At 38.8% G+C, this 144,179-nt stretch overlaps 7 protein-coding genes, 1 long non-coding RNA gene and 1 pseudogene across 10 annotated transcripts; 3 read left to right on the forward strand and 6 right to left on the reverse strand.

Annotated features, from left to right (window-relative positions):
- The first annotated feature begins 38,095 nt into the window (after positions 1 to 38,095).
- LOC147861635 (homeobox-leucine zipper protein HOX32-like) lies at positions 38,096 to 45,444 on the forward strand. Its single transcript, XM_087322298.1, has 18 exons — positions 38,096 to 38,499; positions 39,820 to 40,018; positions 40,541 to 40,638; positions 40,780 to 40,870; positions 40,979 to 41,074; positions 41,215 to 41,328; positions 41,407 to 41,490; positions 41,742 to 41,897; positions 42,003 to 42,077; positions 42,231 to 42,337; positions 42,425 to 42,620; positions 43,114 to 43,296; positions 43,404 to 43,484; positions 43,610 to 43,747; positions 43,836 to 44,185; positions 44,283 to 44,391; positions 44,690 to 44,839; positions 45,068 to 45,444. Exons 1-18 carry the CDS (start codon positions 38,294 to 38,296, stop codon positions 45,203 to 45,205), a joined length of 2,571 nt encoding a protein of 856 aa, XP_087178424.1. The 5' UTR covers positions 38,096 to 38,293; the 3' UTR covers positions 45,206 to 45,444.
- Positions 45,445 to 46,746: 1,302 nt separating this feature from the next.
- LOC147861636 (O-fucosyltransferase family protein) lies at positions 46,747 to 52,095 on the reverse strand. Its single transcript, XM_087322382.1, has 9 exons — positions 51,914 to 52,095; positions 50,830 to 50,932; positions 49,598 to 49,674; positions 49,406 to 49,494; positions 49,033 to 49,219; positions 48,601 to 48,782; positions 48,287 to 48,389; positions 47,853 to 48,184; positions 46,747 to 47,453 (listed from the first exon to the last, which is right to left on the reverse strand). The coding sequence occupies exons 1-9, from the start codon at positions 52,049 to 52,051 to the stop codon at positions 47,054 to 47,056; spliced, it is 1,611 nt and encodes a 536-aa protein (XP_087178508.1). The 5' UTR covers positions 52,052 to 52,095; the 3' UTR covers positions 46,747 to 47,053.
- A 7,949-nt stretch (positions 52,096 to 60,044) lies between these two features.
- LOC147861637 (pentatricopeptide repeat-containing protein At3g09040, mitochondrial-like) lies at positions 60,045 to 62,675 on the reverse strand. Its single transcript, XM_087322417.1, has 8 exons — positions 62,637 to 62,675; positions 61,889 to 62,398; positions 61,559 to 61,799; positions 61,365 to 61,439; positions 61,099 to 61,256; positions 60,952 to 61,048; positions 60,527 to 60,847; positions 60,045 to 60,145 (listed from the first exon to the last, which is right to left on the reverse strand). Exons 1-8 carry the CDS (start codon positions 62,673 to 62,675, stop codon positions 60,045 to 60,047), a joined length of 1,542 nt encoding a protein of 513 aa, XP_087178543.1.
- A 3,613-nt stretch (positions 62,676 to 66,288) lies between these two features.
- Positions 66,289 to 67,935, reverse strand: LOC147861638 (glucan endo-1,3-beta-glucosidase 14 pseudogene; annotated as a pseudogene).
- An 8,964-nt stretch (positions 67,936 to 76,899) lies between these two features.
- Positions 76,900 to 78,430, reverse strand: LOC147861639 (uncharacterized). Its single transcript, XM_087322643.1, has 2 exons — positions 77,632 to 78,430; positions 76,900 to 77,542 (listed from the first exon to the last, which is right to left on the reverse strand). Exons 1-2 carry the CDS (start codon positions 78,410 to 78,412, stop codon positions 77,442 to 77,444), a joined length of 882 nt encoding a protein of 293 aa, XP_087178769.1. The 5' UTR covers positions 78,413 to 78,430; the 3' UTR covers positions 76,900 to 77,441.
- Positions 78,431 to 85,696: 7,266 nt separating this feature from the next.
- DEG7 (DegP protease 7) lies at positions 85,697 to 100,079 on the forward strand. Of its 2 annotated transcripts, none has more exons than XM_087323022.1 (24): positions 85,697 to 86,005; positions 88,459 to 88,529; positions 89,355 to 89,489; positions 89,571 to 89,629; positions 90,471 to 90,507; positions 90,611 to 90,736; positions 91,193 to 91,282; positions 91,526 to 91,591; positions 91,676 to 91,732; positions 91,809 to 91,874; positions 94,455 to 94,562; positions 94,641 to 94,721; positions 95,306 to 95,355; positions 95,563 to 95,728; positions 96,327 to 96,836; positions 96,915 to 97,097; positions 97,169 to 97,274; positions 97,354 to 97,524; positions 97,606 to 97,685; positions 97,781 to 98,008; positions 98,202 to 98,417; positions 98,500 to 98,657; positions 98,739 to 98,850; positions 99,624 to 100,079. In XM_087323022.1, the coding sequence occupies exons 1-24, from the start codon at positions 85,726 to 85,728 to the stop codon at positions 99,795 to 99,797; spliced, it is 3,330 nt and encodes a 1,109-aa protein (XP_087179148.1). In that variant the 5' UTR covers positions 85,697 to 85,725; the 3' UTR covers positions 99,798 to 100,079. The 2 variants fall into 2 exon arrangements, with proteins under 2 accessions (XP_087179148.1, XP_087179150.1); XM_087323024.1 differs by lacking the exon at positions 85,697 to 86,005 and adding an exon at positions 88,864 to 88,913 and having other exon boundaries at positions 88,456 to 88,529.
- Positions 95,667 to 95,919, reverse strand: LOC147861641 (uncharacterized). The gene is made up of 2 exons (XR_015530052.1): positions 95,801 to 95,919; positions 95,667 to 95,769 (listed from the first exon to the last, which is right to left on the reverse strand). It is a non-coding gene; the product is annotated as an uncharacterized LOC147861641 (long non-coding RNA).
- Positions 100,080 to 101,808: 1,729 nt separating the features above from the next.
- Positions 101,809 to 103,506, reverse strand: LOC147861642 (uncharacterized). Of its 2 annotated transcripts, XR_015529995.1 has the most exons (4): positions 103,304 to 103,506; positions 102,605 to 102,942; positions 102,226 to 102,416; positions 101,809 to 102,130 (listed from the first exon to the last, which is right to left on the reverse strand). XR_015529995.1 is itself a non-coding variant. In XM_087321961.1 (3 exons), exons 1-3 carry the CDS (start codon positions 103,473 to 103,475, stop codon positions 102,411 to 102,413), a joined length of 516 nt encoding a protein of 171 aa, XP_087178087.1. In that variant the 5' UTR covers positions 103,476 to 103,506; the 3' UTR covers positions 101,809 to 102,410. The 2 variants fall into 2 exon arrangements, 1 of the variants encoding a protein (XP_087178087.1); XM_087321961.1 differs by having other exon boundaries at positions 101,809 to 102,416.
- A 7,986-nt stretch (positions 103,507 to 111,492) lies between these two features.
- On the forward strand, positions 111,493 to 118,680 carry LOC147861643 (hydroxyproline-rich glycoprotein family protein). The gene is made up of 7 exons (XM_087322282.1): positions 111,493 to 112,216; positions 112,590 to 112,667; positions 112,779 to 113,015; positions 113,253 to 113,812; positions 114,222 to 114,365; positions 117,840 to 118,025; positions 118,433 to 118,680. Exons 1-7 carry the CDS (start codon positions 111,529 to 111,531, stop codon positions 118,517 to 118,519), a joined length of 1,980 nt encoding a protein of 659 aa, XP_087178408.1. The 5' UTR covers positions 111,493 to 111,528; the 3' UTR covers positions 118,520 to 118,680.
- The last annotated feature ends 25,499 nt before the right edge of the window (positions 118,681 to 144,179 follow it).

A 144,179-nucleotide genomic window follows, 5' to 3' on the forward strand; every position in this document is an offset into this window, starting at 1 on the left:
CATCCGAGGGAATCCAGACAGCCGCCTGTCCACCGGGATATCCCTCATGATCATTTCGGCCCGGTAAGCCTCCAAATAACTTGTGGGATTCTTCCCACCCAATCGGCCTATGCTGCCGACGATCGATTCAATGGCTCTGTCGAGGGTACTCGTCCCCTCGCGAGCGCTCACTAGCCGGTCGACGGCTACCACCATTGACTCTGCTAGCTCCGATCCCCTCATCTTCCGACTCCTTTGCCGCCTGTTCACATCGGGTTCACCAATTATGTTGCGAAGTTTCGCGTTCGCATGTAGGAAGAGGCGGGACCACGGGGGTCTTGGACCAAGGAGAGAATGAGAGAGAGAGAGTTGCAGATACACAGAAAGAAAATAAGAGCAAGAAACAGGAATCCGATTACTATGATCAGTAGCTTACAACTCGAATAGTTACAACCGGCAACCCGGTAATGGACCTGACACGGGGCCCTACTCACGCACACAGACGACAGCCACACGACTTGAAGAAACAAAAAAGGGGGGGGGGGGGGGGGGGGAGAAGAGAGAGAGAGAGAGAGAACCTCTGCAGAGGCTGGAAGCACACGGGCTATCCATGAAGCAGAGGCAGCGAACGACGATCGGAAGAGAGAGAGCTCGGCCCTCGGTTCTGCAGCAGCACTTCGTCCTTGCCAACGCGCGATCCCTTTTCTTCCTTCTCTCCCTCCTTAAATAGTTCACCAAGGGGAGACCCTTCTTCCCTAGTCAAATCGCTTTATTCCCTGTCCCTTTCGACAGAGCTACGCACAAATCCCCTAATAAATGTGTACTACCTAGTATTTACATCAGCCGACCTAATTATGAATTATGTCCAAAATATCAATTCTCGCGTCCGCCTATGTAAGAGCTGGTTCATGCGCCTTTTTCTCTGATTCCGCCTATGGCTAGTTTTCTTCACGACAGCGTGAACCGTCTCCTCGGTTCCTTGTGCGGGGAGAGCACGGTAGAGTCTCCATTACTCACCGGTTCCTCATCCGACTAGTCATCCCAACTCAGCCGCTCATTCGGTCCACTTAACCAAAATGAGATTGGCCTCTCTTCTAGAGTGTTGAGGTCTTCATCTTCTATCTGGACCGGTTCAGGCTCACTAGCCTCATCCTCCGGTATTGGGTCGGGTCGGAAGTCTAAGCCAGTAAGACATACCATGATGTTGTCTCATCAAACTCAACATCCCGGCTAACTCGGATCTGCTTCGTCCGGGGGTTATAACACTTATACCCCTTTTGCTCATGCGAGTAACCGACCATGATGCATTTCTCCGACTTTGCATCCAACTTCCTCCACTTCTCATCCGGCACATGCACATATCCGAATATCCGAAGGTGTCTCAAATTCGGCTTGGGTCCGAAATATAGCTCATGTGCGAACACCTTGTCACCGATCCGGTTTTGGATGTAAACGATCGTTCGGACCACCTCCACCTAGTAGAAATGGGGCATGCTCTTCTCCTCCAGCATTTCCCTCACCGCATCGACAATCGACCGGTTCTTCCTGTAGGCCACACCATTTTGCTCCAGTGTGTATCTGCAGCTGAACTCTCGCCGAATTCCCTTTTGCTGTAGATAACCGTTGAATTGGCCAGAAAAATATTCTTTTCTGCCATCCGACCACAGGCACTTGATCTTCCTCTCCGTTTCCCATTCAACCAAGTTTTGGAGGTTCCGGAAACACTCGAAGACTTCGCTCTTTCGCTCAATGAGGTAGATCCATGTGTGCCGGTTGTAGTCATCGATGAAGGAAACGAAATATCGACTCCCGCCAAGACTCAGGTTCTTTGTCGGTCCCCATACATCCGAATGAAAAAGGTCGAGCTTGTTACGGCTACGGTTTCGTTCGGTGGGGAATGGAAGCCGGTGTTGCTTCCCGAGTTGGCAGGCTTCACATACTTGGGCCTTCTGGCCACTAAACTTCGGCAAACCGAAAACAACATGTTTCGTTTGCAAGTCTTGAAACCTCCGGTAATTGTCGTGGCCAATCCGCTTGTGCCAGAGATCAATATCTGATTCAATCTTCTGTCCTTTGGCGAACAAAGCGGTGCCGACATCATTGGTGTCGAGGATAAACATCCTCCCGTCTCTATGCCCTTGCACAATGATTTGGCCCTCCTCCTCGATGAAGCACCCAAGTTGCGTAAACCGCACCTGCATCCCCTGGTCATTGATCTGACCGACTAACACCAGGTTCTTTGTGATAGTCAGAACGTGTAATACGTTCATCAGCTTCCCCTTTTGTCCGACCTGGATCAAAGGGACTTCTCTGATATGCACGATTGGGTGAGGAGTGTCATCCCCGGTTTCGACGACTACCAGTTGTTCCGGTTTCTCCAAGAAGGAGAACCACTCTTTGTGGCTCGTCATGTGATTCGACGCACCGGAATCAACGTACCACACTTCTTCTGATTTGGAAGTGGTCTTCTTCATCGAGTTAGCCTTGTGTTTCACCACCAAGGCTGGCCCTTTACTGACTTTTCCGGTTTTGGATTCTCCCGATCCTTCTACGTAGTGCAAGTATTGCCGATTCTCTCTACCGGCATTGCTGGATCCAGATCTGTCCGAATCAGAGCACTTCTTCCAGCACTCGCTTTCTTTGTGGCCCTTCTACCACATTACGAGCATTCCGTGTCGACCTTTGCTTGCCGGCCTCCGGCGCCGCCTTGACTCCCCCTACTTGTGGAGGGTCTAGAACTGCTATCGGCACGTTCTTTGTGCCTTCGGTCCTACTCTTGCCGGCCACTACCATTGCGAGCCGACCTGCCTCGTCCACCATGCCCACGGGGCTGATCCGCCTCTATGTACAGCATCCAGCTATCAGTGGGTGCACTTGTTGACAAACCGGCGTGGTTCTCCTCCACAAGGAGCATTGATTGTAAGTCAAAAAATGACGTCATATTCTCCCTTGTACACACAGCAGTTCGAAACGCTCCGAACTTTGACGCCAAACCTTCGAGACAAATTTGCACCATATCGGCTTCTTCGATATTCACATCGATGGAGGCCAAAGAGTTGCAAATGTCATTGATTTTGGAGGTGTAGTCTGCCACCGACAAGTCTCGTTGTCGTAGGTTGCTCAGCTCCTGTCGGAGTTGAAGCTTCCTGGTTGTAGTGCTTGCGGCAAAAACCTTCTTCAGATTTCCCCAAGCATCTTTTGACGTTTTTGCATCCCGACTGTAGCTTAGGAGCTGTTCGCCCACACAAGACGTGAAGCAGTACAGTACTCTCCTCGCCGACTGTTCCCACACCGGGAAATCTTTGTGTGTCGATTCGGGTGTTGTATCATTTGCTCCGTCAACATAGCTCCAGTAACCATGCCCGAGCAGGTACTGGTGCATCTTGTAGGACCAAGATACGTAGTTGTTTCTGTCGAGCTTCTCCGTCAGAAGCGAGCTAGCCATGCCTCTATCCATTGGTTTTTACTTGTTCTTCTTGGTTGGTTTTCTTTTCAAACTATGTCGGCTGCAAAGGTTCTCAACCTTCGCACTCTGATACCATGTAAAAGAATAGCGTGTGGAAGCAATAGAAAACTAAACATAGAAACGCAGGTTAAATGGAGAGCTTAGGATATACACAATACACGGGAGAGACACAGAGAGAGAGAGAGAGAGAGAGAGAGAGAGAGAGCACACAGAAACTCAATTCAAAAATAATACTCAATATGTAATACTCTGCACATCGTATGTGTTCAGTGAACACTTTTATACAAGTCCATACGGACTGACTGAAGTACGGTGTACTTCAATGCTCACACAAACGTCTGACACTAACTATAAGACATTAACTACCTAGTAGTCTAGGCTGCTACTAGGCTTCTGGTTACTAATGGATCCGGCTCATCCTTCCGGATGCTAATCTGGCTCAAGCTTATTCAGCCGATCCAGAACCACTTGAGCTTGCCGCTCAACAATTACGTCTCATCGGTGGCCTTGATCGGAAGGAGGTCCGGTTTTGCTTACTAGCCAGGCAATCAGTGCACCTCTCAAGATGCACGTCCCTCATCGGAATGAGATTGTCATCGGCAAGCCTCCTCATCCCCTTCTCGCTCATGTGACACAGTCTCTTGTGCCACAACTCACCGACAGTGTCAGATGCCACATTCACTTCTTCCCAGCATAATCAGGCATTCATTATGTACAATGTGTTGACTTTCCAGGCCCGACCCACTATCAAGCTCCCTTTGCTGAACTTCATGACTCTGTTCCGGATGCTACCCGTGTAGCCGACCGGCTGATATTAGGTCCAATCGAACCTCCGAAACGTGTCGGACATCCTTCAGCATCAACTTGCATCCGGTTGGTGTTGTCAGCCACACGTCTCCTACGCCGACAATTCGGCATGTACCTTCATTTCCCATCCGGACACAATCGTGATCACCGGCTGTGTAGGATGAGAAGCATTTTCGGTCCGGGGTCAGGTGGAACGACGTTTCGGAATGGACAACCCACGTTGTCTCCTTGCTGGCAAGGTTCAACTCACTCTCCTCAGTGATAAGCATCAACTCTTCTTCACTTGCCGCGATTGTCGTCGTTCCCTTCCAGTCCGGTTCCCTCCGGTCTTTACCGTTCCGGTCCGGTGACCGCTTCGAATCGGTACTATCAGTTTCCTTGTCTTTTCGGAAGTGCCGACAATTCTTCTGGAAGTACCCCAGCTTCCCACAGTAGAAGCAAGTGAGCCTTCCCCTTGACTTTGATCGTGTCCCCGAGTTTTCCCGGTTCTAGGGACTCCTATTCCTTTGTCTTCCGCGTTCCGATTCGGTAAGGAGCACTTTCGAGTTGGAGCTCGTATCCTTGTCTTTCCGACACGCCTCCTCATCTAGCAAGCTCGACTTGACTCTTGCTAGGGATAGTTGCTTTACTTCCGGCCCGGCGTTGCCCAATATGACAACTAACGTCTCCCAGCTATCTCGGAGGAAACCGAGCAGGAGCAATGCTAGTACCTCATTGGCGAGAGGTACTTCCAACGATGTTGCCTGATGTATCTGTTAGGAAACAGGTCCCTCCGGATGGGAAGTGAGAAGAATAGTGTTGATAAGCAACTCGATCGAGGCCGAATCCGGATGTGGAGTACCCGGCAATGGAAGACCCGGTGAGAACCGGATGTTGCAGGCCCGGTGAGAACCTCTCATCGGATGGAAGGGACACATATGTAAATATGTTCCAGAGAGCCCACTGGGACTATATTTGTAAATAGCCCGAAAGTCATATTAGTATAAATATGACCTAGGGCAAACTTAATAGTTATGATGTAGAGTTGGTTGTGTCATTATCGTTGTAGCGATAATTCAAAGTGTAACTGCGTACAAAGAAGAGAGAGAGAGAGAGAGAAAGAGGAAGAGTTTGTTGCCTCTGTTGTAACCGCCTGGTGGCGAAGCGAGGGAGCAAGAGGTCGTTGCCTCTCTGCCCCATTGTTGTAATCTTGATATAGTGATATTTTGCAGTCTGAGGGCTGTCGTGGTTTTTCCCAGATTTGGGTTTTTTCCACGTTAACATCCAGTGCACTCTCTTCTTTATTGTTTCGTGTGTAGATACATCCCACCACATCCCTGTTTTCTGTGCTTGACACGACGTCTCGGTTGTGGCCGAGCATAGCAAAGGAACCGTATTCCTATCAATATCAGCCCCTTGAAGGCATTCATGTGCTCCGCCATACTGGAGCCATCTTGGTACCGAAGCCGCACTAGCTTCCGGAGTACCGAAACCCGATTAACGGTATTCTTGTTCTGGAACATGATGCCGATCTTCCCCCAGAGCTCATGAGCCTTACTCTCTTCATTGAAGTTGTATACAATCTCATGTCGATGGAGCACTGTATGTACGCCGTTGTCTTCATGTGCATCACCTCCTATATCATGGCATCAATCTTGTCCAATCTCTTGTCCCCGAACTGAACCGGCAACCAAAGATCTTTAACCACGAGCATGTCCCTCATCTTCTACTTCCACACTGAGTAGTTGTAGACGGTGAGCTTGAACATGCCGCCAAGCGATTCTTCCATTTTCTGTGTTGTTCGCTATGATACCAAATTGACGCGAAATATGCGGAATATTACTCGGCCACAACCAAGTCTCAAATCCTGTCGTTTCAAATCGAACACCGAGAATGGGAATAGAGGTGAATACACGTACACACATATAATATGAGAGAGAGTACACAGTATGTTAACATGGAAAACCCTGCAAGGGAAAAACCACGGGAGCCCACAAACTCCAAACTATCACTATGTAAGGGGAATACAACAGAGGAACACAGAGGCAATGACCTCGTGCTCACGATCTTTGCCTCGCGACAGTTACAACAGAGACACGCTTTGTATCTCTTTCTCTTTCTCTCTCTCTCTCTCTCTATTACACTATGTACAACAGTACACCAATAACTCTATACAACAAATAACAACAACCACTTCCAAGAGTTTGCCCTAGGTCATATTTATACTAATATGACTTTCGGGCTATTTACAAATATAGCCCCAATGGGCTCTCTGGAACATATTTACATATATGTCCCTTCATCCGTTGAGAGGTTCTCACCAGGCCTGCAACATCTGGTTCTCACCGGGTCTGCATCATCCAATTCTCACCGGGTCTTCGCCATCCGGTTCTCACCGGGCCTTCCTTACCGGGTACTCGTCATCCAGTTCTCACCGGGTCTTCCTTACCAGGTACTCATATCCCATCCGAAGGGACCAAAATAATAACAAACTCCCCCTTCACTCCGGCATGGGATGCCTCGTCAGTCTAATCCGCTTCCGGCATGCGTCTAGCTTGTCGGGTGTCAGCACCTTGGTCAACATATCTTACCCATTTTCCTCCGTGTGGATCTTCGTTAGCACGAACTCTCGATCTTCCACTCGCTCCCGGATCCAATGGTACCTCCGCTGGATGTGCTTCATCTTGGAATGATACGTTGCGTTCTTCGCAAGGTGGATGCAACTTTGATTGTCGCAATAGAGCCGGTATTCCTCTGGCCGGATCCCTAGCTCTTCGATGAAGTCCTTCATCCATAGTATTTCCTTGCCGGCTTCCATTGCCGCCATGTACTCCGCCTCCGTGGCTGACAACGCAACCATCTTCTGCAGCCTCGACTGCCACGAAACGGCTACCCCTGAATATGTGATAACATATCCAGATGTTGACTGACTGGTATCTGAATCGGTGAAACTGTCAAGTTGGGGTTTACGAAGCCGAATCGGAAACACATACTTGAGGTGCCTTTCAAGTACCGGAGTATCCATTTTACCGCATTCCAATGCTCCTTGTCAGGATTGCTCATGAACCGGTTCACCACTCCAATTGTGTATCTGATATCCGGTCTGGTACACACCATTGCATACATTAAGCTCCCGACGGCAGAGGCATATGGTATCTTCATCATATCCGCCTTCTCTGCCTTCGTCTTCGGGCTTTGCTTACCGAATAACCTGCAGTTTGTCGGGAGTGTCAATCCGACCGGTTTAGCATCTGACATGTTGAATCGCTAAAGCACCTTTGTCACGTACTTCTCCTGTGACATCCACAATTGCTTCTTTGACCGGTCCCAGATGATATGCATCCCCAATATCTGTCTTGCCGGACCCAAGTCTTTCATTGAGAAGGTCCATTTCCGAGCCTTCTTCAGTGCCCGTATCTTGACTTGGTCTCGTCCGACGATCAACATGTCGTCCACATACAGGAGGAGTATCAAGAAGTCTCCATCTTCAAACTTCTTCACAAATATGCAGTGATCGGCCTGCGTCTTGTGGTACCCCTAATCGGTCATGAAGGAGTCGAACTTCCGGTACCATTGTCGGGGAGCCTGCTTCAAACCATAGAGGCTCTTCTTCAGCCAGCAAACCAGGTGCTCCTTCCCTTTCTTCACAAATCCCTCCGGTTGCTACATGTAGATCTCCTCTTCGAGGTCGCCGTGGAGGAATGTCGTCTTCACGTCTAACTGCTCTACCTCGAGGTGCATGCTTGCCGCTATGCTCATCACCGTCCGGATGGAAGTCATCTTTACTACCGGGGCAAATATCTCGTTGAAGTCCACTCCCTTCTTCTACTAGAACCCCTTCACCACGATCTTGGCTTTGTACCTTGGGGGGTTGCCGGCATCTCCCGGTTTCAACTTGTACACCCACTTATTCCGGAGTGCCCGCTTTCCTTTCAGCAACTCCACCATACGTGTGGTTCTCATGCAGGGAATCCATCTCGTCCTGCATGGCACTCAACCACTTGCGGTTGTGGGTGTCCTCCTTTGCTTCTTCGAAGCTTTCCTGCTCCCCCTCATCGGTTAGCAACACGCACTCTGCATCCGGAAATCTCTGGGGGGCTCTTCTCTCTCTGAGAGGGTATCTGCGTCTTCGGTTTTCGGCAACTGGCTCCTCTATTTGTTCTTCATTCAAATCTGACACGCTCTGTATCTCTCTCTCTCTCATTCTCTCTCTCTATTACACTCTGTACAACAGTTACACCAATAACTCTATACAACAAATAACAACAACCTCTTCTAAGAATTTGCCCTAGGTCATATTTATACTAATATGACTTTCAGGCTATTTACAAATATAGCCCCAGTGGGCTCTCTAGAACATATTTACATATATGTCCCTTCATCCGTTGAGAGGTTCTCACCGGGCCTGCAACATCCGGTTCTCACCGGGTCTACATCATTCAGTTCTCACCGGGCCTTCCTTACCGGGTACTCGTCATCCGGTTCTCACTGGGTCTTCCTTACCGGATACTCATATCCCATCCGGAGGGACCAAAATCCTAACAGGTTTCACTCTAACTCTTATCCCATTTTCACCCACATTTCCCACCTTCAGCATGCCACATCATGACAACGGCATGATTGTTTGAGACTTTTGGATATTTTGAGCATCCTCCAACGAGGATGATATCTTGTGTTTGAAAAGATTAGAGTGAATCCCATAAAAGAATGGATTGAATTATTGTAAGTATTCATGTATAAGAAATCCATCCAATCATCTTGTTGATAGTTGAACACCATCAAACACATCAGCACATTCATGGGGTATGTGAATCAACTTGTTGCAACCAAGTTTCCCCTAGATGATGTGATACAGGTCATTCTGCTAATGTGCACAATGCCAGATAGCTGGAAGAACCTGCTGGTTACTCTCAACACCTCTTGTCAAGAAAAGAACTTGTCTGTACAAACCGCATCCTAAATGAGGAGGCAAGGAGGAAGGACAAGGGAGTCCTGTCCCAGTCGGAGTCGAATGTAACACAACATTCGGACATAGGAAGGAACCGGCAAAGAAGTCCACAAAGGAGAGAAAAGTCCCAAGCCAGATCGAAGTCCAGAGGTAAGCTAGTGTGCTTTTACTATGGTAAACCTGGACACTTCCAGAAGGACTGCCGATACATGAGAAAAGACAAGGGTGTCGGAAACAATGTCGAACCCAGGAAGATTCCTGATGAGAAGAACACTTCTGCCATTGCTACAAGCAATGAAGAACTGTTGTTCATCTGTGAATAGACAAGTGCAAATCTTGCAAGTGAAGATTGCACTTGGGTGATCAATTCTGGGGCATTGTTTCACATAACTCCGTTGAGAGAGTATTTCTCGACTTACATAGCCGGAGATCACGGTTATGTAAAAATGGGTGATAGTGGAGAGTGCAAGATAGCCGAAGTCGGAAATGTCTGCTTGACGACGTCGACAGGGTGTCGACTGACTCTGAACAATGTTCGACATGTCCCCGATATCATATTGAATCTGATATTGAATAGAAGGTTAGATGACGAAGGCTATAGTGGTAGTTTTCGGAATGGCAAGTGGAAGTTCTGCCGAGGAAATCTTATAGTGGCATGTGCACAGAAAGAAGGCACATTATATATTATGTATGTCCAACTGTGCAAATCGGAAGTAAATGTGGTAGCCGACTCGAGAGGAGAGATATGGCATAAGATTCTAGGCCACATGAGTGAGAAAGGAATGCACCTGCTAGCCGACCAAGAACTTCTACCAAAAGTCAAGGGAGTGCACCTGGAGAAGTGTGTCGACTGCTTAATCAGAAAGCAAAACATATCAGCATTCCACACAAGACCACCAAGAAGAAGAGAAGTTGCACTGGAACTAGTACACATGGATGTGTGCGATGTAGATGCTCCATCGCATTGAGGTGGACAATACTTTGTGATGTTCATCGATAACTATAGTCGGAAGACATGGGCCTTCGTATTGATGTCGAAGATCAAGTATTGTCGGTTGAACTGAACGAGAGTCAAGTCAAAGTTGAAGGTTGTTCGAACCGACAATGGTGGCGAGTATAGAGGGAAATTCGAGGAATACTACAAGTGCCAAGGTATTCGGATCGAATACACAATGCCAAAGACCCCAAAGTTGAACGGGCTTGCAAAGAGGATGAATCAAACAATCATGGAGAGGGTGAGGAGCATGCTCTCTCATGCGAAACTGCCGAAATCCTATTGGGTTGAGGTGATGTACACATTTGTTTATCTTATCCACAAGTCTCCCTTAGTACTGTTAAAGGGTGATGTCCCACAAAGAGTGTGGACAAGGAATGATCTCTCCTACCAACACCCGAGGGTGTTCAGATGTTTGGGGTATATGCATGTACTAAAGGATCAAAGGTCAAAGCTCAGCAATAAGTCAAAAGCATGCATATTCATGGGATACTCGGAAAATGAGTTCGGTTATATGTTATGGGACCTAGTCGACAAGAAGGTAGTGAGAAGTCGGGATGTAGTCTTTCTTGAAGATAAGACGATTGAAGACTGGAAGCAACAGAAGTCAGATACGACTCCCCAATCAACCCCGAGTATCATCGATCGAAGGTTTAGTGAACCGACAATGTCGGCTGTTCGGAGATGGCTAGTCGGCACAACCGAATCCAAGTCGATCGACCCGGAGAGACCGACCGACTATGAGTCAGAGTTGGCAGAGCTGCTAAGGTCAATTGAAGAGTATGAGTTGGAGTTGTCCAACCTGGAGATGTTGATTGACGTGCAGGAACCCGAGTGGAGAGAAGAGTTGGCAGAGACATCCGAAAGAGAGCCAACAACGAGTGGAAGGAGATACCCACTCAGAGAAAGGAAAGCACCAACAACATATGCCAGTCAATACATCCTCTTGACTGATGAAGGTGAACCGGAGTGCTATGAAGAAGCCATTGCCGACAAGCATAGAGAGAAATGGATGAGCGTTGTCGTGAAGAATGTGCTTCACGATATAAGTTCATTTGAACCCACAACCTTATAAACCAAGCACAATGTATATACCACTAGGGTAGGCTATTTGTTTTTAGAAATTTTGTTAAGAATTTGCTTCACTATATAAGAATAAACTTAAATATTGTATTAAGTAAAGTTGAGGGACTTGAACCCTCAACCTTGTATATCAAGCACAAAGCATGCGCCACTAAGCTAGGTTATTTGTTTTACGGTTATATCCATCATTATACTTATCACATATATATTTTCATACATGGGAGCTCAAATGAGCATGATGGCTATCATGCATCACATGCAATGCATGTGCGCCAAATGGCGATCATGCATCACATGTCACTCATGCATTACATGCATGCCATTGCCATATGCATGGAAATACTTATAAAAAGAGGGGAAAGGAAAACAAAAGGGAATCAAGAAAAGAAAGTTAGAGAAATGATATGATCAAACAAACAAGTCAGCTCATTTTGGAAGAGGCTTGTGTTTCGAAGTTGGAGTCAAGGGTTCAAATCTAGAATTCAGCAAAAGAAAAGTCAAATCTTGTGATCGACATTATAACTTCGGTAAAACCTTGTGTTGCTAATATAAAGCTTGTTCTTATAATACATTTTCGCTTCTTAAATCATACATTGTCTCTGTCATCTTATCTATGCTCTCTCTCTCACACACATTACTTTTAATTCTTCTTCTTCTTATCCTTAATCTTTCTAACATCAACGCACAAGCCTTATTAAAATTTACCCAACTCCCTTTAACCTTGGTCCCTACAACTTCGTCGCACGAACAACAACTACCCCGACAACGCGATGCAAGATGAGTTGGAATCCTTGCACGAGAATTACACCTACGACCTGGTAGAGCTGCCAAAAGGTAAGAGAGCACTCAGGAATAAATGGGTCTACAAGGTGAAGACTGGAGAAGCTGACAGTGAGCCCAGGTATAAAGCCCGCATAGTGGTGAAGGGTTTTCAACGGAAAAAGGGCGTCGAATTCCACGAAATATTCGCACCAGTCGTGAAGATGACATCCATTTGAATTGTTCTGAGTATAGCGGCCAGTATGGACCTGGAGATCGAACATTTGGATGTCAAATCCGCATTCCTGCACGGGGAGCTAGAAGAAGAAATCTACATGCAGCAACTTGAAGGCTTTGAGGAGAAAGGGAAAGAGAACCTAGTGTGTCAACTGAAGAAAAGCTTGTATGGTTTGAAACAAGCTCCACGCCAATGGTACAAGAAGTTCGAGTCCTTCATGATGGAGCACCGGTTCCAGAAAACACTAGTTGATCACTGTGTGTTCGTCAAAAGGCACGAAGAAGGAGACTTCTTGATTCTCTTGTTATATGTTGATGACATGTTGATAGTCGGTCAAGACACAAGGAAGATCAGAAGCTTGAAGAAAGCTCTAGGCAGGTCGTTTGCCATTAAAGACCTTGCACCGGCTAAACAAATCTTAGGAATGTACATAGTTCGAGACAGAACTCAAAAGGTGTTATGGTTCTCACAACAAAAGTATGTGACGAAGATCCTAGAAAGGTTCAACATGCCGGACGCAAAGCTGGTCGGCTCGATGTTGCGGACAAATTGCAGGTTGAATGCGAAGCAGTGCCCGAAAGGGGAGAAGGAGAAGGCCGAGATGAGGAAGGTACCATATGCCTTGGCCGTCGGCAGTCTAATGTACGTTATGATCTGTACGAGACCAAACATAGCATTTGTTGTGGGCGCAATAAGCCGATATATGAGTAATCCAAGAAGAGAACATTGGGTAGCGGTGAAGTGGATACTCAAGTACTTAAAAGGCACCTCAGGGGTGTGGCTAGGGTATGGTGTCAGAAAGCCTATGCTAGAAGGTTTTACCGACTCGGACATGTCAGGAGATGTAGACTCAAGTTGATCCACGTCGGGTACGTGATGACCTATGGAGCGGGAGCAATGTCATGGCAATAACGACTGCAGAAATCTGTAGCCTTGTCGACTACAAAGGCAGAGTATATGGCAGTGGTAGAGGCCAACAAAGAGCTGAACTAGATGAGAAATTTTCTCAACGAGCTAGGGATGAAGCAGAGGGAGTTCTTGCTTCACTGTGACAGCTAGAGTGCCATACATCTTGCCAAGAATGTTGAATATCACTCCCAGACCAAGCACATACAGAGAAGGTATCACTGGTTGCGGGAGAAAGTCGAAGAAGGAAAGTTTACACTTGTGAATATCCACACGGATAACAATGGATCCGACATGCTCATGAAGAACCTACCTATGGACAGACTTAGAGTCTGTCGACAGAAGACAGGATTGACTGACTCCCGCCCACAGGAGTGAGGGGGGATTTTGTTGGGGATATGTCCCTCCAGTGGGAGAAACCGATTGTTCAGAAGTAGCCGACCGTCAAAGAGTTGAAGGAACCGACTGTTCGGAAATAGCCAACAACTGATAGTCGAAGAGTCGACAATAGAGAGTCGATTATTTATACATATTATTATTATTATTATATTAATAATAATAGTAATGATATGTAGCAGTGGCTACAATTGTAAATAGTCCACACGATGTATCAGTATATATATACATCTAGGGCAAACATAGTAACTGTCTAACGACATATAGAAGTGTGCATAAGAGAGACGCAAGAAGAGAGAGAGAGAGCAGCGCCATAGTTGTGTGCGTAACAGCTGACGCCAAGAACCCTGTGAGGGTGATACACTCAGAAAGAGTGTTGTAACCTCTGTCTTGTATATCCACTATATAGTGAAGCTTACTCTCTCATGGTTTTCTCCCGTTTTTAGGGTTTCCACGTAAATCTCTATGTATTGTGTCGTTGTGTGCCTATGTAGTGTATTTTCAGCATTGTTTGATCTTGTGGTTTTACGAATCGATTCTCAACACAAACCAGGTCCTCAATCTAAGACAGCTCGTAACACTCGTCGTCTTAGGGGGGGGGGGGGGTAGTGTCATGGTATAGCATGGTATGACTTCAAAAGGATTTGAACCCATGACATTGTGTCACATGGGTTAAAGCACTACCATTAAGTTATACATTGTAATCCAAAAAATTTGTTTTCATTTATTATTTCACCTAGGAAATCCATGTATATTCTAGATTTCTCGAGAACATTCTAGAAATGTCAAGAATACTCCTAAGCACACTATAAAAAGAGGCACATGGCATTATTGAGAACCAATTCAGTTCAACGCTAGTCTTAAGCCTCCTAGTTGTTCTTGTATCTTTCTTCATATAATATAATATACTTCTTGTTGTCATCATTATCTCTCTCTCTCTCTCTCTCTCTCTCTCTGGGTAAATATCCCATTTTTTGTTGTAAACCATTTGTCTCATGGGCCAATTTTGGCCTTAGAAGACGTTAATATATCTTTCTTTCTTTCTTTCTTTCTTTCTTTCTCTTTCTTTCTTTCTCTTTCTTTCTCTCTCTCTACAAAGTTTCTTACAAGTTAAGAAACAAACGCCCTACACCCTCCTCCTCCTTGAGACGAGATCGCATTGAGATCATGGCCATGGAAAGGGTTGTTGAATACATGCTTAAGGTTCCAAAAAACCCCTCACATCGACTTCCTAGAATTGCATGGGAAGCAAGCAAAAAGATCCAAAAGACGCATAAAAGCAAAATTATGTGTTCTGGTTGGATGCAAGATTTAGAAAATGGTTTGGTAGATGGGATGCAAGACACTTGCTTCATGATGCGTCACTAGATTCGTCTGTAAATGAGGCCTTTCTGAAACGCCAATGTATCATGACATGGGACAAATGTGGTGGCTCACGCTTCACACATTATACTACAAATGTTGCACCTAACTACAAAACCATATTCTTCGCAAAACGGGGAAGCCGTACACATCAATACATGTTAGAGCTCATCCCGATATCTGCCATTCGAACCATTGTTTCCATGCGACTTAGCTCGCATGCATTGAGATGTGAGACGGAGCGTTGGGGCACAAGTGATGAGAGTGGCCAACTATGCACACTTTGCCCTAAACAAGTTCGAGAGTCTCAGTATCACACTTTGATACAATGCTCTGCCTTTGATCATATTCGACCATGCTTTCCACATCTCTTCGATCGAGCCCAATCCTTGCACGAATTTCTCTCACAACCACAATGTGCACTCTCGATTGCAACTGTCATAACTAGACTCGAACCCATAACCTTTTGTTACACGGGTCGAGACTTTACCATTAGGTTATAAATTGTAATTTGAAGGATATTATTTTCATTTAGGTTTTATTGGGAAATTGATGTATATTCCAGATTTCTCTGGAACATTCTAGAAACTTCAGGAGTATTCCTGAAGACACTATAAAAGGAGGCGCAAGGCATTAGTTCGAACCAAATCGGTTCAACGCCAGTCTTAAGCCTTCTAACTATTGTTGTATATCTTCCTTCATATAATACATATACCTTTCGCATCATCATTCTCTCTCTCTCTCTCTCTCTCTCTCTCTCACTCACCCATTCCTTCTCTCAAAGTTCGACACCTCTCATAGTACTAATCCTTCTCTGTCTTAGTACTATTCCCCGACAATAGTACTAATCCTTCTTTTAGTACTAATTCCTTCTCTGCCTTAATAGAGTTCCTGACAGTTTGAACCGATTTTTCGGTGCCTGTCTGGTCTTTTCTCTCCCTCTTCCTTCTGTCTCCCTCCTTTCCTATTAGTCTCTTATTTTCCTTTTCCTTCATCCCATGGCCACCGTTAGCGCTGAAGAGTATCAATCCGTTTTCTCGGAATTTCAATGCTTGAAAGAGAAGTTTCATGCTTTGGAACAAGAAAATCAACGCTTGTTGGGGGATCTTCAGCAAATTTCCTTAGAAAAGCAGCAAACGCAACAACAGCATGGGGAACTTGCGTTACGCGTGCAACAACTCGAAGCAACCATCGTAGCAATGCAACAACAAGGGCACGGAGCACAAGGGATTCATAAAGAACCCAAGATTGGCCTTCCCACGAAGTTTGATGGAACGCGATCGCAGTTTAGAGGGTTTCTTAACCAGGTACGGTTAGTTATTCAAATGCATCCGTCCCGATATCCCACCGATGCATCACGAGTGGGTTTAGTAGGCACGTTGTTAAATGGCTCAGCATTAGCATGGTTCGCTCCGCTACTAGAAAAGGAATCTCCAGTACTAAATAATTTTGAAGAATTCATAAATGAGTTTAAAGCATGTTTTGGAGATACTGACAGCATAAGGACTGCAATCAACAAAATCCGGCGATTACGCCAAGGTGACCGTCCAGCCTCCGCATATGCTGCAGATTTCCGCCTACTCGCCGCCGATATCCCCTGGGATGATCAAGCATTGATGGAGCAGTTCCGCTATGGTCTACGCAACGATGTCAAGGATTTACTCTTGACTTTCCCTGAAGAGCCAAAATCATTAACAGAAGCAATCAGTCGAGCGGTCAGATGTGACAACCGCCTCTTCGAGCGACGTTCGGAACGACAATTTCAGATGCCGAGGGCAAGATCCGAGCCTACCTATGCCTCAGTGGTAGCAAAACCTTTTCAAAGGGAGTCACATAATGCGCCTCCAGTAAGTACTCCAACTCCAATGGAAATTGACACTACACGTCGTCGTGGGCCGCTATCGGAGGAGGAAAAGCAACGACGCCGAACAAACCGATTATGCCTTTATTGCGGTGGACCAGGGCATATCGCGATAAACTGTCCCCATAGACCAAGAAGGCAGGTAAACCAAGTCGTTGTTAGTTCTGACTATACTAAACCCGAGTCTATTTCAGTAGGAATCTCTGATAGTCCTCATAGTCATAATAGTCCTAATAGTACTAATAGTCCGAATCTCGCAAACAAATTTGATGTCCTTAGCCAATTAGAAGAAGAGTTAAACGACTAAGTCCAGCCAAAATAGGAGCCGTTTGGTTGGACAGCCCTAGATCTGTGCAGCCCATTAGTGGTTCCATTCCCTCTAAGCAAGTTAGTGATGTGTTCGTAGCCCAAGTAGCAGTTAGTACTAAAAGTACCCCTCCAGTACATACCTTAGCCCTTCTAGATTCCGGAGCTAATTCTTGCTTCATGGATAGGAATTTTGCCCGAGCTCATCAGATATCTCTCAGAAAGCTCCCATGTCCAGCCTCAGTAGTAGTCATTGATGGTCGTCCCATTGCTTCTGGTAATATCATAGAAGAGTCGGAACCCGTTAATATTGTCCTAGATAACTTAACATGTGTAGTATCATTTAATATTATTAGTATTCCAGAACATCCCATAGTTTTAGGATTACCATGGTTCGAGTTACATAACCCAGACATAGATTGGAGGACAAGGGAAATCCGGTTGCGACAAACCCAAGGATCTACCCAGAAGGTTGCAACCATTTCGCTACGTCAGTTGCGTGAGGAAGGGCGCAAGGAGGAAATGTTTCTCTTCGCAATATCAGTACAACCCTCCAGTACCACCAAAGAGGAGTCCACCGTTCAACTTCCCGAGAAGTATCGTCAGTATGCTGATGTGTTCGATAAAGTACAAGCCAACACACTTCCTCATCATCGGCCGTACGATTGCGCCATCGACTTACAACCGGGAAAAGAGCCGCCATGGGGGCCGATCTACAATTTGTCACCAACCGAGCTAGAAGTCCTTCGAGCCTATATAGAGGAGAATTTGGAGAACGGTTTCATTCGGCATTCGAAATCTCCAGCCGGCGCACCCATTTTCTTCGTCAAGAAAAAAGATGGCTCGCTTCGACTCGTTGTAGATTACCGTGGCTTGAATAAGGTCACAGTAAGAAATAGGTATGCTCTTCCCCTTATCTCAAGTCTTTTAGAACGGATCAACGGTGCCAGGTTCTTCACGAAGATCGACTTACGAGGAGCCTATAACCTCGTACGGATCCGACCAGGAGATGAATGGAAGACCGCGTTTCGCACCAGATATGGGCACTTCGAGTATACGGTCATGCCGTTCGGACTCACTAATGCGCCGGCAGTCTTCCAGCACATGGCGAATGATATATTTCGAGATCTCTTGGATGATTTTTTGATCATCTATTTGGATGATCTACTGGTTTATTCAAAGACCCAAGAAGAACATGATTCTCATGTACTATTAGTACTAAAACGACTTCGAGAACATGGTCTGTATGCAAAGTTAGAGAAATGTAGTTTCGGGTGCAATCAAGTGGAGTTTCTCGGCTATGTCATCTCCTCAGAAGGCATATCTATGGACCCAGCCAAGGTCAAAACGGTGATAGAATGGCACACTCCGCGTTCGGTGCGGGATGTGCAATGCTTCCTAGGCTTTGCAAATTTTTACCGGAAGTTCATACAAAATTACTCAAAAATTGTGCTGCCTCTCACACAGCTCACCAGGAAGGGACAATCATTCCTTTGGTCTAAAGAGACGGACATGGCTTTCGAGAGTCTTAAGAAGGCGTTTACATCAGCTCCAATTTTAGGTCATGTGGATCCGGAAAAACCATTCATTATCGAAGCTGACGCATCGGATTTCGCATTGGGGAGCATTCTGTCACAACAGGGTAACGACGAGAAGCTACATCCTGTGGCTTTCCACTCCCGTAAGTTTGACGCCGCCGAAATCAACTACGAAATTCATGATAAAGAGCTATTAGCAATAGTTGATTCTTTTATGCAATGGAGGCATTTCCTGGAGGGATCTCCTCATCAGGTCACTGTATTCAGTGACCACAAGAACCTTGCCTACTTTCAAGATGCTCGTGTACTGAATCGACGTCAAGCTCGGTGGGCCCACTTCCTCACACGCTTCGACTTCAAAATTACATATCGTCCGGGGAAGCACCAAGGGAAGGCAGATGCATTATCACGGCGTTCGTATCTAACACCACGTCCTGGTGAGCCAGCTTTCGATAACCAGAAGCAAGTAATCTTGGGTCCAGCACGACTGCAAGCAGCACAGGTCTTTGACATGCCCGTGGATTCCGACATTACCAATACTATACGTGAGGACTTGAAGACTGACGCTTTCGCCCAAGCTATACTAGCACAAATTGACCCCTCTCGAGCGTCATGTTCACAATCACAATCACCAGGTACGGATTATCGGCAATTCAAATACTGTGATGGATTACTCTTCTTTAAAGAACTTTTGTATGTTCCTAATGGTTCTTGCCGCCTTCGAGTAGTACAAAACTGCCATGACACATATACAGCAGGACATTTTGGTAGTACTAAAACATTAGATTTAGTACAACGATCATTCTGGTGGCCCCGTATGCGACAATTTGTCGAAGATTTTGTTCGGACTTGCGATACATGCTGCAGAGCGAAAATGCCAAGACATCATCCATATGGTTTATTAGAACCATTACCAATTCCAAGCAAGCCATGGCAATCCATTGCTCTTGACTTCATTACAGATCTTCCAGTCTCCAAGGGATTCAGTGCGATTCTCACAGTGGTGGATCGATATACAAAGATGGCTCATTTCTTACCATGTACTAAAGAAATATCTAGTGAAGACACCGCCGAAATTGTCATGCGGGAAGTATGTCGGCATCATGGACTCCCTGATAATATCATCAGCGATCGTGGACCTCAGTTTGTGTCAAAATTCTGGAAGCACCTTTTTAAAATGCTGAAGGTCACTTGTCACCTCTCCTCCGGCTACCACCCACAAACCGACGGTCAAGCTGAACGAACAAATCAAACACTGGAGCAGTATCTGCGGTGCTTTCTCAACTATCATCAGAATGACTGGGCAGATATTCTTCAGTTCGCCGAATTTGCCTATAATAACGCTATCCACGCATCGACTAAAGTCACGCCATTCTACGCTTATACAGGATATCATCCCCGGTGGTGTGTCCTTGAAACCCCAGAAGTGTCCACAAATCCTTGCGCGGAGGATCGTTTGGAGCGGTTACGCAAGATACAAGCGGATTTATCTACTCAACTCCAGCAAGCTCAACAATCACACAAGGACTACGCAGATCGTCATCGACTTCCATCCAGTTTTAACATTGGAGATCGGGTGTGGCTGCTACGACGACACATCAAGACTACTCGCCCATGTGAGAAGTTGGATTATCGGCGATTAGGTCCTTTCCGTATTATCGGGAAGATTAATGATGTCGCTTTTCGTCTCGAGCTACCTCCGCAACTTCGGATACATCCGGTGTTTCATAGTTCTCTCCTCGAACCCTATCACGAGAGCACTATCCCAGGACGTACTATACAACCACCACCTCCTATCGAGCTCGAAGATGGACCTGAGTATGAGGTCGCTGCCATCCTCGATTCCAAGATTGTTCGCAACAAGCTCTACTATCTAGTCGATTGGCTAGGATATAGTCCCAGCGAGCGTACTTGGGAACCGATCGAGAATGTGACCAATGCTCGTGCTCTTCTAGAAGACTTCCATCAACGATATCCCGAGAAACCGGGTCCTCAATCCAAAACGACTCGTGGAACTCGTCGTTTTAAAGGGGGGATAGTGTCATAACTAGACTCGAACCCATAACCTTTTGTTACACGGGTCGAGACTTTACCATTAGGTTATAAATTGTAATTTGAAGGATATTATTTTCATTTAGGTTTTATTGGGAAATTGATGTATATTCCAGATTTCTCTGGAACATTCTAGAAACTTCAGGAGTATTCCTGAAGACACTATAAAAGGAGGCGCAAGGCATTAGTTCGAACCAAATCGGTTCAACGCTAGTCTTAAGCCTTCTAACTACTGTTGTATATCTTCCTTCATATAATACATATACCTTTCGCATCATCATTCTCTCTCTCTCTCTCTCTCTCTCTCTCTCACTCACCCATTCCTTCTCTCAAAGTTCGACACCTCTCATAGTACTAATCCTTCTCTGTCTTAGTACTATTCCCCGACAATAGTACTAATCCTTCTTTTAGTACTAATTCCTTCTCTGCCTTAATAGAGTTCCTGACAGCAACATTCATTGGCAAAGTTCTTGAACATCGAGAGTCGCTACTCACCTTCACGCGTATCACGTGAAATGTAATATTTTTAGTCTCATAGGTCATATTTGACCTCCGAAGACGATAATATAATCTATCTAAAGGTGGCCATTAGACAACTTAGGATATCATCTCACCAACTTGAGATTGAGAATGGTCAGGCTAATAGAGTCCCTAGAGAGGAAAGACTATGTAGGTTATGCCACATAGAGATAGAGGATGAGCATCACTTCACATGCAAGTGCCCAACTTATGCCGAGATACATGCGGAATACCCAGACATATTAGGACCCTCTCCAAAATATTAGATACCCCGAGTGTAAAGAGACTAGGTAGGTATATTTTAGAGCTAAAACAACATAGGGAGAATAAATTACAAAGTGTTAACCATAACCCTTTTACTATTCATCAACATGTAACTAGTGTAAATTTTCAGGAACAAGGGGAGACGATGAATGTGGATACACTTACGCCACTCTGCCTCTCTCTTGAGGAAGCAAAAATGCAAAAAACAACTAAACGCCCTCAGATGTTAGGCTTCAAAACAAGTCGGCATGGAGTAGAAAAGATTAAAAAGATAAGGGAACATGAGCTGCGTCGACTAGAAGCTATGGTTGGGGTACCGTTTACATTGACATCACGGGCCACATCCACATCGCAACCCTTTGACCTCCTGCTTCTCTTTAAGAGACTTGGATGGAAATGAAATTAGGCCTAGTATAACATTTCCATTGTAGAACATGATTTTTATATAGAACATGTTTATTATTTTACTAGAACTATTTAGCTTAAACTCTATTTTATCTTATTTTTATTTATTTTTTACTCTCGATGAATGGGTAAGTATCCCATTTTTTGTTGTAAACCATTTGTCTCATGGGCCAATTTTGGCCTTAGAAGACGTTAATATTTCTCTCTCTCTCTCTCTCTCTCTCTCTCTCTCTCTCTCTCTCACACACACACACACACACACTCTTTCCCTTCTTAGTACTAATCCTCATTCTTCCCGAAAGTAATAGGTTGGTGGAATCGATCCTCATTCCGCATTTGATCGTTGTGTGGCTCGATTCAAGGCGTACCGAAGTCGTCCCTCTGGTAAGCAGGTGTATTCATAGTGATCAAGGGTATGCATGTGGGAGTGACAAATTGGACAGTGTGACCTCATTGTGCATTGAACTGTCAAATGACCCAAATTCAAGCACATTGTGCATTGCATGGTCTGCCGAAACTAGAGTTCTTTATCTTTTGGCAAAGCACGTTGGAGGGAGGCCATCGAGAGGGTGTTGTTGGTTTGGACGTTGTCCATGGTTAAGACGCGATCAAGGACATGCTCGATCGAGTTTTGTGAAAAGTCGAGCAATGCCAATGTTGTTCGGAGGGGCTCCTTGAGAGCCACGAGAAATGTATCCTTAATTCATCTGCAGGGATTTGTCAAGCCAACTATCGTCGTAAGTTCTGAAACCGAATCATAAATTGTGGAACCGATTCTTGAGGTTCTTGGGACATGGCGTAGAACTGGCTCATTAGTTCCCGTTTTGGGATTTTCCTATGAAGAGTCAAATAAATCTGTCCTAAAGCTCTTGAAATGACGGAAACTCTCCCAAGTTGTGTTGGGGGTACCAGTTCGTTGCTTGTCCTTCAAGTGACAAGCCGAATCCTGCAATTTTCGATGTCTCCGCATCGACCGTGGCCAAGCGTTGTGACACGTGGTTAGCTTGCCACGTTGTGAGGAAAACGCGGACTATGAGGCTCGAAGATGAGTGACAACCATCTTCATTCAATTCACCATCAAAAGAGTATACGCCGATCCGAGCTCTACAAACGGCATCGAGAAGGGATTAACTTCGTCGATACATAGATTCTACACAATGTTTGAATATTCACACCTCATGCGTAAACCTTCCTCTCATGTGCTCGCTTGTCTTGTGACTGGGTTGATTCGGGCTTGCCCATGCACCTCTCCTTTTTACAAAGGCATTTGAATATTCACACCTTGTGTGTAAACCTTCCTCTCATTCATTCGTTTGCCTTGTGATTGGGCTTGATTCGGGCTTGCCCATGCACCTCTCCTTTTCACAAAGGCGTTCAAATATTCACACCTCGTGTGTAAACCTTCCTCTCATTCGTTCGCTTGTCTTGTGACTAGGATTGATTTGGGCTTGCCAATGCACCTCTCCTTTGCACAAAGACATTCAAACTCGTGCCTTGTGTGTTTACTTGTCTGCGTGACCTTGGGTAGTTACGAGCTTGCCCACGCATCTCCCATCAACAAAACGCATCTCCCATCAACAAAGGCATCCCTCTTCGACTAATCCCTCGACGAACCCCTAAAGTCAATGAATCAAAAAGGGAAAGATTGAAGAACAAAAGGTCAACGAGCCTTGTTCAAGAAGTTCTCTAACTAGCCCTTCTAACTCCCTGTTCCAAGACCCTTGTGGTTCCACTCAAGTAGCACATGCACATGTGTTATTGTGACAGTGACTGCCTAATTGCATATGGAAAAGAGTAAAAATCTATCCTTAAGTTGTTAAGATATTTGAAAGTGTTCACATATCATGTAAAAAACTTTACACATAATATAAACTATTGTTGGGAAAAAACAAACATTCTTTTTTATTTGTGTTCTATTATCCACCCCTCACCTCACACAATCGACGTTGCGTGAGATCCATAGCACCCCTTATGTATAACAAAAGCATGATGACTATGTTTCAAAAATTAACCTCTTCAATGCCTTCTTCTTGTGAACCATTTCTTCCGGCTCATTAATGCACAAGCCACGGAGAGTAGGCATCCTTGCTTAACAAAAGTAGTGGTAGTTAAAAGCACACAACATATTGCTTTCTCACAGATGAGAGATCTATCATCCCCCTAAAAGCACACTTCATATTGCTTTCTCATTGATGAGAGAGAGTGAAAGATGTTACTATCTCCCTTGGAGAACAAATATGATCTATGTGATCAAAGTGAAAGATTTCATTGTGTGCTCATAAATAAATTATTCTCACATTCTAGAGGTTTACTAATTAATGTTGCAAATGAGAGTCCATATTGTCACTTAGAGAGAAATGTGTGTAAGGACAAGTCAATGTTGAATATAGTCTAAACGCTTATATACTCTTTACACTTGATTTTCTTTTAAACTAAAAAGGGGAATTGTTAAAACTTAAAACCCTTCAATACTTCTAAGACATGGGCCCATTTTCTCTGAAGGATTCTCGAGCTCATTTGTCCCCAAGACATTCCTAATTGCAATTAACTCCCAACAATATCCACCCTCATGGGACAATTTTTCTTGCTATGAGCTTGGGGTTTAACTCTTCATTTAGATATTTGGAAGGCTTGGGATGTGATTCAAACACCACATACGACTCAAAGTGAATGGATCAAGTTTGTGGAGTTTCCCAAGGTTCCATACAGTTCTCAAACATCTTGAAAGTATTGGAAAAGAAGGGGTTCAATAGTAACATGAAAATCTATGAAACGATCGATAGAAACATTAAGTGAGAATGTCCAAAATATTGGAAAGGCAAGAGCTTTATATCTTACGACTCACGAGATTTCCTATCTTTGTGAAACGGAATATGACAAGGGGTGTTAGAGAGCTACACAGTGGCCCAAATTTTTGAGAGATGCCCTTATGTGCAGAGGCAGAAAGTGCTAAGTGGAAGTTGCAAAACCAAGGAATATGTAAGGCCTAACTTCAACTGTTTTATTTTTGCAAAAGCCATGTTGACATCGTAATTTATGCCATTTTCAATTTCTCAAGAAATTGTATAGGTGTAAAGATAAGTTGGCCCATCTTGGGCAACTCTTCAATTTCACATGTCAGTTCTCACATAGAGAAGACAAAGACATTAAGTGACAGCAATTTCACATTGTAGCAGAAATGCACCGGTTGTTTGTATTGCTCGCAACATCAAGTGACAAGGTACTCTTTAACATTGTTTTTAACTATCATCAAGTGCTTATTAAAAACCTTTGTTTACTCGTGGTGATCCACCGCTTTGACCAAGTTATTGATTCTTGCAAGGGTGGAGCGCCTCTTTGTGTTTTATACTTACACATTTCGTAGTAAGTTAACCATTATGGCGAACTCATGTTTCATTCAATATCTATTGTTTGACACTGAAACATGGCAATATAGCTACTACATTCTACCAAAACAAAATAGAACGTGAACTTTATTCAAGTTTATTTTTGTAGTTATTTTTGTTTACAAATTTGGAGATATGTGTGTGAATGGGTCTCTATTCTTGTATTGTTAAGATCAAGAATAATATACATATCCTTATATTGTAATGATTTCAATTACATATGATAAGGCTAGCCAAATGTTATGTTTCTTAATCATTTTGGTTTTATTATGATGACACATGCTCAACCTTTATGATCAAAAGAAGGTTCAGAGTTGGAGGTCATAAGACTATTTTTTGTCATGTGCAAAAAAGGTGTGCAATGTAGGCTTGCTAGCATTATAACTATATCAACTAGGAAATTATATTGGTATGGTGTTAGAATACGAGGTTCTTCTTATCAATGGTTTGCCAAAGTTGGGCATTTGAATAATGTATATTTGCCTTCTTCCAGTCTTTGGTACTCCTACCTTAGGTTATTATATTTAAAGCATGTTGTTGTAAGATGGATGTGTGAGCCAAATTAAAGAATATTCATTTAATCATGCAATTATATACAAAGAGGGGACGATTGCTCTATATCTTCCATATTCTATTTCTCATTGGATGCATGGAATGATAATACAATATTGTCTAGAATGGAATCCATTTCAGTAGTTGGATTGTTCTAACATTCCATTATATGAATGATGGCATATCATGTCTTTAGAACTATGTTTGACACAATCATTAATGCAAAATGATGCAACAAACATATTATTGCAATTATAGGACGCTTTACAAGTAAAGTTGCTTTGCCCCCCAAAACAATGAAGAAAAATTATACACATTATTCTTATCAACGCATTAAATGTTTACTATAAGTTTCATCATAACCATATTGTTGTTTTTCCTTACGTTTCAACGTCAAAACATGGCGTGAAAGGAACAATCTAGTATCTACATTATTCTAATAGACAAAGTGAAACCTTAACACAATGGGCATTGATGTCCTTTCAAACTGTAGGCAATGTAGTCAATTTATAATATATTTGTTGGCTAATAGGTGATTCACAATATTGGACAACATTTTTAGCAAAAACCCTCATGTCTAACCCAAACAAATCATATTCATTGCCTAGCTAGACATTTCGAGAAAGTGTTGATAGACTTTTTACTTAAAGTTAACATGTTTGGAGCAAACTATCAAAACAAAAATTACTTCTGATTTGTTCAGACAACTTAAAAAATGTGCATGAATATTTCAAGCATTATGTTTGAGAATTTTCATTTCCAATAAAAGTTAACCTAATATTATGTTGAAACTAGATTAGAAGATAATTATCACAACTCAAACTAAGCAATGGGAATTGGTAAATATTACTCAAACTTTTCCAAAGTCCTAACCAAGTCCTTTCCCATGATTTAGTTTTGGTTTGGTACATGCTCCCATGTTTAATAATGAATTCTCTCTATAATCAACATTCTAGCTCCTTGACCATGAATCTCGTCCTAATCCACTTATTCTTTCGCAACCTATTTATGAGTCTCTTCATAATCCATTCGTCCTACTTTAAAGCTTTGGTTAATCTCTTTGCAATTCACTTATCCTATCCCAAATCCCATCATTTAATCTTGTGTGAATCCACTTTAACAAGGCTCTTTATTATTTTAGTAGTGATAAAATTAAATAGAAAATGTTACATTTGGTAAGCAAACTAAAAGCAATGTAGTTCAAAACTTTTTCTCTTGATTATATATAGCATTCTTCTTTTTCGGGAAAAGGAGAAAGAAACAAGTATGCTAGTCATTGTAAAAAAAGAAACAAAATCGAGCATAGAAAAGACCAAATAGTACAAGGCATCATAAAGTACAATCATAATATGTGCACACTATTACCAACAAATGGATTTGGCAATGTTAAATGCTTGGCTACAACGTAGACGAGAAAAAGAGAGATTGCATTGGAAACAAAGTTTGGCTACATGACCCATAACATTAAGTTCATACTCCCAACCCTTTGATACAATAGTTGATCATGATTATGCATTTCTCACCTTTCCTTTTACGTGGGTTGGTTCCATTCTGGCAAAAGTAACATTGTTAATGTGGTAAGCACAAACTTTATATGCAAATGGAGAGTTAACCGAGGCAGTATATCATGTAAAACTAATGAGAGGAAGAAGAAGAAAAAAAGAAGATAATCTTGTGAATTGTAAATTGTAATATGAAGGTTAAAAACAAGGAAGGGGGAAGTTCGAGAAAGGAAGGTCCTTGGAGGGGGTGTCAAAATTTCAATTATAGCTTCCACATTTGCTACAGGACAACCTCATGAGAGGACGGCAAAGCTGCAAATGAGTGGTATTGGAAACATGCATGATAAAGACCACTTTCAACTAGTATTGTACTAGGGGATTGTGTGTGACTTAGCATGAAAGGAAGAGAAAACCATGTGAGTCCATAGCAATGTGCATTTGTAAAATGTGACTTGAAGTGATGTGAATTATAAGGAACTCTTGAAAGGAATAAGGTCATCTTATTATAAGGATTAAATTCAATCAATTTGATTTCTTTTATCCGAGCAAGAAAGATTGTGTAGCCCCTACTCTTCGTCGCCTCCATTGACACATGATGGAACTCTAAAAATAAAGGACCTAGAGTTTCGACGAGATCGCGAAAGTTCTTAAAGTTGGGGAGCGTGTTCTTTCCTTTAAACTAGAGTTGAAAATATAATAATGTTCTTATAGAGACCTACGTGCTTTTGAGCTCCCAACTTGATGCAATCCCATCAATTACAACGAGTTTCTTTTATTTGAAAACAACCCTCCCCTGAGGTTTCTTCCTAAGTTGCACAAATTACCACCTATGGGAATTGCATGGCACGATATGTACAAAATTTGGTTTGTATTACATGCGTATTACATACATTTGTAAGTTGCATGTTCATTATTTGGCATGTTTAGAAAAAGGGATTATCTCGTAGATTTTTTCCATTCACCTGTACGAATGAGCTTTGATGCAAGCAAGAACACTTAAAACCCATCATTTGCTCATGCTTGGATTACACACACATATGTAGAAGGCATAGAGTTTTCATGTAGCTTGTCTTTATTTTTGTATTGCCCTCATAAGAGGAACAAATAATGAGCAATAGCATTGCCAAGCAATCTTGTAAGGCTTGAGGCTCATGAAAAATCACAAAAACAAGGGTCTTTGGAGAGGATTCAACAAACCCTAGGTGCAAAAGATGAAAGGAGCAAGGAGGTGAGAGAAACACAAAATATAATTATGACTTGCAAAGTCGGGAACCCCTTGGAGTCGGAAACTCAATCCAATGAAAGGATTTTGGAGACTATTATATTTACATTTTTTATTTGAGAAGCGTGAAGGAATGATGAGCAATTGTTGTGTCTCTTTTGGGAAATGCATTTATAGATCGTATGACAAAATTATCAAACTTTGAAGTCAATGGATAATGTATTGGGAGGAATCCGGAATGTACCCCAAGGGTATTTATTGATTAGCAAAATCATTAAAACCTTAAAATATATTAATGTTTTTTACCTTATAAGGGACGTAAATTTAAAGTAGGACAAACTCTTTCGTGAAACCTTAACTTTCCTAGTTTTTCCGTAGATGCCCCTTCAGGCTCTTTTTGTTGTATTCCCCTGAATGCCCTTAGTTCCACATGATAAAGCACTCATGTAAGTGTATTTCTTCTCGTCGCTTGTCAAAGCCAATCAATCGCGACATTCATAAATTAAGATATTTTTTTTCTAACAATGGTTTATATTATCAATTAAGAGATAATTAGCATGACAAAGTTCAGGAAAATCAAATCCTGATCTTTATTCGTTCTTGTTTTTTCGACGATGAATAAGTTGCTTCACCAATTACTATTTATCCGTAAGGTTTCTAGATTTTAGCTTCTTCTTAACAGTTGACTATTTTAACTCTAATTAAGTCATCCATACATGATTGGAATTTGATGAGATTTTTCTATAAGGAGCCAATAACCATCCCTCAATTTGTTGATCAATTTTTATATACTTCAAGAAGTGCGAGAGGGATGTAGAAGCCCCACCTCTCCCCTGAATAGCATTGGAAAGCATACAAGAAACCTATGGGCAAGGTGGATGTAATACTAAGAAACATTATAAAAAAAATTTAGAAGTTGGTTCTATTTTTTATTTGTTGATTTATCCAATTATGATTTGCAATCAGAATTATCATCATAAAAGAAGATCCTCTAAAGATATCCTTAATGCAAGTTTCCCACTAATTAAATAAAGAAATATATTGGCTAGTAGTTATAAAATATATGTCCTAAAAACAACTCCTAGATGCCCTCAAGTTTTTCTTTATTTCACTACAGGCCCCTATGTTTGTTTTCTCGTTGTCCCAAATTTAACTCGGGTTGCCTTCCACACCTTCACTCAGGGGTTCAAAAGAAAATGGTTAACTTGTCATGAATGGAGTGCAATGTTCTTGTCAAGGAAGGAAAACTCTCTTGAGTAGATCATATCTAAGATCATTTTGTTGGCATCTTGTTATCGCAAATTTAACTCGGGTTGCCCTCTGCACCTTCACTCAGGGGTTCAAAAGAAAATGGTTAACTAGACACGAATGAAGTGCAATGTTCTTTTCAAGGAAAGCTCTCTTTTGTAGATCATATCTAAGATCATTTTGTTGGCATCCATAATTCAAACCTTCACACACATGGGAATATTCCAAAATGCTATGAAATCTCTACTCTTGATCAATCTCTCCTTTATGTACGAAAAACATAAACAACAATTTATAAAGGGAGTCGAGAACAATAGGCATAATTCAGAGCTCTTCAATTTGTTACTATCACAAATACGTACGAACATTTATAATAAAGCTTCCGAAAAGGAATTGTATAAACTTCAAAAAGAAACTTTGCCCTCGAGGTTTTAGGTTTAAATTCCAAATATTAATTGTTGATCCCATCAAAATGGTGCAATACATGAAACTCCATTATTTGTCTTGAGGAAATGCCATTTTATATTGGAGACACATACAATAGGATTCTGCATTATTATCTTATACATGTGTACCTTATTTGAGCATACTAGAGAGACTTTCCAGAGATTTTGTACAAGCTTGGTAGCAAGCACAAGGCAAGACTCAAGAGTCTACCTTGTTTACATGTGAACCCACCCATAAAGAAACACTGAAATACGTACATCGATTTTGATACCCAATAGTTGCGATGATGTGCTATCCTTGTGACCAATTTAATTATTGAACTCAATAGCTTCCTATTAACCGTTTGTTTCTATAGTCAGCTTTATGCACTTGTTCTCCACCTTCTCGAGCTCCTTTTCTAACTTTTTCTTCCAAAGGATTCTAATAAGTTTCTTTTTCATTATGCTACATGTTTGGCTTGCTCAAGAAAATTAGAGGAAGAAATAATAACCAGAGTTATCGTGGTTGTTGCCGAAATGGACCAATTTGCTTGAAGCACGTTCCTCAACGATAATCTTGAGAATTATATACAATTCTCCACAAAACCAGTTATTTTATTCGATTTTCATTTCCTTATTGACAAGAGAATATTGTATAGCATTAAGTTTCATTTTTGGAAGCTCACAGGATTAGTGGATGAGATCCACCTGCCAACCATCACCTTATATAGTGTGATGCTCATAGTTTTGCTTTATTGGCTATTACCTATCATGATGTGGTATTGCCGGTGTGTTCACTTTGTTGATGCCTAGGTTGCATAAGATAACATTGTACTTTAGCGAAGATATCAATGTTGGACCATTATCCCTTGAAACAAAATATTTTCATTCTCATCAATCATACAATTTTTTGTCAAGTTAATTTTAATTTGCCTTCTTTTAGCATATATTTTACATGTCTATAAACCTTCAATAACACAACTTTAGCTTGCAATCTAGTTATTATCAATAATGCATTAACACGATATTATTTCCTTTAAATTTATCATGAGCAACTGTTAACACATTGGTTTGGGCCATGTAAAACCAATTGTTGATGTCAAGAGGTGCAAAATAGTTATTTTGCATTGTCACAAACTACACTTATGAAGTGTTTTTGGCTTGCTAAAAAGGAAACCATCTCATGGTTTGCCAATGCTAAATGCAACCTTATATTATTTGTCTCTATTTTAATACCCATGTTGCAAATTTTGTTTTTCTAACGAGGGTTAGAGTCATCTATTTGTATACTTATTGTTGATTGAACTTAGAACTATTTAGCAACTTGAAATGGATGTGTCAGTTCTCACGCTCCATAAGCCCTCCAATTTGAAGCCCCTTAGTGCTCACCACTCAATAGAGGATGAGGGTTCACAATGACCAATGCCCCAAGGGGGGAGCATAACACACCAAAGCTAGTCTTCCATTCACCAACTAGTCTATCTTTAGGCCTTCGCAAGCTTATGAGAGTTGTCTTACCCACACACATCACGAATGACGGCTATTGAATATCTATGTAGTGATTGCAATCATGATTGATTTATTCCTTCCTATTTTGAAGGGATATTTTCCTTTACTTTTATTTGAAGACAATAATAGAAAAGAAAGGGAGCACCTATAGGCTATAATATTCCCTCACATCTCTTTTTGTATCAACTATTGAAGCATGTGTCAAATCCCACGTCAAGTTACTTGTCATCTAAGCTCGGTTAGTTTGTTCCGCCTACCTTGGATTGCTTCATGTTTTTTCTGTGGCATGTCCTTGCTTCTAGTTATTGTCCATTATCCATGTTTCTCTTCTCATGAGGTTATAAAATGCCAACTTATTTTTGTGGTTATTTAAGTACTTGCTTTCGCCTTTTTCATACCTTCACAAATGTCCACACACTAACATGCACAGATGGTGTCATTCCCCTATATTTCTATGTTATAGTACACTTCAGTGGGTTATACATGAACAAGGGCACAACATGAAGTTTGCATAACAATTGCAATCGAATGGTCAATGATAACTTTTATAGGCCCCATACTATTGAACAACAATGTAAATAAGTCTTTGCAAGTGAAATTATAAGAAGTGAAACATAGGAATTGAGGAAACTTTGCATACCATTTTCCGAGTGGTGTGAGACTTACTAGGTGCTTCCTAGGCAAGTGATACAATACATAACATGGTCCATCTCTCTTGGTGATTGTTTTACAATAGTGTAGGATATGTACATGGGCTTTACTTGGCTTGTGCTACCATACTCAATCCAAAGACAAGGTTGCCCCTCAACACACATAATTAAAGTTGCTCAATGGCAATGTAGGATGGCATTGCACTACTCGCACTTATACCTATTATTTGAATCTAGGAATTAGAGTCTTGGCCATTCCATGTTGATTCCATAAGGATATCACGTACAAAAGCAAGTGAACATTTAAAACCACCTCTTGTAGTGAGCATGACATCCTAATATAGTTATTTCTCATAACCACATACAAAAGCAATAGAAAAAGAAACCATATTATAAGGCAATATATCGCACTTTCCAAATAATCAAATACCCTCATATTGAGGTTCATCAAATAAGTTTGAAGTGCTTTTGTTCTATATATATAATAGAGAAACACAAGTTATGAGAATAAATAATTTTATCCTTGCACGTGCTAGGTATGTTAAAATGTGAATCATTGGTCATGAATAGCTCCGACACTAATCCACCCTAATTATGAGCTATTTTGTAATATTCCCAACATCAAGAAGTTGGCTATATATTAACAATCAAGCTTAAGATTATCTCTCGACAATATCTATCTAGGTTATGGTTGCACAAGAGCTAATGAGTCTATCTTGTACTTCAATGACTCGTTTTATAAGTATTAATGAACGATTATGATAATGGAACCATCTCTATAGAGTTTCATGCACTCATGTAAAGTTAGTGGTCTTGTGTTCTATCATAATGTATGCAAATTTGAATAACTACGAAACAATGTTATGACAAGGGTAAATGGTGTCTTCCATGTGTAGTTTTTATCATACATGTTAGTTATATGTTATCTACATAAAGTCTTATATCACTGTGTTGTAGATTCATCATAGATACCATCATTTTTAGTAAAAAAGGTTTATTCATTGGTTATTAGTGGAAGTGGGGCATGTCACTATTGCTCCGCTATTAATGTTTCTCATAGAAGTCTAGGCAATATCTCAAATTTCAATATTAGTGTGGTTGTTAATGGTCTTGGCTACTAACAATTTCCTTGGTAAGTCACTACCTCCCTAATTAATTAAATGAAATATGAATGGATCCTTACCTTGTGTTCCTTAACCTACATCATTGGCATTGGTGATTAGATTCTATTGTTATTTGCAATGTATATCAATGAAATCACTATTGGTCATATAACATATCAGCAATATCATGAGTGATCGTTAATGTTATGGCTCTTTATAATCTTTAACAATGTTATATTCATCTCCTTCGGCTAAATTTCTAATGCAACTTCAATGTGGAATAGAAAACCACCACAATGAGCCTCTTATATGTATACCTTACATGCGAATTCCTCACAAATAAGAAACCATCTACTTCGATCGTAGTAAATATGATGCTTGGACTATATGACCCATAGAAGCATTGGTATTCAAACTTATTAGAGACAACAAAGGATATCCAATAGCTCTAAAATTTTGCAAGAATTGGAGATTTTAAAAAATTTGCACACAATATTTAATCTTAGGATTTATGAAAGATTTTTGAGTGCTTGTACATAAATATGACACATAAGAACTTTGGTAGTCGAATGTGTTCGACATAATGAATGATTGTCAATCCCAATGGCTTTAAATTTTGAGAAGTTGAACATGCCTCTCTCAAAGCTCACCCATGTTGCAATTGTGTGGAATAATTATTTGGATGGTAAAAGAGAAATGGGATCTTTTTCACTTTAAAATGAATAGGTTATATAAGAACATCCTATCGTTAGTATGTGCTTTGCAATATGCACTTGCAAGTTGTACATATAAGATAGAAACGATATTCATGACCAATATGACACCTAAGGTAAGATACATTGCACGATGGTTTGCTATTTTCTCATTTTGAAGGAATTAACTTGGATGGCAAGCAAGATTTAGGTCATTTTAATTTGGCACGTACTCAATGTCAATAGTAAAAAAGAAGAACATTGTAACAAAAGTTATGTGCACGATATAAAAGGCCCACTAAAGAGTTGACTTATAAACTCATACCATGTGAGAATGTTGTCAAAGAGTATTTTGTAGGAAATTGGAATTGATATGTTTGTGATTCTTTTGTTTTCTTCAGTAAACACACATTTACCCCATTTACAAAATAAAAGTATACATAACGAGCATTGCACTCTCATGTTGAAACCTTCAAATGAAATTTAAGAAATGGAACCAATATTCATACATATGGAACATTTGATTTTATCAAAGTTGTGTGAAGCAATGATGTTCTCATAAAGATGAAATCATATTTCACGTACAAAAGAAGAAGAAGAAAGTCACCATCCATTCGTGAAAAACTATCGAGGGTTGTTACATGCTAGAATGGGTGCTCTGTTAAAGTATGTCGGATCTATAGGGTGCCTTCTTTTTTTTAAAGAAATCATGAGTATGGACTTTTCTATTATTGCATGAATTTAGTCCCAATAAAGTCAATATATTTGTTCCAAATTGCCACTTAGAGTAGTGGCCCTTGTTAAAGTCAATCATCTCTATTTGTGAAGAGGACAAGAGGCCAAATGTGGGATATAACTTTAAACAATTCACTTGAAACACCGAGATTCCTGTAAAGAGTGCTTAATGCATAGGTAGCTTAGGCATGCAAGTACTAGTTATAATTGTGCTTTTGGTTGAGGTAATTTGAAACTATAATTGATCTTTGATTTGTGGCTAGTCATAAACACATATTAGAAATGAAACATTATCACATGGTTGAATGGTCCAAGCACAAGTTACATTGTCATTACCCACGCTAAAGACTAAAGTATATGCACACCAACTTGGTCCATGAAATATATTGATGGAGACTAAATATGCCTTTTTGTATATTTTGTGTTAAGCGGATAATTTTATTGTCCCACAAAGAAACTAATACTCGAGTTAGGTTGTCAACAACTTGCTTGAATTAAAAAGAAGATCTATTCTCCCAACTAATGATAACTTCACCAAAGACTAAGTTGACTGATACTCTATGTTAAGTTTTAGGGGCAATGGTAGTCTAGTATCTAAGTGTGTTGCACACATGTGTAGTGTCTAGTGGGTTATGGCAAAGATAGCACGAGCTTGGTTCAAGGGTCAATGGATTACCATGTTGACAAGATTTAATGTATGTTACCGATGAGTGCTATCACAATCAGTTATAATTGATTGAGATGACTTTCTTTTTAATGGAAACCAAATTTATCTTATGGAGGTTCCACATGAGAGCTAGCAAGAGCTTTAGATGCGAGACACTAATATCTTCTCGTAATAAAAATTGTTCTTCATCCATAATGAATTGATAAACTCATATGCAAAAATACATAGGTTTGCTTTATCTACTTATTCTTGTCATTTGATACATATACATCTACATTGGACTTAATAATTATAATTTATAAGTTTGTATTATTCATTTGATGTTTTGACACGTAAGAGTGGCTCTATAAAGAACTTCATCAAAGACTATGGCAACAATTGCTTCATATTAAAACCTCGTTCCCGGAAGCATGACATATGACAACTTGCTAACCATTGAAGACAAATTATACTAATGACCATTTGGCTTACAACTCATGTCTTGGTTGAAGACAAACATTGGGATTGCTTTGTGTTAAGTGCTTTCCGTATGCCAAATTGAGATTTACAAAGAAAAGCACGAGAGTTAGTATCAAGCATTAAAATCAATATTTATCTCATTTATAAGCACCTTTGATAAAAAAAAGCACAACATGATTAACGCTATCCATGAAAGCATCGACAATGGCATGATACAATGGTATAGAACATAGACAATGTTGTAATTCACTCTTGCCATTAGGAAAAGGTAAAACATGCGATAGGATCATTATAATTTTAATAAATAAGAGCATGTTGTGGGCTTGATTTCGCAACACAACCAATGAAAACATACAAAATTACATAAGAAAATGATACCAAAGTCCATTTTCTTTACTCTTAGTCACCAATAGAAAAATGTTTAGCATGATAACCATGATGCTTTTACCAATGACTTCACCAAAGGACAATTTTGAAGTGTTTTAGCTTATGTCACAACGAGCAAGCATCACCAAAGGAAGTATTGAACAATCACATAGGGAGGACCGTTTTCTTTAATCCCGTTCATAACTAGGTTGAGATACACGAAGACGATTACAACACTTCGACCACCCATATATCAACGTAGGTCGATGGACAAAATAATCGAGATTGCATAAGGTAACACCAAAGAATGCAAATTTCTTCCCATATATGTGTCATAAATGCATATCGAGGGCTGGAATCACTTGACCATTAATAATTAAACCCTCAGTGTGAGCATGGCTAGAGGTCAACTTGACCCATGTAACTCCTTAAAAGGCGACAAACAAGCAGACACGACAAAGGAATGATGCCATAGAGAATCACATTGGGGCATTGATAATATAGAAGGAAGACCATGTTCATTACTCATACTCAAAATGTTTCTCCTATGCTAGGGTAGAGAGAGAGAGAGAGAGAGAGAGACCCGCTTGATGACGAGCTCAAGCATGGAACATGAGAGTAGAACACCCAATTCACACCCACATTGGCTAGAAGGGAGGAGGAGGGCGAGATGCGAGTACGAACCTAGTGGAGATCAATGGACAAAAGACGAAATGAGCACACATTTGCACGAGAGAGAGAGAGAGAGAGAGAAGACACACACAATGAGTTCACTAAGAGATATGTTTGACGAAATAGAGAAGTAAGAAAATTGGGTTTCAAACCCAAGACGTAGTGCGTAGCAGTGTAACAACTTATCAAACCCAAGATGTAGCGCGTAGCAGTGATAAGTTGTTAATTACAATAAAAGGAAAGAGGGACGGGGAGAGAAAGGGGGTACCAAATGGGGTTGGTTGATGGATATCAGTAGGACAAGAGAGAGAAGAAAATGTCCGAGTTGGCCCCAAGATTTTAACAAATGAGAGACCCTAGATACAAAAAGTCCCATGCCGAGACAAAGACAAAGACTTTAGAGCCACTTGATAGTTACCAAGATCTGGACACCACGAGAGATAGGGGCGGAGACTGAGATGGAGACTAGGACCCAAATGGAGGCAGGGACTGCAACGGGGCGAAGACTAGGACCAAGGCTTTCCGTTGGAGACTGAGAGTAGGGCCGAGACTTCTGTCTCGAGATCGAGGCCCTAGGACCAAAGCCGAGACTTTTTGTCTCGAGATCGAGACCCTAGGACCTATGCCGAGACGTTTTTCTCGAGATCGAGGTCGTAGGACCCATGCCGAGAGGCAAAGAGACTTGCAACGAGACGAAGGCCAGGTCCAAGCAAGACTTGTTCCCAAGACCGAGACCGAGGGCAGAGACTTCTCGTAGATCAAGACCAAGGCCAAGAATATTCTCGAGACCGAGACCAAGACCAAGGCTTGACCTGAGGTGGAGAGTAGGCCCAGACTTAGACCAACCCAGATGACCATGAGTCTCCATGACCATCATGACCACCATCACCATGTGACCCCACTCTAAAGAGGTGGCCTCTTGCACATGCATCCATGGCGATGTGAGAGAGACAGAGAGACAGAGACAGAGACAGAGAGACTGAGAGAGACTGAGAGAGAGACTAGACATTTTTGCCTTCTGCACCTGCTCCTTCTTCTTCTTCTTCTTCTTCCCCTGCTTTCAGTACACCCCACTCACAGTCTACTCTACCTCTCTCCTCTGCTACCCATCATTTCTCTCTCTACCTTCCCTCCCTGTCTCCAAAACCTAGACTTCTTCTTCTTCTTCTTCTTCTTCTTTTTGAGTTTGTTCTCCTTCTTGGGTTTACATTGTTTCTTCTTCTTCTCATTCTTCCATGCTCACATGGCGGTCTCCAAGGTTAGTAAGAAGAAAGATGGAGCTAATTGCAAGTATGTCCGTTACACAGAAGAGCAGGTCGAAGCCTTAGAGAGGCTGTACGCAGAATGCCCTAACCCTAGCTCTTTTCGGCGCCTTCAGCTTCTCAAAGACTGCCCTATCCTCTCAAGAATCGAACCCAGACAGATCAAAGTATGGTTCCAGAATAGAAGGTAAAATTAACCTCCTTCTCCTTCTCCCTCCTCCTCTTCATTTTTTCATTTACATTTAAAAACTGGCCAATTAATTAATTAAATTCAACTACATTCTTTTGTAGTTTTAATTTTTCTTCCGTTCTTTTTTGTTGCATTTTCCATATTTTGTTCACTATTCTTTAATTTTAATTTGAAATCTCTTCTTATTCTGTTCTCTCTTTCTCTCCCTATAGAGTTTTTTTCGTCTGTGTGTACATTTGTAATTTCTTCTGTACTAATTTATCCGTAATTCTGGTTAATTTCTTCTTCTTTGCAGAGCCCATTTTGATTTAAGAATCCTTTGTATTTTTTTGTTTCTGCCAAAGTTTTGAAACAAAATTTTCTTCTTTGATTGTTTTATTTGTTGATGGATTCTCTTCTCTTTCTCCATCCCCTCTTTTTTGAATCAGACAGAGTTTTCTAACATATTTCTGATCACTAGCTTTTTCTTTTGTATTTGTACAAATTTTAATTGTACTTTTAGCTTTCGTTTTAAATCTTATCTTCCTCTCCACTCCAGCCCCTGTTACTTCATTGCGTTCAAACAGTGAAAATTCTAAACAATTTAGTATGCAAAGAATGCACCTTCTTTCTTTCATCATCTTCAGTCTTTTTGGAAGGAGAAAGAAATCAATCTTTTCTCATTTTTGGTTATGTTTGTGATGACCAAACTGCATGATGAAATATGGGTAAAATGGTTTTTTTTAATGAAATATGGGTACAGCACAATTCTTTCATGGTGTATGAATTTATCAACAATGTGATATATGAATATCTTGATAATTTGGTATGAAAATGAACAAATCTTCTTGTGATGAAGCCATTTCATCACCTTGGTTTTTGTGAGAAAGAGCAAGATAATCTCAATTCTTTTAATTTCGTGATTGTTTTGTATGGTGCCCTTCTTGAATCTATTCTGGAGTGCATTTTCTAAATTCTGACAAAGCTTACGATGAAAAGTATGATTCTTTCACAAAATGTGCAATTCTTTTTTGAAGTGTGGGTAGAATATCAGTCTTGAATTGATGAAATGCTTTGAATATAATTGATGAAATTCTGAGTATATGGTTCTTTCAAATATGCATGTATGATTGTTTGATGAAATGTGGCCATATGATTTAAATGATGAAATGAGGGTGTATGACTCTTTAATGAAATCTGTGGGTATTTGAATCTTAAATATGTATTATAGTATGATTCTTCGATCAAAATGTATGTAGTAATTTGCGTCTTTGATGAAATGTGGGCATATTATCCTTTAGTGAAAATGTGTGACATTCTTTCCATTGCATGGTCTAGATGCCGAGACAAGCAGAGAAAGGAGACATCCCGTCTTTCCAATCTGAATGAGAAGCTTTCAGCCATGAACAGGGTGCTTGTAGAAGAGAACCAAAGCTTGTCCAAACAAGCTATCCACTTGGTACTTCAGAATCAACAGATTCGAAAACAGCTCACGGGATTGCGTGGTGAAGAAGTGAATATGAAGGCAATAGATCAGGTATTCTCTCCACTCCCAAGAATTTATACATATACATGTACATGTAATTTACATATACATATACATATACATATACATATACATATACATATACATATACATATACATATACATATACATATACATATACATATACATATACATATACACATACACATACACATACACATACACATACACATACACATACACATACACATACACATACACATACACATACACATACATATACACATACATATACACATACATATACACATACATATACACATACATATGCATATACATATACATATACATGTGTCGTACCAACTGTGACATGGATTAATTAATGTACATATCTATATTCCTCGTTTCAATCATAGAGCTTGGAATGAGGAGTCCAAGCTCTCATAGTCTTGTGAGCACTGTAGAGGAAACATGAGAAAGTGGTAGAATTACCATGAAATTACTAATGCTTTCACACATGGGAGCAGTTTTAATGCAGAATTTCTAACTTTGTAAAACTCAACCACATCACAGAGTGGAGTTGTATCAACTGAGACGAGTTCAGATTCTGTGGTTACAAATCTTCTTCAACAACCTGCATTACTCCTCCCTGATGATGTGGGTCCTCTCCGGTGAGTAATCAATCCAAATGGACACACACACATACATGTCATACCCTTTCACGATGATCAATTGGATTATATTGGCTTCATATTCCATATGAGGATTTCTGACCATATGGGCCGATGGGCACTACCCTTTTTGATGAGCAGGTTAACTGCTATAGCAGAAGATACTCTAACTGAATTCCTGGCAAAAGCCACCGGGACTGCGGTGGAATGGATCCAAATGCCTGGAATGAAGGTGAGTTCTAAAAATAACCTTCAAACCATAGAGGTCATATTTCTCTTGTTACATGAATAACATCTTTTCTTCTTAGTAGTATTGACTACAGATATTTTCTTTTTGCAGCCTGGTCCTGACTCTATCGGCATTGTTGCGGTCTCCAATGGCAGCAATGGCATAGCAGCACGTGCTTGTGGTCTTGTTGGGCTTGACCCAGCTAAGGTCACAATTCAACAATCTCAAATCAATATCGTGTTCCTACATATACATATTTTCTACATTTAACAAGCATTCTGTTGATAATAATAAATGGTTATATTTTTCCTGGAAATAATTGAACTCAATGCTTATCATCATTTCAGATTGTTGAGCTGTTGAAGAATCGCCCAATGTGGCTTTCTGATTGTCGCCGCATGGATGTAGTGGGGAGCTTTACTACTGCTTCTGGTGGCTTAGTGGAACTGCTTTATCTTCAGGTATTAGAATGCAAGTTCTTTTTTGTCTTTTTTATTCATCGAGTTATTTATTATCTGTCTTGAATTTGTCTTCCTCAGTTCTATGCTCCAACTACCCTTGCACATCCTAGGGATTTCTATACCTTGAGGTATACGTCAATCTTCGACGACCGAAATGTGGTGGTAAGTTGGCTCTTCATTATTGAGACATTTGTTTATAAGGAAATCTTTTTTGTGTCTCTGTACTAATGCATAGTGCTAGTAGGCTTGCAATAGCTGTGAGAATAGGTCATATGTATCTGTTCTGATTACAGTGTTCAATTTGTTATATAACATGAGTGGACGTAATACTAAGAGGAACTAAGAATTTTACATGTGAAAGCCTAATAATTTCTATGGGGTTGATGTGGTTATCTATGTGTGAAATAATTCAGGTATGTGAAAGGTCACTCCCGTTATCACATGGAGATCCTGTAGTTCCACCTTCAGAACAGTTCATTAGAGGAAATATGCAGGCAAGTGGATACCTCATCAGGCCTTATGGGACAGTTGGATCAATTGTCTATATTGTTGACCACATGGATTTAAAGGTAAAGTTTATTCAAACTTTCAGATAATAAATCATTGAAACAGGTTCCTCTTAACTAATCAGCTATAAGAACTCATATTATGTGATATGTGTTACGGTAATACAGCCCGAAACTGTGCCTGAGGTTTTGCGGCCATTATATGAATCATCCTCGGTACTCGCCCAGAAGGTGACTATGGGGGTAAGCTCAAATCACCCTTTTTCTATGTAATAATGTTACTGGTTGACAAAAATCTAGTTAATGTTGAATTTTACTCCCAAATTCTAGTGAATACAGTACCCTAGATTTCTAATTCACAATGCCTTTCTAACTCTTAAATGCCCAACCATATAGGCAATGCGTTATCTGCGGACAGTTGCGCAAGATTCGGATAATGAATTGGGTCCTGTTCGAGGTCTTCAACCAACTGTAATAAGAACACTTATCCAGCGGATTGCAAGGTGAGAAGCTTTTTTAGCCTTAGAACCTTGAATATTAAAGTTTTAGCCTTGAAAACTCTTAAATTTTGTGGCTCAAATATTATGCAGGGGATTTAATGAAGCAGTTAACTGTCTGCCTGATGATGGCTGGTCTTCTATGGCAAGTGATGGAATGGATGATGTGTCGATCTCTGTGAATGCGTATCCTAATTCGCGGCTCTCTCAAGGGCAGTTCCCACTATGTGATAGGATGTACACTGATGGAGGTGGGGTGTTATGTGCAAAAACTTCAATGCTGCTACAGGTCAGGAATAAATGTGTATTTTTCTTCATTTGTTGCATGTTCTTGAACTTGTGCGATACCTATCCTTAACCACAAATATTGACCATGACCATAGACATGGCTTGTGCCCACATCTCCAAAAATTAGCTTGTATTCTCTTTCTTTTTAGCAAATGTAATATCCTTTTTTAGTACAGTCAGGTGTATAATAGTACATACAATGCACAGATGTTAGAACTTAGACCAAGACAGCAAACAAAATAAAGAAGCCATGATGCTTCTCTCTGTTTAGTTAAGAAAAAGGGCAAATCCCAAATAACTGTTTAAAGACTTGAGATAACCAAAAGAAACCTAGATTATTTCCGCCACTTGCTTCATGTCTGATGATTGTTGTAACACATCGGTGTCTGATGCATCATTATTATTTTTGCATATATTAATACTACATTTCATTTTCTGTCTCCCTTTTCGCACAACTTGTGAGTAAACACTTACGGGGCTTGATTTTTCTCCAGAATGTGGCCCCAGCTCTACTGATACAGTTCCTTAGAGAGCACAGGTCAGAATGGGCAGAGCTGGATGTATGTACAGATATAGCAGCTGCGCTTGGCCATGGGCCGTCGCTTGTATCACGGCATGGAAATTCATACTGTGGCTCTGCTCCATTATTACTAGCTCATTCTTTTGAGAAACAAGAGGTGAAAAACATTGGAATTCCTACTATTTACGTGATTTCCAGCTCTTGTATTTTGTTTTCAAGAACGGCTTCACACTTAGGCTGTCTTGCATAACTTGAATTTTGCAGTTACTAGAGCTTTTACAAATGGAAAGTCCTGGCCTTTTCCAGGATGGAAATATGTATACAAAAGAGCAGTTCCTTTTACAAGTATGCATCCCTCACCCATCCTAGTTTTGTGATTAACTGATTTATTGCATCAAATCTTTCAAGAATAGCTAGGGAATGTTGATTTTAATAATGTGCTTATTATCATTGTTATTATTTGTTTGCAGTTGTGTTCTGGGCTAGATGAGACTGCTGTGGGTGCATGTGCTCAGCTTGTGTTTGCTCCTGTTAGTGTCTCTGTTTCCGAGGATATGCCACTTATTTCATCGGGTTTTCGGGTTGTTCCTCTTGATAGCAGCTTGGCGGTATGCAGACACTCATTTACTTGCATGTGCTTGAGGTGAATTAAACCTCTGCAATCTGACATGATAAAAAAATAAATTGAACTGACAGGATGAGGACAATTTGGCAAAAACACTTGATTTGGCGTCTGCCTTAGATACAATGGGAGGGGGATTGATGCCATTGTCTTCTTCGTCAGCAAAGAAGAGCTACAATTGTCCCTCCCGGTCGGTTCTTACTATTGCTTTTCAATTTCCTTGTGATGTTCATGGTGTAGAGAACGTAGCAACCATGGCTCGGAAGTATGTTCGCACCGTTGTTGCATCAGTGCTTCGGGTTGCCATGGCCCTAGCATCAAACCTTAGCCATCATCACCATCATCAGCAGACTATTGAAACAACACAATCCCCAGAAACTCCTGAGCTACACATCCTCATCCAAAAGATGTTAGAGAGCTACCGGTATTGAGTTTATTCAAAAGAACTCTTTCAGTTTAACTTTAATTTTGTTTTTTGATCTTGTTGTGGTTCTGATCCATATGAATGATATGTCTTCTAGAACACATGTTGGAGTAGAACTTCTTAGAGGCCAGCTGGCTGATAACATCGATACGTCATTTAAATTGTTGTGGCATCATCCAGATGCCATTTTCTGCTGCATTATAAAGGTAGGGGCTTCTCTTGATTTGAGTTTCATGCATTCTTTTTGTGATGAACTTTTCAAAATCATGGGTTGCCATTTAATATTTAAGGTTCATTTCTTTATGAACCTTTTAGGTTTTTTTATTAATCTCTTATGTTACCATATCTTTGAGCTGTGAAATGGGTTGCCTATGTAAAATGCCTGAACTGGATTAAATGGTTAGGCCTAAGTGCTTGTTTTATGACCATTTTTGTAAATATTTGATCCGGATTGGGTAGAGGGTTTCATTTTTATGACCCATTCTTACTGAATTGGATGATTAGGGTTCCGTTGATACAATATTTGCAAACCAATCTGGTCTTGACATGCTTGAAACAACATCAAGTGCGTTGCAACAATTGGATTGGCAGAAGACCCTCGATGAGAATGGGAAGAAATGTCTATGCACCAATTTGTCTCAAGTCATACAACAGGTGAATAGAGTAGTGTACATTTTTCACGGATTCATGTGTTTACCTTCTATTGTTGCCCCGATAAAACACTTAAGGTTTCTTCTCTTAATAAATAGCAGTCCCTTATTGTATATTGTCACTTTCCAAGATCTAAGATTGATGTGGTAGTTTATCATGATGTATTGTTAGAAATGTTATCTTATATCAAGTATAGTCTATGTACTAAGCCATTAATGTTTGTTATGCTAGGGAATTGCGTATTTTCCTACAGGAGTTAGAATTTCTTGCACTGGCCGAGCAGCAACTTACGAGCGAGCTGTTGCATGGAAGGTTGAAAGTGATACATTACAATGCATTGCATACATGTTTATCAAGTGGTCCTTTTAAAAAAGTTTGTCATGTCAATCTTTGTACCAACTGAACTTCAAAATATTTTTTGGTATCTAGTTTGTGCAAAAAGTCGATTACAGTTGAGAGTTAACTGCCAGGGAAAATTAAAAGCATCGGTGAAAGAAAAACACCTGTGGATTGTATTGACTGTATCACCATCTTTTTGTTGTCTTGCAAAATAGATATGCTATATATGCTTGTGTTAGCTTACACAGCTTGAAATGGCAAATTCACTCTCAGCAAATTTTATGTGCAAAGGTATCCAATAAGATCCTCTTTTAAGTTCCGTTGCATATCAAGAAACATCGGCCTTTGAGCTAATAGATTCATAGATCATTGGCAATTTTATGCTGAAATAACTGTAAAATTCATGGCATATGAGAGCTTTCTTATGATATGGCTACCTCATTGAGTAAGGTTCTCAATGATGTCAATGGTGTTAATAATGTCGCCTGGTAGGGTTTGTAATCTACATTCTGATAACTTCACATGGAATTCCCCATAAGAATCATAAAGCATTCTTGGAAACCTATAATTTCACATTCTTCAATTGGTACGCAGAATTGCTCCTCAAATTCCTCTCAACTATGATAACTGGTGTCTAGAAGTGTAGCCATAATCTTATGACCTTCAATACATTTGTACAAATTCACATTCTGTCATTGGGTCATTTGACATCAGAATTTCTCCACAAATTTCTCTGAAGTACAAAAAAATCTAAAAGTATAGCCCCTTGCATGCATCGAGAAGACTGGACAGACCTACTTAAATCTAAATGCAATACTAATTTAACGAAATATGGGGAGCTGGATAATGCTGCTATTATAATGAGGCTGCAAAGAAGTAAAAATCTTCTTCAGTATGCTTATGTAGGATCAACAAGAGGTTTAGTTGCTATATGGTGTCCACATATATATCTGATAGGTAAAAAATATAGCCGGAAACAGCCCATAACAAACTATTACTGAGGGTAAGGAAAGCATGACATTAACCCCCAATTTTCCTTCATTTGAACTCTCCCCATCAACCTAACAACCCAAACATTCTCTTTCTTTCATGGAAATACAGTAGTATACCATTAGTTTTATTCGTGGCAAACATTCAACTTGTTTTCTCATCCATGCAAATGAATTTGTATTATACATTCATGTTCTAACATAGAATTAGCAACTTTTCCTAAAGTTATGCAGTTGTGTTATTTAGCTTCAAGTTCCAAGACTAGGTAAATGAAATGTACCTTGCAGATTTTTGAACACAATACTTTATACCTACGTGGAATTTGTTGATTTTAGACACCAATTCATCTCATTGTAAACAGAGGAATGAACATTTTAAACATCAATTGGATTGACCTGATCTTTCAGAATTTCCTCCACAGGAGTGGAGAGGAAAGTAGTCATTTGGAAGTTGCATTCTAACAAAAATTCTAATGTCTGAAGGTTAGTTAGGTTAGGTTATTCAAAACACACAAGTCAAGGTACTGTAGCAATTTTATACCCACAGGATAATTTACTATAAGAACTATAAATGTTCTGGCATGATATGACGTTTCTGTAGTTTGTCTATATATTACTTTGTATATCTCAAATGTATATACAACTAATGAGCCTTTGTAGTCTTTTTTCCCTTAATGTTTGTAGATTTTTCTAATGATAGTAAGGATTTCACCTTGCTGAAATCCGATGCAAAAAATGTGATTGGATAACAATGAAAGATCTCAAGAGTTTCTATACAGCCTGAATTGGTGGTATCTCAATGATATATGGAGAAGATGAGGGAGGAAGACAAGAAAAAGTGGGGTTTCTTCTATATATACACTAGGATGTTTTGCTTGGCATATTTGTGTTAATCTGAAAACCATGGTAAGTCTTCTCCCTGGGGTAGATGATGACCATTATAATTATATGACTCATCCTCTTGGTCTGATTCTTCATTATCATCTCTATCATCATCATCACTGTTGGGCTGAGGGACAATACTCATTTCATCTTTGTCCTCTTTGAATGATCTTGTTTGAATGATCTCATCTTCCAAAGCTTTTGGGCTCTCACAAATGCATACATCAGGATTCTCAAAGAACTGTCCTGTTCCTACCTTCAACTCATTGGGTTCTCCTATGAACCCTTTTTGTATCTTGTGCAACTTGGATGAAAATTCATGCCACGTCATATTCGGCTTGGCAAGAAAAAGGGATCCAAGTTTCTTTGTGTAAGGTCGTATGGTCCTTTTGTGACCAAAATATCGTCTGCACACAAAAAAAATAAAAGAAAGCTAGCTCACTATTAAAATGTGCTTAGAAACAAAACAAAACAATGTCAAAAGATGTTTCCAAACAGTGCACAACACAAGTATTTTTGAGCATTTCTCTTTGTGTGAAACATCCCATTTCCCTTAAATTTCTCTCCTTAGATAATGCTGAATATCACAAGTGCTGCATAATGAGAAACCCAATGTCACCAAGAGGCACACAATTGATACCTGATGCTAACTTTAACTACTTCATGAGCAAGGAATAAGGTCAATGTGAGTATGTGTGAACAATGTCATTTCTGGCTGCGACAATTGATACCTGATGCTAACTTCAACTACTTCATGAGCAAGGAATAAGGTCAATGTGAGTATGTGTGAACACGGTCAATCTTACCTGCGGCCAGAAAGGATACGAGCCATGTTGCCATTGTTGTTGGTGACAAAAACATCGCTCTCATCACAAACTATGTAGTCTATTGCTGCCATGCGTGATGAATAGTGGAGAAAAGGCTTAAGTTCAGCTTTTGTTGCAAGATTTTCCTTGGTGTAAAACTTTGGAAACATAGCCTTAAGAGGTGCAAGGGTTTTCTCCCCACCATACACCTCCCCTGATGCTACATACAGATAAGAATCACTCCCGAATCCAAGAGCTTTCAACATCAATCCAACCTCCTCTGGTGTAAGAGGGCATTTCCCATTCCTCCTCTCCCTCTCCGGGTTCTTTTGCTGAAGAGATCAATAAAAAGAAGGCGTTTCCTCAGCAACAGATCACATTGTTACATCTTGCAAAGTGCAAAACTTATACTGGGATTATAGGCATTTATTTACATGTAATGACTTCCATCTCTTACGGACCCTGCCAAGTTCTTGAAGTTCTATCTCACCCCCTCCAAAATAACACCCAGAGAATGCAAGCATGTCTGGTTCAAATCTGCATAGCAATCACTCTTCATTTGATATATATACCATATATAGGATTGAGAGACCACAATACATGTACATATGCATTGGTATATAAACAATGTCATTGCAAGTATGTGGCAAACAATACTGGACACTTATTGCCTAGAAATCAGCTTATTATGATATTATAGTCAATACAATAAATAACTAGCTCATGCATCTTGCTTCTAGTTGAGTACCTAAGGTGAAGTGCAATATATCTTCCACTTCTCTGTCTCAACCTTTCCACTAAAATTTCACCCATCATTCTGATGGGTGTGGTGAATCGAAGGGCATTATAGTTTACTCTGCATCGAAGCTTTTGCAAATCTACATCCAACCTGTTTGAAAGCCTGTAGTCGAACTTTGTTAGGCGAATAGCCTGCACAATGTCACACAAAACTACTCTCAATAAAATAACAAGGATTGGAATTCCATATTACCAAACAATGCTTTATCTACAAAATTGATGTTTGGTTAGGCTTCATAAAATAACCGCCCCTTCTCATTAGAACAATTCATTAAATTTGTTGTGAGCATTATGTGTGCAAATTACTATCCTTCTCCAAACTAACAATGAAAATTCTTTTCACTTATAAAACAGATCTTCAAATATAGAATTGTAGACTAACCTTCTTCCTTTCCAAGAGGGGCAGTACTTTCTCCTTGAAGTACTCCGGTTCACATTTTCTTGGCACCCGTGTAGAGTATATTCTTTCTTCACTGAGTTCAGGCTTCAGTGGTAGTTTCGTAACAATTGGTACATCCGAGCTAAGGGAGGAGATAAACCAGTTCACGTCAAAGATATCACTGAAGTTGCTGCAATAACAGTAACAAATCGTTGAGAACATCATGTGCATATACATAGGTATTAGCTGAAGGCTAAAACATTAAAAATAATAGCAAAGATCTAAACTTTTTTCTTCTGCATTGTTTACATCCATGAGAGATAATAAGATGTTTATAATCGAAAAGGCCATGGTAAATCAAAGATAAGAAGCAGACCTAGTATCCCTCCAAAAAGAATTGTGATCAAGATCAGGTACAACTAATGTGGCATTAAGAATTCGAGCAGCAACAACAGCATCAATTATCTATCACACAATTAACATGATCATGAGAAATGTTTTGAAGAAAATTATTCTATTTCTATTTCTTAGATAAACATTGGCTTATAGAAGGTTAGTAGTAAAATACCCCTGTTCTTTGTTGGTTTAACCCTCCACTTGTCTGGATTAGAATATAGCCAGTAGACCTGGATTTTGATATGCTTCCTAGTCATATCCATTGAAGCAAATGATGATCAATTATATTTTCCTCATTCAACTTGTTGAACACTACTCATAACATAATTTTATGGTCATCAAAACCCACTAATACACTACAGATAATAGTAGGGGGAAAACTCCAAAAATATTCCGGAGTTTTTCATTATTTTATACAGTGCCCTTGAGTTTTCCTTATTACCCCAAATGCTCTTGGTCAGCCCCCAAAAGTGTGATCACATACTCAATTCATTCCCCTTTTCTCACTTTGTATGTGTTGCTTCAGCAGTTGATTTGATTGATCTACTTTGGGGTAGTTTGGGACATATGAAAGCTCAAGGGCATTTGGGGAAATAGAAGATGAACTCAGGGCCTTTTTCTTAATAATAAGTAGTCTTCATTGGTTTCGACTATCTCTCTAGAAAAACATGACACTGGAGTCTAAAAGACCTTTACTTTATACAAACTTTCAAGCAAAATATCACAGAAGTTTCATATATGTTATCCAATGGAGATGCCCCACCACTATTCTCTCTCTCTCTCTCTCTCTCTCTCTCCTGGTCTTCTGGTCTTCTGGTAAAGGGTATTATAAATTAACTTATGTACAATGCAAAAAAATATCCAAAAGTGCAAAGTCTAAATCGCATGACAAACTACTGAAAAGTAAAAGAAAAGAAGCTCTCTTTCTCTCTTCTCCTCAAGGGTAAAGAGTAATTGTAAATTGTGGCATGTACAAATACTATTAATTACAAAAGGAAATTGCAGGACAAAGTGAGCATCACTTAGGCCACACATAAAACACAAGAGAAAAGAAACAGGAAACTCTTTCACTCTCATCATTCGACACTAAAAAGTTCATTTCTTTCTTTAAAGAGAAAAAATAAAAAAGTTTGTTCCTTGGAAGAGGTGTTAAGCATATAAAGAAACAATAGGACGGGAAGAATTTAATTGACTTGTTAAATACTTCTTGTAACAGATAACCATGTGCTTCTTCGTGTAAGTTTAAATTGCATGCATGGATAATCACATCCTCTTTTTTAGTGCTCTTTTTAATGCATTGAGAATTATGATTACTGTCGTTAGTTCCTATGAACTTAAAAGTTTGGTCATGGAATAATATCATCATCATCATCGTCGTCATTTTATTGTCCTTCATCTGCTTACTAGGATAAGAATCACTTGAGGAACTGCATCCACGGTAGTAGATCGCATGCTTGGATGCCCAGAGATAATTATCCTTAGAATCTGATGTCGATACTACTAGCCCCTGAAGCAAACAAATGATCTCACCATTAGGGTTTCGTTTTATCTACTTCCATTCATCGTTTAATTTCTACCAAGGAAACCTGTGAATTATTTACTTAGAATTAGGTTTCTTTTTCCCATTAATCATTTGATTTTAACAACGAAAACAAGGGACTTCTACAAATAGGGAAAATCAATTGACATTATGATCGGGCTTATGTTTTTCCATGAATCACTTGATTTTTACAAAGAGAACAACTGAGCTTACAACAAGGGATAATAATTCTTCCCCATTAACAACTTCGATTTTACAAAGAGAACTAGTTAACTACAATTAGGGCTTTTGTTGCCATTAATCAATCGATTTTTACAAAGAGAATAGGTGAATTGAAATTAAGGAAAACAATAACAAAAAAATCTCATTTTCTTTTTAATTGAAGAGAACAAGCGCATGTATGCATGAAGGAAACTAGAGAAAACAGCATTTCTTTGAAGGAAAACAATTGCCCCAGAAGAAGAAGAAAGCGTAGAAAATCATGAAGAAATTTTAAGAAAGTTAGACTGGAAAAACGTTACTCAAAGCAAAGCTTTTGCAAGAAAAGGACTTAGGAGACAAACAGTCATGGAGGAGTCATCGTTACTTTAAAGAAAAAGAAATAATGAAGAAAAATTAAAACAAACATTGAAAATGCTGTAGGAAATAATTGAAAGTTTTATAATAATAGATAGAAACTTTTGCAGAGAATTTAAGAAGAAGAAGAAGATAATCACAAAATATACCGAGTAATTATAGGAGTAATTAAGTTAATCGCTATATCTGTTAGTTTTTGTTCTGTCTGTGAATTTTGCTTTAGTATGAGAGTTGATGTTAATCGCCATAGCCATATGCATAAGTAATGTACATCTGTTGTGGGAGAATATTGGTATGCGAAAGAAATGAAGTGAATCGCTACAGCCATAGCCATAGCCGTAACGTTTTGTGTTAAGTGAAAGGCTGAGTTACCTGAGTGGATGAAGAAGGAATGTACATGTCTTCTTCTTCTTCATGTGACCCATAGACCTCGAGGTCGAGGAGGAGGAGAGGAACAGAGGTGAGGGAGACGAGGGAGAGAAGGAGTAGCAGAGGAACACAGCAAGCCATGGAAAAGCTTCACCGATATATACGTTTACAGAGACAGAATATACGTATATAGGGAGTGTGTGTGTGTGTGTGTGTGTGTGTGTGTGTGAGTGAGTGTGAGTGAGTGAGTGAGAGAGAGAAAGAGAGATGTAAAGACAGAAGCTTTACACCATGGTTATGTGAAGAGCTTGAAATCGCCACACTTCGTTTAGAAATGCAGTATGAGTGGTCTGCAGAAATACTGATGAAGATGAAGAAGATGAAGAAGAAGATGAAGGAGCCATGGGAGCTCAATGCAAACTGAATATGTGTTTGTGTGTGTCTTCTGATGCATGTCTGTCTCCTTCCACTTTTGATCTTCTAATTATTTAGAGACAAAGAGGCACAAGAGGGAGAGAAAAGAAAGAGAGAGAGAGAGAGAGAGAGAGAGAGAGAGCATCAAAATTCTAGGTCTTTCTTTGAGAACTCTCTCTCTCTCATATATATATTTCTTCTTTAGATTTCTTGCAATGGCATGGGTATCCCAATGGTCTCAATGCCCGGACATCCCGATGGACACAATGCTTGCACATCCCCGATGCTCGCATTGCCCGGACATCCCATCCTTGATGACGGTCGCAATAACCCGAAAAAGGACCCTTGTGGCCATGCACCACCAGTATACCATGTGGCCCTACCAGTCAGTGCTACTACTACTGTTGATGCTAGTAAAATAGTAGATGCCACAACCCTTTTTGTGGAATGTAGGGCACACGTTCCGCATGCACGATGTGCCCTTTTCCGGGGGGGAGAGGGTCTCCTCCTCTTTCGCCTTAATTTACAAGGTGCCCTAATGTGGAATGGGGGTGGTGGGATGCAAGGGTTGGTCGAACAGACCACATGCATGAATCATGATGGCTATCCGCATCTACGCCAGGGCAAGCAACCCATTCTAATCTCGGGTACATACGAGACCAACACATCTTCGAGTTGCATGTCATACATGCATGTACATGTATGTATGTATGTATGTATGTATGTATGTATGTATGTATATGAAGCCAAGCCACCATGCATTGTAGTCACGTAGGGTCGAAGAAGATGGTGTCGGCTCTTGTCTCCCAAGGCAGAGCCCTGCGACCACCTCACGAAACGTGACAGACACTGCGCTTGGGACCAAAAACACGCTAGAACAAACAAGGGCCCTTTGGCCTGCTCCCCCTACAGACTAGCCCCTGCTTGTTATTGCTTGCATATCTTTTTATTTGTTTTTATATCATTTACTAATTATAATTTTATAACAACAACAAGAAGAAGATCCTTTTGCTTGCTACTTAGTTTTCTTTCAATATTTCTTTTTTTTCCAAAAAATTCAATATTTCTTTTTGATTTTGCCCAAGAAAGTTTAAACATAAACAAAAAATCAAGCCAATAAATAATAAGTTAAGTGCCCACTTTTCTTCCTTTCCATTGGGTTTGCCCATGCACGTGCCTTATTATTATTCTTCTCTTTTTGACACACGTGCGTGTTTTTTGGGGGATAAGGTCTTTTTGCCTTTGCCCCGTGAGGCTCACCTACATATACATATGTATATAGTTTGCACTTTAGGTTTTTTGGTTTCTTAAGATGATCTCTTTTCGCACGTGTGCACACGTGTCTTGTTTTCCTCCCTTCTTTGTTTTTCTCGAAAGCTCTTCCTTCTACATATAGTTGGTGCCCACTTAACGAAGATACTCTTGTCGCAAGGTTCCTCATTAGCAATCAATCATCCGAAAGTTGAGCATATACTTCAAAAACAAACGGAAGCGTACGCTTCATATTGTGGAAGCTTGTTATTTAACGGTGATTCAATCAACTTTCCCGAAGTTTAAAGATTAGTTGTCTACTATTTCGACAAATACTTTCAAGCACATGATCGTGGTATACATGTGCGACAGTTGGGAGCTCAAAATATAAGCTTCATGATTCTCTCGAGTTTGGTGGGGCAAGTGTCCCTTTGTGAGTTTGCCACAGGTTAACTGTGAGCATGGGATGGGGCAATTATACACTTGGAATGTTGAGAGGAGATTCAATGTCATGTTCTACTGCATATGCATAAGTATTGACATGACTATGTTTGTGTGTGTAATGTGATATGGTACTCAACAACCAATCAAACTCCATTGAGCAAAATATAACCTACTTGTGACCTAACACATTTGTGTGAGGTACTCGCCTTTTGTAAGCCATTACTTTACAAGGTCAATCATATCTTTTCGTTAGTTCAATCCGACCAACAACCAGTCTTTTAGATGCAGCTCATCATGATGACAACCTACCACATTCTTCTTAACATGCTACTTTTCTAATTATGCCTAAACATGGGCAAAAGTAGGCATATGCATCCCATCTCTATGGCGATTGCAAGGTTTTAGCTCCCGCTCATTTTCCAAGTCAGCAACAACTTACCTACTTCCTATTCTACGCTCTTAGATGCTTGTAAGTCTTAGCAAGACTCCAATAATGTAAAAGACGCCCATTATATAATAACATGGCAATCACAACAAAATGGTTGCATTTAATGATGCCAATACCAACCCGACACCATGCATACCTACAATAGCCAAAAGATCACCAAAATTTTGATAAAATCTAAATCCCCTTTTACAATATGACAACTTCAAATTATTCGGTGTCCCGACATTGTTGTGTTTGTATGATTTGAGCATTTCAAGTCAATGTGCTTTTATAGGATTATAAGAAAGCAAAAACACGTCAAACACGCCATGACAGAGAGCATATATGTATGTATGTATGTATATATACATATATACATACACACACACACACACACACACACACACACACATGTATGGTTCAAACTTCAAATGATAATAACACAATTGGAATATGCGTAATGCTTTCATGTTTGATAGTAAACATGAGGTGAAAGTCTATATGAAGAAGTTGAAAGGTATTGTTAATGTGGAATTTCTGGATGTTAGAGCATGTGGGGATCATTTCCTCAAATGCACATTGAGGTTTTCTACTGGCATTACAAGACGTCCCTCTCCCTACATATGATAGGTAGGTAGAGGAGACTAAGAAGTGTTGTAAATGTGGATTTTACATACAATTAATATAATTGTGTGCTTTACCAAAGAGAGAGAGAGAGAGAGCTACATCCCCAGTGGTTAGGTTGTTTTCCACCTTGCCAAATGTTAAGGAATATAAAGTATTGATGACAAATAGAAGAGTATATCGAAGGAATAATATCTTATGCATGTATAAATATGTTTGTGCTAGTCTACTTCAATCACTAGTAAAATCACAAAAACTCGATTTGATGTGTATGTATACATCTACGAGAGATGAGAATTGTAAGATGAGGGAGAGGCCTAGAGGGCTGAGACCAAGTGCCCTCATAAGAAGATCTTAGATATAATATCCCAATGATCGACGTGATCCAATTGTGTAAATTGTGTATTCCGATCAAAACCTCTACTTATGAATGACCATATTTTTATGAGTCTTTGTCTTTCCACAACCTCGTAATTAAAAGGGTGCAACTAAAGATTAATAAGTTGATATCACGCACGCTATGGAGATCGGATGAACGTGACGTTCAATTGCGTACATGTAAACATCCTCAATCAAAATATAGCAGTTACAAATGTTATGCTAGATTCTTGTGTAAAGGTAGCTTTCACAAATCTATGGTTGATTTTGTCTCTAGATTCCACATCGTAAATACCATAGATGTTTTTGGCAGCGTTCATTCTCTAATCAATATTGATCAAAAGCAAGTACATGCAAATGAATATTGTAACTATCAAAAAGCCCAAGATTAAGTTGACTTTTGGTGTGGGGATAACAAATCCCCCTAGGATTTTGTGTGTTGTAAAGTGGTTGAAGTTGTAGTGTTACTTCAAACTTGCTTGATTGAAGTTTGTGAGAACCATTAAAGGTTTTCACCGCATCCATACAAAAGGGGTGCCCACAAGTGGCTCGATTGATTTGGGCTTTGGATGGGTTGGCCAATATGGAGTGCCTTGGAGTTAATCATGGAAGTGTGGAGATGATCATGGGATGTGAAAGCTCTTGCGAACTTTTAGACCATTATAGCTTTCACATGTAGGTGCATGATCAAATAAACACCATCTTTCACTTCTCGAATTTTTTCTTCTTTTTATGAAAATTAGTCGAATCTTAGACATGGCTTAATTTTTATGCCTTTGGTTTTTATAGCATTGAGAATAGTGCTAATGCAAACATAGGTATATATTAAAGGAATAAAATCAAGCTTCAAAATAATGCCACCATCTTTCGTTTCTCGAGACCCCAATGGTAAACCTTTACAATCTACAAATGTACACATTTAGTGTTATTCTAAATCTTGTCGTGTAGCTGAGAAATGTTTTAACTGCATGTTATTAACATTATGCCATTTTACGCTACCAAAAGGAGAAATTACTTGTTGGTTTCGTGGACACAAGGATATGGTAACTAAACATGGAAATGGCTTACTTTTTCTAGCTTTTAGTTATTAGCTATTGTATTCGGCTTGTGAGACAAACCAAAGAAAACTTGTGTTAACTACTGAAGCAATAAATTTGTTGTTTTGATTCTTACCAAAAACCTTTTGAGAAAAAGCCACATTCATCCATTTGGCTACTCGAATAAAGAAATGACAAGTAGACGACAAAAACATAATTGAGCATTAATGTTACCCAACATACATGATAATACATTGGATCACCTTTGCAATGCTACTGCATTTCATTTTGAAGGATATTATTATAATGAAAAAACGACTATTTTTGCAATGTCGGATTAATGCAAAACTAAGATCTAAAAACTTAGGCAATGAATGGTTATGTTCTTCCATACGAAAGGATTCACTAAATTTTATATTCCTTTGCATTTAGGTGGATTGAATGGAGATGCTCTCGGAAAAGTCGATGAGCTACGAACAAAGAAGTACATGAGCTACATATGTGTAACGAAGTGGGTTGATATATGAGACAACCAACTATTTTCTAGTTACAAGAGTGCACCAAAGTGATGTTGATATACATAGAGACAATTTCAAATAAGTTGTTATTTGTTCTAAACACATATCATAAAGAAATGTTTTGAATGAGTATACATAAAGATTTTGTTAAAAAGTGTATTGCACATCATACATGTCCTTATTGATATGAGGCTCAATAGGTTTACTAGACGCGAATGCGCTCTTAGACAAACTAAGAAAAATACAATGGTGATATACATAAGAAAGAGATTATGATGTAAGTTTTGTTAATTAAAAGCTAATCACTCGTAGTGAGTAATATGTAATTACACTCATTCAAAACAAAACTCATAGATTCTTATCATTCTTTCATTCTACACAAGTATTGGTATATAATATAATCATAAGATCCTCATTCAACATGCGTATGTGATACACGTTCATGAATTGGTAACTGTTCTTGTGCTTACTGATTTAACATAACGGATACTTATTTAATAGAGAGGTGCATTAACAATTGTAATGCCCGTACACTACCTCACATTCAGTCCACCAACATCATTTTCGACACCTTTATGGTAGAGAAGGGGGTCTATAAATAGTGGTCTTTGAAACTAGAAACATCGATGCTTTTACTACATTAATAAAAGGTAAAGAGTGTGTTGTCAATGTAAACACACCTAAAAAGGAACTTTAGAGCGACTTAAATATTAATATATATTTGAAGTTCATGTCAGATCATATATCCTTTAGGGGTTCTCATTACTTCCTTTTACCATGAATCTAATCATGATATCAACTTTCCATTGTTAAACGTCGTGTTATGGCATACTTCTACATGACGCTTACAAGATATAGATTTATTCATAAGCTCACCCCGTATCTCTCTACCTCTTGCACTATCAACATTTATTTTATGAACACGACGACACATTAGTGAGAGTGATGTGCCTATGTCATGTACTCTAAATTTACATCTAAATCCACCAAAATCAACAAAAATGGTAATGCAACTTGAGTTATGATATCTACCTCTTTATCATAGAGCAAGGGCTCTACAAATAAATAAACTCAAAAAGTATATCGACATCAATGCTTTTACACTGAGGAAAAATGATCATCAAACAAATGTCACAAAAATGGTAACGAGACTCTAGATATGAACTTTACAACTTTATGTTAGAGTTGGGCCTATGTAAATAACACTTGATAACTATTAGAAGCCCTATGTGATAACATTAGTAGACCATGATGGCCATTCTTTGATCAAGAATGGGGGAGTATGACCCACCAATGCTTGTGGTAACACTCATAATGAGCATGGTCTTTGCCTTGCGATTTCTTTGCGAACACGGTCCATGAATGTACAGTAACCATTCGGTTAAGTGTGTGCCCAATTAAGTGCGCAATTCTATTAAGTGCATTTTTTATATCGATGTCAAAATCCTCTTCAAAAAATTTACATTGTTTTAGACAAAATACATCAAACCAAATTGAAACTATGCTCCAATAATTCAAAAAACAACAAAATGATCAATAAAAATAAGACTTGTAAGTTCTTTCGCAATTTCATACCGGTCCATAAAAATAAGATTTGTAAGTTCTTTGCGAACGCGGTCCATGAATGTATGTGATTCTACAAGTCAATCATAATAGTCATATTCTTGTTGTAATCAAATCAATTCTATGACCCATCAATGTATGTATGTGGTAGCACTCAATAATGCGCATAATCTTTGCCTTGCTTGATTTCTTTGCGAACGTGGTCCATGAATGTATGCAATTCGACATGTCAATCATAATAGTCATATTCTAGTTGGAATTAAAGCAATTCGTGATGCTAGCATACAATAACACTTGTCAACCATATAGTTATTTTGTGGTCACGAGAGTGATCCATTAAGGTAGTTGATATATATATATATATATATATATATATATATATATATCAAATACTTCACAACAAGTATGGATAGCAATCAATGGAAGTCAACTAGATGCCATCGATAGGCCAATAACATTGATTCTCACGTCTAACTACTTCCCTTAGTTTTAGTATCAATTCATTGTCATGTTTATTCACATTATTGTCTCAAGAGTAATAGTGCCTCTACAAACGGAACAATCTACAAGAATATCTAATCACCATCTTGCCTCAAATATGTTTTTATTATTGGCATAAATTGAGTTTGAGGAAGAAGAGACATGGGGACATATATTATATGTTAAATCTAATCTAGATAAATTCCATTGCAACACTTTCATGATTGCTTTTGTACTAATCAATATAGATCTAATAATCCAATTTGAAGCTATCAACAATTTGCAACGCCCTTCTATGCCACATGGTCCATGCAACAGATGACTTAACAGTTGGTGTAAATGTGCACTAAAAGCCCAGTACAAAGCTTCCTAATGACCATGCATTCATTGATCCTTTTGACTTGAAACTCATTGCCAAGTTCTCTCAAAAAGCGAATCTTGCAAAATTGGTATTGCCTACTTAAGAGGCGGTCTATTGTAAGAAAATTGTGTTATCTACGAAGTTGATTCAAAGTGAAGAAAGTGATAGTAAATCATAATACAAGGGTAAAAAAATTCTATTTCGGATTTTTTTTGTGAAGGTCAAGAATTGGGGGGAAGGCTGTTTGCTTTTCCTTTGTTCTTTTCATATAATTTGATATTTGAATGGTGTATCTTTCTCATCTAATCTTTGCCTTCAAATTTACTCATGTGTCACTTCTAACTTCTAAGGCTCCCTTTGTAACTTTATTCATTCTTTCTTTGTCTTTACTTGTCTCCCACTCATCTCTCGATGAATCAAGAGGCAGTGGGAGGCATAACTTTCCCATAATGTCTCGTTTCTACCATTTTGATTTATGTATATTTTTCATCCTGAATGTCAATACATGCATTCAATATATTTTCAATCTCATGCCTTTGTGTCATGGTACAAATAATTGACACATATGCTGCCAGGTTTTATAAAAACTATGCTACATCATATTCCTTAAACACACTGGATGCCTAGAAAAATGGTTCTATAATCCTTGTTTGAGGCCTATAACATTGGTGTTAGAGGCCTCAAACTGGATGCTTGGAAAAATGTTTTTATAATCCTTTCCATGCTGTTGAGAGTTCCCTATGAACAAAATGAGAAATTTCCATACTTTTTCGGAATGGCATGTATAAGTCATATGCATATAAATTTAGGTGTATCAATAGAACCCTTCATATGGGAATGGATTGTGTTACCACAAAATGACATTCTGCATCCAATTGTATCAATTTGTCAAAAGCCCATATACCAAGCTCAAATTCACCCATTTGCACCAATAAAATAGAAGTGATGAGAATAATGGAAGGTGATCACTAGATGGCATGATATGAAAAACACTTAAAACTTAATTGAAATGTCCACCTCGTCCAAAAATACCGACCATGCATGTATAGAGTCTCATTTGAGGTGTAATGCAGTGTACTTTACACATATCATCAAAAAACACTCGTCCTTCCAATAGACCTGCATGACTGCACACATTCAACAAGAGGAGGAATCTAACTGAATCTGGCATTGTATCCTCTAATGTCAATTGTCTTAATGAGATAAAAACTCTATTAGCCTTATCCATTTGAGCATACCCTGCAATCAATGCACTCCATGAGATTATATCCTGGCAGGGAAGCTTTTCAAATACTTCATGTGCTTCAGAAAGCGCCCCGCATTTGGTATACATGTCTGCCAATGTGTTTCCAAGCACAATATCTTTTCCTAACAAACCAAGATCTTTAACCTCATCATATATCTCTTCTCCTACTTGAAGACAACAGATGCTACAACAAGCTTTCAAAACACAAATATAAGTTACCACATCAGGGTCTATGCCCTCGTTCCGCATCTCCTGGAAGCATTTCAAAGCTCAATCACTGTGTCCATGTTCGGTATACCTCTGATCAATGAACTCCATGCAAAATTCCTCTCTGGAAGCTCTCTAAACAGTTCATGTGCTTCTTCAAGTAAACCACACTTGGCATACATATCTAACTAGGTAGTGCCTAAGACAATTCTTTTTGTAATAAGCCTTGCTTGCTAACCTTGGCATGTATCTCTTTTCCTGCTTCAGGAGATCCCGAGTTTCCACAAACTTTTGTGTGCAAGCAAGCGTAATAAATAACATGAGAAGATACACCCTCATCCTTCATTTTCTTGAACCATTTGGGAGCTTCATCTCCATGTCGATGTTGGGCATACCCTGCAATCAATGTACTCCAAGATACATCTCACTCCGGAATCTCTTCTAAAACTCATGTGCTTTTGCTAGCTATCCACACTCAACATACATTGTCTACCAGTGCATTGCCCAGCACAATCTCTTTCTCTAACAAGCCTTTCTTCTTCACCTCTTCTTGTAACTCTTCTCCTATTTTGACAGACCCTATGGTTCCACAAGCTTTTAATATGCAAGTAAAGGTAACAAGATTTGGTGTGATACCCTCATCTCGCATCAGTCTGAAGTATTTTAAGGCCAAATCACCACATCTATGTTGGGCATACCCTGCAACCAAAGAAATTCAGGATACAACAGTTCTCTTCGGAGCTCTTTGAATACATTTTGTGCTTTTTCAAGAGCACCACAGTTAGCATGCATATCCACCAAAATATTCCCGAGAACAATATCTTTGTCCCATAATCCCTCTTTCTTAGCCTTGGTATGGATTTTCTCACCTAAGAAGAGATCCTTTGCTTCCACAAGCTTTGAAACACATTTAAACGTGACTACATCTGGGGAAATACCCTAATCTCGCATCAATTTGAAGCATTTAAGTGCTTCTTCACCATGTCCATGCTGAGCATGTCCAGAGATGAGTGCATTCCAAGAAATACGATTTCGATCTGGGAGCATTTCAATTTGTGTGCTTTATCAGTCATTCCACATTTTACATACATATCAACCAATGAATTTCCTAGAATGACATCGTTTCTTAATAACCTGTTCTTCTTAATATCTGTATATATGCATTCTCCTATCTTAAGTGAACCAATGCTTGCACAAGCTTTCAAAACACATGTAAATGTGACAGCATCAGGCAAGAAACCAGCAATTTGCATATCATTGAAGCATTTTAATGCAGCATGACCATATCCATGTTGGGCATATCCAGAAATCAATGCACTCCAAGATACGACATCCCAATTGGGAAGTTTCTCAAACACTTTGCTGGCTTTTTCCAATGAACCACACTTAGCAATCGTGCTGAGTAAGAAAAATTCTTTTGCGTGAATATATAGCTTTCGGGATGTGGATAAATCTTTACGTTTTCCACACGATTTTATCTGTTTAATAAGAGAATTTCGATCTCGAAATGACAGCCAATGCATCTGTTGGTCATTGTTCTTGCAATGGATTATTTCATTAGATCTATTTAAACATGGATTTTCTTTGTGATAGAGCCATATGGTCTCTCTCTCTGCGTGAAACAATCAGACCTTGCAAACATGGCGGTCTCACTTAGGACGATCACATGAGTTAGCATGCTAAAAAAAACTTCTAATTTCATATTCCTCGTGTTATTCAGAGAAGATCGAGCGATCTCTCTCTGAGATTCCATGGCGCGTACCTGTACATACATACTTTCCTTGGCAATCCTTTACTCTGTTTAAGGACCGCCATCGACAGGAGGGCATAATACATATCTTAAAACAGAAGGGTATCGTTGTAAATTAGAGAATTATTAATAGGGAAACGTACCAGGATACCCCTGGAAGTTCTTCTATTTACCAGAATGCCCCTGGAAGTTACAAATTTACCAAACTACCCCTATGTCCAAAAAATTACATTTTATAAAGTAATTATACACTCAAATTGACAAGCCCTATTTACGAAGGATGGAAGAAATGGACCCGAATTATCCTTATTTACCAAAGATTTGAGTGTATAATTACTTTATAAAGTGTAATTTTTTGGACATAGGGGTAGTTTGGTAAATTTGGAACTTCTAGGGGCATTTTGGTAAATAGAAGAACTTCCAGGGGTATCCTAGTACTTTTCCCTTATTAATATTTCTCAACCTACCCTTCTAACCAATAAAAAGCTCTTTATTTGCTATAATCTCCAATTCATTCTCGCACACCCTTCTTTTTTGTTCTTTACTCGTCCACACCCACACTCATCCGATCGCTTCGTGTTGTATTCGGACAAGTTGGGTTTCTTATTGTAATGTGAGACTCACCTTGAAGTGCCCATCATCAGCATGGTGCCCATCACCATTAGCTCGAGATTAAGAATTCTATTTAATGAAATCACATCCTCTTTGAATGTCAAGTGTGTATTTTTAAATGAATAATTTGCAGGATAAGAGAAACTTGAACATGACATTTTGGCATCATAAGATGCCTGTCGGAAAACCAATCGATTTCTATATTGAGAATTCACGTAAACAAACTTGATGGTTGATATTGATTTAAGTCTCCATTGGGGACTAGTAGAAAACTCGAGCACACTTTGGAAAATTGTAAAGAAATGTGTGTGGTTGGGGTAGTGAGTACACAAGATCCTTTAAAAATCTATGAAAGGGTTTGCACCCTACTAGTATCAGATGAACTTTCATGAAGCTTTCTCTTAGATTCCTTGAGAGATCTACTAAATTCGGTATATGGCCAATATGTGCAGGTTATTGAGTCAATATAACATCTTCGGTGATGACCATATTTGTCTCCTTTGACCAATCACTCACATTTTTTTATTAGAGACTTTCCATGGAAATTTTTATTTCACCTCACCACTTATCAAAATGGACTCAACTTGAATGTTACATTTTTTTATTATAAAAGCCACCATGTTAACAATGATTTATGACTATTACTAGCCAATTTTCTATCACACTCAATCCCTCGTCATCACAAGTAGTGATAAGAGCACCTTTTTGTGCATACATTTGTAACCTTGGTCACATATATTTGCATAGATCATGTAGCAATAATCCAACTATTAAAAACTAAAAACATGTGGACATTTGTGGTGTGCTTGAAAGGAAATCATGTGACATGTTACTCTACCATGTAGTCTTGAGAATGATGACAACACTCCAAAGATGTCACTTCTCATTTCCTTCGTGTATAATCACTACTTCTCACTTCCTCCGAGTGAGTGGAACTCATTCTATAACACTATTCCACGCCCTCATGCTCTTACGATGGGTAGATATGAAAGTTTTCCAATGCTCTAAATGTCACTAAATGGTTGGCGAAGAAAATAAAGAAGCCAACACTCTTTAAATATTTAATATCCTAAAGCACAATGACTATCAATATATCACCGATCATGGATTGTTAATAATATGTCAATAGGTCCTTCCATATCTCGGGAGGAGCGCTCCACCATATGTTATAAAAGGTTTAGAATTGATTCTAAACCACGTGAAGACTCGAATTTAGTGGAGTATATGATTGATCAATGTGTTGCCTATAGAATATTCTAACCTTCCTTGGCATCTGTTTTATATTGTATTTTGATACTCCTTTTCACATTGCTTGTCCATATCATGTGTATTGTTAGACAACAACCTAGGACTACTCGGTGTTAGAAATCCCTCCATTCCAAAGAATCTTCTTGCCACTATAGATCCTATTTAAGAGGAATATAATACAATGTAGAACTAATAATAGGAAATATTAATGGTGAATCTAACCAAGAAATAAATCAAGATGTGAGAGTGATAAGAAAGGTTTTGCATTTGCACTAAAAAGCCTAAAGGGGCAAAAATGGATCGCTTGATCACCATGGATGTTGTTGATAAAAAACGAGTATAAATGTCACTATATCTAGTTTATACTTGAAGGCTCTAGTGCCACATTTCTTATATCATCTACAGATATGCATTCACACACCTTCTTCTATACATTCATTGCGCACATTATAGAAGGTGGTTTTTGCTATGTCCAACGCTTTATTCATTGTATGGTTTGTAGTAGTTTGAAAAGGGGACCATGAATTCTAGTGCATATACTTGTAATTGAAAAAATAAAATGAAGCATGTGTGTTTCCCAGTGAACCATATTACATGTAAGTAAGTGAAAAATAAAAGCACCCAACACGGTGGTTATGCATGGAAATTGTTCTATCTCATGTTTGACCATGATAAATGAATATTCCAACCATACATAATAGTGACACTTAAAAGAAGTTGGTGGAATGCCAACTAAACAGAAAACAAATGTAAGATATATGTTAGGGGCTATAGGTTATCTAATGCGATAACCACTTTCAGTGTCGACAAAGATCTTGTTCCTTGTATCAATGTTTTGCCACGAATCTAGCCTCCCTAACAACAAAATGAGGTCACTATGTTATACAATGATTTTTTGCAATAGAAATACCCTTACAAAACCTTTAGAACCAAAACATGCATTTGTTGATTGAAGGTTGTCAAAGGTAAATGAATTAGTGCTATTTCATAATTGAAATGAGTGGGTATGTGAAATTCACACAAACTTTAATATTCAAATAAACGTCAAACCACTTACCTTTGTGATAAAACTAGAGGAGTAGTAAGATTAGAGAAATTATACTTCCGCCAACTCCGACTTTTATTAGATCGTTACATTGAAGCTCAATTCGCACGTGCCTAAGTGCAAAATTACATGAAGGCCATGGAGAGACTTCTTTAATGAAATTAAAATCACCATTGTGTTCAAAAGTTACTGTAGCAACAACGTTTTAGTTACTGTATCATTATGAGGGTTCGTGACTTATGTGTTAAGTCATTTTCAAGTCGGAAGGGCATTTTTCCAATCACAACCATCTTAAAGGTAAAGCCAAAAAACGTCACGAGACAAATATCATCTCATGATTGCAGCTTAGAACACATAACAGAACCGATTCCAGATGTGGGTTACTGACACACATCCATTAAAGATTTGGGTGGGCAATCAACACTTTCAGAGTTTATTTCATGTCCACTATCTTACCCAAAGGGCAATGCACCGGGAAAAAGAAACCAACACGGAAGATTCGATTGGGACACGAAGAGAAAGTCATAGTAAGGAAGAGTGAAAAGTCAAGGAAAAGAGAGAGAGTCGAGGCGCGTGAATAAATCTCAATTCAAATCAATTGATGATCCTCAAAAGGGTGTTTCGTTCCAACGGGCCGTTTTACAAAGACGGGAATTCAAACTAAGCTTCTTTCTCTCTCTCTCTTTTTCTTTCTTTTATGACAAGAAATTTGGGCTCACTAGTGTGAACACAGCATTAAAAGCTGTCCGCCTGGCCGTTGCAAATGTGAAACGGCATTTTGCTTTTTTTGTTTTTGCTTTCTCCTTCTGAGTGTGGTCTCTCTCTCTCTCGCTCTCTCTCTGTGCGTCTCTCTCTCTAGATCAGAGTGCACGACAGCAGGGCAAGGATGGAGGGTAGAGAGAGATGCCAGCTGGCAGTGAAGGAGGAGGAGGAGCTTGATGTGAGCGGCGATGGCGACGGCGATGGCGACGGTGAGATCTGGATCGACGATGGAGCAGAGGAAGAAGGAGCCATCTCTTCAGCCTCCGGCGAAGGTGTAGGCGAACCATCGATCTCTGCAGTCGGTGCTGCAGAAGGGTAACTAGGCATGGCTATCGGCGAAGAAGAAGAAGGAGCAGAAGAAGGGGCAGAAGAAGAAGATGAAGGAGAAGGGGCAGAAGAAGAAGAAGAAGAAGGAGGAGGAGAAGAAGAAGAAGAAGAAGGAGAAGGAGAAGGAGAAGAAGAAGAAGAAGAAGAAGAAGAATTGGTTGCACCGAGCTTCATGATCCCGCAATCGTAGACCGGAGCCTTGTCGGGTGCGAATAGCCCCCAATTCCGCTCCGACCCCGCCCCCGGCTTCAGATCCTCGTTGAAGAGCGCGAAGATGTAGGCCGACACCGGAGCCCCGGGCTTCCCCGGCGTCCCGCGGCCCGACACGATTCGCTTCACGAGGTTCGAATTGAAGGCCTTCGCGTTCTCGAGGCTCACCCCGGGCTCGTACTCGTCCCCCGCCGATGGCCACCCCGTCTCCCCGACCACCACCGAGATGTTGTCGTAGCCCAACGCCGCGATGGCCGCGTAGACCGCATCGACTTGCGCGTCGAACATGTTGTCGTAGCTCAGCTTCGTGACGGGGTCGTAATGCGGCGCCTTGTCCGCCCCGAAAAGGGCATACTCGAGGTTTGTCCGGTTCGGGTTGGACAAGTACCCGAAGAACGGGTACGCGTTCGCTACGTAAGGTGATCGCGTCCTCGCGAGGAACGCAAGAATGGGCCGGAGGATCGCGGCCGCTCCGTCGGCGAAGCTCCCATTGGACGGAGGGTCGGAGCTTTGAAGAAGACCCATCGAATGTGGGGTAGTGACCTTGATGTCGACGAACCCGAGCTCTTGGCATGCGGTGTAGAGGTTCTCCATCGCGAATTGGAGGTCCCAAATCATCTCCCCATCCGAGGCCGAGAGGACCTCATTGCCCACGGAGAGGTAGGCAATGTCGGTGGCGGGGACATAAGGGGCGACATTGGCATTGACCCACTCTTTGGCCGCGGGCACCCCGCCATTCGCGAGCGGCTTGATTTGGTCGTCCCCGATGCCCACCATGATCTCGATGCCCGAATTCGCAAATGCGTTGAGGATGGGGCCGTCAACGGAGAATAGTTTCACCTTGTTAATGATGGTGGTCTTGAGGAGCACGACGACCTCGGATGGCGGCGGGAGGTTGTCCGCTACGGTGCCATAGTTAACACCTAGCGGGATCGGAGCCGCCAGCAGGATGGAGGCTGTAAAGAAGTAGATGAGGACCACCCCAAAATAGATAAATTGCACCCCTACAGCTCTCCATGCCATGTTATATGTGTGCCTACACTAGCTTGGGCACAAAGCACCACTTTCAAGACTCTTTAAGTGTGTGTTAGTGGAGGTTTCTAGCAAGTTGGAAGAAGAAGAAGAAGAAGAAGAAGAAGAAGAAGAGGTGTAAAAAGATAGTGTTTTTTCTATGTGGTGTTTTATGTGTGTGTATATTATATTTTATATGGGAAGTTGGGAACTCTAAATTTAATTGACATAAATTTTACCGTCTTGACTCTTAGTCTGGAAATCGAAAGGTCTATACTAATATCAGACTTATATCCAAAAAAAGGGGGTCATAAATAAATAGCCCAAAAGACTTCACCTATCCATATTAACTACATATTTGGAAGACAAATAAATAAAGCAAGATGATCCTTGGGGTCTCAACTCTCGGTGATCCGACAATGTCGCTTTGTCGGGTTTCAACACCCCACTGAGTATCGGAAGCCGATGCTTTCCCCAGCCCAAGTAACCCTATTGTTTCCATGTGACCATGACCAAAGCTACCTTGCTTTGCTCATTTTGATGTTGCTATGTTGGGTTCTATTTAACGTGAAACTATGTGCATAATGCCCACCCACAAGTGTTGGTTTGTGAAAACTCCAAATTGTTGCCCAAGTCCCTAACACATATAAATCATACCTCGAGTGTAGGACATATTATGTTTCATCTCTTCTGAGGTAGACCCCATTATGTCAAAGGGCATGATTAGATTATGAAATGATCCGACCAACACTTTTCTGAACCGAAAGAGAATCCTATGTTTTTTATATGATCAATTGTCAAATATAACATCGTTTTCTATCGTTTTTTTTAAGACCAATAAGATGCTCGTCCCATTTCCTTCCAACCAACCTTTTCCATTCTAGAAGCATTACGTTGATAATAAATTTTAATAAAACATTGGTTTTATATTTACTCCTTTTCTAAACTCTTCGGTATTTTATTTATATCAATAGTGGGGTGACACAAATAGTGAATATCATAAGCACAAATATAAGACAACCTAAGTGCCACTTAGTAAGTGGTACTTACAAATCTTATCCATCACAAAATAAAGGTATAGCCACATGGTAGTGCAATGACATCATATGCATGTGAAAATCTTGGTGAAGAAGTGGTCATTAAGTGATATCTACTTTGCCACATGACACCCACATATCACAACCTGTGAATCTCATAAGGATAAACATGCGACAATCTTGGTGGCACATAAAGAATATTTCCAAATCTAGTACATCACAGAATAAAGGTATATCCACATGGTAAAATCAATGATATCATGTAGATGTGAAAACCTTGGGGAAGAAGTGGTCATTAAGTGATATCTACTTTGCGGCATGACACCCATTTATCTTTCATGCCACATATCTCAAGGATGGGAGAGGATATACACATGTATGGTTGAGCTTCTAAGGATGAAAAAGATCGGTATCAATATGCAAATCTACTCTTACAAATCTACAATTGTAGCAAAATGCTTATAGGAAATTGGTATATCTTTGTATGGAGTGACATTGATGACTTTGCAAGTAGAAAGACAATGGAAATAATGTGATCAACTATGGTTATTTTCACAAGGTATCTTGGATTGTATAATTAAGATTAGCTTGGGTAATGGAACTTGGAATATAGAATTGGGCGTTAGGACTTTATGCATTGGTCTATAATATATGAACGAACTTGAGTATGAAGCTTCCACCCTTTTGCAAGACAACCATATTTGCATGGACTTTAAAAGAGGAGCAATGCATGCTAGTATAGTTGGGAACATGTTACCAAAGACAAAGCTAAAAATTAGCGCAACATTATAATGCAAATCAAAAGCTGCCAAGAAGCTCAAAAGTATTTTATGAGTCAAGACACAATCAAAGTTAAGAAAACCCATCAAAAGTATCCATGTGCATACAAAATGATTGTTCAAAATTCAAGAAGAAGAAGAAGATAATAATAAACTTATCCTAACCCAAAAGAAAGCACATATATTTCATAAAATTTCATAAAAGTTTGGAGAAAAATAAAGGGAAATGTGTTTAGAGTTGTGGGAGCTTAACTTTTGTGAATGTGTGAATGCATTGTAAGAACTTACACTAGCAACCAACGCAAAAAAATGTTGTGCTAAGACTCTCTTCCACATATGCTTTCCGTATTTACCACTGAGGATGTATGCAAAGCCTTCAGAAATTGACAACTACAAAGGCAAGCAATTTGCAAGGTATGAAGACCAAAATGCTCAAATGGATGGGAAATGAAACGCATGCTTCGATAAGTGATAAGGTTAATTAATCGTGCATTCTATCACGGCAAACCCCATGAATTGAGTACAAATTGGATCAAACTTTTACATTAATGGGAATATATAAATAATATTGAACATTTGTGATTGATCATCTCATCGCAAAGTTATTTGGTATGTAATGTCAACAAACCAAGTGCATGTGAGATCATTTTGAAAACAATAATAACACGTGCTAACCTTTGTCACTCTTTGAGTCCTAATGGAGAAAAGTTGTTTGAAAGGTCAAGGGTTATATTTATTGCATCGTGGACTTAAAGAAAGTTTTATGATATGGTGTCGTATGCATATCTTCGGAGATGCATGGAAGAATTCAAGTATCAAGTGATATATGCTTGCCATTGCCTACATGTATTAGAAGAACCCCTTGGAAGTAGACCAATGCATTATGCTTGTCATGTTGCACTTTGATGAAATCCAAGAATCTTTGTGATTGAGCATCAACTACATGCCCCAACTCTTCGACCGTTCAACTAAACAAATAATTAAATTGATAACGCAATGATCAATCTTTGCTATCCATGCCAATAGGATAATCATGAAGACATTAGTAACTCCTTCTGCAAGAATTACTATTCCATGTATTAAATATGGAGCCCAAAAAAATAAGGAGAGCTCTTTGTGCCACAACACAACCGAGTGTTCTAAGTCGAATGAGGACCAATAAAGAGAGCTCTTCGAGCCATGACACCACATGAAGAATGAGGTTTTTAAGTCGAATACTTCCACTAAGTAATTGCCACCATGACTCGTTAATCTTTGTCCTCCCATTTGTTCAATAGATATCTATGATTGTGAGTGTGAACATATGTCATACAATAACGAAAACCTGTGATCCATCATATGTGAAGATAATTCCAATATTATAGCTCCTCCCAAGCACTTAGTTGTTACTAGATCCTTCCACACAACCCATATGAGCCCTCTTCTCCACAACAAATATCGAAAGGGTTGCAAAACAAAATGTGAAGCCTTCTCTCTTTATCCATCTTGTTTGCAGATGTTAAAAAGCCTTGAAAGGTATTGAAAGACCAATTAACATAAAAGGTGTCTCCTTTGTATAAGAGGCTCAATTTAAGAACAAACACATCAAATTTCCTTATAGCCTATTTACATGTTGTAATGCCCCATTGGGGACCCTACTTTAATAATGATCAAATTATGGGAATGTAAGTTTTGTATCATTTTGCAAGACTATTTATCTCTCAAATTCCAACATTTGTAGAATATAGCCCAACACCTAAGCTAACTAGATACCCTTAAACGGATAGGGAGGTAAAATTCTACCTCACTAAGAGAACACATATTGAGGGTTTGATATTATCTTAGCTAGGTGATACCCAAAGTTGCAATATAACAATCCAAATAACTTTAGAATTCTGCATCTAGCTGAACATGTGTCTATCATCCTCATTCAATGTATAGAAAAAAATGTCCCTTTTGAAGTTTAGTGGCAATTCAAAGGTCATGCCAAAGACAAACCACCCATCATTGCCAACCAAAGAAGACTGTCATATGGAGTGGAAGATGAGCTTGCTATCCCATGTCAAATGTTCTCTCTCTCTCTCTCTCTCTCTCTGATATGGAAGAAAAATCCAAGACAAAGAAGAGGACAAGGAGGGGTGGCATGTTTGATTAAGAAGGAAATAGAGAAATATGTGTCAATCATAAAAAATGATGAACATAAATGCTACATATGGCTCAAAATAGAAACACCTGATGATTTGCCCACTTTTGTAGTTGGATGTTACATTCCTCATCAAGATTCTAACTTTTATGCTTGTTTGGATAAAGATCAACCGTTTGCCAATCTAGAAGATGATATTGCTTATTTCAAATCCAAAGGGGAAGTTATTGTCTTTGGTGACATGAATGCTCGTGCAAGAAGTTTCCAACTTGATTCACAAGAATCTTTCATGCCACATATCTCAAGGATGCAAGAGGATATGCAAATGTATAACCGCTCTTCTATCGATGAAAAAGATCCGGACCAATTTGGGAAGTTACTCCTACAAATGTGCAATAGTACTGGATTGCTTATTGCAAATGGTATTTCCTTATGGCCCAACACTAATGGTTTTACATGTAGAAAACACAACGGAAATAGTGTGATTGACTATGTGCTACTTTTCGAATGTATCTTGGATCGTATACATAAATTCTCACTTGGTGAATGGACACCGGAATCCGATCATAGGCCTTTATGTATTGATCTCAAATGTATGCATAGGTTTGATTGTGAGAAGGCTATTGAAGATAATAAACAACCGCACTTGAGCATGAACCTTAAGCGAGCACCCATGTATTCCAAGATGGTTGAGGATATGTTACAAATGACAAAGATACAACATGGTGCCACACTAGAATGCAAATGGGAAGCTTTCAAGAAAGTCATTCTCTCATGTACAAACAAATGTTTTTCGACCAACCGCACATCTTGGAAATGCACCAAGAAACTTAGGAAAAAATGGTTTGATAAAGAATGTCATGAAGCTCGAAAGTGCCTTATGGTTTTGGATGTAGTTAAGGATAAAGAGAATTACCAAAAGCATTTGCATGAGTATAAAAGGCTTATTCAAAGAAAGAGAAGAATATGGGAAGTTACTCAACAATTTATCCAAACGCAAGAGAAAGCACATGCATGTGCTAAATTTTGGGGAAACTTAAAGGGAAAACGTGTTGAGAGTTATGGTGACTTAACTCTTCACAACTTGTCTATGCATTGTAAGAATTTATATGAGTTATCTCTTGCCGGAAAGATGATGTGTTATGGTTCTCTTTCACATATGCCTCCCTTCTTTAAGAAATATGCATTGAAGATATATGCATAGGACTTAAGAAATTGGCCTCTCGAAAGGCAAGCGATCTTCAATGTATAAAGGCTAAAATGCTCAAATGGACGGGAAAGGAAGCACATATATGGATAACGGATATGTTTAATGATGCATTGCAACATGGTATGCCGTACGATTGGACTACAAATTGGATCAAACCTTTACATAAAGGTGGAGATATAAATAATGTAAACAACTATCGAACCATCATGGTTGGCTCATTAATGGCAAAACTATTTGGATGTATAATGGAATCAAAGATAAGTGTATGGGCTGAAAAAAGTGGTAAGAGAGCTTATGGACAAGCTGGCTTTCGGAAACACCATAGCACCATTGATCACCTTATCACCCTTCAAGTATTAATGGAGGAAAGTCGCCTTAGAGGTAAAGGTTTATATTGTTGCTTTGTAGACTTCAAGAAAGCTTTTGATATGGTACCTCGTGAGCATCTTTGGAGGCGAATGGAAGAACTTGAGGTGCCAAGTGAATATATGCTTGCAATTTCCCGAATTTATGAGAAGGTTATATGTTGTGTGCGTATGAGAGATAAACTTTCAGATTTTTTCAAAAGCACTATTGGTGTTAAGCAAGGATGCCCACTCTCACCAACACTATTTGGTCTATGCATTGATGAATTGGAAGAAATGGTTACCAAGTTTGCAAAGGAAGAATGTATTGAAGAAGTTGCCATTGGGAATGTTGTAATTATGCTTTTGCTATATGCAGATGATGTAGTGCTTTTTGCAAATACTTTAGGAGATGCACAAAAGCTTATGAAGGCATTAGAAAAAATTTGCATGCATACTAAATTAAGTGTCAATAGCTCTAAAACAAAGATTATGCTTGTGAAGAGCCAAAAAAGAGATAAACCATGCATTATCTACAACAATGAGCCACTTGAATGTGTGGAAAGCTTCAAATATCTTGGCCTTGAAGTTCCTTCAAATCATAGATGGACTGAATGTGCTACACGCCGCTTAGAGGCGGGCAAGTGAGCATACTATGCATTTGAGAACACATGCAATCTTGGAGATATTAAGTGTTGGGTCCTCAAGAAATATCTTTTCGACACTTTGGTGACACCAGTTCTTCTCTATGGGGTGGAAGTATGGGGCGGTAGCATCCCTAAATCTATGTGGAAAGAGTTTGAAAATGTCCAAAAGCATTTTCTTACCAAGTTTCTACAAGTTAAGAAACAAACGCCCTACACCCTCCTCCTCCTTGAGACGGGATCGCTTCCCATTGAGATCATGGCCATGGAAAGGGTTGTTGAATACATGCTTAAGGTTCAAAAAAGTCCCTCACATCAACTTCCTAGAATTGCATGGGAAGCAAGCAAAAAGATCCAAAAGACACATAAAAGCAAAATTTTGTGTTCCGGTTGGTTGCAAGATATAGAAAAATGGTTTGGTAGATGGGATGTGAGGCACTTGCTTCATGATGCATCATTAGATTCCTCTGTAAATGAGGCATTTTTGCAACGCCAATGTATCATGACATGGGACAAATGTGGAGGCTCACGCTTCACACATTATACTACACATGTTGCACCTAACTACAAAACCATATTCTTTGCGGAACGAGGAAATCGTACACATCCATACATGTTAGAGCCCATACCGTTATCTTCCATTCGAACCATTGCTTCCATGCGACTTAGCTCACATGCATTGCGATGTGAAACAGGGTGTTGGGGTACAAGTGATGAGAGTGGTCGGCTATGCACACTTTGCCCTAAACAAGTTCGTGAGTCTGAGTATCACACTTTGATACAATGCTTTGCCTTTGATCATATTCGACCATGCTTTCCACATCTCTTCGATCGAGCCCAATCTTTTCATGAATTCCTCTCACAACCACAATGTGCACTCTCAATTGCAACATTCATTGGTAAAGTTCTTGAACATCGAGAGTCACTACTCACTTTCACACGTATCACGTGAAATGTAATTTTTTGGTCTCATAGGTCATATTTGACCTCCGAAGACGATAATATAATCTATCTATCTATCTATCTATCTATCTATCTATCTATCTCTCTCTCTCAATTCGTAAAAGTTGATGGTTGGTAATCAAAGTTAAACTACAATGTTTTGAACATGGCAATTTAACTTTGGTGAATCATTGTTGCACAAGTTGTTATGCGAGATTGTTTTCAAAGAGGGGAATGAACAAGTAGAAATGATTTATGGATATTACGGATTATGCTAGCAACCAATTTAGACCCTATATCCAAAAAACCTAAGATAGAATGCTTAAAAAAACTCATAGTTCCCAATTAGGTGACTAGGAAAGATAAAAGCAACTCAATAAATATCTCCTTTGTAGATATCGTGGATTGTGCTACTACTTGATTATGAACACATCAAAGTTGTAACCTACTTACGTCTCGCTTAAATAGGGTAGTAATTCTAAACTTACATAAATAGCATAAATAAATAAGAGTAAGAACTTGATTGTGGTGTGTGACTTTGAGAAACTTCAAAGGTAGGCAAATTGTTGGAAATTGGGAAGCCACTCTTCGTAATGCCAACAATTCAAGTGAATAAGATCATCCACTTATGTAAATTTCAAAGTTAAAGTGAGAGACCTAATGTAAGCCATCCATGGGAAATCGGAAAGTAACTCTCGTTTTCATGTGAGTCGTATAAAAAAGCAAGAGTGTTGAGTGTGCATTACGCATAACTCCTTGAGAATGATAGATAAATTTTAATATCATATGATAGATACATATGGGATCAATGGTACGTGGTGAGCATGATATGATGCTAGGTGATGACCATGCATAGGTCTAGGGATATTATATATAGAGAAGTGATATAGAACTAAAAAATATAGTTTTTCGGAGAATCAAGTGTATATACTCCATGAAATAGATTTAATAAGATGAGTAAGATGTGTGATATGTGTTGTGTGTGGGAAGGAGAGATAGATGGATTTAAACCAATTTTATTGGCACCGCCAAAGGTCAAATATGACTCGTAGGACCAAACTAAGTAAATCATTCTTAGATGATTGTTACAATTTGTGTGGTAGTTACACATGATAACCAAATGGTGAACATGCAAGAGAGCCTTGTGACGAGCATGAATTGATGCCAGTTGGTGAGCATGCATTGGCACTAGGTGGTAAGTTTGTAACCATGCACAGGTCCAATATATTACAATTGAGAAGTGATGTAAAGAACTAGAGAATAAAGCTCTTGGGAAAATCAAGTGTATATATGCCATGAAATATATCAAGTGAGGTGTGTGTGTCTGACACAAAAAGATAGACATTGATAGATTTTATTATCGTCCTCAAAGGTCATATATGACCAAATGGAACCAAACTAAGTGAATCAGTTTTACATACTGTGTGAGGAATTGCATAATGACTATTGATATTCAAGAAGTTTAGAGCTAGAATTTGAAATGTTCAAAGCTCTTTTTATAGTCTTCAAGTTAATTTATTTGCCCAAGACTAAAGATGTTATTATTCCGTGCCAGTAGCAAGTAGTTGTTGAATAATAACATTAGATAAGCAATTCACATTTTCTATCTTCCTATTTGTCACCAACTTTAAACATGCTCATGTATGAACATTGAATCACATTGCTTTTATCCTATGTACACGTTTCACTCACTTCAAACTCTAATGCCTATTGCGTGTTTTTTTGCCATTACCGTTAGTTTGCTCATTTCACCATGTGCTCATGATTCCATATGTATTCTCAAATGTTAAAGGTGAACCTAAACTTAACTATTATTGGGAACACAAGAATGATAATTCAAGTACATAGACTAGACGAAATGATGCATTAGAATTAGGGCAAAGTACAAAAGCTCGTAACAACCAACACATGCATTAGTACGAATCTCTAGAAATGATGTACTCATAAGATCTTGAGAAATGATACGAAGATTAAAAGATCTCTTATGGATTATATATATATATATATTGAATAAACCAATCCAACACACCCAAAATTGTGAACAACATGGTTTCAACCTTTGATAAATCTAGCAACACTTTCTTGTCTCTTCTTTGCCTAACTACAAGTGGATGATGGGCTTGGGGACCAATGTCAATAAAAAAATAACTAGGACTAGAGCAACCAATACTCGAATTTTGTCCATACCACACTATTCCAAAGCACAAGTTGCTACTCTCATGAGGGACAATACCGCACACAGCCCCTCTTAAGCATCTAATGCAAATTTCAATTAAAGAATCACTAAGAAGCTAGTAAATCAAAACCTACATTTTATCCCTACTACACTCTATCCCAATGCACCTGCAAATTGTGAGAGAAAATTTTCGTGCACATCAATCAACCTCTTCCAAAGTATCTAATTCTTCGAGACTCTCTTATGTTTATGTATGATGTTGCATATCATGGCTACGCAAGTAAAATCCATCTCAATGCCTCCATATCGAGCTCGGAATCACGCGCCAAATGATGCTTTTGACCAGCCAGCCTTCTTGTTCACTATTCTTGATCGATATCGTCCACAAAGAGATTGTCCACAAATGTCAAGCTCTCGAGGGATTCAAGTTCATGGTGCTCCACTTCATCCATCATTAGGGAGCCTGTGAAATCAATTAATCCAAATGATGAGCCCACTCATATAGGGACGGGCGATACTACCTACATGCTTGTGAGAGAAATGTTTGTTTACCCATGGAATTAGGGTTTATATCATCAAACTCTAGACTTGAGTTTCCGACCCCGGAATCAATGGTGGTAGTTGTGTCCAAAACCGAGGTAGGAGAATTCACTACTCCTGCCACCGGCAACAACAAACCGACATCTTCAAAATGACTAGGAACATGAGGATTTCCTGCAAGAGAGCATCTATTTAGAAGCTTTATGCCGTCCCTATAAGTAAGGTTGTAAACGTTGGTAGATTCATCATAATGGCCTTTGATTAGGTCATCTTGAACATCTTGGGGTTCAACCATATGTCTCCCTTCGCCTCCACATAACAACACTTCCGGCCGTCCGGGTTGTTGACGATTGGACATGCCGGCTTCGGGCCGTGGCCGTAGTTTTCCGAGACAAGAAATGTCCCGAAGGTTGGAAAGCTTCACTTTCCTGACCTTCTCCTTGCATATATCTTTTTGCTTACCATCGATCCTCACCGAAGTAGCCGCTGCCTTGTGCGAGTTTCTCGAAGAAGGAGAAGAAGAGATAGCATTACGCTTGGTAGATCGGGATTGTGGGATTGTGGACATAGCCTCGGCAAGTCGAGCACGGTGGAGAGGCGGAGCTCGGGACCAGTTCGAGGAAGTCGAAGATGTAGATGTAGAACAAGAACAAGATGATGATAATGATGATGAAGAAGAAGAAGAAGAAGAAGAAGAAGAAGGTTCTCCATCGCTTGAGGAGGATGAAGAGGTGTCTGTAGCATCTGGGTCAGTGCATATAACTCGAATTCTCCTCTTACTGATTGCCTCCATTGGTGCTTTTTACTTTGGTTCTGTATCACATAGAATTATAATTGGATTGAGCTCCTCCCTAAGAAGTGCCACAAATTGGGAAGTTCCTCTCTTTGTTGTGACATATCTTCAAAAAGGAGAAACTCTCTTTGCATATTTTTGGTGACCCCAAAAAAACTAAAAGCGGTGTGTGTGTCTGTGTTTTTGTATCCTTCATGCTCCATTCAGATCATGCCACCCGGTGCTTTTATGGTCTCCTTTCCACATTGGGCCTCATATCGAATGTCTGCCTGCCCATCTTGTCGGTTTTCTCGGGTCTTGTGGTCTACATCTTGAACTTCATGTAGCTACCCGTCCATCTATCAGTCGGTCCATCCCATGTTTCCTTCCTTGGGTCTTGTGGCCTACCTACATCTTGAACTTCTTGCAGCTACCCGCCCATCTATTGGTCTAGCATCCCCTGTTTCCTTGGGTCTTGTGGCTTGCATCTTGAACTTCAAACAACAACGACAATATCGGTCGGTCATCATGTGCAGTTTGATCATGCTTTGTGAGCATCCTGGCCTTCATCCTCCCCTTGGGTCACAAACAACGACAATTACCCAGAGAGCTTGGTTTTCTAGTACCAAATATTAGCTTTGCCTCTAGAATACACATTTAGTTATTTCTTTGGCAGCCTCATTTGTTGGCAATATATGCTATCCAACTCAAGGTTGTTACCCAGTGATGTTTGATTGTGCCTTGTGGGTATCCTGGCCTCATCCTCCCCTTGGGTCACAAACAACGAGGATGCACCGAAGAGCTTGGATTTCTAGTATCGATATTAGCTTTGCCTCTAGAATACACATTTTATTATTTCTTTGGAAGCCTCTTTAGTTGGAAATACGAGCTTTCAGTTATCCAACTCAAGATTGTAGATATCTTGATTCACAAATTATTTGAAGATTTGGCTTTGAATAATGTTACTAGGAAGAGGCAATCCATTGATTTGGAAAGCCTTAAATGTTTTGAAGACCCTTGAAGCTAGGGAAGTTTATGGTTAGAAATGGTTATAATTTTCCATGTCCATATTCTTTGTAAACCAATGCCACATGATATTTATACTTCTTGTCCCATATATGTTGGTTTTTGTCAATTTTCTTATTCTTTCTGTTTGGATTCTAACCTTTTGGACATGTTTGGAAATTAGAAACAATTCTTCACATTGTATGTATTGCCTTGTTATAATTTAAGCATTACCCACATAACGTGTATAATTAAAACTTTTTTCCTAAATCCTATATTTCTTGGATGAAAATGTGGTTGTTCTTGTGGGCATTGAATTGTAAACAATAATGAACCCGTTCGAGGACCCTACTTTGAAAGTTTGAATGAAAATATTCTTGTGATTTTGTATTGGCTATAATTTAATGGATGTTCTGTGCAATAACTATTTGAGTTTTGTAGTTTTAGTACAAGATGTTTTTATCTTGGGAATTTTGCTTGTGGAAGGAAATATATTCACCAACTACAATATTGTTCCATATTGGTCATCGCACATAAAATCGTCGTTAACTTGTTTACTTCAATATATTCACAAAATAAGAGGAATACATCACATTGCATTACTCACACAATGCCCATTAAGAATTATTGAACGTTTTTGCTAAAGAATATAACTTAATTCATTTATAATAATTGTGTGTTTTAAGTAATTTCCATTGTAATTTGTCATGATCTATCTTCTTTCTTTCCTTTTTTCCAAAAATTTACTATTTCCTATTGAGATATTAAGCTCAACTAGGTTTAGTTATTTTGTCAATTATGTAACTTAGTAGTTACATACATAGAATCTAGTTAGTGTGTTGACTTTAAACCCTTAAATATGATTTTGTACTGGGGATACATTCTAGATCTTCCACTACCAAGTTCATGTAATATAAGACTTACATCCTTGTACCTATATTCTCCTCACACATGTGCACCTTTTTACATTAGAGGTATGTACTATACATACCTCATTGTGAGTATTTTTGTAATTGATGCTTATTAATACAGAGAAAGGTCTTCAAGCTACTCTCTTGTTAATCATCCCACATTTACCTTATTGTTCATAAGTGTATATCCTCTCTATCTCTCATTTAATTTCCTTACTCTCACACTCACACTCACACTCACACTCACACATACACACATATCACATTGTCTCTTGTTGCTTAATCACATACGTGATTAACTACTTACATAATCAAATACTAGTTAACCCTTAGTTTAAGTACTTAATTATTTACACTTCCATTAGTTAAGTCTATGTACATAGGATAGTACACAACATCTCATATCATACAAGCCAACTTTCATGGCTACCAGGCTACGTAGAGAACAAGCATGTACAAAGGAATCAACAAAAAATAAGCTAATAATCACCATATCAATAGAGACGAACAGAGACGGATGAGCAACCTTCATGCCATGGATATGAGCCACGAAACATATGAGTCCCCCACCAATTGTTCCACTTACAAGTGCCATTTATAGTGCACCCTCTTAGTTGTGAGCCACTTCCAACCCTCACACCAAAACCGAATTTCAGCATAGACATCCTCCAATCTCCTCATGTGGCAATGCCCACCTATTTGCGATTTTTGATGCCCTCGGAGGGAACAACCACCGTGGAGGTTGATAATCCATTTGGCATTGCCATCCACCATCTGCAACATCTGAGAACCTCCCCATTTTAGGAGGGAACGACCTGTAGCGACTTCACTTTATACTATTAACCTTCTTTATACGACAACGAGCCCTTATGATATATTTGTAAGAACTTGGCCAATAAATAATTTATTTTATATTTAATTACGAATTATAAATAGTCTGAAAGAGATGATGAAATAGAAAACGAATGAGCCAAATCCTCGTTCAACAGTCTTAGCAACCATAAGAATAATATCCAAATAAGAAGCAACTTATATCTTCCAATAAACCATTCTCTACCAAGATTGTAGCAAGACTAAGCCTACCAATATTGTCATTCCAGGCTCGTAGAGAAATTATGCTTTCCTTTAATTGGCTAGTTCAAGTCCATTTATTTATATTCATAACTTAAGTTTTTTTGCCTTATTCTTGTTTTAGATTCTCATATTTAGGCATTTTTTACTGTTCCATGCTCCCACACTCATTAAACCACACACAAGATTAAGTTTTTGTATACATAGACATAGGGACACCTTAGCATGGACACATAACATTCACACGTTTTGATGCGTATAATGACATAGCATGCACATGTGACATACTCGATGTATCCATACAAGAGGCATATAATTATGGGAAACTAGATAAGTGATTAAACAAAAAACTTATTCAAAACACAACAAAAACATACACACAAGCTAAAATATGACAAAAGACATGTCGAGCAAAACATTTATATATACATTACCAATACACAACGCAAGCCTACTTTTACTTGCATCAAGCCCAAATCATTGTGCATCAACACCCTTATCACACTGTATTGACTTTGGGCTAAATCACATGGAATAAATGGTTTGGATGGTAGGCAATGGGATGGGCTCTAACATGTATTAATATGTGTGGTGTCCCCATTATGCAAAGAATATAGTTATGTAGTTGGTTGCAATATATGCAGTATATTGTGTTAGCCTCACGTTTTCCCATGTCATGATACATTGGGGTTGCAAAAAGGACTCATTCACATAGGAAACTATTGATGCATCATGAATCAAGTGTGTTGCATACCAACTTACAAACCATTTTTCCATATCTTGCATCTAATCGGAACATACAAAATTTGCTTTTATGTGTCTTTTTGGATTTGTTTTCTTGCTTCCTATGTGATTATAGAAAGTTGATGTGGGAAACCTTTTGAACCTTAAGCATGTATTAATAAACAAATTCCATGGCCATAATCTTAACGAGAGGTGATCCCAATACAAGAAGTAATAGTGTATATGAGGTTTGTTTCTTGACTTGGAGAAACCTAATAAGAGAATACTTCCAAGTGTATCTAGGGATGATGGTAGGCATGGAATCAAAGCATATCAGTGAAAGTTGAATAGAATATTGATGTAGTAATTTTCTTAATGGGAGAGCAAGTAAATCTTTTTTCCTCGGTGGAGCATTCATCTTGCCTATTGGCAATTGAACATGTCACATTACGGTTGTATAAATCCTTTCCCCAATGGAGGGTTCATCTTGCCTATTGAACCCATGACAATGATGTATCTAGATAGAGATGAGGGATGTCATGAAAAGTCTCATTAATTTTTTGGTGAGCTGATAGGATATCATATTCCGTCTATTGTTGTAAATTCACTTTCATAATTAATACCATAGTATTTATGAAAATAAAAGAGAGAAAGATGATCATGAAAAATGAAGAAGGTGAAGTATAACGCCAATAATTTAGCTTTTATACTTATTCACAATTAAAGTGTCATGGTCTTGTTCCCTTTCACATCGTGTGGACACAAGGCTCTTGTCCTAATATCTAAATGTTCGACATGTTCTCTTTCTAGTCTCATGCAAATGGGAGTGTGCACATGACGAGTACTTCACATAGTTCGAGAGCTAAACATCTTGGGAAGTACATTAAGCATTTGTCGTTATTTTATTGGTGATTTTTATACAAGGATGTTAACAACTATGTACATAATATTGTTGGTCAAGTGAATAAAGGGATACATCTTAAAATATTACTTTGTAGCATACTTTAAAAATTCCCAATTCACTTTGGGAATTTTTTTTGATGGATTTTATTGTTGAACTACTAGCAAGCTACAAAGATTCTAACTTTGTTTGGAAAGAGTCATGGATTTGCTTTACAATTTTGAAATTGTAACGAAAATTACACTTGGAACTTCACAAGTAGCGATTATTATGGCCTTCCCCACAACAAACAACATTTTGGTTCAGCTCACAAGTGCATTGCTATGTATGAATTGCAATCCTCGCATCTCCATTCTAGGAATCTAGAGTGCACGACGATCATACTAGAGAGGAAAAAGACGGACAAGACAAACGAGAGGGGAGGAGGGAGAATATGCAATAAAGAGAGAACAAATTACAATCTATTGAGAGAAAGTGGAGTATGCATTAGAGAGAGAAAGGGTGGATCATAGAGGGACAAGATAGTGTGAGAAAGAAAGAGAGGATGAGATGGGAAAGCAGCCCTTTTTTTTGGAAAAAGAAAGAAAGAAAGAAAGAAAGAAAGAGGTGATGAGAACATTAAAGAAGGGAGGGGTGAATAATAAGAAAACAAAATGTCAAGAATAGAGACTAGAGTTATAGCATATCAATATGGGATATGAGTGAGAAAGCAAGATATATTAACGTCAATAAAGGGTAATCATAATCTCTACCACATTTATCCACTTGATCTCCTATTGTCCAAGTAGGATTCGAACCTCTGACCTCCCACTCATGGCACATGAGAGAGAGAGAGAGATCTTCTTAAGATCTATAGGACGGGGCTCAGCCCATTGGGAGGATTGAAATTTGGTTTTCTCAATCGTATGACTTTGATGCTAAGATGTAAAACACCAAACCGAGAGAGAGAGCCCATATGGATGTAGCTCGGTTGGTAAGGTTGCCCAATGGAGAGCAGGTGGTCATAGGTTCAACCCCTACATTCCACAATGGTATCTAGTGAATTAAGAGATATATAAGAAGTATATAATAGAGAGGTGAGGAAGTTGGGTATCGAACCCATAATGCAATGCTTGTAGTGATAATTACGATAATAATAATAATAATAAAAAGAAAAAAAGAAGATTAATGATTCATTTATTTTGCTCAAAGAAATGTGAACAAAATAATCATGCCAGAAAGTGTTGACGAAAATAATAATAAAAAGGTCAATTTAGATGTGAAATTGAAATTTTGTGGAGCTATTTGTGTTATGTCAAGAATGCTCAACACAATTGTGCATTTTTTATGGCCAATGAAGAAGTTTGGTGAGGTATGGAAGGTCAATGTATTGTTTTTGCGCATGTTGTGGGAAAAAATGTAAATCCTAATCTAATGTGGAGCAAACAATTAAAATGCAAGATCTTAAGCTAAAATCATGAAGATTTATAATATGATCGCCTTACCGTGCAATGTGCAAAAAAACAGGCTTTTACGCACTACCACCTCAGATTTAAATACAATCCTTTGAACCAACAACAACAAACACTTTTAGGGATGCCCGAAATATTTTATATATATGATGTATCACCACATAATGTCGTCATAGTAAGCCATCACTTTGCCAGCCCAGACAAATTTCTCGAACATGAATAGACAATTTACATATACCTATATCGGAAACATTTGTCATGCAAACTAATTGAAACGATCCGGGAATGATGATCCAAGCCCGAGGCCGAAATCAGGTTGGGGAAGATCGTAGAAAGAAGGGGTTTTTGTTTTCTTTAGCTTCCCCAGGATCGGGTGTCAGAAGGTGAGTGAGAGACAGGACAAGGCGAATACTGGAACCAGGAGGGGCCCCGTAACGGGGAGCAAGTGGCCAATTGAGACAATGAGAAAAAACAAAAAAGGCGGCCGACCTGTCATCCATCAATCATACGCAAGAACACGTGCACGCACGTGACCCGGGTTTTATCTTGTGTGTGTGTGTGTGTTTTGGATCTTCTCTCGTATTTTCTTTGAAAAAAAAGGTTAAGAAATCCAGAGTCTAGTACGTAATATACTCGAATGCATTGGCAAACATTCATTTATTTCATACGAATGAAAAAGAATGCGTATGTTATCAAAACATTCGTATGTTTAAAAAAAAAACACTTTTTTACCTTAAAATAAATAATTTACCTTACAATAAATAATGAATACAAAAGTATGGTATTTACCATACGTCGAGGGTGTTTACCATACACGAAATGTTTGAAAAAACATTCGCGAATGAGAAAAGGCGCGTATGGTTCATACTATTGATTCCAGAAAAGAGAAGGGGGGAATCAGCGTTTCGCCGTTTCTGAGCCGCGCGATTCCGTTTCGCTCCGTTTCCGATCGCGTTTCTTCTAATGCGCAGACAGAGAGACAGACAGAGACACAGAGATCAAACAGAACGTTTCTTCACAGAGCAAAGGAGAGAGCCAGCGTTTCTTCTGTCGAAGAAGCCGTTTCCTCTCCCCCCCCCCTTCCTCCCCATAGGCAGAGCGTTTCTTCTGTTGCAGGTAACTTCTCTTCTCTCAGACACAGAGACAGACACACCACACACACACACACACACACACACACACACACACAATTTGTCTGATTTCTTCTTCCCTTTTCTCCCCCATTTCCTTCCTCATCTTCTTGTCTGATCTTGACGTAATGCGGCAGCTCCGATGGATCCTTTAAACCCTGCCCCTGCCCCTTCAGAGAAGAAAACCATGGGGGTGGAGATTCTCGAAGAAGAAGAAGACGTGTCCGGATTGCGCGCAGGGTCTGCTACTGCGGAGAACTGGAGGATAGCTCTTGGCCGTGTCGTATCTTCTGTCGTGGTCATCAAATCGACAGTCACTAGATCCTTTGACACTGAGCCTGCTGGATCTATCCATGCCACTGGATTTATCGTGGATAAACGTCTTGGCATCATCCTCACCAATCGTCATGTTGTAAAACCAGGTAAGGAGATTTCTTCTTCTTCTTCTTCTTCTTCTCTCCCTCTCTCTCAATTTATCTCCCATTTTTGCTCGACCTGAGATTCTTAGAAATCCTCACATTCCTCAGGATTTTGTTTTTCCTTGAAATTCCCACATTTTCAATTCCAGGAACAATCACATTCTAACATATGTTTTCTGTTCATAAATCTTCGTACGATTGTAAATATGAGAAACATCAGGTACAGCGTCTCTTTTCCAAAATTTCACATTCAGCTCTTCTTGTGTTTCTGTTTGATCAGAGAAGTCTACAAATAAATTGTCATGCTCCTTAAATTTTGTTGGTCTATAACTCCCACGTTTGTAGACTGTTGGTTAAAAGTTCTCACATTTGTTTCCTTAAACTGCTCACAAGAAAATACCATATCCTCACATGTGTTCTCTTTCAAATTCTCAAATTTCTGCTCAAGGAAACATCAGATTCTCATATGGGTTTGCTTAAGCGCCAACATTTGTGGCTTAGGGAAATATCACATCTCGCATTGTTTTGCATGACCTTCTTACAATTGTTTCTAAATTCACATGTTTGTGCTTTAAGTTGGAAATCTATTTTTGCATTGTTTTCTTACGACTCCCAAAATTGTGTATAAACTCCTGCTTTTGGATTCAAAACGACACATTAGTGCTTAATTTTGATTAGGAGTAGCAGGAAATGATCGCATTTTGATTTTAATACCTTTTAAACCAAGGCTTCCTGAATGACAACAAATTGTGCTAGAGCTTCATGTATCAGATCAAGGTACTGTTTACACTAGCTGCAAGATGCTCGCATTTTTATCGAATTCCTCAGAAATGTTGCGATGCCAAGTTAATTTTGAAAGGCTTACTGAAAAGTGAAAAACCTACAAACCCTCATTTCTCAGGGGGTTCATGTTAATCAAAGTTTTACCATGTTTAGCCATCTCAATCAAAATAACCCTTTCATGACAAGCTATTGGGGACAATCTCGAATTGTTTGGATCATGACAGCAAAAATAACATTCAAGTGCCAAGCTGTCTCCACTTTTCTCCCCAAAGAACTTCTGTGAAGCAAAAATGTCCACTTGGCTCTTAAGGCTGAGAAAAGCTGTGTATTTTTCTTAGTTGTATTTTCCCTTTAATTATCTCACAATTATATATTCAGATTATAAAAATCAGTTTGCAACTCATAAATATTGAGATAATCTGCATAATGTTGTCAATATTTGATCCTGATTAGACTCAATTTGAGGAATGTTTGCACAAGAAAGTTAGGAAAAAAGACCATGGACATTAACAATGAGCATGTCTCTGCTTCTGCAATGTCTCGAACCTCTGATAGCTTAAAATTTACCTATATTCCAAAAACAGAGCTTCCTATCTCTGTCACAACTCACAACCGGGAAATGTGATGACCAACAAATTGAAAATTCTTGTTTTTCCTATAGAATGTGATACACAACATATGGATACACACTGGGCTGCCCAAACTTTATGAAGGCCCAATCTTTCATCTGAATGCAGTCAATTCAATGCAAGTTTTATGTGGGAATGTAATAATTCTGATGTCTATACCTAAAACTTGCTTCACAATTGTATCTTACCTTTCCACCTATGCTAACTTGACAACCATTCATACTCTGACAAAGCCATATTTTAAGCCTGAATTTCATTGTACTTCACATTTCCAAGGTCTTTAATGTATAAATTTTAAAATAAAGCCAATATCTCATACTCTTGACACTTGATGTTCTGTAAATTGTAATGTTAATCAGCACGATAAACTTAGATCCCCTCACCATAAATTCAAGAAAAGTTTGAGCTGAGTACTACATCACATGAAGGACGCCCTATTTGAGTGCTGCACAACTCTCCTAATAGGGAATCCTTTGATGGATGTCTGTGAAAAAGTGAATTTATTACTTTTGATTTGACTAGGAGACCATTTTCTTTTTTCTTATTGATGTTTTGTTCATCCATTTCATCTTAAGCCATGATGTAAACTTGATTTATCACTTCTTTAATAGCCATCGATACCTGTATTTAGACAAGAATGTATGCAGGTTAAAAACTGATAATCTGGCACTTCAGATTATGAACTTTACATTTCAATAGCTTATTTATGTATTTGGATGGGGATCTATGCAGGTTAAAGTTGATAATGTAGACATTCAGGAGGTAAAAATAGCATCATAGCTCTCAAAGTTTACATGTGTTTACTGATAAACCCTTTTGCATAAAATTATACGTTGAACAGTTGTATGTACTGAAGAACGTGATAGATGTTTCTGCAATTTGAATGATTCCTGTCAAGCATTATTACAATGTAGGGAATGAATGTTTCGTGTTTATATGAATAATTTCAATAAAGGTCTTGAAAGCTGTTTTAGAATTTATGCGTTTTCAACACTATATTACTAGTTGACGGTGGCTTAATTGCATAATCTTGGTAATCTGCAGGACCTGTTGTTGCTGAAGCTATGTTTCTGAACCGGGAAGAAGTTCCAATCTATCCACTATATCGTGATCCTGTGAGACCACCTCCAACTGTTTATTGAACTGGGATTTCTGTTTGTTTGCACAAGTTCCTTATATAAAATAGATGTCTGCGAGGCATTTCCTTGAGAAGCATGGAGAAAACCTCATTATCTCTCTTCAGAAAATAGAAAACCTCATTTATATCTGTAATCAATATCATACATGAAGAATGAAGCCGTAAGTATGTTCAGTGCTATCTATGAAAGGAACTTACAAGCAGTGGAAACAGTTTATCAATGGACACTATCAACATGATTTAGCCTAGCTAATATATTTTGTCAAAGATTAGACCTAAATGACTGATATTGCTCCAAATTTGGAACATAGGATTGTACCTGAAACACCTTTTATAAGAAAGCACACAATCATGCTACCATGTAAGGCTATGATGAGAGTGTCAGAAATATTTTCTTCTCTTGATGTTAGAACTCATTTTAACAGGTCTCTGAGGTAACTAGCTACTTAGTGCATATCTGCTAATTAGTTTGTAAAGTTGTAGCTTGTTAGTATTTTATTTCTTCATGTGACAATGCTTTTTAATTGCAAGGATGTTTGAAATTCCCTTTCCTGTGTTTTTTGTAAGAGAACTCTGTGCTGATAAAGAGAACCTTCTTGCTCATTTCATATAGTATATAATTTTTTATTCAAATAGGGCTATTTCAAGTGGATAGCCTAACTAAGATACATTTGGGGACCACCACATCTTCATGTGAATATTTTAAAATAATAGCTTCTCCTCGCTTGAATATTGCGTACGACTTTTAGAATCTTTTAAATATATTGCAGACATGATAATGGGGGTTCTATAATATTTTCAGGTACATGATTTTGGTTTCTTCCGTTTTGATCCTAATGCTGTGCAATTTATGCAATATGAGGAGATTCCCCTTGCACCAGAAGCTGCCATAGTTGGTTTAGAGATCAGGGTGGTGGGCAATGATAGTGGAGAAAAGGTTAGTATTATTGAAAATAAACCGATGAAGATTTCAAGTGGTTTTAGACTATGATCTTAACATCAGACATCATGGTTGTAGATCTCCATTTTGGCTGGTACTTTAGCACGGTTAGATCGTGATGCTCCTCATTATAAGAAGTAAGCATCTGTAACAGTACTTTGACTGTCTACATGTTCTCTTGTTTCAATGTTTTCTTGATATCTAAATTTCTTCTCCCCTATATTACTGGTTTTCTCCAATTGACTGAAATCTTGTGATTATGTGAGATTTTTGCTTGAATGATTGATAGTAAGAGTAAGAAGCCTTCATGTTCAATAATCTATTCATTATTGTGTTTTCCTCTAGACTAGTGATAGCAACTCCATCATCTCTGAGCCATTGTAATAACATCTTCATGCTACGCTATTTATGGAGTTGATAATATTTGATGCTTTTGAATCTATAAACTAATTTGATGATCATTTCTAAGATCTTATGTGTAACTATGCATTAGGAGTCAATCTCTGGAAGAGAGGAAATCAATTTGCCAGTACTCGGTCTCTGACCACATGTGCCTTGACAGCGATTGTCTGGATAGGACCTTGGTTTATAAAGACCAAGTTACCTGGGATACCCTATTCATCCTATGGAGGGATCTACCTTCAACACTAATATCATAGCGGGCCATGTCCTGAAGTGTACTGGAACAAACTCTCATGGTCTCTGCTAGGACCATCTTTATCTAGTACATGATGCTTACAAGCCTATATTGGTGGGCTCATTGGGTTTTGGGTTTTAGCTCAGAAGTTTTTGGTTTGGGAGGAGAGATATTACTATTATTTATTTCTCTGCTTACAATTTTGTTATGTCAATTCCATGATTAAGATATGTGTTACTGTAACAGAAATCTGACACATTATTTAGGGTAGTATTGGGCTTGGTGGTTGCATTTTACATGAACTCACACAAGTTTTAAATGGATGTTTTATGTGACTTCAGGGATGGATACAATGATTTCAATACGTTCTACATGCAGGTACTTGAAATGCTCAAGTTCTGAGCCAAAATGTTCTATATACAAGTTTTGAGCCTTTTCCTAATTGTGTATTTTCAAAAATTTGATACGATTCTCAATTTAGGCTGCTTCAGGGACAAAAGGCGGGTCAAGCGGATCACCTGTTATTGATTGCCAAGGCCGAGCTGTGGGTTTAAATGCTGGAAGCAAATCTTCTAGTGCATCTGCTTTTTTTCTTCCATTAGAACGTGTGAGTGTTTTGTTCATACTATTATAGCACTGATAAAATAAGAATGACATTAGGCATAATAATTATTTTTTGCACTCTATACTATCTAGTTTGGCATGCAGGCTCTTAGATTTAATAGAACACATTCCTACAACTCTGTCAAGGATGAAAATAATTTTATTTTGTCATCTTTGACCATATATTTTTAGTGTGTTTTTTCAGTTAGATTCAACTCTTTTTTGGTTGAACTGAGACTGAAAAAGCTCATTGAAAACATGTGTTTCACAACCAGACCTTTATATGCAGATTCAATACCAGACTGAGAAAGCTCATTGAAAGCATATGTTTCACAACCAGACCTTCAAATGTCTTCATTACAATCTTTGCTTCTCTAAGCGATAATTTTTATGCTAGAAAGTGATTCAATGCTAGCAACAGCTCTCGTTGATTTTTTATTTATATTAATTTGGTACATAGATTGTCAGGGCATTAACCTGTCTGCAAAGCAGTTATAACGATGTTACAAAGAAATGGAATGCTCTGAATATCTCCCGAGGCACACTTCAGGTAGCTCGTCATTCTATTATGTAATTTGCATGGATTGTCTGTTGAAAGGAATGCATGATGCCGCCCATTAATATGATAATGAATGCACTATATCTCATGCTTTCAATTCTGGTGTTGTTATTTTGTAATTTCTGAACTTTGGCATATGTCCAGTAATTTACTGTAAGAAATGTGTTATATTTTTTTCTCGTCATGTGTTTAATTTTAGTTTTTGAAAATGCTAACCCATCCATGTTTAAAAAGATGACATTATTGCATAAAGGATTTGATGAAACTCGGCGGCTTGGTTTAAAGAATGAGATTGAGCAGGTAGGTTGGTTTTTCTTTTAACAGAAAATCAAATCTGCTGCATTTTATTATCATGACAATGTTACTTATCTCGCATTTCTATAGTTGGTCAGACAAGCCTCACCTGTGGGAGAAACAGGAATGCTCGTTGTGGATTCTGTGGTATGTTAGGATTCATTAAAGACTTTACCTCATTCATTGTATTTTCCAGATTGAGATAAGGGATTGACCTTCACAGGTACCTGGAGGCCCTGCTCATAAATTTCTAGAACCAGGGGATGTTCTTGTGCGTGTTAATGGTGAGGTAAGGTGTCAGTTTTTGACCGTATGTTTGTATTGCTTTATTCGAGTCTTCTTGAAGGCTTTTTGGAAACCATATTATGATTCTTCAGTAATGTAAAAATAGAATGTTGTCTAAGGGCGTCGTAGGCATATATCATTCTACCCTTAAAAACTGACCTTGATGCATAAGCAATAGTCCAAGCACTTGAACCAGTATGCATCAGTGGACCGATGGGATGATGAGGTGTATAACTAAAGATGTTCTATATTAAAGCCTAAAGGGAAGCTTCTTTATTGTGAGCCCCACATGTCAGAGAATAGTTGTTTCCAATCCATTTACTTTCTCAATGTTGTGGTTTTGGTTTATTCCAAGTTTATCCTAAGTGGACAGTTTGTCTTCATTCAGCATTAAATTAGATCTCACTAGGGTACTGATAGTGTGGACTCGGAGAAATGATTTTGTGGACACAATCGGATGTAGTATTACAATTTCATTTTCATCAGTTTATTCAAACCACACAATGAAATGGGAAAGAAGATTGTAACACGTATTTACATCTTTGATTAACAAATTAACTCTAGGATGGACCCTTATGGATTAAATATTTTGACATTTTATAGCTTTCTAAAATATTAATTTCTATTTATTTAGATATCTTATGATGGCCTCTTGTGGTCCTATTGCTGTAGACCTAACCTACTCATACAGGTTTGAACCAAACCGAACTGTGAAACCACAGCTTAATGGCTTAACTGTTTAAACGGTTCGGTTCGGTTTCAACCGTTAGAAACCGCGGTTTAAACGGACGGTTTTTTATTTTTAAATTTTTAAAAAATAGTTTTTTAACAATCTTTTCATTTTAGGCCTTATTCTCACATTTTAGAAAAATCTTTACAATTTTGAAAAAATAAAATAATGAAACATTTTAAATTTTAAAATTTGAATTTTGACCTAAGTTGAAACTGAAACCGAACCACGAAACCGTGATTTTAACGGTTTGAATTTTTTTTAATGGTTTTGTGGTTCGGTTCGGTTCAGGTTTCAAAATTTTTAAGCGGTTCTGTTTTGAACCTCTCAAACCGAACCGTTGCCGATTGTTAATCAATGTAGTGATGAGGTGATTGAGCTTCATTATTACATCCTTTCATGATCCCTGATCCACATCTTCTGGTAGTGAGTCAGAAGGGGATCCGAGAAACAATATATATATGTTACTTGGCACACCTGGCAAATGAGTCAGTTACTGTCACTGGAGTATCCAATGCAATTGTAATTGCAAAGTGTTCACAAATGGTACGTACAAATACAATAACTAGAGTATGTTAAATCATCAGTCAATGCTGAATAAACCACTGTAGGGGAGTGGTACTGCCAAGCAATGTCTACAAAGGATAAGTCAAAGATAATGCAAGATTCCTGCCCAGGAAAGCCTGTCTTCATTCCTCTGCTGTGTTTGATCAATGATAATCAGGTCGAAGCTTCCCACTGACTCAAGGTGTAAATGGTTCACAACCTAGTCTCACCACAGAATGCGACTGGTTTTAGAGAAAATAAGATGCTATGAGGTAATACCAGCAACTATAAAGAAAATAATGTGTCCATGATAACGGTCTGTCTTCTCAGAAGGCAACATATTCGAGGTGCCTCTAGATTATGTGGTAGTGGCGAGCATGAAGACCAGGTCTGAAGAAACTTCCTAATATAATAACTGCAGGCCCAATTTGTGCTGCAACCAGAGAACTGCTATGAGAGATATATCCAGTGTGCAAGCCAGCATGCAACACCAATAGACTAGCAGCACACCACTCTTCATGAGCATGTGAAAAGAGTCATAAGCAATTAACCGGTGGATATGCCACAAGATCCTCACACATGTGACAAGTGGGATCATGGTTCAATCTGGCTGTTCTTTGTTCCCGCCTCTAAGCTTGCATGCAGTGTTTCTCACTGTCCGGTGACTGATATCAAGAGATCAAATGTAGGTTCAAAAAGTATAAGAAATCCATGATTACCTCCAGCATACAACCAATCTCAAAATTGTGTTTATTTTGGTTGTTGCATCAGCTCATTGTCAAGTCGGTTTGTTCTACAGCAGAAATTTGTGAAGCGTGAAATTGATAATGTAGGAATAGAGTAATAATTTATTGGAAATTCTGTAAACTTCTGCCATGAGAGAGCACTTGCTTGAAATTTAACTCAAATACACAGTTTATGCATTCCTGAAATTTCAAGAGATTCCGTCATTTATAAAACCGTATCCAAAGTTTTTCTATGGTTCAAAGAATGGGGTTGACAATTCAACCTGGATTATATATCATTTACTGTTGCCAACCTATTGCTAAATACCATGAGGCAAAGGTTGGACATAATGTTTCTCTGAATACATTGTTTACCGTTTAGATAATCAAAATGTGTAGTGTTATGTGGGAATTATTGAACCTGGATTATATCATTTACTGTTGCCAACCTATTGTTAAATACCATGGGGCAAAGGTTGGACATAATGTTTCTCTGAATACATTGTTTACTGTTTATGCAATCAAAATGTGTATAGTGTTATATAGTGCTTCAATGCTGATTCTGTAGTATCTTTCCTTGTAGATTATAACGCAATTCCTGCGTTTGGAAACCTTGCTAGATGATAACGTTGGGCAAGAAATTGTCATGGAAGTAGAAAGAGGTGGTCAGACAGTGGAAACCACATTAGAGGTATGCTTTATGTATTTTTGTTTGAAGGTAAAGCTAGGCATGGTTGGTTCACCTCTAAATCGTTTGCTACTGAAATAGATTCAAGATTTGCATTCTATCACACCAGATTACTTTTTGGGAGTAAGCGGAGGTGTAATTCATCCTTTATCATATCAACAGGTGTTATCCTAACCAGTTTATAACACTTTGATCATTTTCTATGTGAGCTAAGACGCACATCTATATTGCTGTTTTTAGTTTCAATTTTGGATTCTCCATAAAGCACCTTTAAACTGAATTACTGAAATTTGGTTGCAGAAAGTGACAAACTACCTGCAAAGGCACTAAGTTGTCAGCTTGTAGTTGACTGCTATAAGGAATGCTCAGTTATTTAGGTTATGGACAAAAACTTAGTAACTTGCAGGAGTACACGATTTGAACAGAAGAATCTATACTCTAAAATAGAATCATGTCTTAAGATTCCTGTCTCAACTGACTGATTACAAGATTCATAGAGATCCTTCCTTTTTTCTGAACTGAGTATCTTGCAGGAGTAAATGACTCAATTAAAAGAATCTTTTGCATAAAACTAGCTTTCATCTTCCAATTGACAAGTCACTATCCAATTAGAGAGATAGCAAATAAACATGCTTTATTGAAGTTGCAATTGCACATTTGATAAAACGATCGCTGGCTGTATGTAATTTTGTTTGTATATAAATATTTGCTAACCATTATGAAATTTTGTTTATGTATGTTTTCAGGCCCGTAATTTTCGGTTTAGATGTGGCTTGGTATATGTTGCTGAACCAGGGTAAGTGTAAAAGGCAATTCGGATCATGTTTTTGTTCTTTCCCTTACAATGTGAGATAAATACTTTCAGCTATGAATTTGTGCTTTCCATTGTCAAAGCTACCAATTGGAAAGTTGATTACTTCCTCAGAATATTTGATATGTGTAAGCTTCTACTGGCTGTTCTTAATACCTTTTTTCCTTTCCTTTCCCCAATTGTTGTGGATAGATATATGCTTTCAAGAGCAGGGGTTCCAAGACATTCAATCATCAAAAAATTTGCTGGAGAGGATATTTCAGATGTCAATCATTTTCTTTCAGTTCTTTCAAAACTTTCTCGAGGAATTCGTGTGCCTCTAGAATTCATCACATACACTGATCGACACAGAAATAAGGTGTAATCTAAGACTTGCATGCATGTAACATTTTTTATAATCTTCTCCTATTGCATAGAGTTTCAAAGTTACTAATTTCCATTTCCTAGAAAGTACTGACATTTTAAACATTTAATACCAACGAATAGTTTTTAATTTTCTATTCAGTAACAAAGAAATAGTTTTTTCTTCAATCTGGCTTATATTTTATGTGTTCTGCTACTAAAGTATATGCTAACTAATCAAGATAATAATAATAAAAGGTGTTGAAGCCTTGATTTGGATACAAGGCTGAATTGCATATCTCCCATGAAAAGATAAATAGAGAGAAGAACCCCTTGCATGCACCGACTAGTTTAACTACTCTATTCATCCCCAAACATATGCTTCTGTGTTTTAGTTCTGATTGAGTCAAAAACATGTTTTGGGTGGTCAGTTCTGATCTAAATAGTGTATCATTGGTTGGTTGATGTACCTATTTCATGTTCATCATAACTAAATGTTTGGAAACCTTTTTCGTATATTTGCAATGACAAAGCAGAAGCTCTTATCTATAATAATTCAAGGGTTATTGACTTGTACTGCCATCGGTTTATAACATTTTCTGTGTTTCTGGCAGTCCAAATTAGTGACCATTGACAGGCATGAATGGTATGCTCCACCCCAATGGTACAGACGTGAAGATGCTGCTGGTATTTGGCAGATAGAAAATGCAGCTCTGAGCAGCATCTTGTATTCATCAATTACAGCTGTCCATTCTAAAGAACATGATGTGTCTGCTCATCCGATCAACTTAAATAGGGAAGAAGCTTGTGTAGATTCTCCAGTGACAAATGGAAGAGATGAGGAAATTGAATCTGTGTCAAGTCATGATGAATCTCGTATTGTTGGAGTTCCACCTATTGAATGTGATCAAATAGCTGCTGATACTCTAGGACGAAGTGATTCCAAGCGCAGACGTGTTCTAGAAAAAAGCTCCGATGATACTTTTGTGACATCTGATTGTAAGGTGGAGAACATCGAGCCCATTACTGATGATAATCTTGCTATAGATCATGAAGAAGGTGTTGGCATAAGGATGAATACTTCTGTCGAGAATGTCATGGAAACAGCACTTGTGATGTTTGAGGTACATTGATAGGTTTGTTGCCTCAGTCGTATTCTTCAGCAGTAGGTCTTATTTTCTGGTTTCTTGGTGGTTTTGCAGGTTCATATACCTCCCTCTGCAATGTTAGATGGTGTTCATGCACAGAATTTCTATGGGACAGGGGTCATTGTTCATCATTCACCAAACATAGGACTAGTGGCAGTGGACAGGAACACTGTACCTATTTCAGTATCAGATGTGATGCTTTCTTTTGCTGCTTACCCTGTGGAGATTCCTGCTGAGGTATGTTTACCAAAATACGCTGGACAGTTAGTTTCTTTCACAGGTCATGATCTACTGTGTTGAATAACCAGGTGGTATTCCTTCATCCTGTGCATAATTATGCTCTTGTAGCATATAATCCTGGTGCTTTGGAAACAGCTGGTGCAGCTGCTTTGTCTGCAGCTGTTCTTCTTCCTGGTAACAGATTTACTGTAAAAACTTGACATATTTGATCTCTAATGCATGATGCAGCAACTTTTACTTTTTATCATAACAGATCCTCCTCTTCAAAGAGGTGATAGTGTTCACTTGGTTGGATTAAGCCGAAGTCTGCAAGTGACATCAAGAAAATCCATGGTGACAAACCCAGGAGCAGCCTTAAACGTTGGCTATTCTGATTGTCCACGATACCGTGCCATGAATATGGAAGTTATAGAAATAGACACAGGTTCTTTTGCAGCACATGATCTAATATAATGTGCAAATTTGTATGTTACATACAATCATTTTTCTATCATATACTTTGCAGACTTTGGACATGCTTTCTCGGGAGTACTCGCTGATGAGTTTGGTAGAGTGAAAGCTCTTTGGGGTAGTTTTTCAACTCAGGTAGACTCTCAGACCGAGTTAGAAGCTGTTAATTGTGGTAGTTCTATCTCTATGCAGTATTCTCATTGCGGTTACTTCACTCAAATTTATATCAGGTGAAGTACGGCAATTCCCCAGCTGAAGACCACCAATTTATTCGTGGCATCCCTGTTTATGCAATATGTGAGGTTGTTGATAAGATTGTAAAGGGTAACACAGGTCCTCCTTTGCTTATAAATGGCATTAAGAGGAACATGCCCACTGTTCGGATTCTTGAAGCCGAGTTATTTCCGACCCTTCTCTCAAAGGCGCGAAGCTTTGGTCTGAGCAACAAATGGGTTCTTGTATGTTCTTTCAATTATCTGTGTCTTATCTTTATTTAATTCTTTGGTCTTCATCTAAGAATAGAGTGCCCTATGGTAAAGAGAGCTTTTCATTACATGTTTCTTATTAATGGAAATCTAATTAGGGCATTTTGTGCTTTCGTATTCTGTATTTAGTCCAATTTGTGTAATTTTTTCTGATTGTTAATCACAGGATTTGGCTAAGAAGGATCCTGTTCGAAGACAAGTTTTGCGAGTAAAAGGGTGCTTAGCTGGTTCTAGGGCAGAAAAAGATTTGGAACAAGGGGACATGCTGTTAGCTATTAATGGGGAGCCTATTACCTGCTTCAAAGATATTGAGAATGCATGTAATAATATCCTAGACACTAGTGACATGGAGGGAAAGCTAAAAATGACAGTTTTTCGTCAGGTAACTTCAGGCATTAAGATTGGGAGATTCTCATACATCTTACTAGGACCTAAAATTGCTATGACTTGTTCCATAAATGTAGGGTGTAGAATTAGAAGTTCTTGTTGGAACTGATGTAAGAGATGGATTTGGCACATCACGTATGATTAGCTGGTGTGGAGGTATCCTTCAAGATTCTCATCGAGCTGTTCGTGCTATGGGCTTCCTGCCTGAAGAAGGGCACGGGGTTTATATTGCAAGGTATATGGTTTATCATAATAACTCAGGATTAGATTATTTGCGTCACACATGCACATTTTCATATTATTTGTTCATTTTTAGGTGGTCCCATGGAAGTCCTGCTCACAGATATGGTCTCTATGCGCTACAGTGGATTGTTGAAATTAATGGGACGCCTGTACCTGATTTGGAAGCTTTCCTGGAAGTGACAAAGGTATGCTCATTTATTCTGTCCACAAAAATGAAACAATTTTCCTTTGCATCAAACTGGATGGTCCACTTAGCCGATTGACCCTACATCTACAAGGTATGATATTGAGTCTTTGGCTGTTACCATCATTAATTGCAAGGATGACAGGGCAGGATGGGGACACTTCAGGATATGGTTGACAGAAAGGTTGGGGATTTGAATATTAATTGATTAAAGTTGGATGACATGTGTGCTCCATTTAGAAACTTGCCATGCATGCACACAGTTCTGTGGCAGGCTCGTGAGTTGAGAGCTCAATATCATTAGGTGGATAATGACACACAATATAGTTTATCAATTATCATAGAAAGATGATAGCTTGGGTTGAAAAGGCATGTGCAAAATAGAAGAATTTTATCGTTACATGGATATTCAAATACGAATGAAAAGGAAATATAATTTTACATATCGAACAAAAAAGTAAGTATTTTGGAATGAAAATGTAAAATTTATTATTTACTGGATTGAAACACAATTAGAAATCACTATGCGACATGAACAGGCTTACGCATTGCAATTATGTTCGAGGTCATGAATATATTTCTTTTATTGTAGTGTATAATGAGATCATCTCTCTTTTGTAAATCTTAATTATAACGTTTCTTTCTCAGGAATTTGATACTGCCAAGGTCGCAATTGTTTATTATCTATGCATAGCTGAAGTTGTTGCTTTCAAATTTATACTTTGTTTAATTCCTTTGCTTACTGGTATTCTATCGTCATGTGTAATCTAACAGGAGCTTGAGCATGGTACATTTGTACGCGTTAAGACAGTCTACTTGAATGGGAAACCGCGAGTTCTTACAATGAAGCAAGACTTGCATTATTGGCCTACATGGGAACTACACTTTGATCCACTCACTGCAATTTGGCAGCGCACAGTGATAAAGTCATATGATAAGTCATTGTGATGTGCTGTATCTCAGTGTATTATTCTTCAGAGATTGGGTTACTGCCCTTGAATAACCATTCTTTTATGAAATACATATTTCATATTATATGAATAACATAATAAGAAAAACTTTTCATGCTATAATTGTTTTTTCGAATTCCAATTCTTCTCTAAAATTATGAATGGAGGACCCTTGGGGCCTTGATTATGTGAAATGATTGACAAAGTATATGCTTCTCAAGAAGTTGTCATGTATTTTACATACTCACTCTCATAATAATATTCACATTTTTATATCTTATTTGAATGTTTATTCATTATTGGTCGCGTTTCATATTTTACTCTTCACCCTACATTGTAGCCCTGTTGAATATATATTAACCATAATGACAAGTGTGTATCAGTTCCCATCATTAGTTTTGGTGAAAGACGTGATGTTTTCAATTGATGTTTTCCATCATCTCCTAAGAAACTGAGTTTTTGCGAGTTACCCTACATCAATTATTCTCTTAAATGTTAGTGTCAGATGGGGAGCACTTTTACTACCACATCCTTAGAAAGGGACCAAAAAATCCAGTTGCCTGCTGTTTTTATCTTCATTGCCAAACCCATCATGACATTTTTAAAGTTACAACTAATGAGACGTGATTCACCAATACATAAGATTATGCATGGATAAAACATATCAATAGATATTAACTATTGTGACAATCAATAAGCAACTTCCAGTTGTCATTGCCAATGGGATAGAGCTAGAACATCATTATTGCAAGAAATACAAAAAGAAGGCATATGGTGCACTTGACAATGGATGAGAAACTGAAGCGTTACAATAAATGGCAAAATCTTCATGCAAGAGATGACAGGAGACACTGAAAATAAGAATTCACTATTTAATTATAAACACTGGGACAACTAAGAGTGAATATGTAATACGTTCTGCAATTCTGAATTCTCACACAAGGATGGTATACCAGTTATACCAGATAACCAAGTAACCAGTAATCCCCACAAACTGAATTATTTGAAAACATACCCCATGTTCTTCTCTCACTTTAAATTTGATATACTCTCAATATCTTTTGGTTTTCTGCTCATCTTAGCTATATGGAGTCCAAGTTCTGCAAGCACTTAGTTATTACTGAAATGTATAATTCACTTTCAAATATGCACTTTAAAAGCGGAAGATGCCATCACCTGATGCACAATGCTTACCTTCATTATCTAGAATACATCCATCATACATTGGACCAACGAGTTGTCTAAATTCTCTTAGTTCAATTCATCAATTGAATTTCATAAATATGCCTTATCTTCAACTTATGTTGCATGAGGAAATTATATCAACAAGAAATGGCTTTCATATAGAGGGCTTCAATTAACCTTGTATGGCCCTTAGCTTCTACTTACTAAGGGCCATACAAGGTTATAGAAGCAAGCATGTTTAAAGTACTAATTGGGGCTCACAAACATGTTTGAAGTAATAGAAATTAGTGATGAATATTTGTGAGCCCCAATTAGTTAAGGGATAACATGATAAATCTTTTTAGAAGTTAGATTCATTAAGCTCATAATGACTACCTAGACTCGATGCGCAATGATCGATCTCATTGAGTTCCAAGTAAAATCACAAATTTGAATTTAGCAACAGAGGCAGAGAGTACCTTGGCATTAACCTATTTCATCAATGCCTAGATAAATTGTCAACAGATCTAACGATTCTCCAGATAAAAACACATAAATGTGCCTGAATATTTAGCATACCAAAGTTTCCAACAGTTTCCCCATACATTATCGTAGTACTATCATGCATTACCATGAACCTAAAATCACCAATGAAACGTTTGGTATGCCACAACCAGAAATCATAGTATGACAATAACCAATCATATCTTCCTCAAACAACCTAGTTGAAGATAAACAAAATATGTTTATCTTCAATATCTTTCTACGTTCCAATACAATATCTTCAATATTCCGTCACAATAACTCAATCAGTATACACACTAAAACTCACATCTGCAAAGAAATGAAAGAAAATTATTTGTGTATGTGCACCCTGTAGATCAATCAACCTTACATTCTAAAAATGGACAAACAGAAACAGCCTGCCTTCCATTCTAAAACAGAACAAAAAAAAAATCCTGTATACAGAGGCTCAATCAAGCTTCAATCCTAGAAGCTTAGCAATAAAATATGGATAATTTATTTAGTCACACAAGCTAGATTTATGTTCCTAAAAAACCGAGGGGAAGACAAGAGTCTCAAACCTCCTGTACTCAAACTGAATGTACGAAAATGTGGATTTTTCGGATTGTATGAGGTGGATTTAATACACTTTCAACCTCAGATCTGCGAAGGAATGACACAAAAAATCTATATGAACGTTTTGTCTTTCAGATACAATTAATTGAGCAAAACGAGTTTGTACAGGAGGCTATATCAACCTTTTGAATCGTCGAAACTGAACAAGACTTTGTTGATACAGTCACAAGACCTAGCTTTCTTTACAGCCTGAAGATCTGGAGTTCGAAGAAATGATAGAGGCTGCTTATGTGTGTATAGAAAGCTCAAAGAACCTTTTCATTGTAACAACTGCGCAAAGATAATGGATTTATATGCACATTCAAGCTCAGACCTGCGAAGAAATGGCAGAGAAATGCAATGAGTATAGGTGGAAATATTGAAAACTTCCATTCCAAGAAATTGAGGTACATTTGTCATAAACATTTGGGGTGCAGATTCGTACATCAGAAAAGGCTTAAAAACAGACGAATAACAGAAATGGAAACAGATATGCAATATATATGAAAGAAAGCATCAAACCTGTGGTGCGTCGTAGAAACTATCATACAAGAAGATTGGAATGCCATCCACTTTAATTGTTCTGCAAGGTTTTACACCTGGGATAGACCAACAGAAAGAAACAACACGAGCTTCAGCAGAGAGCTCTCTCTTCATCTTTGGAAGAAGCTTTAGGTTTCCTCCTTCACTCAGATAGAGAGTAAGAACGGTGGCAGAGGTTAAATCTACATCAAATGCGTCTTTCTGCTCCACAGTGATCATGTGGTCGAGGTTCTCCTTGGAGATGGCTTGCTTTGCTTCTGCGAAGATGGATGGATCTAGCTCCACGCCATAGCCTTTGGCACCGTAAAGCTTTGCAGCTAATTTTAAAAGAAAGCAACTTTAGGGTTTCATTACACTGACGACGGCGAGATAAATGTCGGGGAAGGAGAACATGATCAAAAAGTAGAGGAAGAGGAGAAAAGGATCCAGCACCACGCCATAGTTGTTGACAGCGTGCAAAACTTGGGATCGATAACAGAAAAGGATCGATCCGGATTCCATACAGGCATCTACAAGCATGAGAGCTTCCTTTGCTTGCGAAACATGAAGAAGAGAGGAGGAGGAGGAGGAGTGGGAACTAATTGCTACTCGGTAGGAGGGAGGGAGGGAGGGAGGGAGCAACAGAAGAAGAAGGTACAGAAGAAGGAAGAGATGGAAGAAATGGTGAGAGAGGAGTACCTGAGATGAGGAGGCGTCCATCGCCACAGCCAAGGTCGACGAGGTAGTCAGAAGGGCGGAGGCGGGCGAGGCGGAGCATTTGGGCGGCGACGTGGGGAGGGGTGGGCACGAAGGGGGCAAGGCGGGAGCCGAGCCAATAACGCAGCCATAGCCCAAGCCTCAAGCCCACCATAGCCAGGCCCAGCAGAATCAGAAGAAGGAGAAGAAGCAGAAGCAGAATCAGAAGAAGAAAGAAGAAGAAGAAGAAGAAGTAACTGAAAGAGAGCTCATCATGTCTTTCCTCCTACTCTACATGACATACATACATACATGACATACATGCATACATACATGCATACATACATAGGCAAATTCTAAATACATGACATACATACATACATAGGCAAATTCTAATATAGGAAGGTATTGCTCCCACTTGGAATTAGAAGGGGGTTTTCGCTACATAAGCTCCTCCTCGAAGCATATCCTCAATAATTCCATTCACTCGTTCAATTTGTCCATCGGACTCACGATGATTTGCGGAACCCATGCTCGACATCATTCCTACTTTCTTAAAGACTTGAGTCCAAAAGTCACAAGTAACCTTAGAATCTCGATCACTGACAATGAAATAACTCACCAACAAATTGATAAGTCAATTGTCGAGCGGTTACCATGGTTTTGGTAGGAATAAATCCAACCAATTTTGTTAGTCTTTCAACGACAACCCAAATGGCATCATGACCACTCATCAACAAATTGATAAGCCAATTGTCGAGCGGTTACCGTGGTTTTGGTGGGAATAAATCTACCCAGTTTTGTTAGTCGGTCAACGACAACCCAAATGGCATCATGAACCCTCTGTGTACAAGGTCAACTAACAAAAAAAATCCATTGAGATACTTTCCCATTTGTTGTTGGGAATATCTAAGGGATGTAAAAGACCAGCAGCTTTAAGTTTTCCGACTTATTAATCCAACATTGTAAGCATTAAGTTACGTATTTGTACACGTCAAAGCGCATCTTAGGCTAGAAAAAAGTACTCGAGATGAGAACAAGTGTGCGTTGTATTCCAGGATGACCAATAGATGGTGCATCATGACATTCATGAAGAATTTTTTGTTTTACGTTTGGTAAATCTAGAACACAAACCTTTCCACTACAGTAGAGCAAATTGTTTGTAATGTGAAAGGTCGCCTTCGACTCTCGAGGGTAGGGTGCTAGTAACGACATCTAAACCAGATTCGGCTTTCGTCCAATATTTCGGGAAATAATTGTCATCAACGTATTTCCCTCGAAGGTGACCTAAAAGAACAGATTTTATTTCCATGAAGCTAAGCATGTTAACTTCTTTGATGCAACTAAGAGCATTCGCAACAGTGTTCATAGAACCCTTGCGATACCATATGGAAAAATCAAAATCTTGCATAAGGTCAGTCCGACGGCCTTTACGACCAACAAGATCTGGTTGGTCACAAAAATACTTCAAGGATTGATGGTCTGGTGTAACCACAATTTGATTTCCATAAAGATAATGCCTCCATGTTTTTAGTGCATGTATTACCGCCGCGAACAATTATTTCTCTTGAACCAAATACCGAGATTGACTATCATCAAGCTTTTTACTTTCAAAAGCGATAGGGTGACCGCCTTGATAAAGGATGGCACCAATAGCATAATCATTAGCATCAGTTTCGATTGAGAAAGGCTTAGAAGGGTCCGGTAATAGAAGAGTGTGAGTTTGACACACATGCTCTTTGAGTGTCTCAAATGATGTGTCAAGTTTTTCATTCCAGGAAATTGGTTTGACAGACTTGCGTGGATGACCTTTTAAAAGGTCAGTTAATGGTGTAGTCAAATTGGAATAGTTACGAATTGATTTTCATAAAAATCCAATAAATCCTAAGAATGATCGAAGTTCACGAATATTACGAGGAATGGGCCAAAGTTTAACCTTTTCAATACGAGAAGGTTCAATTTCAACGCCACTACGACAAAGCACGGATGATGAAGCTACGACCGATAAGGTTACGAACGTGGAAGTCCACGTGATGAGGCTAGGAACTCTAGAAGTTGTGAGTGATGAGACTATGAACTTAGGAAGCTATGGAGCACGAACGATGGGGCTAAGAGCGTGGAACTTTAGAAATTGGGAACGACACAAGAGCATGAAGACAAAGATGAAGAAGGAGACAAGATGGCATGAAATGAGGATACTAGATTGACGTGTCAATGACTGGCATTGAATCCCTTGAAAGGGATCAAGGAAGAGTTACAAGTATTTATACATGTTTGTGGCCTCTACATGTAGTTCCATGCATCAACCCATTTTCATGCAAAATCTTCTGGAGCTTTCTAGAAGCTTCTAAAAACTCCTAGAACATTGAATAGATAATCTACTAAGATAGATAACCCGATTATGTACTTGGATGTGTTGGTTAGATGATGAGTGACATGATTATTGTCATGTCCGTAACATTATCCTCCCATTTATGACCGTCTTTTCGGAAGCGTGGCAGTCATGTCCATGACATTATCCTCCCCTTTACGGCCACCTTTTTGGAAGTGTGGCGTAGGGATGAGTTGAAAGAGAAAATCGGAGTAGGTTGAGGAGTGGTTGACCATGTGCGGTCCTCACCGGAGAATGGAACACGAGTGAACGTGAACGACCATGTGTGGTCCTCCTCATCGAGTCATCGGGAATTGAGGCACCAATAGGCGTGAGCAACCATCCATGGTCCTCACAGCCTTTTTGGAAGCGTGGCGTAGGGATGAGTTGAAAGAGAAAATCGGAGTAGGTTGAGGAGTGGTTGACCATGTGCGGTCCTCACCGGAGAATGGAACATGAGTGAACGTGAGCGACCAATAGGCGTGAGCGACCATGCGCGGTCCTCACAAATCTCTATCTTGAATAATAATGGCAGCTCCTCGAGGCCCAACCATGGTTCTACCATCAATGTAATTTCCTAGTTAGCCTTATATTAAAATGTCAACCCAACATGTATTGATATGGTCGAGAAAGTGTATTGCGTGAAAAAACAAGTCCATTTGCAAGTAATATTCTAGTTTTGCGAGTAACAAGCAAATGTAATTTCCTAGTTAGCCTTATATTAAAATGTCAACCCAACATGTATTGATATGGTCGAGAAAGTGTATTGCGTGAAAAAACAAGTCCATTTGTAAGTAATATTCTAGTTTTGCGAGTAACAAGCAAATGTTATGAAAAAAATGATAAAATAAGGCACTACTCATAAGAGTCAAGTAGTGATGAAAACAAGGGTAAAAAAACCCATGTGTTACCTCCTAAAAAAAAAAGTCACAAATAAATGGATGGCGCGAGGTATACATGTATACACCCCAATATGGTGGTTGTAATTTGCACATTTGTGACATAAGCCACAAATTGATAAAAGTGGTGGTGGCATTGTGCGCAAAGATGTAGTACTCAAATCTATGAGTAAAACATAAATAAGGGAACTCATGTATTTTTAATCGAGTTCTAAGGCTCAATTACATGTGTTAAACCTAGAGAACACTTTGGAAAAAATGTTCAAAAAGCGGCATGATGACCACTCAATATGAAAAAATAGTCTACATAAATCGTTACACCATTAAACGTGCGGAAATAGTGTAGATGAACTTAAAATAATGGTAAGAAAGAGAGTTAATTGTGGGTGGGTAAATGACAATTACGAGAAAATCATCAGAAAGTGAAGAGACAATTTGTGTAATTAGAAAATAATTAGAATAATAATCCATTAGGTGTATGAAACATTAAGCATGCCATTAGGTAAGAAACCCTGGGGTAGTCGACATGCACCTCCTCAAGACCACCACACCCATAGAATCGGCAAAGTGATGGCTCAATAGAGAGTAGAGTGGCACAAGTAAGGGACATATACCTCGTCAAGGCCATAACATCCCATAGAATCGACCAACTGATGGCTCAATAGAGAGTAGAGTGGCATAGGTAGGCGATAGACACCTTGTCAAGGCCCCAACATCCCACAGAATCGGCCAAGTGATGGCTCAATAAAGGGAAGAGTGGCATACTCAACATCATATGCAAAAGGGCCATGATGTGAACGTGCACGATTAGGGAAAACACGCGCTCGACCCGATGCACAATAAGATTGTAAATCATATGAACGTAGAAAGAATAAAGAAAAGAAAAGAAAAGAAAACATAATACAATTTCCATGCGACCAAGAATAACGCATCATAGAAAAAGAAGAGAGATAGAGAAAGAAGAATATCGGGTTTAGAACGTTGTTTTGATCCTGAGAAGAGCATGCCAAGCCTTGTTAGATCCCCATCGCTCACATGCAAAAAACATCAAAACAACAAAAAAAAAGTCAGTAAATGCTCTGATACCACTGTTAAGAGTCTATTACTAATTAATAGACCAAAATAAAGTAAAAGAAGGAAAACATATTGGATAGAAGAACCCGTTCCACCAGACCACCCCCGAGCTATGATCTAGACATAGCCAACCTACCACCGACGTCCCATACCGCTGGATATTAGGATGACTAATACAATGGAAGAGATTACACGATCGTCGAGACGAAAGCCTAGCCCGCACCACCGGTGTCCTTATCGGGGTAGCTAAGCTGCATATTGATACCTCTTCATAAGCCCCTTGAGTAGATGTGCTTTTTTAAAAGGCTCTCCATTCATTAGTTGCCTAAATCATGATAGTGCATGCACCTATCATTCCTTCTATCCAATCACATTAGTCCCCCTTTTAACATTAGTGGACATACCCTTCACTTATTGACCTACCCTCACCTACATTATGTGTACATAACAGAGACGCATATCTCCTTGATCTTGGAGGTGTAGTCAGCCACCGACATGTCTCTCTGCCGGACATTGCTAAGCTCAAGTTTGAGTTGTAGCTTTATGGCTGACGTGCTTGTGACGAAGATCCTCTTTAGGTTCGTCTAAGCATCTTTCGGCATCTTGGCATCCCGAATGTAGCTCAAAAGCTAGCCACTCACACAAGATGCAAAACAGTACATCACCCTACTCGCCACCTGCTCCCAGGTCGTAAAGTCTCTATGTGTCAAATCTGGGGCTGCCTTATTTGCTCCTTCCACATAACTCCAGTACCCGTGCCCAAGCAGGTACTGATGCATCTTGTACAACCAATATATGTGGTTGCTCCAATCGAGCTTTTTTGTCAAAAGAAACTTCTCATGCCTCTATCCATGTTCCTGTCTTCGATTTTCCAAAAAAAGAGCTTGTCTCTATGCTTGTTCGCTGTAGAGGATTATTCTAACCCTCACACTTTGATACCATGTAAAAGAATACATGCGGAAGCTTATGAACAACAAACTCAACCAACTAAGTTAGACAACAACAAATAGTTAGGTATACACATAGGATATGGGGAGAGGGAGAGAGACAAATTGTGTAAGGAGACAACGAAAAACTTCTATTACGAAAATGACTTAGTGTTCTGTACTATCTACATATAACATGCTCACAGAGTACTTTTTATACAAGCCTTGACAGGTGGGCTTACACAAGTACTATTAGTACTTTAATGCTCATTAATGAACCTGACACGGATTAGCCTATAATAGGCCTATTTACTAAAATATGCATCTAGGCTCCCTAACGACATGTCAAATTCCATCCGACTCGGCCAACCGATTCGACTTACAACTTATTTAGCCGATTCGGGCCTAGCCGATCAATACACATTGGATCCGGTTCTCAACTTTTTCAGCTAATCTGGCCCATGTTAAGCTTGTTTCTCAACACTTAGGGTATGTGATTGAATTATGTGGAAAATGAATGTTAGTATGATCGATTATTTTCGGTGATTATTGTGTGTGTAGTCTTGTTAGTATGATCCATTGCTTTTCGTGATTATTGTCTATGGAAAATGGACGTTAGTATGATCGTTGCCAAGCAACCATTATAGGTAGTTTGGGTTCCAGCCTGCACGACGAGTTGGGCTTCTGTTTTCAGACATGAGTTTAGCTCCTAAATGCACACTTTAAATGAACACTCATGTATTTCAAAACGGTGGAGAATATGTTACCAATGATAAAGTTAAAACAGATGCAAATCTTTCAAGAAAGTTGTTTTCTTAACCACAAACACACATATTGTGTCATGATATTGCCCCAAACAAGATTTGAGCCCATGAACCTGTGATACATTTGTTATAATACATATGATATTACTTTCATTTGTTATTTCACCTAAGTTTTAGAACTTTTCGAAATAATTGAGAAAATTCATGAATATTTTTGAATACTTTGGAGCTTTCTAGAAACTCTAAGAATACTCTTAAAGACCCTATAAATAGAGCCATATTGTATTATTTTTGTGTCTCTTGATTTGACTCCTTCCAAATCTCAAAGAAAAAATAATTGATAACAAATGTCATGCAACTTGAAAGGGTCTTATGAGTTTGGATATATTCAAGGATACTAAAAATCATCAATAAGGTTTGCAGTGAGTGCAAAAGACTTATACAAAGAAACACAAGCATATGAGACATTACTCGTCAATTTTCCCACATACAAGAGAAAGCAGGTGCATATCCTAAATTTTGGAGAAACCTAAGAGGGAGATATGTTGAGAGCCATGGTGACCTAACTCTTATGAACTTGTCCATGCATTGTGAGAACTCACACAAGCAATGAAATGCAAGAACGATAATATTGATGGTTCCCTTTTGAATATGCCTTCCTTCTTTACGATCGAGAATGTACGCACAGGGCTTAAGAAACGAGCCTCTTGAAAGGCGAGAGAGCAAGGTATAAAGGTTGAAATGCTCAAATGGACGAGAAAGGAGGCACATGCATATGGATAAACAAGATGTATAATCATGTATCACAACATGGTGTGCCTTTTTCAAAATGCAATACAAAAGTGGATCAAACCATTACGTGAAGGTAGAGATGTAATTGGTGGGAGTGACTATCAGACACTCATGCCAGGGTTAGTTATTGCGAGAACTAGTTGGATTTAGATCGGGAGTCAAGACAAAAGGAAGGTAGATTCCAAGGAAACAACAGGGCGACATCGATCACCATGGGCACTCTGTGGAGTGTTGTTAATTAACAATGGGCCCGGTTCGATTTCGGTTTCGGTGCCTTGAAACCAAACCAAACCAAACCAAACCCTTTATATAAAACAAAAACCAAACCAAACCGTTTATGAAAATTCGAACATTTAAACCAAACCATTTAAAAAAAATGTAAACTAAATCATTTAAACCAAAATCGTTTAGGGAAAAATTAAAACCAAACCGAACCATTTAAAAAAAAGTTTAAACCTAACCACATTTAAGCCAAACTAATTAAAAAATTATTTCAATAAAAATACACAAAATTAAATAAGCATTTATGTTAAAATAAATAAATAAATAAATAAGATTAATTGAGCCATTAGAAATAAACAATTAAGTTAAGTGAATTAAACCAATGAAAAACATTAAATTACATAAACATTTAATGGATAAAAAAAGATAGCCCAAAAACATATAAACCCTAGTTTCAAAACCAAACCGAACTGAAATTGAACCGTTTATTATTAATTAAAACCAAACCAAACCATTTAATTATTTTAGAACTTATAAACCTTTAAACCATGGTTTAACGGTTCGGTTCGGTTTAAGCCGAAACCGGGCCCATTGCTATTGTTAATTAATATATGGAAGGAATCAGCATGAGAGAGGCGAGGGCTATATAGTGCCACTTGTGTCGTAGACGTGAAGGAAGCTTTTTGGTAACGATTTAAACCCTAAACCCCTAAACCCCTAAACGCTAAACCCGAACCCCTAAACACTAAATGATTAAAACCCTAAACCCGAAGCCTTGAACACACTGAAAACCCTAAATGCTAAACCCTAAAGGCTAAACCCATTGCGGTCCTTCGAGTGCCCATTGCGGTCCTTCATGTGCCCATCCGGGGGTAAGTCTTTTTTGTGCTCTTCTTCTTCTTCTCTTTACATTCTTCTCCTTCTTCCCCTGTTCCCTTCCTCCCCTGTTTCCCCCCCCCCCTTCCCTTCCTTTCATCTCCACTCTTCGTTAGGGCAAGCCATCTGTACTGTCAATCATGGATGATTGATTGATTGATTGATTGATTGATGATTCTACACCATGGAGTGCCACAGACCTGTATACTACTGATAATCGAAAACGGCCTGCACAGCGAATCACCATGGCGGCGTAGAGATTCCTGGCTACTAGGGTTTTAGCTGCCACACACACATCCACGCCATGAGAAGGTTTAAAGAACCTCGCTCTCTCGCCGCCCTCGCCCTCTCTCAACGGAGCTGCCCATTCCCATGCCCATGCCGTAGTTATAGCGCAGGAATCGGTCGAGGCCGTGGCTTTGGCGATAGCTCTGCACAGTCTGAAGATAATCCATCCCACCCCATCCCTGGTCGTGGTCGTGGTAGGGGAGGAGGAGGTGGAGGATTCTTCAATCCTTCATTTCTTGGCGCAGAGAAAATAGAACAGAACGACGGAGAAGGAGAAGAAGAAAAAACAAGTTTTGCTAATGTGGGTCCAGGTCAGATCCCTATCCCTAGTCCCTCTGCCAGAAGAAGCTCACCACTGCAGAGTAGAGCACATGATGATGACAATGATGATGATTTCGTGGAGAGGAAGGGCGCTCCTATGTCGTCTCGAATGCCTTCTTTGGGATTACAGTTTAGTGGTTTTGGAAGAGGAAAAGTTGTCCAAGAAACATCGTTTCGTTCTTCAGAAGAGCTTCTTTCTTCAGATCAGGGACGTATTATATCAAAATGGTCTAAATGGGATGAAAAGACAGTGAAAATTGATCTGAAAGAAGATGCTTCTCCTGAGGAATTGAGACTTATGGGGGATGCAGAAGCACCTATTAATGTGTTACGCCATCCTACACCGGTCATGCAATCGAAACGTATGGATCGGGCTCAACACGGTAGAGGCAAAACTTTCTCTCTTCTTTTGTATATATTCTCTACGAAAAGAATTTAGAAAAATTTGCTGTTATGTGACCAAAGTCGAAAATTATGATATAAGAGATTTATGTTGTTCCTTTCATAGCTGAGGTTAGTCACTGACTTTTAAATGTTTGCCTTGTCCAAGCTGAATGGATGACCAAGTTCAATGATGTTTTCTTTTAGTCTTATCTGATGAAAGTAGCATAGTTATGAAAGAAGAGAAGAGGTATTGATGTAGGTATCTCTTCTTTCATCACTTGAACGTTGATCACAAATGACTGGGCAGAATGATTCCTTGTAGTTTATTTTACCAGTATGTATATTGTTCACTCACACTTGTTATTTGCGAAGGCTGGCAGCAGCCTATTGATCAAACCCAGGGTAATGTGGAGAAAGAAATGCCGCCTCTGCCAAATACTGCTCAAACACGTTAAGTATCTCGAATATTCTACAGATTTTACAAAGTAGACCATTGTATTATGATTTGAAATCACTCTATGTTTTGAATATTAAGAGTAGCTCCTATGTACCACATGACAGAGGATAAAAGTAGTAAAGTGCATCCATTCCTTAGAGGTGAGGGCATGGGCAGTCTTTTGAATTTAAATCTGTCTCAATCCTCGGCATTTAGTGGGGACACAAAGTATGGGAGTGGAACATCACAAGCTGGTGTTGAAAACAAGGTAGAGGATGCTGATGATTACAGCCAAACTTTCAAACCAGTTATTCAACCAGGATGGTATGCGTTTGCCCCAGAGAAAAGTGCTCCAGGCCCAGGTTTGTCTTGCTATCATTTATTCTTATCTTGGGATACTGAGATGTTTTCTGGCATGCTGGAAATTTGTAAACTAGATTTGTCTTTACATGGATGAAGTCATTTGATTTAAAATGAACTTGTTGTATGTTTGGCATAAATCTTGGGGTTACTACTAACTTACCCATCAGTAATGAAGTTGCATAAATCCATATGAAAACAAGTTGGAAAGTGAATTATTGAATGTTGATTTTCCACAGGATTAGGACGAGGCCAACCGACTTCGCTTCAAGCACGCTCACCAGGTATGGGTAGTATGGCATTTTCTCCTGATGAGGTCGAATCAGTGAATGAACAAGGTAGAAGCTCATACAGTCAGCGTATGGAGGCCGCCCTTCAGAGATCATCTCCACGTTACTCAAGAGATTCAGCTCCGGAACCTCGCTATGATTACCCTGAAGAACCTACTAGGCCACCACTTAACGAGGAGGATGCAGCAAAACGTGCAATGGATATACTGAATGCACGATTATCTAGAAGGTACGGAAGGATGGAAGATTGGTCCAGGGATGGAGATGGAGATGCAAATGATGATGATGCGAAGATCAGGAGGAGGTTCCCAGCACAGCTTTCTAGAGTTTCTAGAGAGAGGAAGGAGCCTAGGAAGCAGATTGAAGAGCTTGAAGCGGCACAACGTAAAGCTCAACTAAGTGAGGGAGATGCTAAGAAAGAAGCAGAGCGTTTGAAGGCAATGGAAAAGAATGAGGCCATTGAGAAGTTACAAGATATGTGGGACCAATTTATAAAGTCCTATGGAGAGGTAATATATCCTCTCTAGTCATTCCCCAAAGTAGTAATGTTTTGAAACTTTTTTTGAACATCGCCGAAATAGAATACCTAAAATAGGAAGTTTGTAGGCATATAGCTTAATATCTTAAGTTGCATAAACTGAGTTTCTTAATGGGTGAGAATGCATGTGAAGAAGCCGTGATTACACTTGAGAAACACATTTCAAACAATCATTGTTTGTGTGAATTTACCGTCAAGTTTTACTTATCCCCTTTTTGAACTAAAAAGTAGGGACTTTTTTATTTTTATTTATTTTCTTTTTTTAACGAATATTTTTTTATGCATTCGTATGTGTATTTGTATGCATTCATTTGGTAACCTCCGTGAATGTGAATATGTCAATCTATGCTTATGATTAATTTACTGCTTTTGAAATGCAGATGCTGCTAGAACCTGAGCATGAATTGGGTGATTTTACAAATCCTGATATTGATGAAAAGCCGATGATGCCATTGGAGGAATATCTAGAGAAAGCCAAGCCAGATATCATGAAGACAGGATTATTTACTGAAAAACAGTGGCAAGTATGTTGTCTTACTCTCATTTGGGAATATAATTGATCATTTTAAACTGTTTCACAAATATACGCTAAAGAAGAATGTGTAATGCTTAGACTTAACATGTGATTTGAGAAGGGTTCATATACCATTTGCTTACTGCTGAACTGAAAATTTGCAAAGTGGTTGTTTGCACATTTTGCACAACCACGATGTTTTAGAAACTATTTGTGCGAAGATCCTTCTCTTGAGTTCAGTAATTTTCTCTATTTTGGTGAAGCTTTGGAAGTGACCGGGCGGTCTCAATGACATTAGGATCCTGTGTATACAATAAAGGAAAGTTGATGCTCTCATGGTGCATGCCATCATTTGAGGTTTCTTTCATGCGATCAATGAAATCTTATTTCCACAAACTCTGTGATATCTTTCCCGGAATTTCAAGATATTAGAGCTCGTCTAACAAGAGTAACCTGTCAGTTGAGTGTGGTGGCAGGTCAATGTCCACGATCTAGTAATTACTCTCTTGGTAAACCAGCAATTAAGATCCCTATCACCCTCAATCTTGAGCCATATTCTCTCTCTAGGTCACTGAACAGAAATTAGACCTCATAACAGCATAATCTATTATAATGTATTATAATCAGGGATCATGTCCTTAATTCTTTCTTCACACTCTACCCACAAAAGGTTACACAACATACTTTGTGTTGCGTTCGACTCAAGTTGTGTGCCTCTTCCCCTGCTTCCATTAGCTCTCCTTTTATAGAGTGACGGATCTGATCTAGGACCATTGATTGTCCTGCGAGAAATCCTTGGTTTACTTCCATTGCTTCACTTGTTTAGCGTACCTTCAACCAAGCTGTCTTTGTTCCCCTACTTCCGTTGGCTCTCTATTTATAGTTTCTGATCGGGGTCTTCCCGTGTGATGAGGTTATGCCCAGCTGTCTCTTGTTGCTCATATGCTTTCATGAACTATTATTGGGATGTGATCAATCCTTGGTCTGTTTCCACTGCTATGCATGACATTTATAATTGCCTACAATGGCTCCTATGCATCCATTTCTTATCTGCTCACACCCTTTGAGAATTGCACCTTTCGTGCATTTAGGGCTTTTGGATCCTGCACACATCTTCTCTCAACATCTTGGGGACATAATCACACATCCTTGCACAAAATGTAAGCATTCACCAAACTAAACATAATGACTCAAGAAGTGATTATTGATGCATTATACCATTTGGTGCAATGTTAGGTTGATTATATATATTATATCTAGATCTCTTCAAGAAAGTGTAGCAATTGGTCGAGCTAGCATTATCTATCTATCTTTCTCTAAGAGATGGTCAACCTTGCATGATGATAGAGAATTCTGTTATTGGTTGTGAGCTAGATGGTTTCATTTAAAGATGATGTCCAATCATACGACTTTCACCTGTTAAAGAAGCTCTAATTTTCTTTTTGGCTTCCTGACCATAGTGAGGGAGAAAAAATCTATTGCATGAAACACGTAAAAATGATTTTTTTCCTGACGGATTCCCTGTTTGCAAAATTGTTTTTTGGTACATGAGTAGTTGTGCACATTGACTAAGCCTTTGCAATTGAAAAAGTAGCCATATTTAGATTCTAATGAATTGTTAATATACGATTGACATTTACTCTCATGTTCTAGTAGTTACCACCTCACACTCAATTCATTCTAAATATAACTCAAGTTGGTGTTGAGGATAGATTCTTGTAGTGTGGCTAGCATTATGAATGAGAAGTCTGATCATGACTTGGATCTTGCTGACCATTGATTAAATTTCGAAAATCATGTCATTTGTTCTGCTACATATGGGTGAAGAGAGGTCATGCTGTTTTGCATCCAAGTGTGATATACCCGCAGCCTTCATTCATATCCCTCCCAGCAATTTCAAGCTCTTTTTAACTCTCTTTTCACAGTTCTTTTTATCTTCAATTGTAGTACTTGTTCGCTGTCTGGCTCATAGTTCTTGAGATCAGATCATCTCTTATTGAGATCATTGCCGTAGAAAGGATTATTGGGCATGCTTAAGGTTCAAATGTTCAAAATGTTTTAAGGGTTTAAAAGGTCATGGCCATGGAAAGGGTTATGGAGCACATGTTGTAAGGTAAGGGAGTAAGAAAGTTCACAAGACCGATATTTAGCCTTTGATGGAATTTACAACCCACATAGGCCTACATTTCCAAACAGCACAAACTCGTTGACAGCACCTTTTGGAGTGACAGGGTCTGAGATCGATGTGGTTCTCATCCTCTGATGCCCCTTTCCAGGTGGCTTTGAGCTTGGTCGGTTATAGAGGATGTCTCTCCAGAAGAGAACAATCGTCAGTGGTGGTGATTGACATATTCACCCATAATTAGCTTCTTGCGCAGATGTATACTTGAGAAGAGAGTAAGAATTTAAAAGATTTCACATAGTACATTGATTGGTCCGAAAGCCTGGTGCCCTTGCAGGTGTTTTTTTAAACACTGACTATCAAAAGATTACTATGTTTTAGCCAACACCACTTCTGGGAAAAACAGACCCCTAAGCATGTCATGTTGCTGAAAACAGATACTAGTATATCAAAATCATGTAGATTTTTTTTCAAGAAAGCCAACAACTTGTTTCAAGCTGAAAACAAAGTGCATAACCATGGCGTAACAACTTGGTGGTTGATAGATCTGGTGAACCATTTGGTTTCAGCTTGAAAATCCCTCAAATGGTCTGGTTAGAAACATTTTGCATTTCAGTTTGGTTGGGTTTTCAATATTTTTAAACAATTCGAGTTTTTTCTCCCATTTTTGCTTATGTATCAAGGTTTGGAACTTTGTATTTTCCATTTCTGAAAGAATTGACTATATTTGCAAATGAATATTGTTAAAGCTGCATCCTTAATCATTCCTGAAATTTTCTCAGTTTTTAGGGTGGTCCAATTTGAAATTTCTTGAACTTGTATCAAACTCATGTAATAGTTGTAACTTCATGCAGTAATGTATAGGGTTGTGTGCTGATTCTGCAAGGAATGCTTATATATGGATTTATGTATATTTTATAATCTTCATTACCCTTTTATTGTAACCCTAATGGAAATCAATTAGGCTTTCAACCTACAACATCCATGTCTGTCTTTGGTTGTGTGCTAATTCTACAAGTAATGCTGGTATATGGATTTATTTATATTTTATAATCATCATTACCCTTTTATTGTAACCCTAATGGAAATCAATTATAGACTTTTAACCTACAAGATCCATGTCTGTCTTTTGCTCATTTTGCCCATTTTGTTTGTGTTGCTGGCTGTAAGTACTGGATTTAGAATAAAATAATGTGCTACATTTTCAGTATTCATTTCAGACTTCCATTTTCATGATACCTTCTCCATGATAACATCCAGAATGCACAAGTTTCAATGCCAAGTCTCATTTTATGGGGGACATTATTAGAGATCACAATGTCTAGCGTGAGTTATGAATTTCTTTTTAATTCACATATGCAGAGGATGGTTGATGGAGTTCTTCAAAATCAATCATACTTTGAGGAGGTGGTCGAAAAGTATAGTGGTCCAGGACGATATACTGCAAAACAAGAGAATGAAGATTTAGAGGAAATTGCAAGCACCCTTCCTTCGGATGTCGGCCAAGCTGCTCAAGCATTTGTGCAGAGAAGCTTGACAACATTGAAGGTGACTACTACCATATCTATATCGGTTGCTTTATACAATAGTTTTAAGGGAGATATTCTTTTAAGATATCATGTATTCCTGTAAATATCAGGGGATTTTGGTATGTTGTGTTTTCTCTTGGTTCAATATGGTATTGAGGTGTGTATGTAGTATCAATTGATTTGAGAATCATTCCATATGAACATTGAGGCAGTCTCACGAAAACAAGTTTTGAAAATCAATATTGAGGTAGATTCATATATTTCAGTAATAAATCAGAGTATATGAGATGTCAATGAGAGTGTTAGGGCAGTATAGATAGCTATTAATATAGTTGATGCATGGATTTTGGTTGGGTGTTATTTGTCATGATGCATTTTTTTTAAGACATGCCATTTTATTAAAACATAAAATTTCCTGATTTTCAGAGCAACCCTGGGTTTAACCTTGATGAGAAGCAATGGATGCTTGCAGCTATGGTGGATGAGTTCTCTCAGTACCCAATGTCTACCTAAATTTTCATTTTTCTGTATCTTTTTTAAAACACTAATTATGGAATTACGTGTTGGGTTTACCAATAAGGTAGATTAGTCAATTGATTGGTTTTTACTCATTGTTAACTCATGATCAGTGTTCTGTCTGAATAATTTGCCGGGAAATTTGGATTTTGAGTTCATTGTGTGTTTTGCCAGATGTTGTCAATCATAAGGAAAATGAAAGTCTTTTGCGAACTCTTATCCTATTTATATGTACATTATTGCAGCAAGATGAGGGGTGTGAAATTGTAAAAGAAAAGGTTGGGGAGTATGCCATTAAATTATCTTACCTTCTTCATAAACTTCAATGCACTGTCTGTTAAATCCTCTTCCGTTTGCATTCTTTGATGTTGCTTTCTCCCCATGATTCAATATGAAAGGGCAGAGTCATATGAAAAAAGATTATTATTTGCTTAATGCATTATCTCTCAATCGTGAAGAAGGTGATGTGCCACCGGCTTTTAAAATAACACTTTGAAAGGATTTGCTATATTTTTACAGACCCCATCCCATGTCTTCTGCTTTTGAAAAGCAAACCTAATTGTGAAGCTTTGCTGGCGAAAGCATATCCCCAATAAGAATCACTCCATCCAATAGCCAAGCACTTTCTCTTGTTGGTTGCTCGACTAGTTTCAGATTCCCTATTGGCTAAGGCAAGCTAATATGATAGAGAAACGGCTATTCTATGAAACACAAATGGTGAAGGTTGGTTGATCTATCTAATAGAGCACAAATTGCAAAAGCTACTACTTAATCTTATGGGGAAAAAAGTATTCCCAAGCATTGTAATGCATTCTTTAACCCTGGAGCCTCCTTAACTAACATTTGTTGTTGGCAAGTTGAAAGACAACGAAACATGGAGCATTATATGTTTTTAAAAGACGAGGCATTGTGTTGGTTTTTTCATTTGAGGGGTCAAAGTCAACATGAAGCAATATGTTTTTAAAAGATGAGGCATTGTATTGCTTTTTTCAAATAAGGAGGGTGGTCAAAGTCAACACAAAGCATTTTATGTTTTTAATAGATGAGGCATTACAACGCCTTGTTCATATGAGGGGGGTCAAAGTCAACCCTAGAGCCTCCTTAACGAAGATTCGTTGTTTGTCTAACATCAATTGTACAACCAACAAACAAGAGTTGGTTGCATTGACAGCCAAAAAAGTAGCCTTTTTAATGTGCAACTATATTGAGATCTTCTACTGATGTTTAAGAATGACATGGTTCATACCTCCACTTCAATTCAAATTGGCTTCATTCTAGTTTTGGGTATATTATGTAAATTTGGATTTATAAGCTATGAAAAACAATCTAGTAATATCGACTACTTTAGCTTCTTGACAATGGAAACCAAGCACCCCCCTTGGTTTTTTTTCCCTAGACTCTAATCTATGTATATGTTCAAGGGTGGTGGAAGTCCAAGTTTAAGTATTTGGGTAACATAAAAGGATAAATGCCTACGATAGATACCAAGGAGAAGAGACAAAGGTGGATAGATGTGTACAATGCTTGACTTGGGGTTTCAAGCATTAATTGTGGCGTGGCGCACACAAACCAATACAAGTGGTATTGATTGTCCTATAACCATTATGGAAGAAAAAACGCTTGGAGAACCTACATAAAAGCAAATAAGGAAAATGAAAGGGAGTAACACATACTTCGAGAATTTAACTCATCAAGGGCTTGGTCCTATTGCAGTAAGAGGTGATGTACAATAGATATTCTTATTATAAAGCTTTGACGTCTTGAAGTCCATATTGTTGTGTGTTGTGAATATTGATAGGAGGTTAAGTATGATAAGTAAGACCAAAGTGAGAAATTTTCGTGCAATCCTTGTGGATTTGGTTAGTAATGTTCGATTTTCAAGAATCTTACTTTGGAATGTTGCAATTGAGAGTAAATGTTAAGACACAGAACGACAACAAGAGAGCGCACACACTATTATGTGAGAGAGGCCTAGGGATATGAATGAGATGTGGTATAGTTTTTATATGAAGGCCCGGTCCCCCGCTTGGTCTTGGCAATCCTCCCCGGAATAGAAAACAAATGTAGGGTAGTTCAATCTTGGGTGACTCTTTTCTTTGGGTAGCCTTAACCATGGTTCATTACCATAACTTTTGATGACTAAGAAGAAGAAGAAGAAGATATCACTCATTCTCAATACCTCATTTCCCTCTAATCCTTCTTCCATTTTAGCATCGTTCTTTGTTCTTCCATATCCTCTTTTTTTTTACTTCTTATCTTTGATTTCCTTCTTTTTTCTTTGATCTTCTTCTTTTTCATTGTCTTCCTCTCTTCCTTTTTTCTAGTAATATATCGTACGTTCTTTTTAAAAATTTAGCTTATTTGGATTTGTTCTATCCATAACTCCTCATATTGATGATGTCAATGATCATCACGATTCCTTTTCTCCATCACCATAGGCATTCCAAAGACGATTCATTAAGATGACCATGCTGATAGCTATATATTGAGAACTTGGGACTCATGCAAGAGTTTGTGTTGTTTGTTTTATTATTGTTTCACAAACAATGTTGGCACACTCTTGTGGACATTGTGTGAAGTTAGGTAAATGACGAGAAAGTTATGACCATTCAAAGTTGTGCCAACTTTTCGTGTGTGTTGTTGGTTGTGCTATGATACACAATTGCATCTAGAATGTTATGGTACCAACATAAGATCATCAATGAAGTAGATGTGTTAACTTCCAACTGTGCATCTTATAGCATGTTCAATGTAGCCATATTGTCTTTAGCTTGTTGGTTATACAAACTCTCAATTGATATGACCAATGTCCAAACCATATATAATCATGATCATATTTCATATGTAGGTTAGGGTAGTGTCAAATGGTGAGTAAGGTATATATTTGTATTTTCAATACATGGTGGATGATGGAACATATTGATAAATGGATGGTGAATGGAGAAAGTTTGGAGCTAATGACTGTAGCAAGTAAAACGGAAACTTCATAAAAAAACATTGCAAAGAGTCATTATGTGATCTTTATTTGTAGAAGATATCTTTCGGGAGGATTGGATAGTGTCCATAAGATGCCATCTTCTTTCCAAAAGATTTAAGCACATAATAGTTAAGGAATGTGTTAAGAGCTCAAAAAAAAGGTAAGAATGAGATAAAAAGGAAAAGCAAAAGTCATATCATATTTGAAGGAATCAATGGATGTGTTCTTGCTTTAAAGTTCACATATATGATCTCCAAAGAATTTAATGGAAGCTTATTAAATTACATGTGTCCAAAGGAAGTGGAAAGTTAAACATAAACATATAAATCGAAAAGCAATATTTAAGCAAAATAAACGATCACTAAAAGAATCATTTTCATCAAATATAAATGTCTTATAAAAAGTTAAACACAAACATGCACAATATATTTTTACAGTGTATATATGTATGTGTACACATATCTTATGGTGTAGACCTATCTTAAGACAAGCTCCAAAGCAAGAGCACATCTACGGTATCCGAATCAAAGAAGATGAAAAAATGTTTCATTGTACATTATCTAGAGAAATGTGGGCAACAAATATAATAGGCTTATATTCTTGATTGAACCCACACAATCACATCATCAAAATCAACATTATTTTCATATTTGTGCTATATAAATAAGACGCCAACTAGTTTAGAAAGACAAAGATGCACTCTTCTAAATTGACACTTTCTACTATATCAATGATCTCAATTGACTTCGATTTCACTTTATCTCTGAATTTTCAAATTTATAGGTAATATGAAGAGCTCACAAGGCACACTTTAGATTTTTAGGAAACCTACAAGTTTAGAAATATGAAACATCTTAAACCATCCTCTATTGAGGAAACCACTTTGTATTTCACTAGTAAAAATTTAAAAGAGGATGGCTCAATCTTGTGTCTAGTTGGGTGAGAAAGACATTAGGTATGTCAAAGAATGTTAAAAGGAATGTGTGTGTGTGTGTGTGTGTGAGAGAGAGAGAGAGAGAGAGAGAGAGAGAGGTCTTAAAACGTAGTTGGCATTCTAAATAGTAAAGGTCTTCATTTGGAGAGTTTTGATTGGGGGTTTGCCTTTGGGATTAGCTTTAAAGCGACTTGGACTACCAATGGGCAATTGCTTCTTTTGTATTGTTCAAATGGAAGATAATACTCATCGTTTCATACAATGTCTGATTGCTTGTCGGATTCATCGGTACATTTCTCAAATTTGGCAAGTTTTATCTCAATGTTATTTGACGCGAAAACAATTTGCACAATTCACACAGGTGGATCCAAAATTAGAGATGGTGATCATTTTCCTGTTTCTGAGGTATTCGGGATTGCGTCATAATTGGGATATGCACAATGTTTTTGTATTTGATGGTAGGCATGGAGTCAAATCATATCAACAAAAGTTGAAGGGAGTACTAATGTAGCAATTTTCTTTATTAGAGCAAGTGGAAATTCTTTCATTCGTGGAGTGTTCATGTTGCATATTGACAATTCAATATGTTCCACTACTCATGTAGTGAGTGGGTGACCATACTCCATTGTGACACCCTTTGTAAGTAGTGTTTTTTACACATACTTATTAATATAGTTGTGTTTTCAAAGAGAGAGAGAGAGAGAGAGAGAGAGAGAGAGAGAGAGAGATTGCAAAGAGAAAATTTGTTGATTGTTTCAATTATAAGTCTCACACAGAACTTTGATTTTGGCAACTTATGGTTGGGATTGAAGCTTGTGATGAGAGCTATGCATTCATGTCGAAACATTCATTTTTAGAGGGCATTTTCATAGCCATGTTTTATAACATTTTGATAATCACCATAACTCGCGATTACTAAGAAATCTTTGAAGAATTTGAGGTGAAGGCATTAGGGAAGATCATGTCATAGATATGTAGGAAGAATCATGCACACAAATCACAGTTGAGGTGAGGAGGAGAAGTCTGAAAGTAGCTAGCTAGAAATGGACAACTGCTCTACTTGACGACAACCATGGTATGAAGCATACATTGTCACGGAAATCCACGCGTGCGTGTCAAATAGGACGGGACCACGGGGGTCTTGGACTAGGGAGTAAGAGGAGGGAGAGAAGCTTGGGAGTTCAACCAAGAAGGAAGAGAAAGATTAAGATTCAAGAGAATAAGATCTAAACAAGACAAGATACATTATGGAAAGCACCACACCAATTACAACCGTGGTCGTGTAGGTCGAATGTAAACCCTCTAGATGAAACCCTAATCGGATAGGGGAAAAGAAGAAGAAGAAGATGAAGACGAATGAAACCCCTAAAATGAGATCCTAAACCCAAAATTCCGAAACCCTAATGGCAACCCAAAGAAACCCAAAAAGTGGAAGCCCCTAAAAAATGGTCCCTCACTCCCTTTTATAGTAGTAAGGGGTGAGGCACATTAAAAGAAGAGGTCAACGCCCCCTTCTTTCAATGGGGGAATATTTGGCCTTTATCTTAGGAGGAGAGATTGATGGAGCCTTAACTCCCTCTCCTCACACACACATTATGCCCACTACTCACTACACCCGTACTTCATGTACTCTCCCTTTAGTTTACATGTGCATGTGCACATAAGTGCACATCACATTTACACTTTATGAATTTTTGTAGTGCACTTTTAACACCTTACATTTACCCTTCCTTTTTTACATTTGTTTCTTTTATAAATCTTCCAAGTGCATGTGCAATGTTGCACATCCCCATTTTATCCATCCCACTTGGTTTTCTCATCATGGCCGAAAATCCTCACAACATTTTGATAATCACCATAACTCGTGATTACTAAGAAATCTTTGAAGAATTTGAGGTGAAGGCATTAGGGAAGATCATGTCATAGATATGGTGTAGGAAGAATCATGGACACAAATCACAGTTGAGGTGAGGAGGAGAAGTCTGAAAGTAGCTAGCTAGAAATGGACAACTGCTCTACTTGACGACGCCATAGTATGAAGCATACGTACCATTCGTGCATTCGCATTCGCATTCGCATTCGCGAACAGTCTGATCATTCGCGTGAGAAAAACACTCTCGAAGTATGGTAAATACCATACTTTTGCACTCATTATTTATTATAAAGTAAATTTTTTTAGGGTAAGAAAGTTAAGGTAAAAAGTGTTTAAAAAACACAAGAATGTTTCAATAACATACGCATTCGTTTGCATACGTATGAAAACAAATGTTTGAGCTAACGAACACGAATATTACGTAATATGATGATAACAATATTATGGCGGGTGTAGAGTTTGATGATATTGTAGATGTGGAGATGTTGGTGAAGGAGATCCTCAAATGCTATATAATAGAAGTATATTTGTTTTTTGTTTTTAACAAAGAAAATTTTGTTAGTAGATCGGGTTTGCCTAGGATTAATATTATAGTGGATGGAAATAGAGTTGAAGATTTATATGAAGGCCCAAGTTTTCTTTAAAAGGTTTGTTTTTTAGAACTGAAGAATGAAGAGACCGATTTTTATCTTACCTTATGTTTTCTTCAATAACAATTTGGTTGACGTTGTTCCTTGGAGTCCATTGGCAAGAGTGTCCAATTTATGTGGCTTGCTATATATAGCATGCAATGGAGGAATTAGGGAAAGTGATAGTGACCTCAAATGATAAAGTACGTAATGGATACAAGCTATGCATGTTTATTGCTCAATTGGTGTTTATATCTCACCCCCTCAAAGGGTGGTTTGGATATCATATACAATCCTAGATAAGTTTATATATTGGAATCTCAAGCATGGCTATTTATTGCTTGATTAAAAGTGGCATAGGTAATAAAAATTCTTATGATTTTTTTGTGTGCCATTGCTATTATATACAAATATATTACTTGATCAATAGACTATGTAGTATGGAAGAAAGAGTCAAGTTCATATTGTTGCTCAATCATTCCACCTCTTAAATGGTTGTAGATTATGTAGTATGGAACTCAACCTTAGAGGGAGATACTATGTTATTTCGTAGAAAAGGTTAGCACACACCATGTGAAAACGAGAATTATAGCTTCATGATGGCATGTTTTCCATAGTAATTGTTCATTTAAATGCTCTAAATCTATCCTAGTTCAACACTCATCGTTGTCCTAACAACAAAGTTTGAGATTGGGAAAAGAAAGTCTCAAGTTTGAATTCAATTGCATGACAAAGCTTGGCTTGGTGATTTTGCAAAATGTTGCTTGAGTTATGTAAGCATAGAATGTCTTGGGTGGTGAGAATCAAGATTTGTATAACTCTTGGATATGACCACATTTGGTGATCCTTATTGGCATTGCCTATCCTTGATAAGAATTATTGGTTGAAGATCATGGAAATTTTGGTTATATTATGCCAGACGTTAGTTATGACTTGATTAAAGATTGAGCTTAGTTAGGGTTGAAGGTTTTAGGTATGTGGCAAATTACCCAACACATAATGATGGAGTTACATTGGCACAAGCACTACATATTTTGTAACCCCTAATTCTAAATTTGGTTAAGGATACATTTAAAATAGATTTGTCATTTGGGGGTCATAAAGCATGGTAAAAGTTACAACAAATGATGTGATTCCCATATTATTAGTAAGCAAATGGGTAGTAGAGCATATTAATGAAGGATGGGTCAAGGGGTCCAACATACATGACCACCCTCTATCACCAACTATTGGACCCCTTGACCCATCCTTCATTAATATGCTCTACTACCCATTTGCTTACTAATAATATGGGAATCACATCATGTATGTTATTTTTGTACCGTGGTACAGGAACAAAATCGCCAAGGTTTATTGTTTGTGTGTATGGAAATATCTATTTGACCATTTATCTTAACGAGATGGGATTCTCTAACTAGGGTATTGTTGGGAACAAGTATCAATATCCCCTAATAGTCAAGGTGAGATTGAGTTGCCCGATCCACAATTTCAATTTGTATTTGAGTTTCTCTAATATTGGGGATTATGGAATATGTAGATTACTTTTGTTTTTAAGGTCAATATGTTCAAAGGCACTTTCAAAGCTTTAAAAGCATATTAGTACGATAGTTCTCCTTCATGGTGATTTCTAGAAGGTTGACCCAAAATCAAGCAGGTGTACTATCTCCTTCATGGTGATTTCTAGAAGGTTGACCCAAAATCAACCAGGTGTACTATCTACTTCATGGTGATTTCTAGAAGGTTGACCCAAAATCAACCAAGTGTTTGTAGGCCTATAGTAATAAGATTGGGTTTGATCGCCACCCTTCTCTATTGTATGCATATACATTTAATGAATACAATTACTATTAACGAAGAGAGAGGGAGAGGAGAATCCAAAGTAGAGTGGCCCAAAATGTTCGTTTTTTACGAGGTTTATTTATTTTTACAATGTCATATTATGTCAATTGATGTTGCAACAATGCCAAAGTCCACATCTCACATGCTTATCCATGCATTTGCAAGGGCATCAATTTGAATCTTATCAAATTATTATAAATATAATAATATCACAAGGTCAACACAATCCATTAGGGGAGACATGCAGGCATGTGTGAATTTGGATAAAGATAATAAAGAAAGAACAATGGAGAGAAAGATAAGTAGATTTCAATATCGTTCTTAGAGATAATCTATGGAACCAAAAGCAAAACGTTTTCACATACTATGTGTGGAGTTAGGTAGTGAATCTTGATATTCAAAAACTTTATTGATGAACAATGTGACTAAGAGTGCACATTGTGATTAAGAGGGAAATGTGTGTAGGGATTGAGAATGTATCAAATTGAAAAGAATGTGAGCTAAGAGTTATATGGAAGCAATGCCACTAGATGTGAGACAAAGTTGGGATAACCTCTACCATGTATTGGTAATGTGTGTTTCACCATTCAAAGAGAAAATGGTTTCATAGTTTGGTGCAACATATCTACAATAATGTGTGAAATGTGAGCCTTCGTATCTTTCCCAAGTTGTGATACACTCACATTGCAAACAAAGAAGCCTCCTATGCAAAGGAATTTATAGACCTATAATGAAATGCATACCATATTCCAAACTACTTCATCATACCTTACAGTCATTCAAAACCTAACATTTTGCTTTTATGTGTCTTTTGAATATTTTTACTTGATTCCCATGTGATTCTATGTTGATGTGAGGGTATGTTTCTACTCCTAAGCATGTACTCAACAACCATTTTCCATTTTCATTGATCTCAAGGAGAAATGGGTTGGTCTTAAGTAAAGGACACAGATAATGTGTAGCTTCACTCAAACAACTTCATAATAGTATGTTTTTTTATATTTTCAAATGCATTTCTAAGTGCACTTACAGATGTTATTAGCCCATACTACAATCCCATAGAGGAGCACTTGTCTTACTTAAGTGTTAAAGAGATATTTCTTGAGAACTCAACATTTAAGCACCATTAATATGTTTTCAAATATGTACATCATAATCCATTAGTGCTTTTAAGCCATTGGAGCACATTCATTCCTTCAACAATTGGAGGGAACCTCAAACCCAAGGTGTTTTAAGATTTCTAAGGTTTCAAGTGGTTCATTATTGTTCACAATTCATGGTTTATCTTTAATTTAAATGTTCCCAAATATAACCTTCATCCAGAAATTTTCCAACATAACCATAAAATGTTAAGCATGTCCTAAAATTATTAAAGAACCACAATGTATTTCTAGTGACAACTTCTTCAATGTCTTCTTGCTTCGTAATCCCAATAATCATTTGTTCAAAATTCAGCAATGCATAAAATAAACTAAAGAGATTTCATGAGAGTGGCCATCCTTCCTTAGTACACCTTCTTATAAATTCGAGGAATTGCATGCTCATATGTACTTGATACCCCGAGTTCTTCCATGCATCTCCATAGATGCTCACGAAGCACCATATCAATATCTTTCTTGAAGTCCACGAAACAACAATATAATAATTCACATTTCAAACGGCTTTCCTCTATCAACACTTGTTACTTCCATTACACATCCAAAATTTGCCATTTGAGAACTGAACATGATAGTTTGGCAGTTGTTTAATGTAATTGAACTAATTTGTGCTTCAGTTGTGAGACATATCATGTCGCATTGCATGATTAAACTTATAACATTTGCCTAAGCATGTGATTTGACCGTCCAGTTGAAAATTTTAGAGCTTGATTGAAGACCTTTGTCTTACTACTTGGCAAGTTAGGTCAAGACAGTTTCCATTGAAAGACACAGGCCGCTCTTCCAAATCCTTCGTCAAAAGGTTGCATCTAATACGCCATAAGGAATCCATTAAATTCATCAAAACTGGTGATGGTTCATGGACTACAAATTGACTTGAACTAGGCAAGGAATGTGTAACTCACTTCTCTCATATCTTCGAGATACATTCTTGTCACTGGTTCAACCCATTATTTGTGTTGATAAAGATGCAGTTAAACATGCCAGAGATACATTCTTGTCACTAGTTCAACCCACTATTTGTGTTGATAAAGTTATTGCTTTGAATGCAGCATTCACAATGGAGGAGTTTTTGAGGCTCGAAAGGGTCTCGTGAAAGGCATACCGCCTAGTTGGGATGGTATTACGTTAGAGTTCATTGCAAAATTTTGGGATGTCCTTAGGGATTTAATCTTATATATCGCAAATAATGCTTGGCAACAATGGGATATGCCTATCTCGTGGAAAGACGGTTTGGTCAAATTAATACCCAAAAAGAAATTGTGTCAGTCAAACTAGGATTTAGCCCGAAAATGTCTCAAGTAATCTATTGGTTTTTATGGGTCTAGCACATCTTCATGCATTATCGATGGTGAATTGATCGATTCATGGAGCTTAGCCAAATCAGTATGACAAGGTTGTCCTGTAAGTGCATTGTTTTATGCAATTGCAACTCATCCACCACTATTGTACATGGATCATCTAGTATCAATTGGTCAACGTCACGGTTTGCAAATGAAAGACGGACATGATTTCGTGGCTCGGGCATATGTAGATGATACATCATTCATGTCACAAAACAATCCAAATGATATGAGAATGATTATGGATGCCCTCAAATTTGTATGGATTTGTTGTTGGACTACATGTTAAGTTCAACAAGTCCAAACTCCTACCCTTGACACCATATAGTTGGCTATCCATTGGGATGGAATGGAATAGGGAAAAGAAAGGTTGAATGGGTTTTGCAAAAAGTGAGACAAAAGTTAAGCTATTGGAAGATTGCAACATGGCCGCTCTATGTCCGATTGAGGATAGTGCAATCTATATTCATGGCTTACATGTAGTATTACTTAATTATGATCGATTGGCCGAGACACATGATACAAAAGATTAACTCAGAATTCATAAGAAAATTTTGGTGCTCTAAGCAGTCGCGTAAATGTGTACGAATCATACAATTAGAGAAGATATGCACTCCACGATTCTGTGGAGAACTAAATATTCTTAATTTGCAATTGCATATGTTGGCTAGAAAAACTACTTTACTGTCAAAATTTGCTAAAAAAACATTGCCTTGGGCATGAAATGTGTGAATTTTAACGTGCGGAAGCGTTAGATAGAACTGGCTTAGCCAGATAGCAACAAAGAATAAGATGAAGGTTTAATGGAGAAGCTTAATACACATAGAGTATACGCAGGAAGAGACAAAGAGAGCATAACGTAAACGTAGATTCAAAATAATAAAAACACTCTGTACATAGAATGTGCTCAGAGAGCGCTTTTATACAAGTCCATAAAGGACTGACAGAAGTACTGAAAGGTATTTCAATATTCCTACGTGCGACTGACACTAACTACAAGACAATGATTACATAGTAGTTTAGGCTACTACTAGGCTTCCGGTTCCCGCTCGAATCCGGCTCTCTGATCCGGCCGGTTGTTTCCGGATACCGATCCGGTTGAGCTTGCTCGCTCAACACTCCCCCTCAAGCTCAACTTGAGGTCGCATCGTGGTGTTAGTGTCCGTGGCAACCGGTTCTTCTACCCATCTCCTTCTGGCGTTGCTCTACCTTGCTCGCGCTCCTCGTCTGGTCCGGTCCTGTTTGCTGCACCTCTACCTCCTCTGTCGGCTTATCTGCTCCATAGGCCCATTTCAACTCCCTCGGTGCTGCGACCCTGATGCTTGTCGACCCGTCAGTTCCTTCGTGTTGGTGTCGACTTCCGTTGCGTCCGTGTCTGCTTGGCCTTTAGTCGATCTGGCTCCTTCGAATCCAACTGTTGAAGCGAATTGGTTATCTCCGATTCATTCCCGCTCTTGTCTAAGTCCGTGTTCTCCAACTCGTCTTCCGGTTTCAGGACCTTCACCATGTCAGACCATGTCTAGGTCTTGGCCTTCTCCTTCCGGTTGGCTCTGTCCTTCTTGACTTTGCCGCCGCTACCGCTCATTCTAACTTGTTCGGATGTGCCGACTTCCTACTCGACCCCCTTTTTCCTCTAGTCTCCCCCTTTGTTGGTTCTTTCTTCCTCTCCGGCTCCTTGTCTGGTGTCGTGCGATCCCTTTCCTGTTCTCCCCCTCAAGTGCGGCATATCGAGACGATGAATGTCGAGCATCTCCGAGAAGTGCTGCAACTTGTCCGATCCGAGCGGTTTGGTGAAGATGTCGGCAACCTGCCGATCCATCTGAACATACCAAAGTTCGACTTCACCACTCAGGACCCGCTCATGCATAAAGTGATAATGCACTTCTATGTGCTTTGTTCGAGCATGGAATACGGGGTTCTTGGCGAGTTGTATGTTGTTCATGTTGTCACAATGGATCAAGATCGGGGTCGGGACCTTGATCTGGAGATCTCGCAACAATTGCCGAAGCCAGATAGCTTCACAGGTGGCATTGGTAGCGCCCCGATATTCAGCCTCAGTGCTCCACAGAGCCACTATTGGCTGATCCACGCAACAGCTGCGCTACCAAGAGAAAACATGTAACCGGAGGTGAATCGGCGATCCGATGCATCACCAACACAGTCGGCATCGGTGTATCCAACTAGCTCTTCAGTTATACCATGCCGGTATAATAGTCCCCAGTCCTTCGTGCCGCTCACATACCAGAGTATCCGGTGTGCACATTGAAGGTGCTCGATGGTCGGCTTCTGCATGAACTAGTGATCACTCCAACCGGGTAACTGCTGTCGGGTCGAGTGATTGTCATGTATATGAGGCTTCCGACAATTTGTCAGAAACGTCTCTCATCGCAAGTCGGTCCGAAGTTGGGACGAAGCTTCTGGTTCCAGTCCAAGGGTGTGGAGACAGGTCGGCATTCCGTCATGCCGAACTTGTATAGCATATTCAACACATAGTGTCTTTGTGAGAGCAATATGCCATCGGGGGTTCAGATCACCTCAATCCCAAGAAAATAATGAAGGTCCCCCAGGTGCTTCATCTCAAATGTGTCCGACAATGGGGCCTTGACACGACCGATTTCATGGAGTCTGGATCCGGTGATGACTAAATCATCTACATAAAGTAAGATGCAAACCGAACCGTCCAGACCTTGTCGGGTGAACAACGATGAGTCCGGAATTGGGACGAAGCTTCTGGTTCCGGTCCAGGGGTGTGGAGATAGGTCGGCATTCCTTCATGCCGAACTTGTACAACATATTCAACACAGAGTGTCTTTGTGAGAGCAATATGCCATCGAGGGTTCGGATCACCTCAATCCCAAGAAAATAATGAAGGTCCCCCCCAGGTCCTTCATCTCAAATGTGTCTGACAATGGGGCCTTGACACGGCCGATTTCATGGAGTCCGGGTCCGGTGATGACTAAATCATCTACATAAAGTAAGATGCAAACCGGATCTTCCGAACCTTGCTAGGTGAACAACGATGAGTCGGATTTAGAGGTCACAAGCCCCATCTTACGCAACTGGTGCGTGATCTTCGCATTCCAAGCTCATGGGGCTTCTTTCAGACCATAAAGCGACTTCTTAAGTCGGCACACCGCTGACTTGTTCATCTCAAACTGGAAACCGAGAGGTTGGATCATATAGACCTGTTCTTCAAGGTCACCTTGAAGAAACACATTCTTCACGTCCATTTAGTGAAGATGCCACCCCCTTGTCGCAACATTCGCTAGTACCACGTGAACCGTCGTCATCTTCGCTACTGGAGCGAAGGTCTCATCGTAGTCGATTGCGTGGGTCTATGCATATCCCTTCGCCACTAACCGGGCCTTGTATCGGTTAACCGAACCATCGGCATTGTACTTTACCTTGTACACCCATTTGCAACTGATTGGTTTACAATGTCGGGGAGGGTCAACGAGGTCCCATGTGTCGTTGGCATGAAGGGCCCGCATTTCTTCTTCCATAGCGGCATGCCAATTTGCGTCCTTTGCCGCTTCTGCGTAGCTCTCCGGCTCACACACTTCCGCCACTTTGGTCATGTATGCATAGTGATGCACCATGTACTCATTGTACCCGTACAACGTAACGGGGTTCTTCTAGCAGGAAGACCGGCGTAATTTGTCATCACCCGGTGTGGGGTCCTTCTTGGCCGGTTCAGACTTCATTCCCCAAGATCCGCCTTCATCCTTTCCGGAGTCGGATTCTCTCCAATCCAACTCAACGTTGCCGATTTTGTATTCCGACATTTTCCGCTTCCCTTTCTCTTTGCGCGTGAACCGTTTTCTCGATTCCGTGTGTGGGGAGAGCACGGCAAAGTCTCTACTACTCGTCGGTTCCTCATCCGATTGGTCACTTTGACCCAGTCGCTCGTTCGGTCCGCTCAACCGAAACGATTCCGGACTCTCTTCTAAAGTCTGCAGCTCGTCATCTTCTATTTGGACTGGTTCATGCTCACTAGTCTCATAATCTGGGATTGGGTCGGAGTCGAAAGTCAGAGTCGATAGAAGTACCACGATGCCGTCTCGTCGAACTCAACATCTCGGTTTACTCGGACCTGCTTCGTCCGAGGGTTATAACACTTATACCCCTTCTGCTCATGTGAGCAACCGACTAGGATGCATTTCTCCGACTTCGGATATAGCTTCTGCTGCTTCTCATTTGGTACATGCACATATGCTATGCTGCTGAATATCCGAAGGTGTCTCAAATTCGGCTTGCGCCCAAAATACAACTCATGTGCTAACACTATGTCTCTGATTCGGTTTTGGATGTAGACGGTCATCCGGACCGCCTCAGACCAATAGAATTGGGGCATGCTCTTCTCCTCCAACATTGCCCTTGTCGCGTCGACAATCAACTGGTTCTTTCGCTCAGCCACATCGTTTTGTTCCGATGTGTACCGGCTGCTGAATTCTGTTCGAATTCCGTTCTGTTGTAGATGACTGTTGAATTGGCCGAAAAAGTATTCTTTTCCGCCATCCGACCGTAGGCACTTTATCTTACTCTTTGTTTCCCTTTCTACTAAACTTTGAAGGTTCCAGAAATAGTCGAAGACTTCACTTTTCTTCTCGATGAGGTAGATCCACGTGTGCCATCTATAGTTGTTGATGAAGGAGACGAAATACCGACTCCCGCCAAGACTAACGTTTTGTGCCGGTCCCCATACATCTGAATGTATTAGATCAAGCTTGTTATGGCTCCGGTTTCGTTCGGTGGGGAATGGAAGCCAGTGTTGCTTCCCGAGTTGGCAGGCTTCACAAACTTGGGCCTTCCGGCCACTAAATTTCGGCAAACCAAACACAACCTGTTTCGATTGCAAGTCATGAAGCCTCTGGTAATTGACGTGGCCAATCTGCTTGTGCCAGAGATCAATGTCCGATTCAATCTTCTGTCCTTTGGCAAACATAGCGGTGCCGACGTCATTAGTGTTGAGGATGAACATCCTCCCTTCTCCGTGCCCTTGCGCAATTATCCGGCCTTCTTCCTCGGTGAAGCACCCGAGGTGCATAAACCGTACATGCATCCCTTGGTTGACGATTTGTCTAACTGACACCATGTTCATTGTGATACTCAGAATGTGTAGTACGTTCATTAGCTTCCCCTTTTGTCCGACATGGCTTAAAGGGACTTCTACGACATGCATAATCAGGTGAGGGGTGTCATCTCCGGTTTCGACAATCCCCGGTTGTTCTAGCTTCTCCAAAAAAGAGAACCACTCTTCATGGCTTGTCATGTGGTTGGACGCTCCGGAATCAATATACCATACTTCCTCCGATTTGGAAGTAGTATTCTTCATTGAGTTAGCCTTGTGCTTCATCACAAAGGTCGCCCCTTTACGGTTCTTCCTGGTTCCGGATCCTTCTTATCCTTCCGCGTAGTGTGAGCTTTGTCGGTTTTCCCGACTAGCTTTGCCGGATCCGGATTTGTCCAAATCGGCGCACTTCTTCCAGCACTCGCTTTCCCTATGGCCTTTCTTGCCACAATACCAGCATTCCGTGTCGGCCTTTCCTTGCCGGTTCCCGGTGCCACTTTGACTCCCCTGCTTGTGGAGGGTCCAGAACTGTTGTTGGCATTGTCTCTATGCCTTCAGTCCTGATCTTGCCGGCCGCCTCCATTGCGTGCCGACCCACCTCGTCCTCCACGTCCACATGGCCGATTCGACTCCGTGTATAGCATCCGGTTGTCTGATTAAGTGGTCCTCAACCCACTTGTGTGGTTTTCTTCGACCATCAACATTGATTGTAAGTCGAAGAAGGACTGTGGCTTCTCCCGGGTGCGGATCGTCGTCCGGATTGGCCCGTACCGTTGTGCTAGACCACCGAGGCAAACTTGGACCATCTCATCTTCGTCCACCGTCACGTTGATGGATCTGAGTGCGTCACAAATCTCCTTTATTTTGGTGGTGTAGTTCGTAACCGACATGTCTCTTTGTCGGATGTTGTTCAGCTCTTGTTGGAGCTGCAACTTACGGGTTGTGGTACTCGCGACAAAAATCTTTCTCAAATTTCCCCAGGCCTCCTTCGGCATTTTTGCATCCTTTATGTAGACGAGCATCTGGTCGTGCACATAGGACGCGAGGCAGTACAATACGTAGCTCACTCCTTGCTCCCAAACCGAGAAGTCATTATGTGTCGGCTCTGGCGCTACCTCGTTCATTCCTTCCACAAAGCTCCAATATCCATGCCCTAACAGGTACTGGTGCATTTTATATGACCATGACACGTAGTTGCTCCGGTCAAGCTTCTCTGTGGGAAGTGACCTCGCCATACCTCTGTCCATATCTTTCTCTATCTGTTCTTACCGGGTATTAGGGTTTTTCTTCGAAAGCGTATGTCGGCTGTAGAGGTTCTCAACCCTCGCGCTCTAATACCATGTGAATGTTAAGGTGCAGAAGCGTTAGATAGAACCGACTCAGCCGGATAGCAATAGAGAATAAGATGAAGGTTTAATGGAGAAGCTTAATACAAAGAGAGTATATGCGGGAGAGACAGAGAGAGCAGAACGTAAACGTAGATTCAAAATAATAAAAACACTCTGTACATAGAATGTGCTCAGAGAGCGCTTTTATACAAGTCCATAAAGGACTGACATAAGTACTGACTGGTACTTCAATATTCCTACGTGCAATTGACACTAACTACAAGACAATGATTACCTAGTAGTCTAGGCTACTACTAGGCTTCCGGTTCCCGCTCGAATCCGGCTCTCCGATCTGTCTCCCCAATCCGGCTAGTTGTTTCCGGATGTCGATCCGGCTTAGGCTTATTCAGCCAATCTGGATCCGGTTGAGGTTGCTCGCTCAACAAAAGTTATCTGATATGTTATATAATTTGAAAACCAAGTTATTTGGCTCAAGGGATACTAACCATTGGGATGTAGTGTTTGGAAAGCTTGACGAGCACATCAAAGGTTGTCCATTTAGCTCAAAGCTTCTAAAGCATTGGACGACGTTTTGCCTCGAAAGGTAGGAATTCAGAATCAAGGAACACTTTATGCCTCGAAAGCTTACATTAGAGAGCTATATTCCCACAGTCACTAGCTGAACAAGAGCCTAGGAAAGCTTACTTTTTAGCAAAGAAGGGGCTGAAATCAATTGGAGATGTGGTAAATGACCAAAGTCACCTATTATGCTTCAATGACATTGCATATCGTTATAGTCTTGGGCCACATCATCACGTTATCTGGAATCAAGTCACAAAGTTGGTACTTAGTAATTATGCCACCTCTAGATGGAGATCACATGATTCAGGACTAGATGTTACAAAAATAGAACATTATTATTCCAATGAATAACATTACAACACATTCAATATATATGTTGTTGCAACCTGCCCCATGGTTTCACAAACATGCAAATGCATTATGGAACCTGCACAAAACACATTCATGGTAGAAAAACAAGCTTACAAGCTTATGGAGATTTGGTCTTCCACTTAAGCAACAGGTATTCCTATGGAGATGCCTATTGGGTGTGCTCCCAACTGGGTTGAATCTTCCAAAGCGATCGATAGCCTCGTCACATTGTGCAAGATGTGGTGGACGATTGGAAACATTCCCACACTTATTATGGACTTGCTCATTCACTAAAACATTTGTACAAAGACTAAGTGCATCTCTTTATCACAGATTTCCTGGCCGAAGGTTTGGGAAACACTTTTGGCTATTTGGACAAATTTCCTCCACCCTATCCAACAATGTTTATTTTCTCCAATGGACACGATTTTGGGCACCTTGGACCATTTGGATGGCTCGCAATAATAAGGTCTTTGATCGAAACCAACTGCATGAAGTTAGCTTCTTTAAGCAATCCCTCATGTAATCTCTATTTGATTGTCTGCAACTTAGAGACATCGCGCTGCAAATTTACAATCTTTACTTTGAGTGCTTCTAAGCTTTTTAGTGTCTAATCAACACTTGTATATTTCTCTTTATTTTTTGTGGGTTTTCACCTCACTTTGAGGTTTCCCACTAGTAATAAAAGTGTTACTAAAATAAAAAAACTTGTCAATATCTTAATCCCTATGCATATATCTCAATAGTAAAGCAATAAAGCATGTATGAAAGCCAACCAACCATACACATCAATTTCCCCCCATTTGATTGCTTGTATAAGTTATTACCATGCGTGCAAAAATCTAGAAGACTTAAGTTACCGCAACTCTTGACATGTTTCCCCTAAAGGTCTCTCCAAAATTTAACACATGCATGTGCTTGCCCTTGGTTGTGGAGAATTTTTTGATTAACTTCCCATATTCTCTTTCTTTGAATAAGTCTTTTCTATGCATGCATATACTTTTTAATGGTTTTCTTTATGTTTGACTATCTTTAAAGTCATACAATACTTTAAAGCTTCATCGTCTTCCTTATAAAACCATGTTTTCCTTGAGCTACTTATATCTATTATCAACTACTTTGAAACACATATACATCAAAAAACGTTCCTTTGAGCATGAGAAAATCACTTTCTTGAAAGGTTCCCATTCATGTTCTAGAGTTGCGCCATTTTGGAAATTGATCTTTCACACAATAACATATCCTAAATCATTATTGTGTACTAGGTCCTCTTTTAAAGTCTATGCACAAATATCTGTTGTCTTGAATTAGGTTGAACTTCATAAACTCAAATCCTTCCATACATTTAAGATCAATACATGTCGCCCTATGATCTTATTATGGAGTCCATTAACATCGTGAAAATCTATGTAAGAAATTCAACATACCTTCCAAGAATAACATATAACAAATTCAAATGTCTTTGTCATGTTTTCTATATGTGAAATAATTGAGATCATTCCATAAAGATGCTTGATTTGTGAGAAGCATTCTAGTACTACTACAAATTTATCGAAGTAGCTTTCATATTGACCTAAGTCTTTTCCATCCAAATAAGAGCAACCATACATGTGTTGGGATATGTGATGTAAAATATTGTTGTGCACGATGTTTGCAAAATTCTTGTAAAGGCATAGATGTCGCCAAAGACAATAACCTCTCCCTTGGCTTTGAGGTAAGCAATATCATCTTCTAGGTTAACAAAAGGTTTTCTCTATCTAAACAAGAATAAAGTTAGCATCATGAGAAGGAATGTAGGATCCAACTACAAAATAGTGAATGGTATCTAATGCCATTATTTTCAACCATATATGGCATTCATGCGTATTACCTTTAACAATAGAGATGCAATATTGTAGTCCTCTCTTAATAAAAAATGTTGATTTTCCTTGCCCTCTTAGTTGACTTGAAGAATTTGTCCCATATCAAGGAGTGCACATAATATTTGCCCAAACATTCAATCCCTTCAGCATCTTGCTCCCAAGTTTCAATGAGTATGATATTGACGTCGTTGACTAGCTTATCAATGCCAATGTCCATGTACATATATATCCATCGTACCCAAAAACATAGTTGTAGAGTATGTGAGCTAGTCCCATAGGTCATGACTCATGAGTCCCTATTTATTCAAGGATTTTCCCTCCTTGTGTACTTTTTGACTTTTAATATATCCTTAAGCTTACCTTTTGCTTTCTCATCTTATGCCTAACTTTGACTAATACAACCTAAGCCAAGCCTAAGTTTAGTTAATTGAACCTAGTCAATTCTAAGGGTAAACAATATGGAGACTCAACATCAACCTCCTCGTTTCTAGTAGGCCATGTGCCTAGTGCATGATGGCTAAATCAAGAGTGGTGCTTGTTAGGTAGCATTGTTTCTCCTAGTTGAATTCATCGAGCACAGTGATTGTGTTGGAATTTAATTTGTTGGTTTGTGGGGAAATGGGATCATAGGTTCTATAAGAACGCAAACGTGTTCTCCCACAAAGAGCTTTAACAAGTTCTTCTTTGAAGGTGAGCCTTTGCGAGAAACAAGTGGTCTCTTTGGCCTGCACGAAAGATTGTCCTCCCAAGTTCCATGTGAAAACAAATGTTTTGTCTTGTGGAGAACCTTGACATGAACTTATTATCACATTGAGCCTAATGAGAGGATTAACTTGTCATGGCTTCTTCTTCTTCTTTTTTCTAGTACATATATAAAGGGGTTGTAATGATTGAGAGAGATTTAAATTAAATATCTCATAATAGGTTTGAGGCCATTCACATATGTTGTGTTAAGAGAGATAATGTCATATTAATTAGTTTTAATAACCCTACAAGGCTTAATGTTTCCAATTTAAAATATTGACCATAGGCAACTTGCATTTAAGAAACATGGCATTTTGTAATTTGTGGGAAACTATTCCCTTTATTAGATAGGATTGGTTAAGGGATGATGGGATTGAAATGTGAATCATAGTACGTAAAATTCGTGTTCGTCTAGCATAACATTCGTTTTCCTACATTGGAAAACGAATGCAAATGTTATTCAAACATTCTTGTGTTTTTTTCCCCCCTTTTTTTATGGTTTTTTTTTTCCATTTTTAGACTTATTTACCTCATAATAAATAGTTAATCCAAAAGTATGGTATTTATCATTCTTTAAGGGTGTTTTTCTTACGGGAATGATTGAAACATTCACGATTGTGAATGCACGTATGGTACGTATGGTTCATACTATGATGTGAATAATAATCCTTTAGGGTTTCCAAGTTGTATAAAATGGCAAGAGTCCTCACGTGAAAAGGGCCTTTGGGTTCCCCAACTCTAGGGCTACTTCTGGTCCTCATTCTCTCCCCTTAGCATCCACGAAGAGCTACTTTCTCTCATGTAACATTTCTATACTAATTAATCAATAATTTTATACACATTTTTACTTAGTAATTATCTATTTAATTAAGATTAAAATATTTTTTAATTAGTGTAATGATTATATGTACGTTAATTTTATATTAACTAAAGAAGGCTTCGACACTTTGACACTTGCGTGGAGTGGAGAGTCAAGACATTAGTGCTTTTATGTGTTTTCATTGGGTAGTGACGTTTCACAATCCTTTGGTTAGCCCACTAAGAGGAAGGCAACCCCTTGGGACTCAATGGTATGAGTCGTGTTGGCCCTGTTGATAAACACATTTCAATCAAGAAAAAATTAGGATAAGAAAGCATTGGGGGATATCCTTGATTAAGCATGGCAAATCTACAATTGATGACAAAGTTACCTTGTTTGTCGAAGGCCATGCATGCACCATCGTGATTCACTACCCCATGATGTTTGGTTTGTCATTGAAGGTTGGGCATTCAAAATCTAAACTAATGAACTTGTCAATGGTTGTTTGCTCATTTTATAGCTTTTTATAGGAGCTCACTTGTTTGATAATATTATAATTCTTGCTTCTTAGCATGAATTTGTCCTTTTCCTTGCATGGGTGCCTGGATTTGGCAAAATGTATGTTGACTAATCACAATTACCATACGCTTCCTTGTCATCAATTATAGGAGTCGACAATGGCTCGGTTCAAGCCTGGACCGAGTTATTAAACCGCATTTAAACGATTTGGCGTTTTAGTACTTTGGTTGGCTTGGTTTGGCAATGCTCAAGCTTAGGTTTAGGTTTAGGGATTGGTTCAACTCAAAAGTTTGAAAACTCCCAAATCGATTAAGGCTTAACCGGTTTGGTTTGGACAAGGCCAAACCAATTAAGCCGAAACTGAACCGTTGATGATTCCTAGTCACTTATGCATTTTAGCTCATCCTTTTTCTTTAATTATCTTTAGCAGGTTCCCTTTTTCTTTTGGTGGTCATTTCGACCTGATTTTGGAGTTCTTTTACAACTTTCATTCTTCATGCTTTAGTCCTTCCGCACATGCCACGCCACATCATCATTGTTAAACAAAGTCATAGAAGATGAAGTTACTTTGATCATCATTGAGCTCTTGCCCCATTTGTTTGTTGAGGTAGGTTTGTCCATGGAATTGGTTGTTGACTTGACAAGACAATAATATTTCAAGATTGGTGGTGACATTGCGTGCCATCGTATCCCATACAATCTTCATATTAAATCAATGATGTCAATGGAAAGGTATAATAACAATACATGGGTTCTTTTTGCCTAACACTTAATATTCCATGTCTTTATGGAGAACTCAATTTCATTCTAGAGACAATAAGGTTGAGATTATACCATTTGTGTAGGTTGCTACTTGTACAACAAGGAATTTCATCACCTCATGACGTTTGAGTTATTGTTGTCACTTATAGAGGCCTCCATTCAAAGCCTATAACACTTCTCGTTTTTACCTTCCGGCACCAAGCTAGAGTTCGACTCTATATATTGTGTTACCACTTAGTAGAGTCCTTTGTTTTTAATAAATTGTTGATACCTTGACACATGCTCCTTTCCTAATCCTTTGATGATAGAGCATTCATTCTCCTTAAGTTATGGGACTATATTGTTGACTTCCTTTCACATGGGTCTCTCAAGAGCCTTAGTATACGTCACTTGTTCACAAGTGTCAATTCAAGTTACGGTTGGTTTTGCTTCAGTTTTTACTAGGATTTCTTGATGGTTTGTATTAAGTCAATGGCGTTTTTACAAGGCAATGGGATTTGTAGATTCCTCATTAAGATAGATTAGGTTATATAGCTAGAACTTTCGATGATGATAGATAATGACTATCAACAAAATTGAGGTAATTGCATCTCTACGACACTTGTAATTACTTGAAAAGAACGCCTTCAGTTTGAATCCACTACGCAAAATGCCATTTTATTGCCACGGAAGGAAATCATGACATTTAGAATTGTTCAAAAAATACTAATATGCCTCTTGATTATGTTCATGCTTGGCAATCATTGTAGGTTTCACTTATTCTTGTGGCTCATGTTTCGAATTTGGAAGTAAAGAAACCATGGAAATTAGTTATTTGATAACAAAAACTTGTCACTCACAAATTACAGAAATGGCATCAATCATACATTGATTGAAATTAGAGCTTGGTTGGTGGTGCAAGTGTCACTTACATGGCATGCATGTTACAATGTGTTTTGATGGGGACGAGTATTGGATGCGGACTAATAAATCCATGTTATGTTATGTCAGAATTGTCTCTTTGTTGGGCAATGGTAGGTGAGTTTGGCGACGTTTTTTTGTACGATGTTTCATGAGGATGCCATGCACAATTTCCTTGCGTGCCCAATTGCTAAACTCATTGGGTTGTTATGTTGCCACCAATACACTCTAATGGGTTTACCTTCGTGATTTTATAAGGTGTTGTTTGAGTACCTAAGATATTGGGGTCTATGGTGCGATTTGAGTTTGAGAAATGGGTTTGTTTGATGGTCTCCATGGAATACCATATCTCATGCATAGACGCAAAGGAACATTGACTTTGTGGGTTCTTGCTATCGAGCTCTATAGGAGGCAGCTTGTCCTAAGAAGAGTTCACGTTTACATTACCTAGTTCGACATCATCTTAAGAGGAGTTACTTTGCCATAATATTGACATTATTGCTGTAGGGACAACGATCTTTCTTTTATTATGTGGTCATGTTATTTTTAATATAGAAACTACTTATGATGGAAAAAAGGAGAATGTGGGAGTGAGTGAGGTCGAGGTCATGAGCATGAGCATTAATATCTTGCAAGGGTCCCCACAAAACTCCGCGTGAATGTTGGGCCAACCAATTATTTAGAACCACAAACTAAACTGGTTAGTTGATCAACTTTTTTGGCCCATGTAAACTTGACTATTTGCACTTGACTTCATAATCATCGGCTAGTGATCATCTTCAATGGAAAATTGACTTCTTTAGGGACATAACTACACTTCTCGGTTTATCCTTGTGTTGGAATTGGTCAAGTGTCTTTGGTGAGAGGGGGGGGGGGGGGAGGGAGGGATTTTCATACATACATGGTAGGGACACAAATATAAATACGAGAAAAAGGAACACAAAGAAGACGAAGGAAAACCTAGAATTGAAGAAAAAACAGACATAAAAATTGAAAAGGAGGAGGAGGAGGAGAAGAAGAAGAGCAGCAAAATAAAAGGAAAACAAGAACAAGAACAAGTAAAGAAGAGAAAAAAGAAAAAAGAAAAAAGAAAAAAGAAAAAAAGGAAAAAAAGAAATAAGAAAATAGGAAAATAAGACATAAGAAATAGGAAAATAAGAAATAAGAAATAAGAAATAAGAAATAAGAAATAAGAAATAAGAAATAAGAAATAAGAAATAAGAAATAAGAAATAAGAAAATAGGAAAATAAGAAATAAGAAATAAGAAAATAGGAAAATAGGAAAATAGGAAAATAAGAAATAAGAAATAAGAAAATAGGAAAATAGGAAAATAGGAAAATAAGAAATAAGAAATAAGAAATAAGAAAATAGGAAAATAGGAAAATAAGAAAATAAGAAATAAGAAATAAGAAAATAGGAAAAAAAGAAATAAGAAATAAGAAAATAGGAAAATAAGAAATAAGAAACAAGGAAAATAAGAAATAAGAAAAAAGAAAAAAAGAAAAGAGGAAAGAAGAAAAGAGGAAAGAAGAAAAGAAAAAACAAGAAAGAAGAAAAGGCCAAAAAGGGGATAAATCAGAAATAAATAAAAGGAGAGAGAGAATGAATGGGGCATAGAGAATAAATAAAAAAAGAAAAAGAAAACAAAACGAAGGAAATTAGAGAGAGAGAGAAAAGACACGTGGAAAAGCCAATGCACACTGTGTATGTATGTATATGACTGACTTTAGAGGATAAGAGAGAGAGAGAGAGAGAGAGAGAGATAAGAGAGAGAGAGAGAGAGAGAGAGAGAGAGAGAGAGAGAGAGAGGGAGGTATGGTGGGGAATCTCTGTATTTCTTTATATATTATTATTATTGTTAACATATTATTTATTTATGAGAGAATGAGAGTGAGACTAAAAAGAGAAAAGGTGGGGGGGTATCCATCCATGGCCATGCCGCCACCCATCCATGACCATGACCATGAACATGACCATAACCCATGC

Source organism: Azolla caroliniana, unplaced genomic scaffold (genome assembly GCF_043228905.1).
Source record: "Azolla caroliniana isolate FFs.n. ecotype wild unplaced genomic scaffold, voAzoCaro1.0.p SCAF_7, whole genome shotgun sequence".
NCBI classification, from domain to species: Eukaryota; Viridiplantae; Streptophyta; class Polypodiopsida; order Salviniales; family Salviniaceae; genus Azolla; species Azolla caroliniana.

What these genes read in the sequence shown, in the direction of transcription:
- LOC147861635 (XM_087322298.1), top strand. Translation starts at nt 38,294, where the DNA reads ATGGCGGTCTCCAAGGTTAGTAAGAAGAAAGATGGAGCTAATTGCAAG. An exon ending in TCGACGACCGAAATGTGGTG is followed by an intron (nt 41,491 to 41,741) that starts GTAAGTTGGCTC and finishes GAAATAATTCAG; the next exon opens with GTATGTGAAAGGTCACTCCC. An exon ending in TTTTCTGCTGCATTATAAAG is followed by an intron (nt 44,392 to 44,689) that starts GTAGGGGCTTCT and finishes TTGGATGATTAG; the next exon opens with GGTTCCGTTGATACAATATT.
- LOC147861636 (XM_087322382.1), bottom strand. Translation starts at nt 52,051, where the DNA reads ATGGCTTGCTGTGTTCCTCTGCTACTCCTTCTCTCCCTCGTCTCCCTC. An exon ending in TCTTTTTGGAGGGATACTAG is followed by an intron (nt 49,220 to 49,405) that starts GTCTGCTTCTTA and finishes CTGTTATTGCAG; the next exon opens with CAACTTCAGTGATATCTTTG. An exon ending in CCCTCTTGGAAAGGAAGAAG is followed by an intron (nt 48,783 to 49,032) that starts GTTAGTCTACAA and finishes GACATTGTGCAG; the next exon opens with GCTATTCGCCTAACAAAGTT.
- LOC147861637 (XM_087322417.1), bottom strand. Translation starts at nt 62,675, where the DNA reads ATGGCGGTCCTTAAACAGAGTAAAGGATTGCCAAGGAAA. An exon ending in TGAATTTCTTTGGTTGCAGG is followed by an intron (nt 61,440 to 61,558) that starts GTATGCCCAACA and finishes GTGGAACCATAG; the next exon opens with GGTCTGTCAAAATAGGAGAA. An exon ending in GAATGTGTGCAGTCATGCAG is followed by an intron (nt 60,146 to 60,526) that starts GTCTATTGGAAG and finishes TTTTGTTCATAG; the next exon opens with GGAACTCTCAACAGCATGGA.
- LOC147861639 (XM_087322643.1), bottom strand. Translation starts at nt 78,412, where the DNA reads ATGGAGGCAATCAGTAAGAGGAGAATTCGAGTTATATGCACTGACCCA. An exon ending in TATAAACCCTAATTCCATGG is followed by an intron (nt 77,543 to 77,631) that starts GTAAACAAACAT and finishes TTGATTTCACAG; the next exon opens with GCTCCCTAATGATGGATGAA.
- DEG7 (XM_087323022.1), top strand. Translation starts at nt 85,726, where the DNA reads ATGGATCCTTTAAACCCTGCCCCTGCCCCTTCAGAGAAGAAAACCATG. An exon ending in GCAATGATAGTGGAGAAAAG is followed by an intron (nt 89,490 to 89,570) that starts GTTAGTATTATT and finishes TCATGGTTGTAG; the next exon opens with ATCTCCATTTTGGCTGGTAC. An exon ending in GTATATGTTGCTGAACCAGG is followed by an intron (nt 95,356 to 95,562) that starts GTAAGTGTAAAA and finishes TGTTGTGGATAG; the next exon opens with ATATATGCTTTCAAGAGCAG.
- LOC147861642 (XM_087321961.1), bottom strand. Translation starts at nt 103,475, where the DNA reads ATGGTGGGCTTGAGGCTTGGGCTATGGCTGCGTTATTGGCTCGGCTCC. An exon ending in TGGACGCCTCCTCATCTCAG is followed by an intron (nt 102,943 to 103,303) that starts GTACTCCTCTCT and finishes TTTTAAAATTAG; the next exon opens with CTGCAAAGCTTTACGGTGCC.
- LOC147861643 (XM_087322282.1), top strand. Translation starts at nt 111,529, where the DNA reads ATGAGAAGGTTTAAAGAACCTCGCTCTCTCGCCGCCCTCGCCCTCTCT. An exon ending in GCCAAATACTGCTCAAACAC is followed by an intron (nt 112,668 to 112,778) that starts GTTAAGTATCTC and finishes ACCACATGACAG; the next exon opens with AGGATAAAAGTAGTAAAGTG. An exon ending in TTATAAAGTCCTATGGAGAG is followed by an intron (nt 113,813 to 114,221) that starts GTAATATATCCT and finishes TTTGAAATGCAG; the next exon opens with ATGCTGCTAGAACCTGAGCA.